This window comes from Fundulus heteroclitus, chromosome 9 (genome assembly GCF_011125445.2).
Source record: "Fundulus heteroclitus isolate FHET01 chromosome 9, MU-UCD_Fhet_4.1, whole genome shotgun sequence".
Taxonomy (NCBI): domain Eukaryota; kingdom Metazoa; phylum Chordata; class Actinopteri; order Cyprinodontiformes; family Fundulidae; genus Fundulus; species Fundulus heteroclitus.
In genome coordinates this window covers 22,200,857-22,330,977 of record NC_046369.1, presented here as the reverse complement: position 1 = coordinate 22,330,977, position 130,121 = coordinate 22,200,857, and the positions used below count along the sequence as shown (strand labels likewise).

The following is a 130,121-nucleotide window of genomic DNA, read 5'->3' as shown; positions in this document are numbered from 1 at the left end:
CATCCCCTGAAAAAAATTACCTTTATTTTCTTTATTGTAAAGTGTTAAGGGATTACTGGAGGACGTCCACTTTAGACAGAGGGGTTATTGAAGCTTAAGGTCTGTCTTAGGGGACGTAATTAGGTCTCACAGTCAAAGAATGCTTCATTCTTTGCACACAATTGTACAATCTTAATAAAACAAGTATTGTCATGTGGGATTTATCATTCCAGAGTTTCCATACGTGCTCAGACATTGGTTCGTGTTACTTTTTGGCAAACTCATATATATGTTTGCGAGCAGAGAAAAACACATCTCTGTAATTGATCCAGTCAGTTCTGGGAACAACTCCACGTATAGATTCTCTGCTCAGAAAACATGTTTTTCTTTTCTTCTCCTCCTCTCCTTCAGCGGGAGGTAAAATTCTCATGAGGTTTTCACGTCTAACTGCTGACATTTATTCTGGGTTTTTGACTGGTTTTGAGGCTAATTCAAGCCAGCATCACTCATGTCATCCAATCTGACCCTACAAATGTCTGGTATTTGAAGCCACACAAAGTCATGGGATAATTGGTTCGACCTAAGCTGTTTTTTTTTTTATTTGGTTCCTCTCCAAGGGTTCACAGGTTGTGGGAATTATCAAATCAAATGGTTCTGCTGACACAGCCAAGTGTTAACCCCTTCACAGTCCTGACCCACTTCACGAAAGGTCATGCCTTTCTCTTTCGTTGTAAATGGGCACCGCACAATATCCACTCTGTGGCATACTCATAATGAGTGCATTGTATGCAAGGCCTTGACATAGATCTGCTTCCCGTCTCTGTCTGGGCATCATTTGATGTCTTTGCTTGGATTATGAGGGCCAGTAGCTCAACAGTGCCACTTTTCCCATCATTTTCAGGTAGATTAAATATATATAAGTCACCTTAAATCTCCTCTTTATTTATTATTTTCCCGATCCACTGTATATATGTGGACGCATTGTATATACCTAATGCACCTTTTCCTTCTTTTAGCACCTTCTTTTGATTATAACAGCTGATGTGACAAGTGAATTTCTCCACTGTGAGATCAGTAAAGTCTATCTTATCTTATCTTATCTTATCTTATCTTATCTTATCTTATCTTATCTTATCTTATCTTATCTTATCTTATCTTAAATTATTAATGATAACGTTCCAGGTGCTCAGAGCTGTCCATCCAAAAACTGGTAAATTCAAGAAAACAACTATGCCTCTGTAAAACAAACAAACAAAAAACTCTCTGGAGTAGCAAAATGTAAGAAAAGTTGCAAATATTCAACTATCATGATTCTACAACAAACCAAACACAAGTTGGACACAGCAGGATTGGAATCAGCTTGTGATGCAATGCTGCCCCCTACAGGGAGGTGTGGAAAAAAGCAACAAAGGTGTTTATCGATTGGTTTTCCTCAGATGTTTAAATTGTTTAGGTCAGTAGTTATCATGTTTTTAAAGCTATTAGAGAGAGTCCTTCTATGACAATTGGCCGAACTCAGTTTAGATGTAATTCGTCACCTAAAGAACAATAAGTTTGTTTTGCAACTTTCTGATCTAAGTTATAATTTAATCAAGATAAAACCCAACCCAAAACAAGATTTCAGCCATTCAAGCATGTTGTGGCGTCACAAAAGCCATAAGGCAAATTATATGTTTTGCTGATGTTTAATGTGTAGGTTTCCCATCTTTTTAGCATGTTCTTGTTCAACTACATCATTTGATGATTTATCTAAGTCCCAACAATGCTTGTTTTACAGAAATGCTGCAGCATCACCCACTACTTTGGGCCAAAATGATCACCAAGTAGAAAGCCTAATGATGAGCCAATCTCTACCAGTTACCCCTGCCATGTAGGTGCAATACAGCCTAAACAATCAGCACCCAATCGGTCGCAGACAGAAATATCTCGGTTGTTTGGGTAAGTTAAAGTAATATGAGTTCAGACGGTTTGCAGTGCTGCTGTAAAGGCAGATCCTAAGCCGATATAGGAACACAGGAATGAAAATAATTATATGGAAGAGTGCAAACAGGATTGTAAAACAGCTTCATACATGTTAAAGCTCTAAAGACAATCCTGGCCATTCCCATAATTTGTAGTAACATTACCAAGGCAGTATCTATCAATGCTGGGAAGATCGCTGGAGTTGAACTCGGATGCCTAAAATCTCTCTTGAAAACTTTCAAAAGTCGCTGCGGTTTCAACTGATCTGGTTCTCACTTCTTGTGCCTCTTGTGATATTATTGGCTCAAACAAAGAAAGTAGGATTAACAGCTATTTTTCTCTCAATTGCTTAAAAAGCCTTCTGCATTCTCAGGCCTCGAGGTCAGGACTTCGTCAGCTACCCAAAACAAGAGGGCAGACGAGGTCTCTCCACAGCAGATCAACAGAAACAGTCTCCGCTCATGAAATCAACATGATAAATCAACATTTGATATGACTTGGGCTGGAAAAAAAACAAAAACTACACGAAGTAAAACAAATCTGTTATCTGAGAAGTTTCAGAAATCCCCCCTGAACTCTTCCAGCTAAGATATTCTTAATCAGATGAAAACTGAGAACTTGAATTTGTTTCCATGAGTGCTCTGACTGTAGATGACAAGATATCAAGATGCTTTTCTGTGTGACTGATAACATAAAAACACCAATGTGTACATTGCCAACCCAGACATTTGATTTGTCAATGAAATAAAAGAAACATTATTTTTAGGATAAATAAATGCATGCAAGAGCAGGCTAAACAGGGGTGCAGTTGTTGGCACTGTTGCCTTGCAAGACGAAGGTCCTGGGTCCAAATCCCATCCAGGGCTTCTCTGCATGCAGTTTGCATGTTCTCACTATGCATGTATAGGTTCTGTCTGGGAACTGTCAGGTTTCCTCTCATACCAGCTTTAGCCCCCTCATATCAAACAATCACGTTTGAAAAATGTCCCTTTTGCTTTAAAATACTGTAATGTACCTTTAAAAAAACAAACAAACAAATAAAAAACAGTCAAGGCTGTAATGTATAGCCGGTCAGAACACACAGCCAAACTGAGATTCTGGCTACCAACATTAGCGCTTCATATCACATAACACACAATCACAAAATCCTGCCTTTGGAGAAGACTGATCACCAATACAATGCAGACAGTCAACCGTTTTCCTGCTTTCCAGCCATCCAGTCAGCTGGTTAGCAGGTCAGCAACCACAAATCTTGTCCAGCTCCACGTGGCAGAGCAGTAAATTTCTTCTTAAAGCTCCATAAGGGTAAATCTTTCCTTGCACCGCTGTGCTTTTTTTCAGCTATGCAAAAAACATGTACATGTACTCACCCTATCTCTAAGGGAGAGCCCAGACAGACTACGGAGAAAACTCATTTCAGCCGCTTGTATCCGGGATCTCGTTCTTTCGGTCACGACCCAAAGCTCGTGACCATAGATGAGGGTAGGAACGTAGATCGACCGGTAAATCGAGAGCTTTGCCTTTTGGCTCAGCTCTCTCTTCACCACAACGGATCGGTACAGCACCCGCTTCACAACAGACGCTGCACCAATCCGCCTGTCGATCTCCCGCTCCATCTTCCCCTCATTCGTGAACAAGACCCCAAGATACTTGAACTCCTCCACTAGGGGCAGGACATCCTCCCCAACCCGGAGAAGGCACTCTACCCTTTTCCGGTTCAAGACCATGGTCTCGGATTTGGAGGCACTGATTTTCATCCCGGCCGCTTCGCACTCGGCTGCGAACCGCTCCAGTGAGAGCTGTAGATCACGCCCTGATGAAGCCAATAGGACCACGTCATCCGCGAATAGCAGAGACGCAATCCTAAGGCCACCAAAACGGATCCCCTCAACACCTTGGCTGCGCCTAGAAATTCTGTCCATAAAAGTTATGAACAGAATCAGTGACAAAGGGCAACCTTGGCGGAGTCCAACTCTCACCGGAAACGAGTCCGACTTACTGCCGGCAATGCGGACCAGACTCTGACACCGGTCGTACAGAGACCTGACAGCCCTTATTAAAGGGTCCGGTACTCCATACTCCCGGAGTACCCCCCACAGGAACCCTCGGGGGACACGGTCGAATGCCTTCTCCAGATCCACAAAGCACATGTAGACTGGTTGGGCAAACTCCCATGCCCCCTCCAGAATCCTGCTGAGGGTATAGAGCTGGTCCAGTGTTCCACGGCCAGGATGAAAACCACACTGCTCTTCCTGAATCCGAGATTCAACTATCCGACGGACCCTCCTTTCCAGAACCCCTGAATAGACCTTACCAGGGAGGCTTAAGAGTGTGATTCCCCTGTAGTTGGAACACACCCTCCGGTCCCCCTTTTTAAATAGGGGGACCACCACCCCAGTCTGCCAATCCAGGGGAACTGCCCCCGATGTCCACGCAATGTTGCAGAGCCGCGTTAACCAACACAGCCCCACAACATCCAGAGCCTTAAGGTACTCAGGGCGAATCTCATCCATCCCTGGAGCCTTGCCACCGAGGAGCTTTTTAACAACCTCAGCAACCTCAGCACCAGAGATGGGAGAACCCGACCCAGAGTCCTCAGGCTCTGCTTCCTCAATGGAAGACGTGTTGGTGGGATTAAGGAGGTCTTCGAAATATTCCGCCCACCGACGCACAACGTCCCGAGTCGAGGTCAGCAGCACACCACCCCCACTGTAAACAGTGTTGGTACTGCACTGCTTCCCCCTCCTGAGACGCCGGATAGTGGACCAGAATCACTTCGAAGCCGTACGGAAGTCTTTCTCCATGGCCTCTCCGAACTCTTCCCACGCCCGAGTTTTTGCCTCGGCGACCAGCCGAGCCGCCTGCCGCTTCGACTGCCGGTACACATCAGCTGCTTCCGGAGTCCCACAGGCCAAAAAAGCCCGATAGGACTACTTCTTCAGCTTGACGGCTTCCTTCACCGCTGGTGTCCTCCAGCGGGTTCGAGGGTTGCCGCCGCGACATGCACCGACAACCTTGCGGCCACAGCTCCAACTAGCCGCCTCAACAATAGAGGCGTGGAACATGGTCCATTCAGACTCAATGTCCCCCGATTTTATGCATAATGTAAAAGATCCTGCATTGGAGCAAAGTAAAAGTTTTTGTAAGCGTCTGTCTTTGAGGTGAAACTACTTGGACTTTTTCCCACATCTTTGATAACACAGTAGTTGATGCCAACTACGCTAGTGTCTAAAAGCTTTTAATAGTTCTTAAATTTTGCAAGACATGTTTGCATAGTTACATCAAGAGCAATGACCACTGGAGGCAGGCGTCACCGCCCAATCCTTGACCCTGCAAGGATGGAGCTGTTATACGGAGAGCTAAAAATGGATGGATTGTTTATGGTTGACAGAAGATTGTTGAAAAAAATGTCATGTTTCAAAGCTCTTACTTGTGAATGTGTTAAATTTATACTAATAATAAAGTTTACTGAGTTAGCTCGTCATGTTTTCTTCAGATTTGTTTGCATAGTGGATGTTGTTTTTTGGGCCAAAATCCTTGATGATAATCGATACAGACACAGATCCTCACCAGACTCTACTAGGAGAAGAATGTAGCTGGTTTTCAACCCGCTCTTTATTAATGGATGTGTTTTCAGGCCGTAAACCCAGGCCTTTTCATTAGAAGCCACCCCACACGGAGCCATTTTGGTACCTTAAGCAACATCATAGTTGTTCAGCTGTTCTCCTCTGGATAAATGAAGATGTCATGCAGCCTGCCTCTTGTCTATAGTTTTTTTTTGGGGCTGGCTGGCTGTTTTCCACCTCCTGTTCTGCTCCACTCAGCTAATTGGGTGAGCAGCTTTGCCTGCCGCTGTTCTGATTAAGTTATTTCCACCTGGGACTCTGCCTATAAATACCCGCCTCTCACATTCAGTTTCTGCCACATCGTCTCATTGCAAAGGAGCTACATTCCAGTGCTTTTGTGCACCGCCTGCCTATCCTGTATGCACCCTGTGCTCGCAGTGCCTTCACTGGATTCCTCATCAGCTTCTGTTTCTGGTCATGACTCAGACTATGAGGTTTGCATTGGACTCCTGTCTCGCCCATTGGACTGTTCTGCTGGTCCTCGTTCTGCCTGCCACCAGCCTGTTCAGCTCGTCAGTCTCGTTGTGAGCAGCTTGTCATCAGTTCGGTATATTACCTGCTCACCCTGGACTTTAGCTCGCCATCTCTGCTCTTTTATTTTTTTGTTTTGTTTACAATAAACCTTTTACGTGCAGCCGTGTCCGGCTTGGATATCGGGTTCTCTGGGTTCTGACGTAAGAGAATCGAGGTCTTCACTGGCTGCAATATGGTTCTGCTGCTGCCTCCTCTGCTGGAGAAAGTCCTAGTGCTGCTTGGATATTTTTGGACATGTCAAAAAACCCTACAAGTCTTCCCTTTGTGGAAAACTGGCACGAAGAGAGCTGTTGTTAAAAGAAAACCGAAATAAGTTTGGTTTTAAGCTGGCCAAAAGTCTTGTAGGAGACCGCTGTGATAAAGATACCACTGATGGCGGCAAACAGAGGAAGGTGGTCCGCTCAGATGAGACTAAAATCTATTTATATTTGGCTTACTTGCAAATTGTATATGTGTATGAATGTGGCGAAAAATAATTACTGCACATCAACCTGAAGACATCATCCCTACATCTAAACACGATGGTGGCAGCATCCCGCCACATGGAGGCTTTCTTCAGCAGCGGCAGGCAATCTGATTGGAGCTGATGCTTAATACAGAGCAATCCTGGAGATGAAACCCGTTAAAGGTGGCAAAACACTTGAAACTGGGCGGGAGGTTCACTGTTCAGCAGGAAAAGGATCCCGAACATAAAGGCAGAGATCCAGTGAAATGGTCTAAATGAAATCATCGTCATGTAGCCAAGTCAAAACCTGAATCCTATTGAGAATCTGAAAGGATATAAAACCCAATGTTCACAATACTTTCAAAGAACAATGAGCAAACATTTCCTTCTCCAGATGTACAAAGCTCATTGAACCGAATGTCAAACAACTTGCAGCTGTAATCACAAAACATGGTTCCATCCTTTGTTGTCTCCGGCGGGCTGAATACATATGCACACCACACTTTTTAGATTGCTATTGGTAAAAAAAAAGAAAATTGCCACAGTAAATCACATTACAATGCCCTGAAGTTTTCAGTTTTAACATGATTACATATATAGCTATTTTAAAGGGTAATTATATTTCTGAACGGTACAGTGTGTGTTTACATTATACCAGGAAAATAACTGCTGTAAAATCGGTGTGATATCCTGCTGGCCCAGAAGAGGGAGTTGCTCACACACCGTAACAACACTTGCAGTCCAAGAGGCCTGAAGGAGGGGGACACCCCCACAAATCGAAACCAGCATTATTTCCAACCAGGGACACATGGAGAATGGGTGTGACATGCCAAAGTGAAAGCTTACAATGTAAGTAAAAAAAAAAAAGTGGAGAAGTTGGGTTTGGATTAAAGACTTAAAACACCAACAGATTTGAAATGTGATACACGAATAAAGGTCTTTACACCGTTATCAGCAGTCTGAGTGCATGAGTTTGCTTGTATGGAAAATTACTCTTTTTAAATGAAAGCATATGTTCAAAAGTGTGTGAGACTGGGGTCAGACCTCGATACACACAACTGCACCCTCTGGTCAAGAGTGTAGGAAAGTACGCTGCAGGTAGACAACTACTCTGACTATGAATTGTACAGCAGTCAGTGACAATACAAATGGTTGGAAGAATAAGTAGTCGGGGGACCAAATTTACTTGTCAAGAGCATATCAATCATTAAGCTAATAAATAATTCAGTCCTCTGTCCAGATGTCCATGGGAAGTTCACGCCCTCGCTGGGTAGCCGGCAGGGAGGACTTTCTGAGGCAAGGCTGGGTGGATTAGAGCCAGATCCCACAGCCAGGAGACACAGACTCAGCCCTGGCCGCGGCTGCAGGGGAAGGATGGTCATCTTCTGCATGTTTTAGGGGAGTACCTTCAGGATGATGACTAGCAGCCTGGGGAGGATGCACAGGAGGGGGATGGGAGGAGAGAATTTGGAGAACTGATCCAGTGAGCTGCTGAATGTTGCAGTAAAGACTTCTGTGTGAATAAGAAAGCTCGCCTAAAGAAGAGAGTCTGTGACAGCTGAACCGTTGTTTCCATTTACTGGCTGCAGGGATCACCTCCTTTTCTCCTATTTGCTTTTCATTTCAAATCCAGGAAGGGAGTTGATCAGCCATAGTAAGACCTTTGACCCTCATACGACTTGATGGCTGTGGCAACACTTCATGATTCACTTAGCAGGGCAGTGCTGGCAGCTATCAGCAGCGTATCAGCAGAATAACTGGGGGCTAACGTCATGCATTCTTCCTGCTCAGGATTTTGAAGGCTGGCCCGAGATAACCTCTTCCAATACAGCTTTGTTTGAATGAGAACAGCTTTGGCCTCGGGTACTTCCAGGAGGTCAAGCCTAATATGTTTTACAAACATAATAAAGGAGGCAACTAAATGTGTTGGATCTTTTAAAGAGCATTATGTTATGCTAAAGGGTGACGTAGAGGAGCTGTCAAAGCAGCAGAGATTAATTACGTAGCAACTCTGTGGCTTCCCCCAGGTTTACAGAGCTCATTATAGCTAATTATTTTGGTTTTACAGCCCATATTGTTGCAGTTTTTCTATACTTTTTCTCCATTCTCACCAGCCTCACCACCTTCTTTGCCATCAGACTCAGTAATTCAGCACTGAGTTAGCAGCCGACTGAAAACCTGAAGTATTCAGATGTTAAATAGCTAAATATTTCCCCCCAGGAGAAGCCCTACAGAGTCAAACAAGTCTAGCTTTTAGTGCAGGAGTTGCATTGTGTGCAATAAATTGCTACGAGAAGGTGCAGGAATTCGTGATAAGAAAAGAAAAAAAGAAAAACTGCATGATACAGCGCATTGCAGATGTACTCACACTAATTGAACTACTCCGTATTTTCCCATTTCTATGAAATCAATGGGAACAACATTTTGTGCAACAAAACTCTTCTAAAATCATCCTCAAACTTATGGCACTTCAAACCGACCAAGGCACTGCCATTTAACCTAGACTAACAGGTCGAGCAACATACTACCAATCATGTTACACCAAATGTTATCATTTTCGATACAAGTTTGTCTAAAAAACACCTTAATACATTAACCCCATTAGTTTCCTGAAAAACATCATGCATCAAATGTATTCTGATAAATAATGTTTAAATAAAGCACACAAAATATAATTTGTTATGTGCTAATTATAAAAGACACGACCAGAAATGTCTATTTTATCAAGTAGAAGAAGAAAAAAGCCATTGTTCAAAGACAGCAGGTTAGCTGCCCAGGAACAAACATGTGGAATAAGGCGCTCTGGTGAGATGACACCAAAACCTAAGGGAGCAAAAAGACAAATTTAGATAGAAAAAAACATAAAAAAATTGTTTTGTGAAGAACTAAAGGTATCTTTTTAGATGGACTATGGTATGATGTCACACACCATCACTCTGTGTTGTTCTCCAGTATCTTGTTTACAAAACAAGAGACTGTATGTGCACGTGAACAGCTGCTCATCAAATGGCGCCGCCAGGCACAAAATGGCGGAGAGCACAGCCAGCGGATCAAAACGTTCTCTTGCTAACGTCACTATAAAATTATGAATTACTTACTTCTTCGGTAGACATGTTCGCCTGAAAGGTGATGCTGCTTTGCTGTGGATTTATCTTCTGCAAACTGGCTCATCTGAGGCAACAGGAGAGAAGCGGAGGGGAAATGGGTGCCGAGTCGCAGCTGGAGCGAAGGTAGAGAGAGGTGGCTTGATACACATCTTGTTTTGGTCTACAGATATTGCTCAAGCCCCACCTCATGCTGAAAATTTGCTTATTGCTCCTTTAACCTCTTGTTGTGCTGGAAAGCTAACAGTGAACACCATCCTGATGTCCATGTTCACCTTCCAGCAAAACAACACCAAAAACTCACGCAAAATGGTGAACCAGGGCAGTTTCCATCTTATGTTAACATTTCGTTTCAAGTTAATAAATGAAAAAGGTGTTTGTTGGATCAAATAGCATTTTTCTAGTTCACATTTCATAATTGTATGTTTTCAGCCCAACAAACATGTGTTAACTATAATTGAAATGGTAAAATAAAGTTGTTGTTTTTTTTTTACAAACAGCAACAATGGAATGGATTATGTAGGTGAATATATGTTGCAATGACCTGGTGTTTAGAAGATCTAGAAATCTCTGTACAAAGATTCTCTCCATGCAATCCAATTGAGATTGAGCTATTTTCTGAAGAAAAATAAAACCAGATTTTCCAGCTGTATTTGCAGCAAAAAAATTATATTTTATTTTAAAAACTGCTTTACTTACATTTCACAATTTCATTCTACTTTGTGTTGATTTATCACATTAAATCCCCATAAACAAAATACACGTTTGTGGTTTTATTTTAGTGATATTAATAATCATGCAAGGCACAGAATATCTAACTATTCAATACTTAGAGGAGTTATAAGAACCATGCTGGGTTAATCTGATGAGGTAAAATCCTGGCAGCCTTTCTCACTGCTGACACAAAACCAGAGGTTCCCTTCCCTCCCTCCTCCCTCGCAGTCAGCCCAGCTTCCTGAGAATGAGCCTGATGAGGTGATAAAGTCTGACTAACTGGGAAGAGGCAGCTATTCCGCCGCAGATCATTGTTTACAAAGCCCTCCGTAAACAATGCCCCTCAGGGGAATGTTGGGCCAAGATAACGGAGGGCATGACGAGACAGCTCCTGAGCAGGGGACACACTGACATCCCCAGCGTTTGTGGATGGCAAAGACCGCAATTTAAAACAACAGACGGGTCGTCGCCTCAGCTACAACATTCAGTCGTTCAGTTTTCCTGTTCAGATGTTCACCTGGCGATCTTTAAGTGTCATTTGACATCTAAGCATCATAATGACCCACTCAGACGGCTGCTTCCTCAACCTGCGGGACAATGTGGACCGCCAGGCTGGCTGCGAAAAAACTTCACAGGGTTCCTCGAGGAAACAGACATAGATCCCCAGATGCTGACGCGGCTACAAGCGTCGGCAGGAACCAGCAGAACATCGGCGGAGGCCTGACCCCCTGCGACCCGCACCTTCATTGTTCCGGGCATTGATGGTACAGACCTGTACTGACAGCGCAGAAAGGAACACGGTGTTAGTCTGGATGCGTTAATGCTTTCTGGTTTATCTCCCGTTTCATTTGACGTAACACACAGCTGCAGACAATTTGTACAAATACACAAAGATGTTTAACTAGAAATGGGTGCAAGCCAAAGAACACGGGTCAAAACCAGTTGCCAGTTTCCCTACAGAGATATGGCTGTTTTAAATATTAAACAAACACATCATGACTTAGACTTTATTTAGACTTAGACTCTATTGTCAATCAGCTGCACATTCACGATGCACATTTGAGTGAAATTCTGTTGCGAGGCTCCAAGTAAAAACAGAAGACAAAGAGAAACCTTATGAATATTATTTATTTGTCGTGAATGTAGCAGCAAACCAAAACAAATATATTTCATACGTACAGAGAAATTATGTGTACGCCAATATGACAAGTGCGAGGATATGTAGCAGCAGAATGCATTGTAACAAGGAACATGGTTCATAAGGTCATCTAAACATTTTCAGAGACAAGGATATGTGTAAATCAAAACATTAAATCTGTAAAATGTTTTTGCTCTGAAGGGCCTTTCACAGAACATTTCCAGTCCAGTTGGGAGAATCTTAACTTCTTTTTTCAGTGCTTTCCGCACGTTTATTTGTCTTGTCATATGTTGGCATATCTAAAAGCACATTTGAAGTGAGTCCGGATACAAAGAAATCAACCGCATTGAGTTCTGGATTTAAATATGTGTGTTGTTTGCTCCGTATTTTGTATGTTGAGTGTGTATTGGTACAAAATTCACATTTTGCTTTTTAACAAGGACAAACTACGCTACATTTTGCTGGGATATCCATGTCTTGTGTTTTTCTTTTTACTTAATTTATGATCACCTGACCATCTTGAGAGGAAGGTTTCACCATTTATGCAAAGCTTATGGGTGTCCCCAAATGGTCAAATAACTATTAGCTTAATTATTCAGAGAGTAGTTCAAACTCAGATCTCTCCAGACAGTAAGGAGATGTCTTCAGGTTATTTCTGTGATGTTTGCATAGTTTTTACATATGTTTAGCAGCAGTGTACCATATACATTGCGTTGCAGAGGCCAAATATTTGGTGTGCAAAACAGCTCTGCAGCAGCAACGTTTAACTAGAGATCAATTTAGATAAAAGTGTGGTAAGGCAATACTGGTGCAATTATTTTCTTGTGCAGTTAAAACACAAGGTAGGTCAGCAACAGTACAAAGAGAGTATTAAGGCTCAGTCACAGTTTTGGGTGAAAATGCAGCTTCTCAAGACCCAAAAGTTTCATTGCAAGCATGTGGTCTAAGAAAAGTTACCACAAATCAATGATATTTAACATATTTAACATGCTAACATAAAATGGCAACATTTTATTCTGCTGTAAGATGATGCTCTACATCATCCAGTTTCCATGATTGGTACTTTGTCAAACGGTGTGAGTTTAAACCCAAGAGTAAACATAGGCAGCGTGTTTTCCCTGCCTTTATGCATAAATGCGATATCAGAAATGTCAGAGACCTTTAACCTCAAATCTACATCTTTCCTGCACGTTCAAAAATATTCGCCAACCTTCAGTTGCATTTGCTACGTGCAATTTTCCTAATGGCACACAATTTCCTTGACTAAATGGTGCGGTTCGTGGATGCACTCCTTTGTTTATGGTGCATTCCAGCAGCAGATAATTTCCCCATGTGGTAAAGACGTATGGGGCCTGTTTCCCACACCCCTCTTAATGTGACTCAGACAGTACATGAGAATGTTTCTCATCAGTGTTAGCAGCAGTCCAACGACTCGGTCATAAAGATACAGCAGGACCGGTAGTGCTGTTTCATTTAAGCCATAAAATGCTCTGATAGTGAAATGTTATGAAAATTAGGCTTAAATAGCCACTCAAAAAAAGCCAAACAGCTCGGTCGACTAAAAAAATAGGACACGTTCCTTTGTCCAACTTTAGTCTATGATTATAAACGTGTGACATTACTTTAAATAACTTCTCGTAAAATCTTTCAAAACTGCATGGTTTCCTCTCCTGTTCTCACTGTAGCTTTAAATGTGAGTATATATATTCCCCAGCGAGAAAAGTTTTGGGGAGTTTTTTACCTTAAAAGGCCATGTGGAGCGGAGCGCTAGTTTCCTGTGGGAGGGTTTCCTCTTTCTTACTGTGGAGCTGGAAGTCCAGCCCATGCTCATCACCCCCCCCCCCCCCCCCCCTCCACACACACACACGCACACACTTTTTAATACTGTGACCAAAGTGGTGAAATCCCGCTACAGCCAGATGTATGTGTGCATGACTCTGTGTATGAGTACGCGGGAGGTGAGAACACGGTCAAACAGGAAGACTCTGTGATATGCAACCTGAAGTGAAGGCAGCAGGCGAGAGGAGGAAGCAAGAATGAAAGGAAAAACACCGTTGGGCACTGAAGCATGGGAGGAGACAGGAACTAAATTACAGCTGTTGTGAATAGGGAAGAAGTGCAGAGCGGTGATAATAACAGCAGCTTTGCTGAGCAGGGGATGATTTGTGTCGACTGAACGTCTCATCTCCCCGACATCCTCTCTGTGAACAGTCAGCATGTCAGTCAGCCTGTCTGATAGTAAATGGCTCCGAGGAATAATCTCCTTATAAGGTCTGCAGAGGGTAGAGTTCCCTGCAGACATGCTGGTGTGTCATCAGCATGTCATGAATTCACTTTTTATCACACACGTTAACCATGTGACGGTGTCTCCTTAGAAATGCACTTACATCTGTAGCAAACTCACAGGTGTTAATGAGATTTCATGGTGTTACACTTTCTGGCTACTTGGCACTTTTCTCCCCATGTCACTTTGTTGCTGAAACCTTCTTTTCACTTTAGTTGTATGAAACAGCAAAACTGGTACACTCCACTTATCTCGTGACTTCTTCAGGCTAAAGTCAGAATATTAAATAAGACAGAGAATCATAATATATATAGGTCCAAGCCTGCCACCCAGCTCATGCGATTTGACGTTTATCCCCCAAGGTTGACTCGCATGGATAACGCTTCCTTATGGCTCTTTTGGGCTGAGCCAGTCCAAGTCTCAGGAAATGAGAGTCAACCCCTATGTGCCCGATGCAAAGTCCCCACTGCATGTCTGGCTCCGGACGTAGCCTCTCTACTTTCTTCAAGGCCGCCCCCTGTGGTCTACCATGTCTGAGATCATCTGAAGGGAAAACTTGTGGCCAGAATAGCCTTCAGGATTCTAGGGCTAACTCAACCACATTAAAGAGGCCGTTCTACAGATGGACAGGAAGTTAGTCAGTTGAGGCGGTCATATGATCAGGACTCTCTTGCACATCCACTTGGAGGTGTTCTGTACATGAGAAGACCCTTGGTCAGACCCAGAACCCACAGGAGGGATTATAAGTTTGGTCTGAGAATGACAGAACTGGTAGAAGAGTGCCACTGTGGAGGGAGGTAGTTGGGTGTGCCTCCTCGTCCTATAACACCTGTGATGAGATAAATGGATTGAATGGTACTGAACAGAAACTGCACTCTGGACACAAGTATCTGGAGGTGCACTTTTCTGTCATTGTGAAAGCAGGGGAAACAATTAAATGAATTAAATATCTTCTGTATTTGGAGTTTGCATGTTCTTTCCTGGTACCCAAACCTCCTTTTGCTGTGCAAAAACATGTGATTTAGACTAACTTTCAATTGTGCTTTGGTATGAGATATATGCATGGTGTCTCATCTGTCTGTTTTTCTGTGATAGACTGAGGATGTGTTTGACATGTGTGCCACCTCTCGTCTATGGCGTACAGGACAAACGAACCTGCCCATCCTCTGTGACTCTGAAAAGATCAAGTAGAAAAAAATGGATGGTCGTTTAGATTACTCTTGTGTTATATACCTTTTAACCCATCTGGAACCCAAATGTAAGGTGCTCTCTCTATTGTAGGACCCTAATCTTCAATATACACATGAACGTGGTCCTTTTGCATGGGTCTGAGACATGTGGAGCTGACTATTTCATCACTAACAGGCTCCGGGCATTCACAAACAAATCTCCTAAAAAACACATTCAACATCAATCTGGGGGTGTGAACAAACCTTGATCAGCCTGGACATGAAGGAAAAAAGCGGGTACGGATGGGAGATACACCATGCAGCTGCTAATATTACAAGACAAAGGGTGGTGGTGCAGCATGCAATGGAAGAGAGAAGCTTATAGGCCAAAACAAACCAAGAGAAGATCAAATTAGGCCGGTGCTAAAGAAGCCGGGCTGGCAGGAAAACTCAAACTATGGCAACAAAATATTTCCTCGGTGCAGCTCAGACAAGAAGAAGTCAAGAAAGTTTAAATGTGTCTTTAAGTCCCCATTCACGCTAAGACGAACGTGGTGAATTTTCATAAATGGTTAAGAAAAAATGTACGTCCACACGAGGGGTTGCAGCACCAATGAAAATGCTGTAGTATGTATGCCAGCCCTGTTGGTGGCGCTGTGAAATTACCACAGAAACAGCTACGCACCTTCAATGCGATCTTTAAGTGGGCTGGCAGGGGACATGCCTTGTAGAAAGGGCTCATTGGAAAGGAAAAGTCCGAAGACGCTACTAGCAGCCGTAACGGCCATATTTGCCTTAGTATGAACGCAACACCAGACAACGCCATCTTTGTTGTTATTTGTGAGAGTGAGGTGCATGTGGGTTACGGAGAGAAGCGAACCATCGATGTCATAGTTTCAGAAAAGATGCGGCTTGCATGCATACATTTGAAATTCATCTACTCTGGGACAAGTTTTTAGAAATTATAGTTACGGTTTTCCAAAACGGCGCATCTGTGTGAGAGCAAAGCCTAAAAGTCAAAATACCGTTTTGGATAAACCTAATCTCATCACATGTTGAGCTTAAAAGTCAGTTAGGTTAGTTGAAATCATTAGGATCAATTTAACAAAAACAACAAAAAACAACCTTGTTGAACATGCTGTGCTTTCTGTACCACAATCATTTGACTCAAGCTGTGTTACAACATATTAATTAAGTACATCTGGGATGACAGCTGCAGTTGTGAAACAGTAACCATGGAGCAGATTGTGACACAGCGGTGAGTTTTCCAGCGATGTTCTGACATGTAGATCTAAGTCTCAAAGCCCAGCGTCATTCTAAGCTGTAAAGCCTGAAGAAAAGGTGCGACTATTGAGCTGGAGCTGCGTGTTGGGGGTCATGACATCATCACAGGTCGTTCAGAAGCTTGATGTCATACACAAAATATGTGCTTCTGTCTACAAAGGAGGCAAGAAGGTACAGAAGAGGAAGGCTTCACAGCCTTCATGAGTCAAGCTTTGTGTTTCCAACTCAAAGGTGGGGTTCAGTGACAAAGAGGATTTGATCAGCTTGGCTGAACTTTTCCTCTGTGGCTGTATCGTCCTCCCCTACATAATCTGTTAGTCATCATACACAATCATTTAAAAAAAAGAGAACAATTCGCCATCTTCAGTCTGGGTCCATCCAGCGCATTCCTGTGGCTGGAAAGTAGCTGAAGAAAGCATGCTTGGAACAACAATAGAAAATACTCAGTAAGAAATCCTTCAGTGAGGCACTTCCCAAACACTGCAACATTCATGCAGTATGTGCAAGAGACAAACAACCGCTGCTGGAAAGCATGATGAGGCTGGTATTCACATTTAGGATAAATTTAGTTATTTCAGGTAATTCTTTATTATGAATCATTAGCTAAATTAACCCCAGACTGTTTTATGCAAAATATATTTCCTTCACCTTTTTTCAAATATGATAGGAAACACAACTTTAACTGTGTTTTTTGGTTCTAGGGGCATAATAGCACGATCACTTTTAAAAAAATGAAGCAATTAGTGTTTTTGACCTACAGACATGCACTTGAAATTACTAAATAAAAAGTAACCTGACTACACATTTGTTTTTCAGCCTTTCAGGTCCAGTGTTCCTGCGACCGCGGATGTACAGTTAAAACCAAATGTTTACATACACCGCATAAGAAGACCCAATATTGTTCTCACTGTCTGACAATAAATCAGAGTAAACATTTCCTGTTAGGATTGACAAAATTGCTCCTATCAAAAATACTATTTTTTTTTTTCCGTTTTTGTTTTGTTTTACTTTTATCAAATTCAGAACTTCACATATGATTTTTTGACTTATGGATTAATGTGGCACCTTCATGCATCTACAAATTGCACCCAAGGATGAGCCACACTTGTGGAGGTCCCGCAGTTCTCTTCTTGATAACTTTTGTGTGAGTTTGCCATGATGTCACAAAAACAGGCAATGGGTTTGTCTGTCCATCCATCCATCCATCCATTTTCTAACACGTCTATCCCTTATGGGGTCGACAGCTGGTGTCCTATCTCCAGCTGCCAATGGGCGAGAGGTGGGGTACACCCTGGACAGGTTGTCAGTCTATTGCAGGGCAACACAGAGACAAACAGGACAAACAACCATTCAAACACACACTCACACCTAAGGAGACTGTAGCGAGGCCAATTAACCTAACAGTCATGTTTTTGGACTGTGGGAGGAAGCCAGAGTACCCAGAGAGAACCCACGCATGCACAGGGAGAACATGCTAACTCTGTGCAGAAAGACCCAGGGCCTGAACCCAGGACCTTCTTGCTGTAAGGCAGCAGTGCTACCCACTGCACTGCTGTGCAGCCCGGGTTTGTGGTCTTTCCCTTTAAACACAAAGTTGTGCCTCGGTTGAACCCAAATCTTTTATTCTGGCCAGTACAGCACAGAAGTAGGGAGTGAGAAAAGGTTTAATCCTTGGAAAAACTGCAAACGTATCACAGTGATGACAGAACAATACAAATAGCTGGGGGGAATTACGCAGGTAAAAGATAATATAACAGTAAACGTAAATAAATTAAATATATATAGTTGAAAATGGGCTGCAGGAACCAGCACTCCTCGCGACCCCACAAGGAGGTGTTAGAAAATGGATGGATGGATATTTGAAAATATATAGATCTTAGGTGGAGTCAGCTTAGAGGAACCAAACTTCACGTTCCTTCAGTCATGTAAATAAAAGCAATTCCTGCAAGTTTTCCACCGTTTTTTTTAACAAAGCAAAAATAGGACTATCCATGTTTTATTGATATAAATGTAAACAAAGAGAGTTTTCAGGAAGTGTGCTTGTTTGCTATGTGTGAAGGTTTAGGAACAGAAGAAGGGTCAATCAACTGGATGGAGAATTTACAATTCACAACTGGGAAAAAGTGAGAAAGCAATTTTCAGACTTGTCAGTGTTGACCAAATATTTTTAGACCTAAGCTACAAGGATTTTAAAAATTATATTCCAATCGGAGCAAATCCAAGGAGCAAATCAGAGCAGTCAGTTCAGGTCACCCTGCCCTGGTCACCAGGACCTTCACAGACGCACAAGCAACGTATAATTTAAAACTCACTAAAAAATCTGAAGTGCATGCTTTAGACTTAAATATTAGTTGGGATAGATTTTCCATAGTACACTTTATTCCATTCATGTCATCTGAAATAGAGAAAAGACAAAAACACACATACAGCTTGCCATCATTTTGCATTTTACTTTGGTTTATTTTTGCTTGAACATAACTTTTACTTAGTACTTTTAAATCATATGTGTTACTGTGTTGGAGCTTCTGTGGTACAAGTTTTAAGGAGTGATGAATGAGTCAAATGTCTAGAATTTTCTCTGGTTTCATATTTTCTGTTTTCCACAAAGTATTTTTTTTTCCTGTTATATGTTTGACCTTAATTTCTTCCATATCCACTGAAAATTAGGTTTATTGGGAAAATAAACAACGTAGAAGCTGTTTGCTATAAACAGCTTATTAGCTCAACACAAACAAATAATTAACATTAAACATGGTTTCTCCAAATTAAACACAATGTAAGCTACAGTCTCAGTTATTCAAACTCTTCATGACAAACATCTGTGATACTTCAGTTAAATACCCTTTAAAATTATGACTTACTGCAAATATGATTCAGAGCCAGATACCAGCTTCTGACAGTGTTCCTGATTAAACTTAGCCCACTCCTCATGTCCAAAGGCCTCCAGTTCAATTATATTTTTCAGTTTGTGTGCAGCAACAAACGTTTTCCAATCCTCCTAAAGCTTTAAAATATGGTTTAAATTCTCTGATAGATTTAGCAGACTACGACGGCAACTTTAGCATCTAACAGAACTTGGTCTAAAACCAATCCTTGGTGACCTTGACATGATCGGCATCACTGTCTCCTTTGAAGATGGCATGAATTTTCTCCCAGGATTTCCTGATATTTGGTTGAATCCATCTCGCTTTCCAGGCGCTGAAATTTGCTTTGGCCAAGAAATCAAAGCCGCTGCGGAGCCTGACTGAGCCATCACCATGCTCCTCTGTAGCCAAGGGGTTCGTTTCAGCATAATTTTCTGTCTTTCTCTTACAAGCATAACTATAATCCATAAGCCTGAAAAGTTACAGTTTTGATCCCTGGCTTCACAGAACCAAATCCCAGAAATGCTCTTTGGTTTGTTTATATCGATTTGAGTAAATTGGAGATGGTCATCCTTGTGCTTTTGGGCCAGTAATAGTGTACATTTTGGAGTTTACGCATGAAGCTTGTAGCGTTTATTACATTGTAACTAAAACCTCAGTGGAGGATAGAAAGGCAGATGAATTATTATAGTGGTGTGGAGAGCTCCAGGCAGCGGAGCTGAGGAGTAGTGAGGAGCTCAGAGGTGAGTTCACCAGCAAACTCTGGCACACAAGGAGGGAACGTTTAGGACTATGGTACGGGTTACATCCTGAAAGGAGGTCTAATTGGTTAAGTTAAGGAACATAAAGAAGTAGCACATCAGAATACCAAGAGCCCTGATAACCGCTCTCATAAAGAGAACTGTTTGGCGTCTGCCTCAGGGGATCCACTCCTCATTATGCTCCTCCTGATTGAGCTCCAGCTGCGAGGACGCCTTGTTGCTTGTTGCAATCAGAGAAGGTAAGGCAAACACAAACCCGCACACATCCCCGTCGATTCTGACAATTTATCGTGACCATTCAAACATTTTTGAAAAATTGCCAAACATGATTTACATTTGGGGTAAAATCCTTTGACATAGTACCACAAATGTTTGTTCAATGTCTGAAATGTTTGGTTCACGATTTTCACAGATATGCCATGTAGTTTAAACAATATGTCACATTAAGATATTATGGAGACAGTAAAGGCAGAATCAAATGTTTTTCTGTCCTATGTTTTCTCTGACAGACGACACCGTTCAGCTGTGTTGGCATTTACAAAATATATCTATCAGCACAAAACTTCTTTGACATTTTATGAATAATTACTGGCTTTTTAATTAAAGGATTGGGTCCGTAATGAAGTCCATAGAGTCAGATAACAGGATAATTAGGTTTAAATCAAGCAACAGACTTTTGTAAAACACACATTGGACAGTATTGTTGCGCGGTCCTGCAGGACTCATCCATGCTAATGCGTTTTAGCCAACAGACCGACTCCTTGGTGTTTCTGCATGTTGTTGAGCTCTTTATAAGTTAACTCTGTCAACTGCATTGCTCACATTTTTCCTTTCTGGCTTCATTGGCTTCATCTGGCTTCTTCTGCCACTTATAATTTGCAGGAGCTACAGATACAGTAGTTGAATAACAACGTGCAGTTATAAAACCAAAGCAGCTTCGCTAAACACTGATAAGGGACACATTTGCAGAATATGACGGCGGCCATATTAGCACCTTCTTGCTGGAGGTTTAACCTCTGCCCCAGCTCAGCTTAGCCCCTTCCATCTTCCTATCGACTCTGGCCAGCTTCCCTGTCAATGCATGAAAATAATCCCCACACTATGATGCTGCTACCACCATGTTTCATTGCATGGATGCTGTTTTCAGGGGGTGATGTTTAGTGTTAGTTTTGCACCACAGTGAATGTGAGTGCCAGCGCTCGCCACACCAGGTGGATTTATTTACTTAATACACCTTCAAGGCCGGACCCATATTGGAAAGCATGAACAGGAACATCTAAAGTGAAGAATATGATGGCAGCTCATCTCTTTGCTTATATTTACATCCACATATATTATTCAATAAATTATGTGTTTTTACCTGCAAATAAAGGCCAGTAGTGCCACATATATTTAAAGTGTAAGCCATATCGTATCATGAAACCTCCAGGAGGTCATATGTGGAAGCAGGACCTGTCGGTATGTGAAAACCCAGCTGCCCAAATAAGGAGATCTGGCCGGGCTGAAGAGTACGTGGAGTGGCCGTTCCTCACAGAGAGGGTTTAGTTTGATAGGGTGGAGAGAGTTTCTGAGAGGCTGATAGTCAGGGAATCAGGATGGAGTGAAAGCAGGGTGGTGATTGGAGGGGTGAGAGGAGGAATGAACAGAGGGAGAAAAGGGATGGAGAGGAAGGTTGGAGAGAGGGAGGGAGTCCTGAAATATGGGAGGAGATGAAGGAGGAGGAGGACAGGGTGATGGGAGACAGGAGGCAGGTTCTGCTGCAGCCGAAATAACTACCCATATAGGGCTGGGCTCTCCATCTCTTTCCACATCTCTCTCTGTCTCCTTCCTTCTGTCCTCTCCTTTTCTCTTTCTTTCCGCCTTTGTTGTTTTTCAGCAGGTTTCCACTTGAAGGCTGCCATATCCCCTGCGTCAAAAACACCACAGGAGGCAATAAAACTCCCTTCAAAGGTGCTTTTCTCCCACATCTCAGAGAAAAGGGACTGATTTGCCACGATGGAGGCCATCAAGAAGAAGATGCAGATGCTGAAACTGGACAAGGAGAATGCCATCGACCGGGCAGAGCAGGCAGAAACGGATAAGAAGGCGGCGGAGGACAAATGCAAACAGGTGGGTGAAAGAGGTGCAGCAATAATGGTACATGGGCAAGTCGTTTTACATGAAGTCTTGTTTAAAAGTAAAATATCCACACGGTGTGAACTTTAGTGCAAAATATCAAATTCTTCAGACAAAATCAGCTTTTCTCATTGATCTTATCTTGACTCCATTAAACATATTTATAGGCATCATTATGTTTATCCCATATATGAAATATTTGAAATGATCTTCTATTCTTCTGAGTCAATGTCTTCTCAAAGTTCAGGTAACGCTCTGCTTTGAATAACCTCGTGCTTGCCCGAGAAAAAAAAAAAAAAAGAACTGAAAGCTTTCCGAAATAGAAAACTAAACCTGGGTTCAACAAATCCTGCACATAAACACACTGAGTCTCATGTCTTTTTATAGTCATAAACCACTCTCTAAGTCACCAACAAGAAACTAAAAAAAACAACACAAACTGCATTTTACATTTTTAACAGTTTGTACTAAGGCGAGTGTCTGAGAGAGGACGGGTTCTCATATTACCAGCAAGATCAGGTATTGAGACCGATTTAAATATCCCACCTATCCAGGCCCCAAAAGGAGTTTTTAATTAACTAGAATTCACGAATCGTTTGCAAAGGTGTTTTTTACACAAAAAAACACACACACACACAATCTAACAAAGACAGGGTAGCTCTGTGGTTCCAGATGTCTCTTCTCACTGATAACAGCTGTATTTTCGGCATCGGGAGAGAACAGCGGAGTGGAATATGGCCGGATTATCAGGCGTACTTCACAGGCTCTCAGGGTGACACTGATTAGGGCGAACACTTAACTCCCTGTCTCTGTGTGTGAGAAAGAGAGAACTGGAGGTATCAGCTGTACACTGGCGCTCCTGTCAGGAGAGACTGATAGCTACCAAGACCATTTAAATGTTGCCTTACGTCATAAACACAATTAGACTCTCAAATCAGCCACCACTTTGCTATCAGTAATGTTTAAAACCTCGACTTCTCTGACGTCCTAAAACACTTGACTTCTTAAAATTAACCGTGAGATGGGAGCTTTTTTGTTTAAGCTTTTGAACTGTAATTTTATTGTATTTTAAAGGTATGTTTATTCATTTGTGAGAGGTATTGAACAGTAAATCCCATGCATTCCCACCTGGTAAAAAAAATGATTTGGAAGTGTTAAATAAAGCCATCATTCATTGGAGCAGCATAACCTCTCACTCAAAATATTTTCTTAAAAAAAATAAAAAAATTCTGGATTTAATTTGAGTAATTTTTTGTGTTAATTCAGTCAAGATAAAAGTGTAAAGAAAAAAAGAGCTGCACAATATATTGAAGGGCAGTTTCCATCATAATATCTTTAGAGCAGTAACATAATCCCAAAGGAAGGCTTTGACACATCATTTGGTGGGATACTATATTTCAAGTGTTATACAGTCACACTATGCACATTGATAACATATGTACCCAGTTGGATGCACTGGAAATGCCTTTAATGGACACACTGTACGTAAAAGTTTAGCGGCTGTGATACTAAAGCTCACAGAGAATAGTTGGGACATTGTAAAGTGGTGAACAAAAAGAGTGGAATTAGGTTTGTTGCCCAGGAGCTCAGTGCCAATCTTATCAGTTTCAATTAAAGCCTCACTTAATAAAATTTTTTATGTTTGCGATGGCAGGGCCCATGAGGCTTTTGCTGCGATGCCTTTTAAACAACTGCTTTGCATTTAGAAAGCAGGGGTGTCCAAAGTGTGGCCCGAGGGCCAATTGCGGCCCCTGGACCACTTTTGCGTGGCCCCCAACTACAATTCAAAATTATTTTTGATGCGAATGGACCCTCTAGATATTTAATTAACAAATAAAACTTAAAATCTTCTTATGATGGAAAATGTTGGGTACAACACAAAGTATTAATCTTTTAATAACCACACTTTACATTCTCTTTAATTTCATAGTAAATAGCATCAATCAACTTAATGACTTAATGATTCAAATATAGACTTTGGTGCAAAAATCTAGTTTTAATTATTTTATTAAACTTGACTAAATACAGCAAGCGTCTTCAAAGAAAGACTGACCCAAATCCTATTGTTATTGCTGCGAACAGACTAAATTTCTGTCAGTTGTTTTCCATCAAGCACAAAATAGTTTGCAAACTTCATGAACATCTTTTAATAAACTAAATACGCAAAACCCCTTTAAAGTTTGGATCTACAACGATTTACACACACCTTTCCTACAGAAGTTCTGACTAATTTGTTACATTAAAATATTACATGCTTATATTTTCTGGATCAGTTAAAAAAAATCTAAAGATATATATATATATTTTGGGAATTACAATAGTTAGTAGTTAAAAATGTATATTTATTGGCTCCAAGTACTTTTCACTTGACAAGTTTGACCCACATGACAAAAACTTTGGACACCTCTGATCTAGAGCTTGTTATGGAGACTCGGTGAACCCAAGTCCCAAGTCTGTCTTGCCTTTCTTACTTTGTGTTACATCATGTCGACCCTCAATGAAACAGGAAGTCATTGATTACTAACTGGAATCCAAGATGATCCAATGAACTTAGAAATAAGGTTAAAACAAACAAACAAACAAACAAACAAATAGCTTGAGCTATATTGATGTTTAATGGATTTATTTGGGGACACAAACAAATGTGCAATATTTTATTGTTATAGGAAAGGTTTGAGGCACTGTGGGAGAGGACAAATGTCATACTCTCGTATGTATAGGACGGGACACATGTTTGGATGTCAGGTAAAAGGGGAATATGTATAACTCCTTCTGTGGAACATGCATGACCTTGAGTAAAGTATGCATAACATGGCAAACTGTTCACAAAGTTGCATGCTGACAGTGTCACCCAGTACAAAAAAAAACATTCAGGAATGTGACTTAAAGTACCTCCCCAATGAATAAATGTACTAAATTAAAGGTTGTTATTATCTGCACTCTTCAGTGGGAAATTATGCTGTTTTTTTAAGGTCTTTTCCAGGGGCGGGCAGTAAATGTGTATGAATATTTCAAGGTGATGTGGAAAAAAAGGTGTAAATAGGTGAGACATACATAACAGAAGTAACCTTTGATCCTGTTGCAGCTGGAGGATGAGCTGCTGGATCTCCAGAAGAAGCTGAAGCAGACGGAGGATGAATTGGACAAATTCTCAGAGGGCCTCAAAGACGCTCAGGAAAAGTTGGAACTGTCTGAGAAGAAAGCTGCAGATGTGAGTGAAACAGCCTCTGACTTACTTTCCTTTCACCCAAAACTCAATTCTCCAGCTAAAGTCTGAAAACAGACATGAGGCTTCTGCTCTTGTCATCAACCACTTGCTCTGTTTACACACCGCCCACACACTTACAACATATTACCATGACATGATTGCAAAGCAAAGGCCCATTAGTCCACAGCTGGCCTGTTAGAGTCAGAACCAGCTGTAGGCTTACTTTGATCCAGCAGAACATGTTTTTTTTTAGCTTTCTGGAGATGGGAGCATTCCTCTGCAGCCACTTTAAAAAGATAAGCAAATGGTTAACCTGTAATCCATCAGCCAAACACTCACATGCACCCGGGTCTTTAAAAGCAGCAGATACCGTATATCAGAGAAAATCACTGTTAAACAGTAAAACTTATTTTATACTTCTGGCATTTAGTGAGTCCCAACTAAAGTGTTTTTCTCATATTTTTACGTTTTAAGCCAGGATGTTGAGACTTCTTTTCACATTTATGTTTTACTTAAATAAACAGAAAACATCTCAGAGCAGCACTAGGATTTCTAAATGTAAAGCATTTCACTAATTGGTAAATTGGTAAATTAGTGTTAAATGAAAAAAACATAAAACAAAATGCTGCATTTTGAGAAATTCTTTGTTTTTGTTTTAAATCTGAAGCAACTGTACATCAGCTTTTAGATCATAAATATGTGACTTTAACCTGTAGAATTTCATACATATTACAGAAGGATCAGCTTTAAAGGGAACATTTGCTTTTCAGTTATTCTTTTTAAAATTGAAATCATTCAGTTGTGGTCTACATGAAGTTAATTTACCCACATTCACCTGTTTTACCCCCATTATGAGGTGCGTCTGAGAGCAACTCGTTTTGGTGTTGTCTCTTTAAATCTAAAGGAGGCACGTCACCCTGCTCAGCTTTTTTGTAGTATACTGGGGGACGGTGTGATGAACAACCGCTGACTTATCCCCTTGTAGCTTCAGCCTCCTTCAGCTTGGACTACAAAATTGTGCTGAGAAGCAAAGATGTGGGATTTGTGAGACTTGTAAGCTGGAAGTTCATGACCTTGTTTAGCAGCTCTGCAGCAAATATTGTGATGTAATAGTTCAAAAAGCGTAACAGAAAACAGAGAGAAGTGAATGGCTTCAAAAACATGACCCAAAAAGATAATTTTAGGAGCTTTATATAGCTGATTAAACCCGTGTTAGAACCTTATATTGTAGAAACCTGCAAAAACGTATTAAACTTAAAAAAAAGTATTTTTGTCAACAGAAAAAAAGCAGGTAAATGACAACAGAGTACCCAAAATGGACTGCATGTTGCTTAATGCCTAATCTAACTGTAAATTACTCAAATTGGAATCAGGGACAAGAAAATCGTGTTGAGGACATCTGTAGTCCAAGTGCTTCCTTATTGCTGCTACTCTGATTCCATGATATACTGAAAGTGACCACAGACTGCAGAGTTATTAAGATTATTTTTACTTCTTCCTTTTTGTGGTATAATCTGAAACATCCACAAGCAAAATGTTGTTTAATTTTTGACGTACAGGAGAATGGGAGGATAAGCAGATTTGATGTTCTTCCTTTTTTTAAATTTCTTTTATTTGTAGTTCTCACTCCAAATCAGTGCTGACCTAAAACGACATAGTATTTAAGGCAAATCCTTAGAGCTCTTGCAGCTCTGAGGTTAATCAGTGCAATCTGGGAGACAAGGTCATATTTTAGATTGTTAGCATCACAACAAACCACAAGACCGTATTTCTGTCAGTGTTGGCTCCTCTAGCAGTGGAGAGCATGTTTGTGCACAAGAGCGTGTTTTGTTGCCTGAGTCAGTAATGATGTGTGTGTGGAAAGCGAAGAAAGGAAGGCTGAGTCAAGGGCAACGATAGCCCCAAAGAAACCTTTACAGACACACTTAAGACGAGATAACATTAACATGCGCTTGTTGGTGAAGTGGCATTTTAACAAAAACAATTTAGAATTTCTATATATACAAACAAGCAAACAAAAAAACACTAAGTAAGCTGAGCAAAGAGAGTCGAGGAAAAAACTCTTAGCCTCCATTGTGCCATTGTTAGAGCCTCATGGAGGATATCCCAAGGAAATGCAGCTTTGTTCTGTGTCCACACAAAGACAAGGGAGGGCCTTGCCATACGGACACACAGCTGGAGTCTGGGATATGCAGGATTATCCTCGTGCAGTGACTAAACACACTCTGAGGACAGCTCTGGAAGGACAAAATGGACACATTAGGTTCATGAAATACAGTTTACAAGGCTGGTTACTGAACATAAATGCAGTCGTCATAGACATGGATATCAGATCAGTTTTGGATTCTTAGTCATTCTTTTTCTAAGTTGGAAAATACATAACAAAAAAGAAAATTCAATCTTATTTATCTGATGGGATTTTATTTCGTGGTGTATTTTCTTTCATCCAAACAGGGTGGAAATTTAAACATTCAGGCTCAAATCTACACAAACACGCTCACTATGATTAGATTTAAAAGTACATCAGGCTGTTGCAGCTCATCCATGCTTGTGTCGGCATCATCAAGCTCCTGGGCTGATTTGGCTGGATATTTGACCGCTCTCGGTGGAATATGTGGAGCTCATTTAAATTAGTGTCTAGATGCATACATAAAGCAAAGTCCACAAATCGTTTCCTTTGGTTGAGGGATTTCCAAACGTCTGATTTTAACCATACTGTTGATTTAGGACTCTATTTACCTTCTTTCACCCAAAAGTGCCACTTGCAGTGAAACAACCCCTCAGCATGACTCCACCACCCCCGTGACTGACCCTAACCCTAACCCAGGCTGCTTTGGTTTGAAATATTCTGAGAGCTTCAGTCCTGGTGTCATTATGTGCAGCTGGCTTGATCTTTGTCTCACCTGGCTTTGAAGTTTTTTTTTCTCCAAAAGGCATTTGGGTTGTCGATGTGGGTAACAGCACAATACATCCCAGCTTTCAGGTAGCTTTTTTAGAGCAGGGTCTCCTTTTTCTGGTCAGTGTGGCTCAGACGTGGACACAGTTGGGTGTTTCAAGCTGGTTTTGAAATGGATAAAGTCTGGTTCTGTAACATCCTTCTCAAACCCTGGACCTCGCCCATCTTTTAATACCAAGTCCATGTCAGGAGAGTGATGAAGTTAAAGTAAATTAGAACTGCCAATTCTGCATGGGAGTGTGGTCAGTTATGTAGCTAGCATTTTGCCAGATGCTTGTCGATGGCTAAAAGCAGTACATATTCAGAGTGTAACTCGCCTAAAGACATTTAATCAAATACAAGTAGGGGTGTATGTTCACATTTAGGATATATATATATATATATATATATATATATATATATATATATATATATATATATATATATATATATATATATATATATATTTGCCGGGATTAGAGAGAATGAACAACAAATTCAAAGTTGGGAATCCAAGTTTTATTTTAAAAGCTCATCGTTTTTGCCTGCCATATAATCATTCCACCTCCGGAAAAGAAAAAGTCAAATAAATTACAGAAACCAGTGAATGTAAACCTCTGTCCTGACCTGTTATTAGGTTGAGCCCTGAAGTGGAAAGACGGGTGTTTCCTTTGAATGTATGACATTTCCAGCGAAGCCAGTGAAGCCGGTGGCAAGAAAACGACAAGGAGTGAAGATGTTCTGTTCCACTAGCGCAAATTCTCCTCGGCATGTCGCTCATTAGCGGCAGCAGTCAAGTCATTACGCATGGGAATTCACAGAGGACTGTCCAGAAAACCTGGAAGCTGCTGGAAAGCAGTGTGTTGAATCAATCAGTCAATGAGCTGTGTTTTCTGAAGGGGGAACGAGACCAGTGGTGCTGCTATTTAGGTCATCGCTGTTTATTGTGTGCTCAGGCAACAGAGACAGAGACCTGAGATCCCAACCTTTGCACAGCCTGTAGAGATAAAGATGGCACCATTCAGTCAATGTGTGTGGATGGATGTATAACCCACAGCAGCAACAGTTCCAGTCTGAGGGAGAAAGTCAGTCTGCGGTGGCCGGCCGGGCGGAGAAAGCAGAGCGAGAGAAGGCAGGGGGGGGGGGGGGCTGTGGTATGTGAAGAATGCAGCTAAGGCAAACAGAAAGTCCCACACTCCTGTGTCTAATAAAAATCGGTGCTTCCAGCTTTTCCGGTGCAAGGGGCAAATCAGAGGGGGGGGGGGGGGGGGCGCCCCAATCGACACATGAGACTGATTGTGGGAGATTTTCATCTTTCTGCAAACATCACGTTTGAATCTGAGCTAAAAGCAAAGCTGAGCGGGGCTCGGCTGCTTCCCTTGGCCCGTTCACGCAGCAATGTTTGTTCCCAGGCTGGTTATGTGAACAGGAGACGATGAGGGTAAACACAGGCAGGGACACATCTGATGTTCACCCACACATGGCACAGCGTTTTCTACTGGCAGGTGGGGGACTCCCTCCCTCATCACAAACACTCACAATGTTTCTCACAGGCACAACAATTTATGGTGAATATTTAAAATTGTACGCACAGGTCAAGATCAGCTAGTTGGTGAGCTATTTCAGAAAATATGATCGGAGCTACTTCAAGCAAGCAATATCCCAAACGTTCAATGTCTTACATGTTTAGTTGACATGGATCCAGCCTTGATGGCTTTAGGAAATTATTTAATCCATTTTATAGTTAAATCTAATTTAATTATTTAATCTTTTGATCTATTTAATTAACAGAAGGTATGGGGGCGTTTCTTAGCTCTTTAAGTTTTTCATTAACTGTGATGTTGACACCACAGATTTTAAATGTCTTTTATTGGGATTTCATGTGATAGATCAACACAAAGCGGTGCACTGATGTGAAGAGGAAGGAAAATAATGCCTCATGCTGAAACAATTTTTACAATCAAAAACCTGAAAAGTATGGTGTACATTTGTATTCAGCCATCTTATTTTGATATCTCTAAATGGAGTCCCTTTCATTCAGATTCTACCTGTGAGTAACTTAGGCCACATCCACATGGAGACAAGTGTATCCACAAAGGTATTTAGTCATTTAGGCTGTGCGTCCACAAGGATCCGGCATTTTGGGAGACAATCATTTTTGAAAACGGCTCCGAGAGGGGGATACATTTCAAAATGGCGGTTTTGTGTTTCTGTGTGTGAGCCGGGTCTTTGACATCTTAGCTTCACCTCCCTTTGTGACCCGCATGCGCCTCACTTTCACAAATAACAACAAAGATGGCGCCGTCCGGTGTCGTGTTCATGCTAAGGCAAATATTAGCTTTGTCATGGCCGTTAGTAGCGTCCTCGGACTCTTGCTTTCTAACAAGCCTGCTCTACACGTTTGTGTCTGATGCCCGGCTGTGACATCAGACACAAAGTTAATCATGGTGGTGGCAGCAACCCGCTGGTGGTATAAATTTTTTTCTTCAGCAGTGATTTTTACTTTTGGGACAATGACCCTGAACATACAGCCAGAGACGCAGTGAAGCTGTTTGGATCAAATCATGTTCCTGCATCAGAATGACCCAGTCTAAGTGCAGAAATAGAGCCTATAGGAAATCTGCATTAAACCTGAAAAAGGATGTTCACAGATGTCCTCTGTCCAATATAAAAGAGCTTTGTTTATAGTGCAACAGAAATGATGTGGGTAGTTGGTAGATATGTACGCTAAAAGATCTGCAGCTGTCAAGGCAGGAAAAATGGTTCTACAAAGTATGAACTCAGATTGTAAATGCTTACCACACTTTCCAGTTTTAATTTGGTGATTTGACTCACCGGCTTTTGCAGGGAAGCCCTCCTCCAGATATTTGAGAAACTGCAGTTTTGATTATAGAAAAAAAAACGGTTGATGATGATTTGCATGTTTTGTCATGGGTGAACAATAAGGCCCAGTACCCAGCTACCCTAGATTTAAACAGGCTTGATGAATGCAAGCTCAAACTATTTGCTTGATTGAAATCTAATTAAAAACTGATCGTAGTCTGAGGTTTTAATTAAACACACCTTGCATAGATTTTTTTATTGACTATATTAGTGACATACTTTCCTGATTTGCTGATGTTCAGTGGCCCCAGATGGCAGAAGGCCACAACCACAGTTTTGTTCAAGGGCCCACCTCCATTTTGAAAAATGAAACTCATATATTATACAGATTCAATATCCAGGGAGTGATACAAACATTCTGGGTTCTGGGACAACCCAGAATTACGTTTGTTGGATAAATAAAACATCACATGAAAGCAATAAAAAATATTTTCGAATACCGTAATGTCATGTAATGTACATGTTATGGCCTGAACTAACATGGAGAATGTAATTATCAACATCTTCCAAAAGGAGGGCAAACCACAAGCTAGCTTTTTAAACAGAAATGTATATTCAAGCCTATTAATGGAAAGTTCAGTGGAAGAAAAAAGGTTTTTTAACAAACAAAAAAAAGTGGACAAGCAACAGTGATACAGGCAGCTTTGAGAGAATAATGAAGGAAATAGATTGGGGAGATTAACAGGGTGTGCACTATGAGTGGAGAAAGTGTATCATGATGTGGCTCAGAAATGGCCTATAACTGTTACATATTTCATGTTAGGCACTTTGTCTTTTACCTGAGCTAAGGGATGCAACAATTCATGCAGAAAGCGTGCAATTAAATATAACTATTACAAATATTGGTTCACTGGTTGAAATGCTGGAGATAGGCACCAGCAACCCAAAACGGGGTTTTACTAGTTTGCTAGTCTGACAGAAAAAAACCACAGTGATTTGTAAAACTTGCAAGGAACCGGTAAAAACAAAGTCTGGTAACGTACCAACTTGTTTCATTACGTAAGCCGCTCACACCCGCAGCAGCGCTACGCGTCATCTTCGCAGAAATCTTACGGAGCTTCTTCCAAAACAAAGCAGGTATAGCAGCTAAACTGGGCTCCCTTCTTTGTGATAAAATGGTATTGGTATATTTATTTTGGTCATTTTACTGGTCACTTTAGTTTATTCTTTGTCAGTATTTAAAAACATAACTCAGGTCTCTTAAGTCATTTTTCTTTAAAAAAAATCTGTTATGGTTAAAAAAGGTTGGTTAAATAAAGATTTAATTGGAATTCTGTGTTTGTGTTTTTTATTAAAATTAAATCATTTAGCAATATCATAAAATGTCCAGGCAGAGCTGCACATAAAATATGGTTTTTAAATATTTTCAATAATTATCGATATCAATCAATATGCATTTTTTTTATTATCGATAAGCTTTTTTTCTATATTGTCCAGCCCTAACTGGTCTTATCTAATAATTGCATTTTCACATAAATTCAATTGTGGGTTTTCCTTAGATTTATGCCACAATCGTCAAAATGAACAAAAGTAAACATCTGAAATATACCAGTGATAAATTAATTAATTTATAATATCCAAAGTTGACTTTTTGAAGCGAACTGATAAAGTATCTGTTTAGATAACGTTCCCGTTTCAGTTCCACTCTCACTTTGAAGGTTATCTCCACCATCGATTGAAGAGAAAATCAGATTGTGTGTGACAGTAAAGGAAGAAATCACACAAATTAACTAATCATTGGTTTATTTTCCTCTTCTTCCGGCTGCATCGCCTTTGCATCAGTCACACCGTCGTAAAGCACACACGCGCGCGCGCACACATAAAGAAAAGGCCCCGCCCCTTTCTGACCTCACCAATCATCTCTCTCTCCCCCTTCCCCGGCTCACTCCGGCGCTCTCTGCTCTCCTCTCTGCACACCGTCTCTGATCCTCCTCAAACCCGGGACCAAAAAACCGGCTGCCTACATTCCTGAGGACGACTGTCTGGTCTGCCCATGAGCCTTTCATTCCTACACGGCAGGAGCCATCTTTGGAGATCACCTGGACCATCGCACCTTTCACTTATTTAACTTTTACTCTCTCTTTTTTTACTGGACTTAAACGACTCATTTTTTTTACATTCCGGGACGGACTTCTAGTGTTTTACCCCCCATCTCTGTAAACAAGCGATCAAAGGGTGTTATTATTATTATTATTATTTCCAAATTATACAGCTAGGTTGACCCAAGTAAGTAGGACGCTGTAGCGCACGCCTTTTTATATATATATATATTTTGCACAACCCAGTGCTTACTCGTCTACGTGTAAGTCTTAAAGTAACCACACAGAGAAGAATGGCAGGGATGAACTCTCTGGAAGCTGTGAAGAGGAAGATTCAGAGTTTGCAGCAGCAGGCCGACGACGCAGAGGACCGGGCTCAGGTCCTACAGAGGGAACTGGACGGTGAACGGGAGCTCCGAGAAAAAGTGAGGCTCTCCGCTCCTCCTGCTCTAACTTCTTTTTTTTTTTTCTCCCCCTCTCACTTTTAACCCCGACTGCTCCTCTAAAACTTTTAGGTTTTTTTTTTTTATCACAATGCGTCAAGTTGGCGAACAGGTTCTGTAATGTTCGCGTTCACCTCCCCGGCTGTAAAACGTCTCATTAGATCATGTCATTGATTCATTCGCGGGCGTGATTGTACCACAATGCAAGGCGTTGGTCTGCTGTGAAAAAAAAAAAGAAAAAGAAGTTTGGACTCCTTCTTGCGCATGCTCAGTGGCGTCCGAGTCGCAGGCAGGCCGCTTCAGAAGTGACGTGAAAGGACCACGTAGACATCATCATGCTGAGCTCTGATTGGTGGAGGGGAGCACTGTTAAAGAGTTTAGAAACATTTTTAGGTTTTAAGGAGTATTTTATTATATATTTATTTTTATTTCATTGTTTTGGCACATCAGCTGTTTAGATGTTTCCCAGTTAAGAATATAACAAAAAGAGTTTTCTTCACCCACTTGTAAAAATATAATTGGATTGAAAGAGTGCAGTTTTGAATGCTAAACAAGAGGATTTCCAGTTTTCTCCAATAATTGTGACTTTTCAATATGGCACCTGTGTGGATGGGCTGTTTTATGCCACCATTATAGGAGGGATTATCAAAATGTTTTAAGAGTTTAATGTTAAAAACAAGATATGGGCCAGATTTATTCATTACTAAAAACACGGTTTCTCAGTGTTTGAACAGACATTTAAGAATATACAGGAAGATGTAATTGCTTTTGACAGAATTGGATAATTAAAAATCTTCCCTACTGTTGCTAAAATAATATAGCAACTTTATCACTACAGTCGTAATTATGTCACCTTTGATGTCCATTCATTGTTATTTCAACTTTTGGACATGCATAAACAAAAATATGAGGAAGAGCACACTAACTTTAGGCCATTCCTTTTGTTTTGTCATTCTGTCATTCTTTGCATAGTCACACATGCTTTAGCTGGTTTATTAGCCGGGCTTTCTGCACAGTTAGCTAGCCTGCAGTCTGTCCCTTTGCAGACATGCTGGTTGTTGCTTGCACGCCGTAGTTCAAACAGCATTGATTTGTGTGACTTGTAAGCACGGGACACGTGCAGGGGCCGAATTTCAGCTGACTGGCGCTGCGTAGTGATGAATGGCACTCTTCTTTTTTTTTTTTTCCCATATTATGACTCTTGTGTGGTTTGTGGGCAGAAATATTTTCTGAGCGCTAAATTTGGCTTTGTTGCAAGCATGGGGAAAAGATAGGCAACCGTATTTATGCCAGCTGACCAGCAATGTGCAGGAAGAAGTAAGGGGCTGGTTTATTCTACTTGAAGAAAACTCTGGACACCCAATTACTTTGTCTGGCTTCTTATTAAAAGTCATTTCAACCATCTGAAAGGTAATTCCAATGAGAACAGTTAAGAGTGAATGGTTTCAGCAATTTAAGATAAGATCACAGACCATAATTTTCGCGTTTTAATAAGTGCTTGTAAACACGAACTAACAGACTTTATGAATAGGAAAAAAAGAAAATAGACCTTTTGGGGGATCAAAACGTCTTTTTTGGCCTATCAAAATTTCAAAAGTCTATCTATCAACCCCACCTTCATCCAGCCCAGCTGCGAGCGGTCAAGGGAGAAGAAGCAATAGTACTTTATCTCGCATGTGTTTACATTTCAACACTCTGCCGTTGCGTAACCCACTCTGAAATTGTCAAACGTCGTGGCTGAAGCGCCGCACACCTGCGTGTTTGGACACGCAGGAAATATTCACGACCCGCTCTGCCTCTCTGACTCCGGCCTCGTCTTGAGTTTTATGACTCGGAAGCCGCGAAAGTAAAAGTAGCACGAGGCAACAACAACAACAAAAAAAAAAACGCTTAGCAGCACAGTTGGGTACGGCTTTATGATGCTATACCCTGGGTTTGCCGTAGGAGCTGCTTTAATTACAGGACCGGTGGGAAGATTCAAGCTGAGTGGGAGGAGGGGAAGGCGTGGCCCTGAAGATGGAGCTTCTGAACAGATGAAAAGAGCCGGGCCGGTCGAAGGACTTGCCCCCTTTTTGAATGAGGCTGCCTATTAGGTAACAGGGTTACGCTTTTTACATCTGACAATTGGGCGTTTGCCTGGCTTGTGGTACAGACTCAAATATTGACATCACAAAGGATTTGCAATCGCGCCCGACTTTATACTTCTCAGAATGTTGCCACATCGGTTGAATGTTGTCATTGCGCGATGGATATCTTGTTTGTTCCTGCTTGCGGCGTTTAGGTGTTGATACCTAAGCAGCAAGGGCAAAAAAAACGCATTTTCTTTTAGGGCAGATTAACGTCTGCAGATGCGTCGTCCAACTTTGTTTGCTGCTTTGTTTTTGTTGTTTTTTTTTTGCAGGGGCAGCTTCAAGCGTCACACGTTTCCCTCCGTTTGCGTTCAGGCTCAGCCGCTCCGGTGCACCGCTCGTGTGGCGAAGTCGGTGTGGTCCCATATGCGAGTAATTAGGACAACCTGGAGTCATTCCTTCTCGCACAAAAACACCCTTTCATCCCGGCACACGGGGAGATCAAAAAACCAGGAACCCTCGTTGAGTGCGGCGAACACGCAGAGTCATCAGGCCACATCTGCCCGCGTCAGAATAAAACGGTAATCGCTCGGCGTTGGAAGCCGCTCGGCGATGCTTTGAAGACGTGATCTGGTCTTCATCCGTCCATTAGACTTGTTTTTTTTTTTTTTCTTTTTTTTTTTTTCGCAACCATCATTCTCAATGAGCCGTTTGAGTTTTCGCTGCGGTAACTCCGGCGCAGGCCACAGATCATCCCAGCTGCGTTTTACTGGCTTGATGCGTTTTGAGCAGCTGAATAATCGGAGGGAGACCAGTACCAAACAGGCAATTCCTCTTTTGAAATTTAAAAAAAAGCTCTTCTGCCTGTTCAGCGCGGTTATGTTGGGAAGAGGGAACCTGCTGGTCTCCATGGTGATGGTTTTTGTTTAGACACTTAAATCTATTTTAAACGTTTAAAAAAAAAAAAAAAAGGGGGAAGTGGGACTCAAATGCGCACTGATGTATTCCCCGCCCGTCGTGGCCCTTCCCAGGATGCCGTCTGGCGACTCTGGTCCAGCACTTCCTGTACTTCTACTCCTAACCCTTCCTGTCCCTGAGCTCCGGCCCAGATCAACAGGAAGATTAGTGTTGTGAGGTGGATCCCAGTCAGTTGTTTACTACTTTGGCGAGGCTTCAATGCTTTTGCATTCTCTCTTCTCTCTTTCAAGTGTTTTAGCGCAGCAGGGAAGCCATGAATTGGTTTCTAGATAAAATAGGTCTGTCATCTTTTTTTTTTTTTTACATCTTTAGCTCCACATGAGATTGAATTCAGTAGACGCAGCAAATGGGGGGTTTTGCAGGCAGTCTTTTTATTGGCAGCTGGGGAAAGGATCCTGACCAAATATGTGTTTGTGTGCAACACAAGTCCTTTTTATCTGGCATTGATTATGTGCCACAGCATTAATCAGTGAGGAGAAGTCACCCATGCTCTCTGAATGCGGGCACGGGCCACTGTGGGATGACCGTGAGTAAAAACACTGCGGTTTGGTCACAACATATTTTTAAAACGATTTACTGATCCAGTCGCTTTCATCTTAAACAGATCGGCAACAATTATTCTGCAAAAATTATATAACGGGTGACGATGGCGGTTCTACCATCTAATATCTGTAACAGTTTATTGTCATTTTCTTTTTGACCTGGCAGTAGTTTTCAAGTGTTTATGAATATTGCGCCATGTTTCATTTCGATCTGTAGGTGGTATTGGTTAGTAAGTTAGTCAGGCTATCTGCTCAGCTAAAAGCTGCAGTCAGCTGCTTAAAGACCAGCTTTTAATGCAGCGTGACATTAATGATCCCCTCTATTGTTTCCCACGCCACGTCTGTGTGTTGTTTTGGTCGTAAATGTTTCCAGTTGTGTTTTTGTCGAATTAACTTCCTGATTCACCGGCCAAGTTGGTCGGTAGATGGAAGAATCAAATGTCTCCACATAATCCTGCTAAGTAATTAGCCTGAGCTAAATGGTAGTTGTTAGCAAACAGACATGCCGTAGTTGCTGTAGTTCTCGCCTCAAGTGTTTGTGTGCGCATTTGTTGTCATAGTGAAAGCAGAGGAACATAAAAAATTATCCACCCAAATGATGATTTACTTGGTACAAACATTTACTCTCCATGAGGCAGCTAGCCTTCTGAAATTTACTCACCAAACCGAAAATGTACTCGCATTTGGCGTCTGGCGAGTGTTAATTACGGACCCTGCATGGGCAAAGTGTAGCGTTCCTCTTTAAGCCAGCTGACCGGCAGTGTGCAGCTGGCTGGTTTTAAAATGACTTGAAACCGCAGGAACAAAATTACCCTTAATTTTTATAGCTCTTGAAACTATAACTTTGTAAAACTAGGACGTACCTTGATGTCGGTAACTGCCGACTAAAGGCTAGTCACAGGAAGCTGCACAATATCTCATGAGCATGTTGTCCTCGCAATATTTATATCGCAAAGGACTGTTAGGAGCGCAGTAATTGTTGGCTGATATATTCAAAGTGTTTTGGATTTACATGCTCATGTAATGTTTAGCCAGCTGGACAGAGTCTCATGGCAGCAGATACTCACACAGGACACAAATGACATTAAAATGCTCACGGTCTGTTGGGAGCACAGATGAGAAAGAGAGGAAAGATGCATATATCACAATAGTTAACAAAGCAATATTTTGTTATATTTTCCACCCCCTACACAGAGCGACCCAATATGTGCCACTAAGGGGCACAAGAAATTTCTTGCTGGGATTTTATGGTCTGCACCAGGGGTCCACAACCTGGGATTCAGGAGGTGGCTCTTTTGACCCTCAGCAATGACTCTTAATAACGTTTCACTAAAGCATTAATAATACAGACATTTTGAATTGAGAAAGCTTTCTGGATGGGAAGCGAAACGTCTTCAAACTACAGGAAAAAAGTCCAGTTGTTTGTTTATTTTTACCTTTTTGGAATGACCGTGACCTGGATGACTGAGAATCTTCCCCAGCGTCGACAGCAGAAAGAGGCGAAAACAACAGCGATTCTTGCTATATAAGAAATATAGTGTAGGGGTATCTGCTGTTCTCTGCATCTGGATAGTTTACCTCTCAGGGACCACAAGGATACAAAGACTGCACTGAAATCAAGTTATTACTGTTTTTTTTTATGCTAATACCTGCTTCTTCTGTGATAACAGCTGACTAACCAGCGTAGTATCTCACCTATGAAGCCGCACTGAATATAGTATAACTCACAGGAGAAATCTGCTTTATTTGACCCCAAAATTACTGGTGCTTTTGTGTCGGTAAGATGTTCAGTGACATGGAAAAGTTTGCAAAAACCTAGGGCTGGGTGATGGGGACCAAAAATTATATCTTGGTATATTTAGACTGAATGCCGATATACAATATTTATCTCGATATGTTTCTTTTCATAAAGTAGTTGTTAAAAAATGTGCCTGTGAGACATTTGGCATAAAGCTTTGATTCAGAGATGTTTTTTTTAATTATTTTTTTTTATAAACAGCTGTAGCTAAACATGAGAACCAGCTAAAAAATAACCTACTGCAATACATAAAAGTATAATTATAACAACATAAAGCATTTTGAGACAAACAATATAGTCTCATCTTATATATCTTTTTAAATATTTTTTGGATATTTTTAAATCTTATTGCACCTGTTGGGTGTTTAAATGAAGGCTTTTTGTGTCAATTTCCAACCAAATCCATAATTTACCCCTTTGATTCCTATTTTTTTTTCTATATGTAAAACGTTCAGTCTCACCTGAAGTAAGACATAAAGAAAGTAAAGGTAACCAAAGGGCTTACAAATACTTTCACTGGAAGGCAGACTGAGGTATTGGGCAGATGACTATCATAACTTTCCATCAGTTTGTCTGTAATCACAGTTTTGCAGCCAAGCTTTGGTTGGTTTTGATTAGCTAACTTTAGCTCTGAAAGGCTAACGAACACGCCTAATGCCTAAATGGCCCTGAACTGTTTGCACGCATTCCTCTGCTCCACTTTCTGCACTGTTGGGTTCCTCTAGCTGCTTTCCCACTAAACCAGTTTACCTTCATTGTAACCTTCGCTGTGAGAAAAGGGCTCGTCTGGGTCATTCATGCTTTTATAAAACCCCTTTTTGTTCTGCTCCAATTTTTGTCGATGAATTGAAATAAACGTGGGATTGACGTGCGAAGATTTGCTTCAGTCAGACAAAGCCGCCCCGTGCGTTTTGTGCTCGGCGGCAGTTTTTCTGCTGGCCTCCCCGACGCTCTTGCAGAGTCTCTGGAAAAGGCTACATCCTGATCTCAGTGTTTTCTTTGGACCTTCTCCCTGGGAATAGCTCAACTTTCCAAATATAACCGCCACATGTTGATACTTTCTGCCAGTCTGCTGGCATTTGGTGGAACACCCTCCATGTCGGTGGCTTTGCTGATTATGCAGGCCGAGGCTGCGGGCTCTCTCTCTCTCCCTGGAGTGAGGAGCAGAATATATTTGGCCATTTAGGGCAAAGCGGGGCTAAATCTGCTGCAGTGTCGATAAATAGCATTTAGAAAATGGGAGTCATTGTTTTTGTTTTTTTTGTTTTTTTTAACAGCACTGAAACCAAGGAGAAAACGGGGCGTCCAGCTGGGCTTGTGCCTCGTTTCAAAGCACAGAAACGGCTTCTTTCTTTATACCTGGAAAGAACTGCAGACGGTTAGGCTGTCCGTGTAACTTGTAAGCATTTAAAGTCACCTGATTTTTATTAGCTCAGAGGGGGGAAAAAAAACTATTTCTGTAAAAGTTGAATTCCCTGTGTGCTTTGTCGCTTCCTCATAAAGCCTCCTCCTAGGAATAGAAACCAAATAAAGATCCTCTTGAACGTCCGATAAAACGCGGACTGTGGCAGCAGATATCATTTAGCTCGGAGAGAGAGAGAGAGCTCGTTGGATGTTTAACGACATCCTTTTTTTTTTTTTTTTACATATCATCCTTCTTAACAGAGCGGCTTATGCTTCATGCAGCTGTGTTTGCATGCCGGCTCTTTTTTACAGGGGGAGGGAGATTGCGCGTCTTTTGCCTCTCGCTCCATCCCACTGTACATTCACACTGAGCATAGCGAGCGCCTGTGTCAGGAATAACTTACCCACAACCCCCAGCAGCACTTGTGCAGCTCATTAGCCCACTGCCCTAAAACCGCCCGCTAATTGGATTCCTCTTTCATTCGTCCTTGATCCCGACTGTGGAGCGTGAAATACACGCAGGCAGTGCCGTATATCCAGGATTTGAGGCTTTAACGCTGCTTAGCTCGGGGGAAGGAACGTGAATCTGAAGCGGTGGGATGAGGGCTAAACCTGCAGGTGTTTTGTGTCATAAAAACCACCTAATCACTCGCGGATGTGCAGGCATTAATCAGGCCTTGTCTGCTGTAGGAGCGAACGCGTGCTGAACATCTCCAGCTCTTTGAAGAGGCCGATTTTTCACCAGAATCAACACACTGACAGCAGAAATTGTCAAAACCTTTTACTCCAGCCGTCGTGCACCGAGATCCCCAACGACGTGCTGATCTTAAACACGCCCTCGTTATTCTCTTGGTAACCGCAAGTCGTGCAGTATTTGGTTGGATGTCTTCGTCTCGATGCTCGCCGTGTCCATTTTTAGAGGCCGAGGCGCTAAAGCTGACGGAAACTAGTGGGGAAAAGATGATCATGGGAAAGAAGGAAAATGTGGGTTAATCATAGTAAATGTCGTCATAAGAACATCCAGCTATAGTGCTGTGATCGCTTGTTTTTCCTGATATCCCGCAGCCCTATAGTGAATATATATCATTATTTGATGCAAGCTTGCCAGCGGCTGAAAAGAATGTGACAAAAGTTCTCGGATCCGTTTCAAACCCCAGTTTTTTTTGTTGTTTTTTTTTCTCGGTAGGGAACGTTATTTGTTCGTCTTCTGCGCCTGGATTTCATAAACTTGTTATGTAATCTGTCTTAACTAAAACAGTCTGAATTTAATTAGTTATGTTTAGGTGTAAACAAATCCTGCAGTAGTTACAATCGGCGCTTGTTTCTTAGTGAGCAAGACGAATAAAGACGATTTAACCGAGTCTTACAGGAACACCTGAGCAATCAGAACACAGAAATTGTCTTCCTGCATTATTGAAAACGGCCACAGTTCAGATTTTCGTCCTTGCCATCTTTTTGAACAACAATGCGTGATAATGAACAGTAGCCCCCCCTTACATCCTCTCTGCCTGTCGTACTAGAGACGCACCGATCAGCCTTCTTTGCCGTTTGATCGGTCCGGTTTATGTTGATATTATAATTTTTTTGACCAATTCTAATGGGGTTCTACAAAGAATATAATGCATAACTTTCTTATAACATGTATTTTGATATTTGCATGCTATTTAAAAAAGATAATCCTCTTTAACAACAACTTATCTGATTTCAAGGAACCCAGCAGACGGGTTTCCAACTTTCAATTCTCTTTAATATAGCTGGTTATGGTCAGTGATAATACAGTTTAGAAAAAAATTATTGATTGCGACCATGGTGGGGGCAGGAAAGTAGATTTTATATCCATCTGAACTCCTTTTTAAATGATTGTTGTTGTAATTTCTGGCTGAAAGAAGCAAGCCTGTCACTCCTTGCCCTGAATCTTAGCCCTTAACCAGATGTTTCTAAGGGGTCAAGGTGTCCCAGATGTTTTTGTAAAATGAACAGAGGGCAGAGGTCATTTGAAAAAAATAAAAAAATAAACCTCTTAGGAGTGCACTTCTAAAAATGTATAGTCTAAATATTCTCAGCTAGCATATTTTTAAGGACACAAAAAACCCCACTGTGATATATAATCAGAGGTATTAACCATTCTTAATGATAATGGCAAATATAAAATATTTCTCAATGGGAAATAGTTGATTATGACAAAAACTATTAAAATGTCTAGTCAGATATATGCCACTGTTTTTTTTTTTTTTTCTTAGCAACCAAAATAGAGCTGTAATTCTCTGTGTCTTGTTATTTGTGGAAGAAAATGGGGAAGGAGTTAAAGATAACCCCAAAGAAGTGACGATTCAGCAAGACTGTCTTTAGAGTATCCTTCTGTCTGTCTTTGCTTTCTGTCACATTCACGCTTGACCTCAGGCGTTCTCCAGCGTTCGTTTGCCTTATAAGGCAGAGTGACTCCATGGCAGAGGAGGGGGGGGGCAAGCAAAGTTGGGTGCGAAGGGAAGGGGCGCGGCCACAGAGATGCATCGCTGAAGGAGAGAACAATCAAAGGGAGGAAATGAAAGCATGGTGGGCCGCCAACTTCCTGCCGACTTTTCCAAGATCCTCACTCGTCATTCCACTTAGTTCTCCGTGCACCAGGCTGGAGGGAAAATCCTCCTGCAAAGACTCTGGAAAGCTTCTTACTGTACGGCTGCACCCTCGGGATCCCCCCCCCCCCCCCCCCCCCCCCATACCGTCATGCTTCACAGACTCTGAGGCATGAGAATATGTTCAGTACACACACCAGCTTTAGATTTTAACACAGCGCTGTCTGTGTGCATGAGGGATTCCCCCCCCCCCCTCCCTCCATGTTTGTTAAAGCCTGGTGACAGACAGGGCACCAGGTTACGCCTTTTCAATGGGGTGTAAAGGCGTGCTTTCACTGCTGCTGCCTTAGCTGATATATCTGTCGTTCTTTTTTTTTGTCCTTTTTTTGACTCCTGGTGACAAACAGGAATGTAATCGTCTGGTAATTATATCCTTGTTCCAGCGCCGTCTCCTCGCCTCGCTCTGGACAGCGCCTGTAGTGTCAGGCCACGGTTCAGTCCTGTGCAACCTTTTCCCCACCTGCCAGGCCGAGTCCCCCCCCACCCCCCCCGGCGTAAAGCTGACGAGGATTCAAGATGCTCTGAGAGATTTATTTCCCGGTTCACTCATTCTGCAGTGGGACGTCTCTCCTCTCCTGTGCTGTGAGACGCGCTAACGACGGTCTGACAGACATTTCCTGTCTGGTATCAGCGGTCCTCCCTTGGCACGAGAGGCAGAGAGGAGATGGTTTAAATATTGGTGGGGGGGTTGGTTGGTAGTTAAATGTTTGACTTGGAACGAGGCCAAGGTGGAGAAAAGAAGGCCTAAAACTGCGCTTTAATCTCCTGACGTGTGAAAGAGCAGAGGTGTAGGCCTGAAAGGCTTCGACGCAGACAGACGTGACGATGGCAGCCGTTCTTTGTGGTTTCTCCTTTCCTCCTTCGTCTCAGCAGGAGCCTTGCAGAATGACTGAGCCACCTGCAAACTGCACGGCAGTTCTCAGGCGGGGGGGGCGTTGAACCGACGTCTGGACTCGCCGTGGGCTAACTAACGAGTGACTGACCTACTGACTGCTGCGCCGCACCTTCAGCTGCTCTTTTTTCCTATGGAAGCATTCAGAGGTCCATCCTCCGCGCTTCTAATCAGATCCATGTTAGGATCTGGAGTTCAGTATGGAGGCAGCTTCCTGGGATATAATAGATTGTGTTTGCTTTCTCGTTTCCCTTTTTCCTCCTCTGTTTACTTTGAGCAGATGGGGGGGGTGGTAACTGGCTGATTTCTGCATCCACCTCCACCGGAAATTGAGTTTCAGAAAGCGTTTCATTCAGCGATTGCGAAGGATTTTGGTTTTAAAGCGTAGCGTCCTGCACGGACCTCCTGCTGGTATTTATCCCTCACTGATTGGTAGAACCAGGGCAGACCAGGCAGCTCACTAACATGTTTTTTTTTTTTTTTTTGTAGGGATTTAGGCAGTTAGTGTTGAATTATTAAAAAGCCTAAATGATAAGGCAGAATATTTCCCTGTTGTCATGGCATGGTCATGCTCATGTGGTTTGATTTGAATATCTTCTAACAGATGTTCTGTAAGAAATGACCACCATACAGGCATGTATATCTTTTTTATGCTGACTGCCTAACGGCTACTTTTATACCTCCCCTCCCCCAAATAAAACAATTCTTGAATTTGTGTTTGTATAAAGTATACAGACTCTTTGCTTTGTGTTTATTAAAAAAAACAGAAGTGGTTTGGTGGAAATTAGTCAGTCATGAGGAACTTGGTCAGTGCTGCTCTTCTGCAAGACGCTGACATTAATTCTCCCAAGGCTCATGGGTGTTTAAACGGATTTAGAGTTTCCAGAATGAGTATTGGGGGGGGGGGGGGGGGGGGGGAAAAAAATAAATGTGTCGCAAAATGTTTGTTTCCTGGTCTCGGTTTCTAAAGACATCCATCGTTCATCCGTCCCTCCACTTTTAAAGTTTCCATACTCAAAGCCTGGCTGCTTTAGAAATGCCTAAGTTCTTAGGAGAGGTTTTGCACTTCTACTTTTTAAATTTGAACCCAGGAAAGTATGGCGCTTCGACGTGTGTTGACGCCACGATTTATTCTTCCAACACAATGTCACGGAAACGTCTCTGGAAAACAAAAACAAAAATCTAAGCTATGAATCCCTCGTCATGATCTGCTTTTCTGCTCTCATCGGTTCATTCTGATGTGATCGAACCCGGGTTGGATGTTTTCTTGGTCACATAAAAAAAAAAATAAAAATGACTAAAGTTCTCCTCTTTCTTCCCATCTTACCTCGCAGGCAGAAGGCGATGTCGCAGGTCTCAACCGCAGGATCCAGCTGGTGGAGGAGGAGCTGGACCGAGCCCAGGAGAGGCTGGCCACAGCGCTGCAGAAGCTGGAGGAGGCGGAGAAGGCCGCAGATGAGAGCGAGAGGTCGGGCGGCTAACACACGGGGCGAGCGCGTGATGATCCAGTCGGGCGTCATCTTTGACAAATGCATCCGTTTCCTTTTTTTTTTATTTGTATCAGAGGGATGAAGGTGATAGAGAATAGAGCAATGAAGGATGAGGAGAAGATGGAGATCCAGGAGATGCAGCTGAAGGAGGCCAAACACATCGCAGAGGAAGCCGACCGTAAATACGAGGAGGTAAAGCTGCTTCCTGTCCCCTCAGTTCTGCCGCTCGCACCCAGGAAGAGCTGGTGGCTGGATCTAGGAGGCTAGAAGGATATAAGTTGTTAAAGCACTTTATCGTAGGCAGTTTGACAACCTGTAGGTTTATAGGTGTACTGCAGCCTGCCGCTGTGCATTTGACCACCTTAACATACTTTAATGTGGGGGAAAAGGTGACTGTCTGTCCCGAGCGTAGGCACCCTGATGATTAAAGGACACCTGAGAATTAAAAAAGTGATCCCCGTGTGTTCTGTGTCTCAGGTGGCCCGTAAGCTGGTGATCCTGGAGGGGGAGCTGGAGCGAGCCGAGGAGAGAGCCGAACTCGCTGAATGGTAAAGCGAAGCTGCAACACAGACGTCTACTTACAGCATGAACACGCAGATGTGGAGGTTTTAAGCTCTCGCGTTACAGCCAAGCGTGCCTGTGACTTTTTCTTTTTTTGTGCAGTAAAGCCAGTGACCTGGAGGAGGAGTTGAAAAATGTGACCAACAACCTGAAGTCTCTAGAAGCCCAGGCGGAGAAGGTGAGAGCCGGCATGCTTTGTTTTACACACAGCCAATATTAGCCAGTTACAGCAGCAGAGCCGGGGTAAAACGGAATTATTAAAATTAAAATCTTAAAAATCTCTTAATATTCTCCTAGTTTACATGGTCTGAATATTTGAGTGGATGTGTAAAATAAACAGAGGGTCTGGTTCTGAGACTGTACTCTTCTTCACTCCTCTGGATCCTGTCATTTGGACCTCACCAGGATCAGAACTGTTACTGAAGCATTGTTTTATACCAGATCCGTAGTAGCTAGGCGTGACTAAGTCCTCTTCTCTGCACAAATGTCTTTTTCGTGTAGGGCTGTGCAATATATGGAGATTTTAAAAATATTAATTTTTCTTTATCAGATGTGACTATATCCTTTTATATGGAGATGGTCTGTGTTGCGTTATAGTTATACCTTTATATATACCAGTAGGTTATTTTTTTTATTTTTTTGCCGTTTCTCATATTAATCTACAGCTGTTTGTTTAAAAAAATGCACCTGGGAGACATTTGGGATAAAGCTTTGATTCAGGAGATTCCTTTTTATAATTACTTTATAAAAAAAAAACATTACGAGATAAATATTGTATATAAGCATTCAGCCTAAAAACTCTAATACCCATAAATAAAATCCAGTCCATATAACTGCCTGAATAGACTCATACTCATGTATGTATTATTAATTACTAATGATTATAATTTCACTAGGATCATATGTTCTATGAATGCCTCAGAGATTTGTTGGAATGTTAGTCAACAAATAGGATCAGGAAACTCACTCTGGAGGAGCTCCAGGGATTGAAAGCTCGGGTGGGAGAATCTGTTGACATGACAAATAATTAATAGTTACACAATTTACAATTCTGGGCTTTATTTAAGAGCTACAGGAAGAAAGTCTTTGTTGGGGGGGGAAAATGCCAAAAGAAGCAGCAGCGTACCACAAGCCATGTCGGGCTCACAGAAGGCTGCTTTGGTCAGATGAAACAAAGATTAAAACTTTGTGGCATAAATGTAAAATAAAATGGTGGCAGCATTATGCTGCGAGGGTAATGAGCATTCTGGGTCTTTGCTCAGGGGCTCAGGGTGGCACTCTTGTGGGATTCAAACTGGGGAACTTACGGCTTATCCAGGATGCAAGAATCCTGCTCAAAACACTGTTTGTTTTCTTTTTTTTTGTATCCTGCAGATATCCAGAGCTGACAGAAAAACAATTTAAAAGGACACGCCTCTACTATAATCACTGTGAATGTTGACTCACCTCCTAACTTTATAGTGCAAAGTTATGCCGCACTTCGTGTCGGCCCTGTTGCATTAAAGTCCCGACGAAATACGTCGATGTCTGCGATTGCAAAGCGACACGGTCCCATCAATGCAGAGACGCGGTGCAAGACGGCGCAGGGTGTGTCTGCGAATGCCAGCGGTAGAAACCTGCTCTGTCCTTTTGTCTCAACTTTCCTCCCAAGGTCAGGCATGCAGTACGGCAGCATGCTAGGCTGGGTGCTTTTTTTTTTTTTTTTTTTTTTTTTTTTTTCGTTTCCGCGTCCGGGCCCGTCACGATTTGTTCCCAGAGCAAACGGACTTTCCCTTTTTTTCCTGTCTGATTCCTCGTTCTCGCTGTGGTTTAACAAACGTTCGCGCTCGGTGCATCCTCAGGTGAAAAGCAAGTAGGAACACGTTTTGTATCGCTGCCACTGATTTTTCTTTTTTCTCTTTCCTCCTTCTGTCTCGTCAACAGTACTCTGAACGAGAGGACAAGTATGAGGAGGAGATCAAAGTTCTGACTGACAAACTGAAGGAGGTGAGATCCAGATTGTTAAAAAAAGATGCTCCTCTCTGGTTATACTGTCTTTTTTTTTATCAAATTAGTTATTCCAGTGATTTTATTTTCTCTTTGGTTTAATAAGTTGGAACGTAAATGTGTCTCAGTCATGATACTGCAAAAAAAAAAAAAAAAACGCCCAGAAAAGAATGTGGAAAACTTTTCCAGTGTTGCACGCTGGATTACTCTGTCGAGGCTGGCTGACTCTGTGTGTGTCTGTACTCCCATCCAGGCTGAAACCCGAGCAGAGTTTGCGGAGAGATCTGTGGCCAAACTGGAAAAGTCCATCGACGACCTGGAAGGTATGCGAGCATTAGCGTTCTGGTTAGCGTGTTTGGGCGAGATGCGCTCTCTCTCTCTGCTCCTCAGGTCAACGCGGCCTCGGTGCGAGCCGCCGTGGAGAAATTCTCCGGAAGATTAAAAGACAATGCTTTTGTACCACGCCTACCAAAACTGCCCACAAAAAATCTGACGATACGCTCGTCTCCGAGGCTGCAAAGAGGACAGAGTGTGCTAGCGTGTTTTGTAGGTCAGCGTTATTTAGTTGATGAGCCACAGGGAGCTGACTTTATAGTTATTGGAGCAGCTTTAGGAGACGCTGAGAAGCCGGCCTGAGCATCATTCTTTAACGCAAGCGTCTCTGCATCATTTGTAAAATCCTGACCTAATGTTTTGCTTTTCCTCTCCCCGTCTCCTCCATCTTGTCTCTGCTCCTTTCTGCCTCCATCTGTCTGTCGTGCTGCTTTCGGCTTGTCCGTGTCGCTCCCGTCCTCGGCCGCCCCGGCTGTACTTGGCTGCGGACCTCTGTGATCTCCAGACGAGCTGTACGCTCAGAAGCTGAAGTACAAGGCCATTAGCGAGGAGCTGGACCATGCCCTCAATGACATGACGTCTCTTTAGGCGTCTTCTGCTTGCTCTGATTCTCTTCTGCCACAGTCTGTGTAGCTTTTTTTTTTTTTTTTTCCTCTGCAGATCACATGTGCCTTCTGCTCATCTTGCTTTGCAAAACTATTTCATTAAAGTCTCTTTATTTCCTACTTTGCAGCATTTGTCTCTGTTCTTAATTATAACAGAACCTTTTTCCCCCCTTTTTTTTTGTCGCAGTAAGGCCTCAGACTCCGTTTCATTTGGGTTTTATTAAACAGAATAAAGCGAAGTAGTGCATGATTGTGAAGTGGAAGGACGATCGTACGTATTTTTTTTTTTACAATTGCGTATCAGAAAAGTGTGCCGTGTATTTGTATTCGGACCCCTTTGCTGTGATGCCCCTAAATAAAGTCCACTGACTGCTTCAGAGGTCACCTGATTAGTAAATGGAGTCAGTCATTTAATCAGCACAGATCATGAAGACCAGGCGACACAGCTGACAGCCCAACTATTGAGTTAGGAAAATGCCTGATGCAGAATTAGGCTATAAAACAAGATTTCAGGCTTTGATCATGTTGGGGTGCACCTTTTAGTTCATCATCCGAAAATGTTAAAGGTACGGCACCGCTGCAAACCTATATTAAGACATGATCATCCAGAATCTGCTGACCAGATATCTGAGGAGCGGTAAGGAGATATAGGGAAAAAACACATCAATAAAATAGAAATTGTATTGATCGATATCGATAATTGTCAACAAATTCAAAACATATTTTAGGTGCAGCTCTGGCCATTTTATGCTTTTGCTTATTGACCAATTTTTAGATAAAGAACACACAATTCAAACTCAACCCTTTATTTAACCAACTTTTTACCAAAACTGCAAGTTTTTAAAAATGGAAAAAATAACATGCACGCTCTGAACTCTTTGAAGGGGGCGGAGTTTAGTTCCTGGGTCTGCGTTATGATTGGTTGGGAGGATGTATGACTGTAAAATTAACCTACATGGCCAGAATGCAAAAGGAAGGAAAACTTCTATTGAACTTTTTATTGACCTTTTTTTTTTCTATCATCGATATACGTCTATCGATCGATGTATATTGGTATTGAATTATCATCCAGCCCTAGCTGAGAGCACGGCTTACAGTAACGTTTCGGCCTACACGCAAAACACTACATTGCTTTGAACAAAATGCCGCTAGGGTGAGAAACGGAGGTGGCAGCGTCATGCCGCTGGGATGCTTTTTCTTCACACGACTAGAGAACCTGGCAGAGTTTATAGAAATATATGGGTTAAATATCCAGGACAACCCTCAAAGGAAACTCTGTTGGAGGCTCCAAAATATTTGAGTCTGGGGCCGATCCAGCAGAACAAGCAACGCTAAATATACAGAGGGAGCCACAGCACGCTTGTGGGTTAGAATGGTCCAGTTAAAGCTACTTTGCAAAGAAGAATCGTGTGTGTGTGTGTGTGAGGGGGGGGGGGGGGGTTCTTCTCCATACATGTGAAGCTGGTAGACATGCAGCTGTAATGGCGGTTTCACCAAGTCTTCGCTCAGTGGGGCTAAATACGACGGCATGGCACTCCTGGGTTTTTAGGTATGAAATTATTTAGAGATTCTGTTTCTTTTTCTGTTCTCTTCACGACTTTGCACTGCTTTTGTTCTGGTCTGCCACGTCAAATCCCAATAAGATGCACTGAAGGTTGTGGTTGTAGCCTGATTAAAATATGGAAAGGTTTATCAAGAGTCCTGATTAGATTTGCAACGCACTGTACACGGTTTAACCGGGTTTCTGTAACAAGGTGTTTAATTTCTGCTGTATAAAACACGCCTGACAGTCACGCATACAAGGTGAGGCTTTCTGTTGACATTTGGTCTGATTTTAGCTTGAATCGGTACAGCTTGCAGCCCCTTAACGACTTTGTGCTGCCCTTGGTTTAAGTAGAACACCTCTATAGTCTCCATATTGTATTCTAACATTCAAACAGTTGGTTTATGCATGACAGGCACAGTGTTGTGGTTACATTTTTGCATGCGGACACAGCTTAACCTGAGCGCTTTTATGCAAAACGTCAGCCCAGGAAAACGGTCCTCGGTGCAGAGACTGGCCTGTATCATTAGCTTTTTTTTCTTCTTTCATGAGGAGCTCAACATGTCACCTTTCTTCTCTCTCCAGAGAAATTATCACATGCCAAAGAGGAGAATCTGGGCATGCACCAAGTCCTGGACCAGACCCTGCAGGAGCTGAACAGCTTATAAATGCCCGGCGAGGAAGATGGAGAGGATGAGATCATCATTAACATTCCATTAAACGTTCGACTCCATTCCACATTTCGAGCTGTAAAACCTGCACTCCCCACAGGATTAACTTAATGCTTGTCCCTTGGTGTTATGTTTTTTTTTCCTTCCCCCCCCCCCCTCCTCATCTTTTTCTCCTTTGCTTAGTTTTTATTTCCAGTTGCAACTGCAGGACGTTCTTTAAAACAAAGATTTTTGACCACTTATTTAGAAACAGATGGTAAATGCACTCAAGGGAGCCTCAGATTTGGCCTCTGAATCACTTAAACTGGCTCAAATTGACATCATTACAAGCACATATGAATAATTACTTGGGTTTTTCTTCTTTTTTTGGGGGGGGGGGGGGGTCCTAAAGGATGAATTCCTCAGGCGGTAAAGATTTTATTTTTTATCTTTAGGAGGATGCAACTGAAGACATTTTACTAATCCGTGCCTGTCTGACCTGCGTCCTCCTGCATCTGTTTGGGTTTAATCTGCATGGTCGCCTGCCGGACGGAAACGGTTTCCAGTAATAAACACACTATTAAGCTGCTCCTTCACTTTAATCTTATTTACGACTAATCAAGAGTCCTGAACTTCGGAGCAACTCTGCCGAACCCGAGGACAACGTCTTGGATATTCGCAGCGCGTCAGGCCTTTTGCTAACTGGGGGCTTGGTGGGAGTCAGCAGAGTCCGAGCAGACTGCACTACCTTTCCTACGGCATCAGTAAAACTCGAGCGAGCTTAAGCCCAAAACCAGAAGCTCAGTCACGTCTCATCAACCATGGATAACTATTGTATATAGTAGGAGAATGTTAGGTATGTGAGAAGTTGTAATGCTCTTAATGTTTTATTTGCTTTTTACACCACTTCTTTATTTTCCAGGGGAAATGCCAAGACCAAAGAACACATGACACAGACAAATCTTTTAAATGTTTTAATTTTTTTTTTGTGATGGTCTCAGCTCATGTCTAGGGCTAGGAGGGGGGTGGGGCTAAAATTTGTTCAGGCCCTTTTATTATTTTTTTTCTTTCTTTCTTCGTTTACCACCCCCTCCATGTTCAACCTTCAATAAATGTTTTACAGAAGTTCGGATTCATTTGATTCCTTTTGCATTTAGAGCTTCTCTGTGCTAGGCATAGATAATTATCTTGAGCATAACGGAGTGTACAAGCATGTTCCTCTCTTAATGTCTTCTTTAAAAACCCACCAGAGGGTGTTAAAATGCCCCCGAAATTCAAAGATGCAGATGGTACAGAGGTGATGTCTCTTATAAGCCATAATCTTATGGCTCAGATCCATTTATTTCATGGTCCATTCTGCCTCCTAGTGGACGCCTTGGCAAATTGCAGCTCAGGGGCATTTCTTCCTGAAGGAACAGCCTAGACAGAGCACAAAATATTGTTGGCAACTCTCTGTCATTTAATGATAGATCTGACTTTATTGTAAGCAACCAGTGTGAGGTGCTGCCCTTACCTGCTGTCAGTCTACATTTCCCGCCTCGTGGCCTGCAGAGGATCACGGAGCAGCCGGGGCAGACCACCACCGTCCCGGCATGGCTGAAGATGGTGGAGATCCTGTAGCAACCTAATGAGGTTAACCATGAATATTAGCAATCTGTGGGATTTGCTGTGCCGCCATGAGCTTTGAAAGAAGCGCTTACCGATGCATTTGACGTCCATGAAGTAGGAATTGGGGCCCTGCACCAGCCTTTTCTTCTTGTGTTTCCTCCTCTCATCTACAAGACTGGGGTGCATCAGATCCTTGGCCAGCTGCAAAGGTCAACAGAGCATTCCCAGGTGCTGATCACTGAGCTATATTATACACTGGAGTGCTAATCGCCTGCTGTTAGAACGAGTCGCCTTGAAGCCACCATATTGGTACTCCCTATTTTCCCCCAGTAACCAGGGAATATGTGCGCTACAGCATCGAATAACGAGGATTTTCTCATGTTCAAGGGGGTCTTAAGACTTTTAAAATGTCAAATGCCATATACTTTTATGTTATGTTCTAAAACTATCAAGTACTGAGTCATGTGCTGAAATATTTTGCATTTTATTTATTGAAATATATATATATATATATATATATATATATATATATATATATATATATATATATATATTAACAACTGAGGTCAGACATCTCTGGGAACTGAAGTCTACTTATTCATGTTGTGGTCTACTGCCCCCTACTGTCTGATGGGTGAATTACTAGTTGAAGCAAAGAAACATGTCCAGGCAAGTTCCTAAAACCATTTATAGCAGACATGGATGGGAACCTACACAGATACAGTACAGTAAATTATATAATTGCATATCTTTGAAAAAATAGCCCACGACTGCAAACAAATCTTTCAGTCTATATTGTCACTTTATATCTGTTTTTTAAAAAAAACATTTATACAGTGGAGCCTGGACCTATTATCCTATCATCTTACAAACAAAACAGATCAAACTGGATATAGGTTTTTTACTTACAGACATGGTTGTTTTAATCAGCCAAGATTTTCTGTCCAAAATCGAAGAGTAGTTTTAGTGTGCGAGTCTTCTCCCAGATTCACCTGCTCTGTTCACAACGTCTGAGATGTGATGAGCTGCTGGAGGGTCTTTCTGTTCAGAGGAGGGGCCAAAAGTCTGATGAACTCTAAAGAGGGGCGGACACAATCAAAACAAGAGGAGAGAGAGGCCAAAACAACATGGGATAAAAAATATCTGTTATGACACATCTACCACGAAGTAGAACCAGTGTTAGTAAAATAAATCTTTGGAGACTTTTTCTACATCGCAGAGTTAAATGGGCCACAACATAAAACGGTTTAGTTTAATGATTGACCTTCATTTTTGGTTTGAAAAATATTGATAATGTACCTGTTCAAGCCTTTAAAGTGTGTAAACTTGCATCTATAGTATTGCTTCTGTCATTTTTCTTTTTATATATATATATATCATTAGTATTTTATGGGCATTTAACATTTAACCACATTTATTCAATCTAATAAAAATGTGGTCTTTAGATTCTTGCTCACCATAACAACAGCAAATAAATAAATAATAAAAAAGAATCAATCTAGTTAATTAGGAGCAGTGTGGTGGTCTAGAGACCATTGCAGAGGGGCTCATGGGAGTGTGGCTGCCTGGCCGACATGTTGTGGGGTCGCTGCAGGAGTCAGGGATGCCTTCAAGGTCAGTCCAGTCCTTAGAATAACTAAGAGCTCTGCTTCCCTGATGCTGTTTGTGATGTTCATGGGCAGGTTGTCAAGGTGAGGTGGGTGTCTGGTTTCTCAACCTAAGGTTCCCAGCTTTACCTTTTGCAGATGATGTGGTTCTGACAGTGTCTTCAAGTGATGGCCTTCAGTATGATCTGCACCCAAAGGGAGAAAAAGGTGGTCTTCTCCCTTTGGGTCAGGGGTCCGTCTTTGCCTCCAGGTGAAGAGGTTTAAGTGTCCATTCATTATATTGCTGATGCATTTGGCCTGTAGGTGGTTTCATGTACAAATGAAGCCTTGTGAACTGAACCCTTTCCTGGCTCAAGTGGTCCAATGCCTCATCTCATCATCACTACTGTTTACTTTAGCCTTAATAAGAAGTCACATTTTTAATTGCCTTTAGTTAAGTGGAGAAGCAATCAGCACAGTCACACTTGCTACAGATGAAGTATAAAAATAAATATAAATAACTTTTCTTAATTTTTTTAAAGACCTGAGATATTTTTGCTTTATTATTGCTTTATTTTGCAAAGCCTTGAGTGTTTTGTGCGCCAGTGAAGTCGTTGCTTCCTTTCTGCGCGAAAGAGAAACTAATCTTAGCCTGCTGCCTCTCAGTCGTTGTCACTGAGCGTGCTGGCTTGTCTCATTTCCGTCTCAACATCAGACAACGCCATTTTTTTCCCACATCAACCCCACGTCGTTCTCAGGAGAGAACGAGTTAGTGCGGTCCTTAGTTAAACGAATCGAATTTACTCAAGCTCTCATTCCGGGTGGCGACTGTGTCCAAAACGAGCACACCCGCCCGCGAGGCAGCGCTCTTCCGCAGCCACGACGACAGCGCGGAGTGACAGTTGATTTGACCAACGGGACGCCCCGGCGAGGCAGCAAGAACCTCTCCGTCAGTGCAACGGGCGGGATATCCGCAGCAGTAAGCTAGCTAATAACATGGCGAAGACTTACGATTACTTGTTTAAACTACTTTTAATCGGCGACTCGGGCGTCGGGAAGACCTGCGTGCTTTTCAGATTTTCAGAAGATGCCTTCAACTCCACGTTTATCTCAACCATAGGTGAGTGGATAGCTGGTGTTATGAGCGCCGCAAGAGGCAAGAAAAGCGGCACCGGAGCAGCCCATCCCGTCATGCTAAGTTGGTGCTAACTTTTTCTGGCTAGCATTCAGCGACTCAGGAAATGCCCCCGCCGGTTTGAGAGAGGGGTCTTTTAGGGGACCTTCTCTGACATTTTGCCTGACTTGAACGCTTAATAAGCGTGCGTGTTTGTGCTTTGTGTTCGTGTTTGGCCCGCTGTGGGTGTTTTATAGGCTACACGGAGGTTGACACGCAGGGGTAACATGCTACAAAGCTAAGGCAACTTAGTCGGCAGTGTCATTTCCCTTATGACCAGCTGGCTTGTACTTCGATCTGTTGCTGACAACGTGACAGGAAAGTCTTAATTAATCCGACCACCGCGCATATTTATCTAAAGATCCTCCACAAATGCCATGGGTGATAACGTTTTGATTGTTGTTTTCCACTTGTAATGCGCGATATTGATTATTACCCCTATGATGAACATGGGCGCACCTTGTAAAATGTACCATATCTTGCCATAAAGGCTGGTTTTCATCCGTAAATCCCTCATAGGCTGTTAGTTTGAGCAGGCAGACAAAGACACTCAAAGACACTCTTGTAAGGGGGGGAAATAAATATAAGGGTAAGGAAACAAGTGTTTCCATACAAACTGATCACTAGATGACTCTAGTAATCAATCTATTAATTTAAGCACAGTGTAAAATAAGCCTTAAAGGTAAATTATGCAGTAGTGCACTGATCTGGCTTTCCCTGGCCCATACTGTCTTTCCAGTTTTCTTTGCTATTTATTTTTTTTTTACTTCCTTTTTTCTCCCCATTCTCATAACTTTTTTTAAAGCATGAAGATAATTGTTACGCTGTGCACAGGTTCTTTGTGAGATGTTAAGTTTTAAATCTTATAGGTAATAAAGGGATTGCAATTTTATGTATAGATCAAAGCATTTTTCTATAACCTTTTGAATTAAATATATTTTTTTCATTAAACTACAAACAAAAGTGCATCGATGACGACGAATCTGATGACACAAGTTTTATTTGTGTCTGTGATTAATTGAAGCATATACTGCTGTTACTATGTAAAAAGGCGCTTCTGAACTGGCTTGTAAACTGTCCCACCTTTACGTGTCATCGTAGCTTTGTTCATAAGGTGTTTTTTTTATCTATATGGCGCCTCACAGTCATCTCTATTAGTGGCCCCGTTGGCACGCCAGCACAATTAAGAGCCATCTGTTTGATAAATGAGGCGGGGCAAGTCCACGTAAAACCTTCTTTACCTAAGGGACCTGTTTAAGGTTAAAACGGAACTTGACACGTGTATAATTTTTTGCTTTTTCAAACTGTTAAAACCTGATTACATAATTATACTTGTCAAAGAATTTAAAGGTTTCCTTAAAACGTGTTCCTCCTGTATCAGGATTGTGATGCAGTTGAGACTAAACAGGGTTGCTCACTAGAAATGTCTTAAAAGCTGATGTTTGGTGCAATAAGATCTGAATTTATTCGTTAATCTCTTTCTCTGGAATACTTTCTAACCCAATGTGATTTAGGGCTGTTTCTTAAACAACATACACAGCTGTACTGGCACTTGAGGAAACTTCTGATCTATTTTTCTTGTTCTTCTTTTTTTTTCCCCCTCAGGTATTGACTTCAAAATCAGAACAATAGAATTAGACGGAAAGAAGATCAAACTACAGATATGGTGAGGTGGACAAATGCAAAAAGTATTTCTGACTGGTTTTCGGCAATTGCTTTTACTCATGATCACGAGTCTTGGTTTTGTATTTGAAGAGGTGGCTGCCTGTAGCAGCGTCTCTGCTAAGCATGTAAACAAACCAGGGGAAGCGTTTCGCCTCGTCTGGAGTCTGATTATCTAGCAGCAGCAGTTAAAAAGGAAATGTATCTGAAATGTGTTTTTTTTTTTTTTTGTGCATAGGGATACAGCAGGACAAGAGAGGTTCAGGACCATCACGACGGCCTACTACAGAGGAGCCATGGTAAGTTGCTTCGTCGTGCTCACAGGTGATGATGCACTGAAGCTGAACAGGTGCAGTGGCATTCATTAATCCTCAACCTTTTCAGAGGCACGCCTCATCTTGCTGTCCTTGTTAAAGCTTCACACACCTTCAAAATAAGGAGTGTATCAGGTGTTAAGTTTGACTCGCTTAGGTCAGGTTTAGCTACATGCCAACGTTTTTTTTTTTTTTTTTATAAATATAGTCAGATGAACAGAAAATTCAGAAAACTATATTTGATTTAGCAATCAGCTCAATTTTCACATTTCTTTTTCCTTTTTTTTTTAGGGCATCATGTTAGTGTATGACATCACCAACGAGAAGTCCTTTGACAACATCAAGAACTGGATAAGAAATATAGAAGAGGTAAGCGTTTTAGTTTTTTGGTGCTACTGTTCTGCAGAGATCACGACTGTAAACGTTCCTTTAGCTCAGCAACTTTGTGCTCTGCAGCACGCCTCGGCAGATGTAGAGAGGATGGTCCTCGGCAATAAATGTGACGTCAATGACAAGCGGCAGGTGTCCAAAGACAGAGGAGAGAAAGTAAGAGCAGTTCGGATCTCATGGTGTCCTTCCTCTGCATAGTGTATTAATTCTTCTTCTTCTTCTTCTTCTTTTTTATCCCGCTCAGCTGGCGCTGGAGTACGGTATCAAGTTCATGGAAACGAGTGCGAAGGCGAACATCAACGTGGAGAATGTGAGTTCAGTCCTCTTTTCTTTCTATTCCTCTTCCTTATTTTACTCTAGAAAAGCAGCGTGAATAGCTTAAATGTTACAGCGTGGTCCAGTAATGTACCAATGCTTCAGACTTTAGGGGTTATTAAGATTTGGGAATACTAAATAAAAAAATGCAACTACTTTCCACGTCTTTGCATCCTCTGCTGAATAAGGGAGGATTGATGTTGGCAGATTTCTTTTTGGAGTTGGCCAGGAGATTAACTCGGATTCTGGTGAAGAGACCATTTGGAATACAGCAAGACTATAACATAGAACTTTTATGAAAAGATTAATTCATATTTTTAAAAAAAAAGATGGACTCAAATCCACTGGTTATCATTTTGGGGAGAACAACATGGTGTAGATAACATACTTTAAAGTTTGCCGATGCATCTCCAGCTTGGTGTTGGTTGGATAGTTTACCTACCATCAACATCGAATTGCAGAAATTTTTTTTCCCCCCAATCTTTTGATCTTCTACAGAAAATCCAGAGTATTTATATAATTAATAATAAATATTAAACATTAAATAGCGTGTTACAGGGTGGGTGGGGTCTGTGGCAATACGTCTGGACTCTTGCAGCATAAGCTACACTAGTGTGGCTCTGTCAGTGCAGAATGACTAGTTGTTTAAATACGGGCACGCCTGGTTTAATTTGGGGAGAGATAACAGACCGTTTGTTTTACCTCAGAGGTAAATACACAAACCTGCCGCCTCTCCTGACGCGTTCCTCTCAGACCGAACTCAACGCATGCACATATTCTTGTCTGCAGGCCTTCCTGACCCTGGCCAGAGATATCAAAGCAAAGATGGACAAGAAGCTGGTAAGAGAGCGTAAAACACCGTGCCGGCGGTCGGGCGGTCGGGGAGAGTACCGTTGGGGCTGTTTTCTCACCAGCGCAAACTGTCGTCTGTGTGTTGTTTTTTTTTTTTTTTTCAGGAGGGCAACAATCCTCAGAGCAGCAATCAGGGAGTCAAGATTTCAGAGCAGCCCAAGAAGAGCAACTTCTTCCGCTGCACGATTCTGTGAGGAGAAGAAAAGCGTCGGCATCCACCATCGCCTTAACCGCCCCCCCACTGGACAGAACTGGACAGAGCACTCACCGATGCCTGTTTTATCCCTCCTCCCTCGTCTTCCGTCTTCTGATCCTGTGAATTAATTAGGAAAAAAACAAAAGCAAACAAATACCAACCCGCCTCCCTCCGGTTTATCACCCAGTCTTCCTTTACGACACCTGTGGATTTAGCTGCTGCGGCCTCTGTTACACGCGGACAACTTCGACTTGAATCCAGAAATTTTATTCACTTTTAAAGACTGTCTCCTGGTGAGACGCTGAAGACGATCGGACCTTTTTTTTTTTTTTTTTCCACCCACACCACTAGGCGTCGGTGTCGTTAAAAGTCTTATTTATTTGCGCTCTCTCTCTCTCTCTCGCAGCCAACAGGACCCCCAGATTCAGCTACATGTTTGCACTGACAGCTTGGTCGATATTTCCTTGTTTTTTTTTTTTACATCCACGACATGTAAACTGCGGCATGTGAATATATATATATGTGTATCACTGATTATGAGAGTACCTTTTGCTCATCACGTCTACTGTGGGATTCACGTGTCCTTGCCCACCTTTTGTTTTTGTTTTTTTTTTGTTTTTTTGTTCCCGATTGCGTAGGTTGAAACATTCCTCGCTTTTTGAGCTGAGATGCGACGTGTGCCGGGGCCTCCGGTTTGCGCTCGCTAAGTTTTCGGGCGGTCGCCCCGCTCCGGCTAAACATCGGGAGGAAATCGCAGTCCCAAAAAAGGAACCGCAGCGATGATGAAAGCATTGTTCTACGCTTTAATTCTAATTATTATTATTATTTTTTTCTACTTGACCATCTTGTCCGTTCCAATGGGGGAACACGTACTCAACAGTTTCCTGGGCCTTGGATTGGGGCTGTGCTGTAGCAGTATTTATGGAGCGAAACAAGACATAGCACCAAAATGACGAAGTGCCCTTTTTATGTTCTTATTGAGTATGCACTTTTTTTTTTTTCTTCCCCTTGTCGTTCTTCCTGTTTATACATGAAAAAAAAAAAAAGAAGTTCTTAACATTTATTGTTGCGAGTCTTAACTGAACGAAGAAGAAGAGAGAAAAATAAAGATAATGCACAAGAGATTAACCTTGCTGTTTTGGTCCCTGAGCGGTGACCCCCCCCCCTCTCAGCACTGTAAGCCAACGAGTCCATCCAACTCTTCCAGAGGCATTCCCACTTCCTGGTTGACTGATTCCCCGGTTCGCTTTGAGCCTCCCTTCAGACGGCCGGCGTCCTTTAGGACCGGCTGTCGTGGCGTTCTGTGCCTGCGCGTTTAAAACCTGAAGGAAAAGAGAGATTTTTTTTATGAGCGCTTTGTTTGAAATTAGGAACGTGCTGATCTCCAGAAGTTTGTTCAGAGGCTGGGAAATAGGAATTTATTTGAAACCTTGACTTCATATCGGATGTGACGCTAATAAACTCGTGGTGCTGTGAATGTCAGTGAGTCCAGCCTGGCGTTACCGTGTTATTTCGTTTGGGGTTAAATTATAGTTTCAGCTTTTGGTGTGGTTTCACCAGTTCACTGAAGACCAAGGTGACATTTGGTTAGTAAATTGATTCTCTGTCCTCATGAATGAATGAATGAATTTGCATATCTTAAACATTCCTAAAGTAGGTGTGGGATTTCCTCAGAGATTATTGATGGACTCCATGTGGAATAAATAAATAAATAAATAAATACTTCAGCAGTTGTAAATAAGATCTTCAATGATTGTACTGTAGTTTCATAAATCCTATTGATCTACTCTTTTTGTAGATATATGTACCTTTTGATTTATTAAAAAGATTCTTTGAAATGTTTTGGGGTTTTCTCACCATTTATTTTGCACCTTATTACAGCATCGCTGTGTCCTTTGTGTTCAGTGCCTCAGATTTCAGTTTTTCAATCGAGTGCAAGGTTAGGAATCACATAAGATGTTACATTTTAGGTTTAGTATCAGGTTTTCTAACATATTGTTCATAACTCTGGTGCTTTTAAGGAAAAAAGGAGCATTTGCTATTGTTTGGGTATGCATATCTCAGTAATCAGGAACATAAATGGAGAGGTGTGTGGATACCAGGTTTGGGTCATACAGCTACTTGTATTCTTACCATTAACTTTTTCACACGTTTGTGACATTGCGAACAAACTTCATGTATGTTGCAGATATTTTAATTGATTACAGACAACATGCAGATATTTTAATTGATTACGGACAACATGCATACTGGGGGGAGGGGGTTAATATTACCAAAAACAAACCAGAAAAGTGAATTACATGTGTATAAACTTCCTATTGTGAATACTTTGCAAAACCACCCTTAGTTGCAATTTTTAAGTATTTCCAAATTTCAAAACTTGCCATAGATTTATCACATTGATTTGCTACTGAAATTGTTTAGGACTAATTAAAACGTGACTATGCCTTGTTGTAAATGGCTCCGTTGTGGCTGTGGCTGTAAGTTTGGAGCTGCCGTCCTGTTGGAAGGTGAATCTGCTTCAGTCTCAAGTCCATTGAAACCTTGTTTCCTTCCTGGATCGTCCCATCGACTGTGATCATCCTCCCTGTCCCTGCTAAAGAAAAGCACCCCACAGCGTGATGCTGCCACTGCCATTTTGTTGTAATGGTGGGAAGGGTGTGCTCAAGGTGATGTGCAGTGTTAGTTTTTCATCACACAGCAATTTGCATGTAGACAAAAGTAAAATGTTGGTCTTATCTGACCAGAACACCTTCTTTCATGTTTGTTGCACCTCTCAGATGACTTGTGGCTGCAGGAAACAAGACTTCCTGTTGCCTATTTTTCCAAAATGTTTTTCTTTCTGTTACTCTTCCATGGAGGCCAGTGTCCTACCTTGTAACGTTTTCCTTATATTTCACCGTTATATGTTACTTTGTGTTTGTTTAATACAGAGGTGACCAAACTTTTCAAGTGGGGCCAAAACTGTCAAGACATAATTAGTGGATGGCCAAAATATACACATTCAAAAATCAACTAACATAACCCAAAAAGTATATAGTTTTTATAACTCTGCAAAAAAAAAAAAAAAAAAAAAAAAAAGAGCATGCACGATTTTACTTAACTTTGACTGTTTTTTTTTTTTTGTTTTTACAGACATGCTGGCTCATTTGTTCCTTTTTCTGTAGAAAGGGGATATGTAAATTACTGTGTCCAAAAACTTAAAAATGATTTTGCACATTTGCATCGTTAAAAGATGGTCATACAGTTTTGATACCTTGAAAATATTGAAAAAGATTTGTCTGGTTGCAGCAACAAAAACAGGATTTGGGTAAGTCTTTCTTTGAGAAAAAAAAAAAAAAACATAGAAAAGGCTTTCATTAGCCAATTTTAATAATATCTTAATGCATATTTTGGTGCACCAAAGTCTGAATTTGATTAAAAGTAATTGGAAAGAATGTGGTCCTATTTCCTGATGGGGGTAGGAGCCTGGGCCACCTCCAGGTGTCAGCAGGTGAGAGGTGGTGTTCACCTGGGACAGGCCATCCACCACGCACACGCTCGCTCTTACCTACAGGCACGTTAGAGGTGTCGATCAATCTAACGTGGACATTGTTCAAATGTTAGAGGAAGGGTGAGAAGCTGCAGGAACCAACGCATTTTCAAGCCTGAAAAAGTATTTGCACCATGAACTTTTCCCTCTGTCATATTAAAACTACAAGCTTTCCATAAATATCTTTCATAACGGATATTTACTACATATAAAAAATATAAGTCACTTTAAAAAGGGGAAATTGGGTTACATTTTAATTGTGTGAGATGTACTTAATTGCATAGATTTTTAAGTATTTTTTTTTAAAATTTACAATAACTTAGTGCATGGGTCTTCAACGTTTTCCAGGCCAAGGACCCCCAAACTGATGGCGAGATGGAGCGGGGACCCCCTAATTATATATATTGTATAAAATTGTGTTACATCAAACTGGTCCTATAGTGCCATGTGTAAATGTACCTTGTTATTGTGCATTCAATACTAAGATACTCAAATAATACACAGGTTCATATATTCATGTTTTTATTTTAAACATGTGCGAGGCACAGTGAGTAGGGTGGCCATGCCACTGCCATTTATAAACATAACATAACACAATAAACTGATACCTGCCAAAATCAACAATGTCTGTCAATTGCATGCAATCATGCATAAAAGCTATTTAAATGGACATTTTTAAAACATAAATGTGAAAAGGAAAATAAGCGATGCTTGTTAGTGCCACTGGCGTGCATAAACATACCTGTTACATTGCATACAATACTGAACTATTAACATAACTGACAGATTTATGTTTTAATTTAATTTAATTTTTTTTTTTTTTTTTTTATTTAACCAAAACTTTCGCGACCCCCATGCAGTACCTCTGCGGACCCCCTAGGGGTCGCGGACCCCCTGTTGAAGACCCCTGACTTAGTGTATTTCACAAAGCAGCTGTCATGCAGGATATAAATTTACAGAAGAACAATTTCAAGGGATGAATTCATTTTACTAGAGGCCATCTTTTACATTAGAGCCCCTACGTGCAAATTTGGTATTCTATTTTTTTTTCCTATTGAGTAAATTTTTCTATATTATCCATCCATTGTGAATGAAAGAACTGATCTGATACGGAGATGATGCTTCAGAGATCACCTCTTGTCATCTTACTAAGGTGCCTTGCACTGTTTCTAACTATCCGGGGTTGAAACCCTGCAGTTTCACTGCTGTCCACTCTTGGGACAAATCCTAACTGCATTTGTGGATCACTGTCTTCTACAATGTGCGTTTGTTAAGAAGTGAGGTTTCACAACCCCTAAGTTTCAGTTTTTTGCGCTGCAAACTTTTCTGCGTTGCTGCTGAGTGGCACACTTTCATTTCTGTGCTACTCAGTGAAAAAAACTTATCAGCAGGAAATGCTGGCAAGAGGTGCCAAGATGTCTGATGGGACAGAGGGGAGCTCTTCAGACCCAAAATGGCCATTTTTTTTGTTACACCTCTAACCAACCTAACAACAGCAGCTAAACACTGTCCACTGATATACTTCCTCTTCAGCCTGAAAGTAGGTTAAATGCAAATGTGTGTGTGTGTAAGCTGCAGCTCACCGTTCCCTTGTGAAACATCATTAACCTGTGTACCTGCGGTCGCTCTCTTTAGGCCGGCACACCGCAAAGCAGCTAATACCAGCATGACCAAGCATATCTGGTTTTATTTCGTTGCTGCTTTTCCTGTCAAATCATGCCGAAGAGTAAGCTCTAGACAAAGTAGTTTTGCTGGAAACGTGCATTATTTCTTGTAAAGAGTGCATTTCAGCGTAAATGGAGAAGAGCCCTCGAACAATACTTCCTAATACTTCTGTTTTACAAACAGCCAATGCGGGAAATCAGCGTGCTCTGACCTTTACTCAGGCATTATTTGAGTCACTCGTCACATGGGAGGAAAAGCGCCTTTGAAGCGTCTTTGACTCAGATCATCAAGCTGTTAATTTGTCACTGAAGGCACACAGGAGAATAATTTATTCACTCTCTTATATTTGATCGTCTTCCACAAAGTCTTTCCTGTTGGTGCTTGTGGGGATTTTTGTTAAGTATTATACTAAACCCGAGAGGTTTGAAACTGAAAACAGAAGAAGAGGCAGTGTTGTGTGTGCAGAGTATCCTCAATCAGAGTGGGTTATACTTTAGAAAAGAAGCTTCTTTAAAAGATGGACTGGAGCCCTGCTCATGTGCTACTATCCTGAGCAATAAGAGCTATAAGTTATATTTACAATCATTTAGCATCCATGGTCCTTACTGCCTCATATGTTACAAAGAAAACTATTAATCTGAACTAGAAATCAAAGACAAATCTGCACAGGAACCAGCTTAAAGACTTTTTTTTAACAGATCAAATCAGCGTGGAAACGATGTCTGGCTGCTGAAAGCTTTAGTCGGTGGAAGCTTACGCTCTCTGGTCCCCTCAGATTAGTGACAGTGTCTCGCTGTTCAGGGGGGCTGTGAGGTTCATGCGACCCCACAGCCCCCTAGAGAGAGGTGGTCTGGTGCTCACTCAGGGTGTGGGGGTTGGGTTGGTGACTTTGGGGGAACCTTATGTCGGGTCTAGGGGTCTGCTTTGGTGACCCATGGGTGTGACTGTCACGCGTTGTGAGTGAGCTGACTGGGGGGCCTGCGGTGGTAGCTATAGACGTTATGTAGATAAGTAGACGCCCCATGGACTAGCACTGCCTATTGGAGCTGACGTTTCAGAGCGGCCGCCATATTGGATGGGTTTCTCATGCGCCCCAGTGCATTTATTTGTACTGAGAGAGCTGTTTGCACAACTAAAGTAAATCATAATTCCCCAAATTTTACCCAATTTTTCCACAGTTTTTTTTTTTTTTTTTTTTTTTACAAATGGCAGAGATGAGGTTATGATATAGGATGCGGTCACACAAAAAATAAAAAACAAAAAACATGCTGAAATATGTTGAGTGCTGTTTAACAGACAGACATGTGGTATTTTAATGTATAAATACGTGATTTCATACTGAAATAGTTTGTTTATGCTATTTAACACATACTGCATATTATTAAATATGCAAATAAATACGTGCTTTCATGCTGAAATTTATGCTCGTAAATATATATATATACTTACATACATATATATATATATATATATATATATATATATATATATATATATATATATATATATATATATATATACACACATATGTATGTATGTATGTATGTATGTATGTATGTTTGTTTGTTTGTTTTTTGGATTGCAAATTAAAATTATTTTTTTTTTTAAATTAGATAATGCGATTCAGCCTTAGTTTGTGAAGTGCAAAGATAAATAAAATATCAATAAGCATAAAATGATGGTCCATCGGTTGGGTTTCTGCAATGTTCTCATCAAGTAAAAACTCATCTTCAGAACCAATCTACGCCCAAAATGGTGATCTGCACCGTGTGATCTACTATCAGTAGTTATCGTTGGTCATTGCAACCGTAAGTTGCAGAAAATACGAGCAAAGTTGCTCCCTTTGCGTTTACTCCTGTAGGCTCCTATGCTATAGCCTTCGAGCCGGAGAGACCCATCCAATATGACAGCGACGCAGAAAGCGCTCCAGCCCGTAATGACGAGTCTACGTATACATTGTCTATGGTGGTAGCTGCCAACCCTGGCTGCTTTTCAAGCTTGGCCATGCAGGGCTCTGGATTCCACAGCTGACTCAGGTTTGGGCAACCGGGGCCTGCCGGAGTTAGTAAACTCTCACCCCTGGTTCTTAGGGGCTTCTGGGTGTCTGTCCGGATTCTCTTCTGCTGTCCTCTGGGTGGATCCGTGGTGGCCCTGAGGCGGGCTGGCAGGTTTCCTGGGTCTTGGGGTCATTTCTGCTTGCCTCTGATCCCTGGAAGCGGGATGGCAGTGGCTCACTGAGCACAACTCATGTAAGGCCTACACTACATACAGTATTTGCATGTTCACACACACTCTTATTATGCACTCATAATACAGTAGCTGCATCTCTTTGCATGTGTTCATCTTTGCCCGGTTTCCCAATGGTGGACGTGGGAGGACTATTTGGAGCAGCTGTTGGTTGTGTTTTGTCATTTATTTTTTGTCTATGTGTTGTCTTTGTGTCTCCGTCCATTTTCCCTTTCTTCTACTCTGTCCTTGTTATTCCTCACCCCGTCTTTCTCTGTCATGTTTGGCATCAGTTTACACATAATGCCTTAACAGCAATAAAATACATTGTCACGAGTCGGGCATCAGAGGAGGATTTATAGGTATATAACCTCCCCTGGTAAAACAAATATGTTTGGCATAAGGACTACACAGCCAGAACACAATTCTGCTTGCCATGAAGCTGGACATGTCAAGGAGGGGAATCAGTGATGTCTCACACAACGAAGGCGCCAGATGTGGATTTACTATGAAGGATTGTTGCTATAGCGCATCTTCAGGATCCACGTCCAAGTTTCTTTACAGGAACAAATTACTCTGAAGATTTACTGGAATATAAAATTAAAAACATTCACATAACCTCTTATCTGTTGCAGACCCTAACAGCTGCAGGTTATGTAACAACAGCAGGAGGATAAATCAAAAGATTAAATAGTTTTTTTCCCCCCTCATAATCATAAACACATGGACATGTGCTTCAAAGGAAATAAAAATCACATTTAGAGGTGATCTGTTTGACCAAGTACCAGACGTCATCTAAATATATGAATATAAATCACTGCAACCAGCTGCCTTTAGACATCAACTAACAGTTAAAGAGAGTCCATCTTAGTGTAACTTAATCTCCTTATAAATACAATTATTTTGAGAAGGCCTCAGAGGTTTGTTAGAGAACATTACCGAACAAACATCATGAAGACCAAGGAAGGCAGCAGACAGGTCTGGGATACCGTTATTTATTAGATGGTGTTAAGTTGTGCAGCAATATCCCAGGCGTTTAACATCTCATGAAATACAGCTAAATTCAAGATCCTAAAAATTTAAAGAGTGTGGCACAACTGCAAGCCTGCAGAGACGTGGCGTCCGCCCATACTGACAGGCCACGCAAGGAGAATATCAATCAGTGAAGCAGCTAAGAGGCCCACGTTACCTCAAGAGGGGCTGCGAAGATCCACAGCTCCAGAGGGACTATCTGATCCCAGACCAACAAATCAGGTGCTTAAAAAATCTGGACTTTAGGGATGAATGGCAAGAAGCTATCATGGAAGAAAGACTTCAGAAATCCCATTTGCATGATATACATAGGACAGCGTAAACCAAACTTGGACTTGAACAAAAAAAAAAAAAGCCCTGAACATCAGCCTGAAAAAAATGTGAAGCAAGGTGGCAGAGGCATCTTGTTGTTGGGATGCCTTTCCTCAAAGTCGATGGGGAGATGGATTTAGGCAGGTTCAGCGCAATCCTGGAAAAAAAAAAAACTACATGAGGGTGGGTCAGAGGCTTGCCTTCCTAGCAGAACAATAATCTGGTACGATTTGATAAATTGCTGCTCACAGACACCCTCCATCGAATATGACTGAGCTTAAACGTGTGTGCAAAACATCACACTGTAAATGTGCAAAGTGCAAATCTGGTGCAGACCACTCCTTAAATACATTTAGCTCTAATCATGGTTCTACGAAGTATTGACTCAGGGGCGTTAATTATTTATGCACTTCACACAATTTTTCTTTGCAAAAAAGTAAAATAAAGAAAACTATTTACAACTTTCCATATATATATATATATATATATATATATATATATATATATATATATATATATATATACGATATCCACTCTCAGTTGATCTGTCTGACATCTGTATTTATGTCACATAACCATGATATAAACTGAATTGTGTGGATGTGATGTAACAGAAAATTTGGAGAATCTTACATATTTACAAATGTAAAACAGAGCTATTTAAGGTACATACGCGTGGCTTTGACGTTGCTGGTGCCACTGCCTTAGTTGGCCTCCGCCCCTTCACAGGGGTTGTCAGGTGACTGAGTTCTGCAGCGTCATTTCACCGTGAAGCTGCCAGACAAGGTGAGTCACTGTTGCTCGGAGCTGGGCTTTTGTGTGTACATTATAATTAGGACAATTATTTAAAATAATAATAATAATTTTTACTTCTCAGACGACTGAATCAGATACAAAAGGGAGGCCAGTTGTTTGGTAGTTCAAAGCAGGAGAAACAACTGTATCAAATCGTCATTTTTTGCCATGTTTCTTTTAACTGTAAAAGTGTTTTGTTCTTCAAAGCGGCTTGTTTGATGTGGTGGGAATGAAAATCGATGTGAAAGCTTGCTTTTGTGGAAAGTCATACAGAGGAATGGCATTCACGGTACAGCACATCTCCGTAAAAGAGGAACAGTGAATTTTTTCAGCAGAGTGCTTTCATGAGTTTGTGGTTTAAACTATGCACACAGCATCAACTTCATGTACAAATATTTACCTTATACGGAGTCAGCGAGCTGTTTTAAAAGCCATTTGCCAGCCCATCAGAGCAGAGCTACATGGTGTGTTTGTTTTGTCAGGATGATGGAGTGGAGTCAGTCGACGCCTGGCCAACGGGATCCGTTCACCTGGTTCACAGAGTCCCAGCTTCAGTCTGTGTTGAGGAACGGCTCGGTCCCGGAGTGGTTTCACGGGATCATTACAAGGAAGTAAGTCTGCAGAAATCTATCACCACCTGCTTTCTGCCGCTGCAGAGTGTGCCAGAGCCATGTTTTTACAAATCACAAAGTATTTCTTTCGAACGCTTATCAGATACAACATATGTGCTTTTTTTTTTTTAAAGTGTAAAACAAATAAAGACAAAGTGTACAGAGAGCGATAAATTCAACATTTGCATTAATAAAGTTAGCACATTGAGCAAATGCTGAACAGCAAGGGAACAAACGCTGAACAGTGCCTCGCAAAGGCACTCATACTTTAGAGATTTCGCCTAAATAGTTTCACTTTGAAGCTACAGGCTTCAAACAGCTGCTTTTAAAACACAATTCTCGCTGCAACGCATTGTGATGGCAGCATTATGGTAGGGGGTGGCTCTCTTCAGCAGGAACAGGGAAGCTCGTCACAGTTGATGGCGAGGTGGACGGACCTAAAATACAGATCCAACCTGAGATATTACAACAACAACAAAAGAAAACATGTACATGTGACACTTGTTTGTCACAAATCCGTGTATCCTTTTTGCTTCTGCTTCACAGTTATTCACTGCGTTGGTGGACGTGACAAAATGTAAAAGACGTTTTTGCTTTTGCTAAGCACTATATATAAACTTAATGCTAAAGCACAGCAGACATTTCCTCCAGCTGCATAACAAGTGCTTTCCATCTGAGACATGAGTTGATTTTTATTAGAAATTCATGATGAGATGTGCATCCGGTTTCTTTGCATTTAACTGGGCTTCTCTCAAAATGCATCAGCAAAATAAGACAACCACTGCTGTAAGAGAAAATTAGTTTGAAATAAATAAGGCAGAAATCATCATAATCAGCCAGAGACAGATGCAGAACTTCACACCTCTGTTTTTGACGGTAGTTTTCTCTTCAAGTTAGTTCCTTTTATTGTTCTGTGCTTCTAGGAAGTCTATTGTGTGTATAGCATACAAATGGCTCAATCATGGGTCATTTGTATGGGTAAAGGACTGGTGTTTTCTGACCCATTCAGTAAAACAACGGCGTCATTTGCTATAACTTTGCTGCTATATTCACTCTGCCTAACTTTTCCTCCTGCTACAAATTGGTAATATGCCCTGCTCAACCAATCTTTCCATACCTAATTTATACAAAAGACAATAGGTTAAGATAAAGCAGCACTAAGTAAGTTTTTGTTCACCTTCTAGACAACAAATCCAGAATGATCATGATCCTAAAATAAATCTTTTTGGTTCTTGAGTCAAACCAAAATAAAGACGGTCTTTTATTCTGGACTCTTCACTTTGTATAGTTAATGGATGTGAGAATACGTGGGTGTGATTATACAAAACTCAATTTTCCTGTGACTATTAATAGGTTATCATTAAAGAGGTAATAGTGCAGGCGTTTAACACGCGTTTCCAGATTGAAGCGTTGGTGTGAAAGAGGCCTTTGTCTCTGCTGATTTGTGTAGGACAGCAGAGGAACTGCTCATGGTCAAGCCTCCCGGCTACTTCCTCGTCAGAGTCAGCGAGAGCAGAGTCGGATACACCCTCTCCTATCGGTGAGTGTCCGCAGCATTGGAGACGCTTTGTCGTGTCGTTTGCACTCGTGAGTCAAAGTCCTCCCTCCCTTGTGTTGGACCACCTCAGCGCGGAGGAACACTGCAGACATTTCATGATCGAGGTGCTGGAGGATGGCCAGTACATCATAGTAGGCGAGAACAAGACTTACAGGACTCTGCATGACCTGGTGGACTTTCATCGCATAAACCCCATCATGCCTTTCAATCAGGTGCTCACACTTGCTTGTGGGCAGGTAAGGACATGAGCCGCCTGTTTCTCCTTGACACATATGACACATTCCGTGCTGAATGCAGTTTAAATGTAGTCCAAAACTGAGTCAACACCTGCTGCGTCTCATTTGGTCTTAGTCCTCAGATCACTGTGCAGACTATGCAGAGCTGCTGATTGCCCCGAGACCACGAAGTTATACCACCAGTGTGCTGCCAAACAATCTCAGACCACCCACTCTGAATCAGCCAGAACCAGAGGGCGACGTCCCACCCGCTCTTCCCCATCGACCCAACAACCTGAGGAACTCTGCAATCATCTTCCCAAATAGCACACCAAACAAGCTGTACCCTTGTTTGGAGAAAGATGTCCAACGAGTCACTGCTGTTCCTCCAGCTTTGGTAAAGTGTTTTCTTGTTATTTAAAAAAAAAAAACGGTTGTAGAAGATACTTAAATGAGTCCTGATCAATTTTAAGGCCTTTTACCAGAAAGTCAACTCTGCTTCAGAAATTCTCTTGATTTGAATAGCTTTGTCACGTCAGAGTTGGATTCAGTCGGATGAGATTTTTGGGACAACAGACAAGTTGGATCATAGCTAACCCAGAATTTCTATCATTTTTTTCTCTCCAATTATTACTTTACATTTAGTTGCAATAACAAACACATATAGGTTGGATATTGAAAAACAGTTTTGGACTGCAGGATGGTGTGTTTGTTAGCCCTGCTGCCCTGCTTGTGCCAGTTTGTAACCCACTGTTACATTTTCCTGCTGGGGACAAACAAAGGTATCACAAATGTCCCCTACCCCAAACCTAGGCAGCCTCTTATTTAAAAAAATATATATATATATTCAACTCCAAAAATATGACATTTTGTTTCAAATCAAAGCAAACCCCGAGACAAACTATGGTAATCTGTATCGTAATCTCTATCTCCCCGCGGATTCCTGAAGAAGATTGCGCCAAATACCTGTAGAGGCAAACACGTGTCCATCAGAAGGAAGCAGTTTGTAGCTATTTTTACATCAGCAGCAAACACAACATAGATGCAATGAAGTGATTAAAGAGGCAGGGACTTTCCTTTCTCAGGTTATTCTCAGTATTATTCTAATTTAAACAAAACCCCAGATCCCGATTACAACAGGCACTCCTTAAAAACTTTAGGAACAAAATCTGCCTTGAGGGATCCATGCAAAATTTTCCAAGATCAATAAGTAATCCTACAGATTTTATAAGTCAGTGGAAATACATTCCTTAAACTGGTTCATTTGGAGATAAAATGTATTGAAGTTAATGTATCAGATTGTTATTTAACTGGTTCATTTGGAGATAAAATGCATTGAAGTTAATGTATCAGATTGTTAGAGTTATGCATTTGGTCAATGCAAAGATGCCGTACTGACTGGTGAATACATGTTGTTAACATTGCTTCATATATAAAAAAGGATCTTTTGGGATCTTCTGTGTTCATTTGCCATGTTGTTGTTTTTTTTGCCTCTTTTTCTTCCCTGTGCCATATCTACCACCAGCCTTCAGCAGACAGTATTTTTTTTTTCAGTCACGCACATTTAAAGTAACACAAAGTGCTTCGGTATGGAGAATGCAATGCTAATTTACACACATCAGTTGGCTGACCAATGATAACATCTGCTGTAGTGGAAGCATTGTTGGATATTAGATGTCAGATTTTATCGTATTAATCTTATACATTTACCCAATTTATCGCACTCCATGTTTTAGAGACATGTTTGAGATTTCCAAATATAAATGTCTGTGCCCTAATATTCATCTTTGTGATCTGCAGCCAGCGCCAAATACGAGGAAGGACTTCACAGCCAATAGCTCTCCGTGGACTCAGCCTCCTGAGGTCCCTCTGAGGAATCCCGTTGCCCAGAAGAAGAGTACGGCCTGCGCCAGAATGACCTCGGGGCCCGACTGCTCCCCTGCGCCCTCGGCCACCGAGAGAAAACTCTGCAACAGCTTACAGACGATAAAGTTCCAGGAGCTGAATTTATCGGTCGTCACAAACCTAAAGAGCCTCAAGAAGAAATTCCAGAAGAAGACGAGCAGCCCGCAGGAAAACGTGTACTCGGAGATTACAGTGCCGGCTCACAGCGGCGTAGTCCAGGAGAATGAATACCAGGAAATCACGGAGGAGCTCACATTTGGTGGATCCCCTCATTACCGCGCAGACGTGAGACTGAACGATCAAAGGTTACCTCAAGAGTACCTTTCGCCTCCGCCTTTTGCTCCAGGCTACTGATGCTGGCATTCATTTAAAAGCTTCCCTTAAAGTAAGAATTACACCGCAGCCCCAGCAAGAAATAGTTAACGAGTGACCACTAGATTAATACATCTAGACTGAACATTTGTGATGCACAGGAAGAGAAATCATTAAATGCAGGTCGCATCTTTCTTCCCCACCAAAAAGCATGATTTTGAACCTTAAACCACCAAAACCATTCAGCTGATAGGTCAGATAGGGCAGGTGCTGTTGTACATGTCTTGAGGCTTAAAACCCTCCATCACTTTTAACCTTAGAGGTCAAAGTAAGTATACTTTTAGAAACAAAAACATAAAAATGATTATAATAAAGATGTCATTGGTCACCCTAAAAGAAGCTAAATCAGCCTGTTAGCTACGCTTGATCTAGATCTTAAATGTTTCAATATTTTCAGCTTTAAAAAGCAGCAAATAAAAAAAAGCAACTTCCCTGATGCCAAATGGGAACATATTTCCTGGGAAAACGTTGATTTAAACAAAAGTCCAATCCGGACATAATCTGGCTATGAAGGATTAAACCCTTTGGACATAGTCAGATTAGCCGTTGCATTCGTTCAAATCTTTTTGCTAAGACAATCTACAAAGTAGTGAAGCAGCACATGTAAATAAAGCAAGCCTGCTGCCATTTTTAACTATTAGGCTTTAAAACCTTTACATATATGATTTAAACTTCAGTGAAGTCAAAAATCCCAGCAACCGCGACTTGTATGGATCTTATGTCGGCTACTATTGAGTGACACTACAGACACGTGAGTGACAAATTTGATAACGTCTGTTATCAAAACTACGCAGCAAGTCTGGAAGAGAGGAAATGAATACTTGTCATAATGGTTTCACAGCCATAGAAGTGAGTTAATACAGTTGCTGCAAACAGTTTTCAGTGAAAATATCTGTACATACCTCTGTAACTTACCAATATTGGCTTAATGCAGACTTATTTCACATGTATGCTTTTGACAGAAGAAATGTTGTTAAATGACACTAATAAAGCACTTTAAAATATGCACTTTTGTAGTATTTGTAAACGCTGTGATGTTGGCAGTAAATTTTCAAACACAACGAGCTTTCAATCCACCCTCTTTGGTGTTTTGTCCCTGTTTCAGATCGTGTAGATAACATTTGTCAAGACTGTCCAGCTCTGCATTCCAGTCTAATAGGAAACACATGTTCTACACTCATCATCTAGCTGGAAAGAATTGTATCAGCTAATATTGAAAACAGGCTTTGCCATAAAAAATAAAAAAAGAGTCTGGTCATAAAGGTTTTTTTAAGGTAAAGCAAAAATGTTCATCATGGCCTATTGTACTGGAGTTTCACAGAAAATAAAAACAAGGACACCATCATTTACTTGGATAGAACAGAAATCACAGAAGACATTGCCATATAAATACTGCAGGTTGACCAAAGTGTCTCACATTAGCGGTGCATTCCTAAAAGCTGAAAAAAATAATAAGTAAAAGGAGCTTTGACAGTATTGGCACCGTCAGATCTTTAAAGTTGTGAATCACACCTTGCAATAAAATAAATAAAGCTGCAGTTTTCGTCTGTGTCCCAGCCTTCAGGTGGCTGCTCCAGTTTAACTTCAGGCTCCGCTTCTGTGCTCTTAGGCACAAATATACATGCATGCACACCATGTAAACATGGAAGCAGCCACATTCCCACAATTACATAGGAAGACAAGGGGCATGCAGCATCCCAGGGATTGGTTATCGTGTTTGCTAATGGCATGGCTTTTTATTCGCTCAACGTCATTGTCTTCCTTGTTCCATTTGTCCAGTGCAGATATGGTTGGCCATGCCATTTGTTTATTTCAATAAAGTCAGCTGTGAACCAGGGGGAGTATCCCATTTCCCTCCCCAGTTTTAGCTTAAATCTGCTACTGAAACTGCAAGACAAACCAGCCTCACTGTTTGTTGTCAACCTCACTGTTGTCAGGTCAGTATATGGCTTCAGAGGTCGAAACCCTGAAATGCTAAATGTATTTCTTTGTTCTTTTATCGTCTATGTACAAGAAAATTTGCAGACTGAAAAAGACTAATCACGACTAATCACCATGTCTTGTGTGTACGTTTTAATTTTTTTAATTTTTATCAGTCATGAACTGTAAAAGCTCAATAGATATAAGTACTGAATGTTTAATATGTTAACGTCAATAATAATAATAAAAAGAAACCTTTCATACCTAGCAAAGACCAATATGGATGGAACATCATTTCAACCTGGCATTATTAGGCTGAAAAAAACCCCTGCTTTTCTGGGTTTTTTTCAGCCTTGCTCAAGAGCGGGGTCGATCAGAGTGGAGTAGGACTGAGGTGTGAACACAGATACAGGCGACTCTGTTTTTGAGCATTGGAAGCAATATTAAGACCACATCACACTGCTACTGTTGTCTAGAAGTTTGTGTGTTGATGTATTGTGTAGGTAAAGGTACAGTGATGTCAACAGTGGATGAATTTCTTGAACATTGGTATTGTCTATTGAAAGCCAACAGAGTGGACACCAACAGTCCACAAACAGTTTCTAAACTTAACATGAACGATAACGTGATGAACAAAAAGTTAGTTGCAGAATTATTATTTTCGGACTAGCGCCACTTTACCCACCTCTGCCCCCAGGAGGCGTTTACCAACCGTTTACCAGGAGCTCGGGCCTTACTGGGAATGTAAGGAAAACCAACACGAGTAGCGGACCGGAACCAGGCAGGCGAATTAGAGTAGGGCTGGTGTGAAAGGGGCTTTAGTCTGTGACTTGTTTTGGAGAACTCCTTGGTGATGCCTAATTATGTGGCTTTTTTTAAGGTAATTTGTGGCACCAGAACCTTTTCGGGACTTCATAGCAAAGTATGTGAATACACATATGCACATGCCAGTTTTCAGTTTTATTTTCATTCTTTGTTAAAAATGTTTTTCTCACTTCACCAACTTTTATGATTTTGTATGTGTTATATTTTAAAAGGTTGCAGCGTTTTGTGATGTGTGTTTTTACTTACCTTCATCTTGTGTCCTGGTGTCTGGCCAAAAGAATTCCCAGGGGGGACCAGACACATATTTGCAACTTTCGGGCTGGACCAAGAGTGACGAAGGGGTGAGGGAGTAGATTATGGTTTTAGATTGTTTGGGGAATTATTTATAGTTATGGTGTTTTGGTTTTAGGATTTTTATATTTAGTTGGTGGGTTATTTTTACATGGTTTATTTGTGGGTTTTAATGGAGGAGTTTTACATTGGTTTTAACAGAGCTAATGTGGTCGTACATTCCTGGTTTTAATCGTTTTACCTAGTTAGGTTTGAACCCTTTAATAGGTGCCAAGTTCATTCACTGAAGAGTTTTCCTGCGAGGAAACTGATGCTGTTATTCCTTCATACACTAAATGGTGCAATTTTTGCACTTACACGTTAGGATTATTTATTTATTCTTTGAGAAAATAGAAGAAGGGATTGAGGACCTCAAAGCTGCCTGGTTTTAGTAATTTCTCGGTAAACCACTGTTTATTCCTACCACACAGCCGATATCAGGAAGAATATTTTATTATGGTGCATCTGATTTTTAGGGTGTTCATACAGCAGTAATACAACTACAACAAAAATATAATAATAATAATAATAATAATAATAATAATAATAATAATAATAATAATAATAATAATAGCTGGTATTGAGTATGGTTTTAAACGAGGTAACAGTCTGACAGCTCCGTTTAAGGACATTAAACATTCCTCTGTCCTTATGACCGCGGCTAGGAATGTCTGACGGCTTCAAAACGTCCAACGACGCAGCGTCCAGCCGCTGGACACCGCCCTCCTCGGCTGTCTGGGTGCACGAATCATTCACACCTGCTTTGTTGGGAGACGAGACTACGTCATCTGGGAAGACGCTGACTTCCAGCTCAGGATCAGCCTGCTGGTAACTCAGGGAAGTTGTATATCCACTGAAAACACCCTTAAAAAAAAAAACTTTTACCGTAGCTTTTGTTAAAACTTCGTCGACTTATTCTTAAACTCGCAGCTAAACGATGTCGTTTGTCCCAGGCAAACCAGTGACTGCAGTCGTGGTAAGTTTGAGGGCTGCGCTGCGGCGGACTGCCTATTGTTCATCCGTTACTTTGCTTCGTTAAGCGTGAACTGAACTAGCTAAATATGTTGAACCATAAGCACTAAATAACTAACGTGCGATGGCTATTTGTTTATATATGTATCGGGATTTTTTTTGTTTGTTTGGTGTAAAGTAACAACGTTTCAGTTTTAATGTTTGCGTATTTAAATGCAGACAACTAGATAAATACCTGTATGAAGTAAGTCTGTGTTTCTTGTTTTTAACCCGATTTTTACCCGAGCGTTGCTTTTACACAGGGCGTCACCCGGTCGAGATTTTAGTGTGGTTTCTTCCTGGTACGTGAACGCAACATTAGGGAAACGCGTTGCTGTTCCCAAATGGGTTTAGAGTTCATTATCCACTCACAACAATTTGACATGTGTAATATTTTTCAACTTTTTTTTTTTTTTAGTTATATGGAAGGAGCTACCGTACAATTTTGTTTTTGTATTTTTTTGTTTGTTTAAGAGTTAATAGATATTGGTTTAATCTAATTTACTCTGACTGATGGTATTCTTTTCCCCTTATAACTTATTATTGTCTAACTCGCCATCTCTTTCTTTTCCTGCATACTCCCTCCAGTCTTTCTTCTTCTTGAGCTCACCTGATTGCTTTTCTATACGCTTTAGGTGTGAGGAGTACACTTTAGGTGTCAGTCGTTGTCCAGGACTGTGTTCTGTGTTCATTTTTCTGAGAAACGATGGGTGGCGATTGGTTAGAAAGCTTTGTGACCCAAATATGCGACACCCTGCTGCAGTTTTTGTACTTAGTGGGTTTTTGCAGATTTCCCTCCTCTGTTACCACCCTGCTTGCTGTGGTCCAGCCGGGTTTGTCACAGTTCTAGTTGCTTAGGCCTGTTGCCATTTTCTCATCACGCTTTCCAGCGCATGAATTGCAACGCGTATCTGCCATTCAGTGACAACGTCTTCTTCTCTTTCCCATTTTTAAGAGGAACAAGCCTCTGTGTCGCGTCGTATTTATTCTCCCTGGGCAAACAGGAACGCGTGGATGACCAGTTCAGATTTCTCACACTCTCTTATCAACTTAAAGTGCCCACAGATTTGCAAGCCGAACCTCTTTAGCTGGAAACCTTGACTCACTGGCTGATTGACGTCCTCCATGAAGTCATCGGCTTCACTTCATTGTATTAGAGACTCTTGTGGGTTATTCGTCATCGCGCACACAAGGCAGCCTTTGTGTTAGACTCGGACTCCCTTGGTCTGTGAGTCTGCAGCTGATTGTCACTGTACGACGGACAGATGTTCTCTGATGGGGTGAAATCCTCGGGCTTCTACTAAAATAGTTGATAACAGTTTAAGAACACAGTTAAGTCAGTATTGTACTAGATGGCGACACATTTGGGCTAGGATGACGGATGGCGCCCGGTAAACCAGTAGCCCATACTCAGTGTTTCAGCAGATTTCTGATGTTGGACTTTGTTTGGTTGTTTTCTAACAGCAAAAAATTGAGATCCAGAAATTGCGCCAAGGAGACAACCTGATTCTGGGCTTCAGCATTGGAGGTGGCATCGACCAGGACCCTGGGCAGAACCCCTTCTCGGAGGACAAGTCAGATAAGGTCAGGAAGCAACAGAAAATAAACATTTAACCAATCAATGTTTATCCCGTTTCTTCTGATGGCTCCGGATCCATCGGCTTGACTAAGCCGGCTGCTCTGCTTACGCTGCAGAGAAAAAAGGGAAGGTTTAAAGAACTCCATGTGTTTAACTCGGCACATTGTGGTGAGCTGCAAATGGAAAAACAGGCCTGAACGTATTATTCATGACCTCATGTGAGAACAAGCCGGGCACAAATATGTGAGGGATGGAAAGATATACTGCAGTCATGATCTACCTGATGATTACAGCAAAGTTTTATTACTCTGGTGGTTGTCCTCTTCCAGATTAATGATAACATCCGTTCACAATCTGCCTCCAGCCATCTGACATTTCTAATTGTCTTTTCCACACCCTTTAATGTAGTTTGAGTTACAAAATCAACTTAAGTTTAGTGTCTGCATTTTAAGCAAAGAAAACAACAGCTACAAACTTCCATGTACCGTGGTGTTCGGACTATAAGTCGCACTTTTTTCACAGTTTGGCCGATCTTGCGATTTATAGTCAGGTACGACTTACATTCACCAGACACTTTATTAGGTACACCTGTCCAACTGCTTGTTAACACAAATTTCTAATAAGCCTATCACATGTCAGCACCTCAATGCATTTAGGCATGTAGACATGGTCAAGACGATGTGCTGCAGCTCAAACCAAGCATCAGAATGAGGAAGAAAGGGGATTTAAGTGACTTTGACTGTGGCATGGTTGTTGGTACCAGACGGGCTGGTCTGAGTATTTCAGAACCTGCTGATCTGCTGGGATTTTCACGCACAACCATCTCTAGGGTTTACAGAGAATGGTCTGAAAAAGAGAGAATATCCAGTGAGCGTCAGTTCTGTGGGTGGAAATGCCTTGTTGATGCCATGGGTTGGAGGAGAATGGCCAGACTGGTTCGAGTTGATAGAAGGGCAACAGTGACTCAAATTAGCTCTCGTTACACCAAGGTGGGCAGAAGAGCATCTCTGAACGCACAGTACGTCGAACTTTGAGGCAGATGGGCTACAGCAGCAGAAGACCACATCGGGTGCCACTCCTTTCAGCTAAGAACAGGAAACTGAGGCTACAATTTTGCACAGACTCACCAAAATTGGACAATGGAAGATTGGAAAAACGTCTGAGTCTCAATTTTCTCTGCGATATTTGGATGGTAGGGTCAGAATTTGGCGTCTACAACATGAAAGCATGGATCCATCCTGCCTTGTACCAACGGTTCAGGCTGGTGGTGGTGGTGTAATGGTGTGCAGGATATTTTATTGGCACTCTTTGGCCCTCTTAGTACTAGTTGAGCATCGTGTCAACGCCACAGCCTACCTGAGTATAGTTGCTGACCATGTCCATCCCTTTATGACCGCAGCGTACCCAATTTCTGATGGCTACTTCCTGCAGGATAACGCGCCGTGTCATAAAGCACAAATCATCAGGTTTCTGGAACATGATGATGAGTTCACTGTACTCAAATGGCCTTTATAGTCACCAGCTCTCAATCCAATAGAGCATCTTTTGGGATGCGGTGGGTTAGGAGAAAAAACAAAATAATTTAAGAACTGGGCCACATTTCGTGTTTCATATACAGTTGCGGTCGATAAATATAAATGCTTTTATACATTAATAAAAATGAAGTACATAATTTGTAAATACATCTTTTTATTAAATTATGAAAGCCTTAGCTTGGCACAGAGACACGCATTCAGACAGTCGAAGGGGAAATGACGAGCAGAGAGACGGCGAGGATAAAAAAATAAATAAAGCTCTGGTCAGCTGTAAATGTGGCATAATGGCAGAAGTAAGACAAAGTGTCGTTAAGTCAAAATGCTAGCATAGCCTGTCCAGCACAATGAGCACAAAACATATGTTTAATGCTAGGATGGCCATAAATTCAGATTTTGTGTAACCTTCATAAACCACTAATGAACTATTATAAATGAATATTCATTACTGTATTTTTCGGACTGAATCGCTCTGGTATATAAGTCGCATCAGTCAAAAGATGAGTCATAAAGAGGAAAAAAACATAAGTTACATTTATTTAGAAATTTATTTCACACAATCCAAGACTTACAAACTGACATTAAATCTGGTAAGGCATTTTATTTCAATTACATAACTGCCTCCACAATTGGTTGAATAATATAAAGCACACTTGGGAGGTTGAATGGGGTAAATTAGCATAACAAGCCAGCAACTCCAACCAGGATACTTTTCATGGCATACTGAGCACGTCGCTTTTTTCCCCCCAGAATTTCTCACAAATTACATTTGATGTCAATTAGATTTCACTCACGTTCAAGTGAAAGTGTCAAAGCAAGTCATTCTACTTATAAAAGTTTATTGACACCGGTTTTGTGTATTTCTGATGCTACTTCTGCTTCAGCAGCATCCCTAACTCACTAGCAATTGTGCCTGTGGGTCATGCCGTAATCACTTGACGTCCTGTCCAGTATATATCAATGTTTCTACTTATGCTGCTAAAATAAAGTACTTATTATTACATTTGGAGGAATCTAAAACAGTGGTTTGGCTTCGGGACCGCACTTGTATCACACATAATAGTGGTAGAAGAATGTTAATACTGCAGAGATGATAGAAAAGCAGCACTTATAGTAGAGGTTTATTGTATTTTTGATGCCATTTGTGTTCTCATTGCATTCGTTTAACTGATTTGATAGAAACACTCAACCGGAAGTGATGAGTCTTTGTTTTTGGTGGAAGAAAACAATCTGAAACTCTGATTTAGGTGCTAAGAATTGCTAACGTGATTAGCAGATATCAAAAATTAGAAATTCACTCTAGATAAATCTAACAATTTCATTGGATTGGTCCACGTTTTTGTGCAACCGTAGATGTTTCTAAACATTTTAAATCGTATTGCTTGAATGCGAAGGGAAAGTATAGTAGTTGTCTTTCAGCCAGCTGACCTGAAGTGTGCAGTGAAGTAGGGGTGTAGACAGCGCTGCTCTATGCGCCATAAAGTCAGAGAAAACTCCAATTATCTCAATTAATCACCGATTTGCACAGTGTTTGCTGGAAGAACAAAAATGGGAAATGAAGTTTTTAGAGGAGCGATTGCTTATTCACCTAAACCAGGGGTGTCAAACTCATTTCTATCTAGGGCCACTTTGGCGTCATGAAATCATTAAAAGGGCCGGTTGCACGTGTATAGACGATACTTTTCATTTCATAATTTCATTCCAGTTCACATAGAAGTATAAAAAATGCACAGTAACATAAAAGTAGCAACCTTAGGCCCAGTTTATACAGTTTATCTGCAAAAAAAGTTGATATTGGTGTGAGTTACACTTACAGGAGGCACAGTTTCAACCACTTTATACACTTTAAAAGGGTATATGCCTCTACTTTATGACATGAAGTGCCTTTTTTTTTTGGCTCTTGAGGGCCGGATAATTTACCTTGACGGGCCGGATTCGGCCCGCGGGCCTTGAGTTTGACGTCTGTGCCCTAAATCATCAAACTCCCCAGGAAAACAAAAGCCATAGATTGATTTTGTACTCTTAATTTGGGAGTAAACACTGAAAAAGACTTTGTTTCTTGTTGTTGTATTTGTCTTTATTTAGCAAGACGTGTGTTTCTGTGTGGTCAACAGGGAATCTATGTGACCAGGATAACTCCAGGAGGACCAGCAGAGGTTGCAGACTTGAGGGTAGGAGACAAAATCATGCAGGTGGGTGGTTTTAAAAAGCGTTCTCATTCGATGTGAAAACCACAAGGTGTCGCTGTTTGCCGCTGTAAAGCGTCGGTGAGGCGCTGCGAACGTAGCCGTGGTTTGAAAAGCCTCTCCTGCTTGCTCGCAGGTGAACGGCTGGGACATGACCGTGGTGACTCACGACCAGGCTCGTAAAAAACTGACCAAGAAGAAGGAGGAGGTCGTGAGGCTGCTGATCACCAGGAAGTCCCTGGAAGAAGCTGTGAAACACTCTAAGGGCTGTCATCCCCGGCAGTGATGGAGGGGCGCTGCCTACGTGGGACTGAACATTTCCATGAACGTTAAAGACTTTTTCCTAACGCAGCTGCACTGTGGCCTTTAAACCCACACCGACGATGCTTCCCCAGCCTGTCCGATTAACGTTTAGGTGACCAGCTATCTAAGGCCTATAAATGTATCGGCTGTCCCTTTTTTTTTTTTTTTTTTAAAGCTGTTTGCATCTATTGTAACTCAGCGGGAGATGTAAGCGAGTTAGACCTTCACGTTTCAGCACAAGAATGTAATGCTAAGTTCTCCGCCGCTTTTTGGGACCTTTTGACTGCAGGGCTGAACAATTTAAGCTTAGGAGAACAGCCGTGTTGATTGTATTACTGAGGGTAGAACAAAATCATTCATTCTCATCTGGCCTATGTTTTTTAAAAGAATCCTGTAAACATTATTGGAGTTATTTGGAATCAGATCCTGGGCACCATCATGAAAAGCACATTAATCAGTTTGCAGGCAGTTTTCCTCTTATTTACAACAACAAAAAAACAATATTCTGCCATCCAGACTGCAGCAATTAAACCAAAGTTTAAGCCAAACATTTAGTACAGTATGTAATGCAGGGTCTGACATACTTTTTTCCTTCTAGCTAACGGTACAGTCTGTGTAAAATCTGTACACGATCAGGGTTTCTTCTTATTCACTGGTGTCTTGCTTTTGGTTGATTCAGTTTCTCTATTTGCTTAAAGTATCAAATTCTAAAAGCATTTATTTAACTTGTGACTCTTCCACCACCTCGTCCGAACAGTATTTTAGACATTTATCCTTTTGGTGACACTGGGTAAAGAGTTAAAAATCGTGTTGCTCTATTTTATTAGAAATCTGTCCCGCTACAACTGGCTTTGTACAGATCAAATCAAGACATTTTTTATTATTACAACTGGACAAAAGTCAAGTTGAAATGTATTAATTTATCACCTTAAACAATCAACTGTGGTCATTTGCTCCCATTTTCTCTTTTTATTTGCGTTTTCTGGGTTAAACATCCGTTATGTCGGCCCACAGATGACAGAACCTTTTTGAGATGACGTGTTTAATCAATATCCTAATTAATCTTTAGAGTTTGTATTACAACACAAAATATGGTATATGTTTACTAATCTGAGTGGCAATGGTTTTTTGATACATGTTTGATTGAAAATACAGTTCTATGTTTTTCATTGAGTTATTAGAGTTGCACAATAAAAACCTTTTGAATTAATTACGTTTGACTATAAGTTTTAACTGAATTTTCCACTTGAGGACAAACATGAAATTGAGGCTTTCAGCATAAAACATCTGATCCCGTTGTCTCACAACAGAGAACTTTTAAATATATGCTTATCCACAACATTGAGCTGTAACTTATATTCACACTGTCCAGTAAACTGACTGCTGCCCGTCTCTGGACTTCAACCTCAACTTGGACACTTCAGGCTTTGCTAATGACTGCAGACTTTTTTAACTTCTCTGGGAATGTTTGTCTGATACTTAAATACAATTGCACAGTAATTTACATCGGTTTGTAAAAAAAATAATCTTTTTTTTATTTTTTTATTTGAACATTTAAATCTTATCAGATGCTAAGGACCTTTTTACTAATTTCTGTCCTGAATAACTGAATGCAGAAAATCATTTTGAAGAACAGTAAGATAATCTGAGTGGAAATTTATTGAATTTGGACTCCCAACAAATTTTTTTCCCACCATCAGCTGACACTTTGACATTTCAAAGTAAAAAAAAATCTATGCTCTGACCTTTCTGTAAATACTGTGGCTTTTTTGATGTACAGAGCCTTTTGCACTTTCATCTCCTAAATATTGGAGCTCTCTAACAAATAAAGCCGTCTAAGATGTAGTGAAAGCTTTTCATGTCCAAAGTTTGACTCATTGCCCTTTTAATTTTCACTCAGGTCCACTTAATTATCTGAAGAGGTTTACTGAAAGTGTCTTTTCTGCAAACGGATCTGGTTTAAATCTGCTACGTAATGTTTTATCTTCACACCTGCCACCTTATGAGCAAGGGACGTCTTAGGGCAGCGCAGAGCTGAAATCCTTTGTTTGAGAAATAATTGATAAGCGAGCCATGTGTGTGTGCTTCAGGGAGAGGGAAGCATGCCTCAGTCCACTTCGGTGCACTTCATATTGTTTAGAGAAAATGATATGGTTGCACAAACATCTCAGCCAAAGCTCAGACTCACAGCTTCACCGATGCTGCGTCATTAACACGTTGCATGTTGCTGGGTAACTAATGGGCGCTTTATAAGTGGAAGCAATGAGCATCTAAATTCACTACAAGATGCACTGAGATAATTTAATCAACACGTTGTACACATTAATCATGTTTAACCGAGCTGATGACATGGTGACCCATTTAAACGTATACAGTCTTCATCTAATCAATTCATTAAACAAATCAAAACTAATTTCTAAATTGACATCATTTGAAAGTAACTCCTTCTGACTCGAAGACAGATAAAAGGCATTTGTGCACTAGTAAAACACTGAGAAATGTCTGTTTGGTGGGCGAGCGAGTAATTGCACCACCTAACCGTGGTTCATACATCATCCATGCCTCCTACATTATGGCATGATAATTGTGTTTCCATGGCAATGCAGTCTGTCTCCATCACTTTGGTCCCACACCAAACTGGAACCCGAAAGAAACTGGAACCGCTTCTAGCTTCGGTAGTGGGAAAATGGTGGAACAACTTTTGTGTTAATTGATATTAGAGCATTATGCAGGTATCTCGCGTGTATTACTGTTTATTAAGAGCAGATTAGAAAGACTTTTATTTAAATTGAAGATCAGTTTTTTTTAAAAACCTCTTGGTGCTGCAGATTCTGCTGGTTTTATTTTAAGACACACACTTGACTGGTGGCTTCCCCCCCCCCCCGAAGTCTGCCTAGTGTCACATGTGGCACATTTTTGTTGTCTAGATTTCTAAAAAAAATATCAAAAGCTTTAACTTTAAAAATAAGTATTGACTAAATTCCATTTTTAAACGATATTGCAAAATAATTCACTTTTACTTGCAATAATTAACTGCATTTATGACTGAAATAACTTTAGTATCCGATATTGACTAATATTGGATATCAGATGATTGATGGCGATCCAGCATCATATTCAGTCATTTCTTTTTTTTAATATCATAAAAAATGAAAACAGCGATGAGCAAACGCAGAGCAACATGGAGCAAGTGGCGGACCGAGCCAATTCTGCTATCTGGAAACATTTCAAACTTCATACACCAACAAGTCCGACTGCAATATGCAGCATCTGCAATGCATAAGTTGCGAGGGGGATGATAAGGTTAGTAAATTTAACAACTCAGACTTAATTAAGCATCTCCAAACGCACCATGCTAAACAACATGCAAAACTTTTTTAAGAAGTTTATTTCAAGCATGATAACTTCACTCACATGGCAAGGTACGCGGTTTATTCATTCAACAGTAGTATCGGATCGGTATGGGATATCGATACAATTAGCCCAGGTATTGGTATTGGATCATAAATAACTGCATCTGTTGTTTATATATAAAACAACATATAACAACAAATTAAAGGAATACTTTGAAATCAATTTCATATCAGATCTTGTTTAGAAAATTAATCTTGCTGAATATCCATACTGATATGGAATGGTTAATTGGTTAGGTACAAAAAGATGCTACATTTCTTTGATGAAAAAGAAAATTATCCACCCACAGGGGGCTTAATCAAAAGTCACAGAGAAAGTGAAACTAGAAAAACAGATGTAGCATGTTAATCCAATTTACTGAAGTGGAAAATAAGGAAAGTTCTGAAAGTCTGCAAGGAAAATGTATTGTAGTGTTGAAACCCATGGTGCTCCAAGGTTCAACAATTGGTTGAAGCCTCCTTTGGTGTAATCTTTCCAAGAGGGATGAGAACCTCAATAGTTGAAACATACTCTTGTATTATCTTTTTAAAGCTTGGAACCATCACCTTGGTTTACTGTCAACCACAACAGCATCTCAGGCTAAGTCTCCTCCACTGCTGGTACCCTGCTTTTAGGGAGCTTTTTAAATACCTCCTCAACCTCTGCCATGGTAATTAAACAGGACTGTGCCCTCCCTGCAGGGATGATGGTGTCCAGATTCAGTCCTTAGTCTGGGGCTGTAGTCTCCCTCCCTGCCCCAGGGATTTTCCCCGTTTGTTTTTCCTCTCAATAAACTATTTTTCAGAACTTCGTTGAAGCCTGCTGAAGCCTCTTCGAAATCGTCCCACACCCAAGTTTTTGCTTACGAGGAGCTTTGTTTACTCGCTTGTTGCAAATGAACGCAGCTCATTCGAGGGATCATTTATTGCATTTATTGCAAATATGCCTCGAACATGGTCTGAAAAAAAAAAAAAATAGAAACCTTTGTACGTATATGCTCATATATGTACAAAACACTGACATTTTTAAGAACATATTAAACAAAAAACAGAACATAACAAAAAACATAAATTTAAAATACATAATTAAATATATGCATCTATCAACTTTCCCCCCTGAGAAGCCACTAAATGAACTTTGTGGTGCAAAGCGAATGCCATCTACTGTTCAAATTCAAACTGCAGTTGATAATTTCGGAGATCGTTATAAGGATTTATCTATTTATTAAGTTTGGTTCTGCAGCACTCTCTGTGGATTGTATAGCCTACATGCAGTCTGACAGACGTGAAACTTGAATTTCTACTAAACATTTTACGCCACATAAAGTAATAATTATAAATTTTTTGTATTCTGTGAAAACTTGAATTTGTTCCTCTGTTTAGCTTAGTGCAGTTCCCTCTGAATGATACACGGTATAGCACGGCTGCGTGCCGAGCAGCTGCTTTTCTCTCCAACTTAATGTTCATGCATGTTAATGCAGCCTTTGCGAACACCAGTGTGATGTGTGGGTGTGAGAGCAGAGAGCTGGGCAGCTGGATGCCAGCAGGGTAACAGATACAACCAGTTCCCTGGAGTTAAGCAGCGAGCACATGCATGTTGTCATAGCAATCACTGTGTACGTGCACCGCGTACAACCTTCAGGAGCCAAAAACATTAACGAACAGTAGCTTTTATTTTGCATAAATGTTCTAAAGAAATCATTTAGCCAGGCTTAATAAAATCCCCTAACAAAGCAGTGCATTCCCATGGTGCTTTTTTTTTGTTTTATACCCGTAAATGATCATTTTCACCCCTGAAGAATCCTCCACCTCTTCTCCACCTACACACCAGTGCGCCTCCTTGCAAAGCATGAAGCGCTGCATCGGTTTACATTGTAAAGCCGGTGGTTTACAGAGCAGTTGATGAGGGGAGAGCCTGTGAGTGGGCATCGCTGCTTCATTAGCAGCAGAAAGCTGTGTAGTGAGGACAGAGAGATCCACATGATGGAGTGAGCATCGTCTTGGACAAACAGGTGGGTGAGACTTTGGGTGTAAACAGCTTTTTCTATTTAACTGATAGAGTATATATCGAAATTACTTTTAAAATGCATTTTGTGTACAGTGTAAATGTTCTCTATCCATCTATATTGTAATTTATTATATTATTATTGTTATTTTTGTAGCATAAATCGATCGGAATGCTGGCTCACATTTCTTCTGCTTTGCTGACTTATAAATTAGGAGTTTTATAGTAGGCTAATTATTTTTATCAAATGTATATACTGACTTAAAATAGATGCTGATACATATCCCTGGGGGGACTCTGAATGAAAGACATGCACTAAAGTAAAAGTTAATGCTGCTTAAATTAGTTTTTAAATTACCTTTTAGTTTGCTTTTGCTTTGTTTGCCTCTAAAGACATTGTTTTATTCTCATATTGTTAATCAGTCAAACCTTGTCTCATAAATAGTCTGAAATTCTCGTTAAACATCATTATTCTTTGTCAATGACATACTCTGTGCCCAAGCAAATACTTGAGTGTAGTTTTTCCAGCACAATTCAGTGGTAGTACCAGTTTTATCGTGGATTTGGTAAAAAAAAAAAAAAAAAAAAAAGTAAAATCTGTTATGCTGTGAAAATGTAATTGCACCCTGAAAGATTTCTTTTATTCTAGATTGACACTCTTACATGTTTCATATCATCTAGCAAATTCTAATATCAGACAAACCAACTAAAAGCAACTATTTCAACACATCAAAAAATAAATAACTGGCTGAAAAGAAACAAAGGGATTGACTTTTATCAGTCTGGAAGGGATTTGGGATTCCAGCAAAGCTCAGTGAGCGCTATTATCCACTAATGGAGATAAAACGGAGAACATTGGTAAACTTTCCCAGGAGTGGCCTACCAACATTACTCCATGAGTGACTCATCCAGGTTACGAAAAAAAAAAAAAAAAAACACGATTTGGGGGAAACATCCTTGGAAAAGCTCTACCAGCTTTTTATCATCAGACTTTAAACCCCAATTCTGCATAGAAAGTAATGTATGTTCAGGTCATTCACATTTTCATGTAAATTGAGGGCAGTGCTTTTCATTTGGACGCATCAGTGAGTGAATAGTGATGCTTTGGTGCAAATTTGGTGGTCATGATATCTGATTAAAAAGTTTGATCAGTAAACTGTGTGTGTAACCCGTCTGGAGATGCAGTAAAAGTTGGTTTGTCCTTAGGGTGTGTGTGTGTGTTGCAGGTGTGTGTGTGTGTGTGTGTGTGTGTGTGTGTGTGTTGCAGGTGTGTGTGGATGTATGAGAAGGTCAGGCCATAGGAGAGGCCTTTTCATGTCTGCCTGTTTATGAGCACAGAGCAGAGATGTGTAACCATTGTGCGGCTCGGCTTCCGGACCTCACACACTAACACAGCTCTGAGACGTTGCAGTGTTTTTCTGGCCGAGCTCTGACCGTCACTTGACTTTGTTTGGGTTGCTTGACAGAGACTGTAACCATGAGTGGTGAGTAGTCAATGAAAACCTTAAATTATACCTGACTGTCAGAGAGAAATACTTATTCAGAGCCTTTTGCTCGGGTGTTATGAATGAATCATAGGAGATGCTCTGTATTTGTAAAGGCAACATGTACTTGTTTTATTGTTGAGGAGCTATTAGTATTTCATTGTTGAATCTTACATTAACATTATAATTATATAAAACAAGACTGAGGCCAAATGTTGGGATCCGTTTACGTTTCAACATGGTAGCCTGAACTTGGGGTGTGTAATTGGCACCACTTTCCACCATCCTTTCTTCCACTTAATGTTCACATTAATGTTCTCATATTCAGTGTTTGGTCATATCTGAGAGTTCAGCGGTTTTGTGACTTTTGTAGCGATCCTCTTGAAGTGGCTAATTTTAAGTATTTTGCCGCTCATTGGAAATAATCACCATCTGTGCTATAAAGCAATAACAGCATGACCAATATCCATTTATATGTAACAAACATGCATGTTACATGTTTGTTTGCATTTTACATGCAAAATGTGCATTTTAAATTGACTTTTTTTTTTTTTTTTACTGTTATGTGACTTTTTGATCCACAAAGATGGACAAAACAACCTTTTCAGTAAAACTAGTGGGATTTAAAACCATTGCGCAGCTCTGTTAGTAAAACAAATGAATTGTCTTTAACATCACGCTACAAGGCTGGACATGAAGGTGGTCTGAGCTCTATGGTTGTACATTTATTGTGGCTTTCAGCTTTAAAATCTAGAGCTCACTGCATGCATAGTGCTGCTCTCCATACCTAGATAATAGCAGTGTGTGGTTTTTGCAGCTGACTGTGCTCAGTTGTAATCGTAGCTGGTCCATCTGCTCAGTCGTGGAATCAGAGAGAACCAAATGCTTTTAGCTTTTTTTCATCTGGAGCAACATATCCTTGGCACGTTGTTCCTGTTAAATTAACACGTGGAGAAAGAACATGTTTATAATTGACAGAGAAAGGATGTCTGCCCGCTGAGAAGACTGACCTGAGTTGGTAGACGACTAATTTATGTATCTTTTGCAACAAAAAGAATGCTTTTAAGATTAAAGACGCCAGCGTATGAATTAATTCTGGGTCACCACTGACAATTTTTACCCTCATTTGGAGTCATGCATTGCTATTTCATTCCAACCAGCTACTATTTTGTTCACACACACACACACACAAAAGTACAATTTGTACTCATTTACTCATCAATTGCAAATCATTTTGTTGCCATTGGTAAGTGACTTAATTAAATTCTTTCTATTTTTGACCATTATGGTTATTATTCTGATGCCAGTTTGGGCTTGATGATTAACATGAAATATGACTCTTTAGGACGACAAATCAAACCAAAATAACATGGAAGGACCGGAGGAAGATAGTGACATAACTGCATTTTTCCTAACAGTAAACTATTGGTAGAGTATGGAAGATTACGTTAAATCATCTGTGGTTGGCTCATTGACTGCTAAAGAATGCCTCAGGGTCTGTGGTTCTTTCTAACCTTACCTGCAAAATGAATTCTCACAAAAAACCCTAATATCTCACCCACACCGTGTTTAAAAATAATACCAAACACAAGAGAGATTTTTTAGAAACGTTTTCATCCACACCAACCGCAGAAATACGGCACCGAGCGTTTTGTTAAATACACCAGACACATAGAGGGAAGTGTAGCGCAAAACTGAAACTTATGTCAGCCAATCAGAATCCTTCAAAATAACCACGACTCCCTGTTAGGAATGAATCATGGCGCCGGGAAGTTGGATCTTGTGGACAGATAAAGAATTTGAGTTTCTTTTAAACAACGTATCAGAATATAAAGTCAATAATGACGATGTCGATTGGGAGTAATTTTTAACTCCACCGTACGGCCAAGTGTATAAACAATGGTGGCACATGTGTGACGCAGCGCAGCAATATTCGTCACAGACCGCAGACATTAATATCCGTCTTTTCACACACAGGTTCTAAACTGGAGCGTTTATAAATCTACACTTTGGCCGGAGTTTTTAGGATCATTAATTTTAAGGGATGTACAACGCCGTTCATCTGTGGCTGAAAGGCGTAACCGCATAAAAATCTGTCCCCCTGGATGGTGTCACAGCTAATAGAACGCTAGACCAGTTGTACCTTCTATGAAGAGAAAACAGACATGGAGAACATAAAGTTAAAAGTTTAAATAACAACAAACAATGCAAATTGGAGAACAGTAGGAGAACTCAGCAGAGTGAGAGAAATAGGGAACGGTTCGCTCCTATGCCACACTGCTCTGACGATGGCATTTTATGAGCAGGGAGGGGCTAAGCCCTGAGTGGCAGCTATTCACATGGACCTGCATGCAAGTTAATCAAAAAAGATACTTTCAGTTCTTCACATCACTATTTTTTTAGTTCTTTCTATCTAAAATAATTGCATTTTGCATATTGATCCTTTGAACAAAACTACAAAGAAAGAAAAAAAAAATGAAAATAATAATCAACATAAATAAACTGAAGTGCACAAAAAAGTGAAAAAAAAATGTTAAACGGAACAAAACAAGGATAAAACTGAAGCCAAAACCTATAAACAGATGCCATGATTTCACAGTTCAGTGTAAATATCTTTAAGAACTGAGATTTGTTTTGAGGAATTTGGGATAGCTTTACAAACACCATTTGCTATCGGTAAAAAAAACAAAAAAAAAACAGCTCACAATACAAAGCACAAGTGAAAATTATAACACAATTTTAATAATGTTTCAATTATAAATTGCTGAATTAAAAATCAATAAAGTTTTGGACAATTGGTTGTTAATGTTGTGTTAACTAGCTATCACTGACAGATTAAATGGACTGAATTTATATAGTGCCTTTCCAGTAATACTGACCACTCAAAGCGCTTTACACTAGAGCCATTCACCCAATCACAGTCACCTTCATACACAACGACGTGAAACTGGAATCAAATCCAAAACCATCACTAACGTAACGTCACTGGGAGTCCAGCTGTGAAACTCCTCGTTCCTAGGAGCTGTCGTGAAAATGCGCTAATGCTGTGCATTCTGGGTTTCAGAGTTTGTTTTGTGTGTCCAGTTCAGTCATTGTTCTCCACCCATGACTGGATGCAACAGATCTGATCATGAGAACTGCATATTTTAATCCACCTTTTCATTTGCCATTAGCAAAACCAAATTATTTATTTGGAACAGTGGTGGATTCCTCTTTGAATTTGTGGTTTGTAAAACATTACATTTTATTTTATAGAGGGTTTGTGGCACTGTGCTGTCCAAGATCTCACAAAAAGATATTATATAGCAATAAAATATGTTTTTTATGCAGCATATATATATATATATATATATATATATATATATATATATATATATATATATATATATATATAATGTTAGATTTATTGATCAATGGGAAAAAATATTTATATCAGTGAAAAATAATGTTGCACAAATGAGAAATAACTGCAGTCAAGTGTTTAAGTGTCCAAATCACAAAGATGATCTTAAAATAATTATATAAAGAGATGACAACGTCAATGAGTGAAAGCGCGGGAAGTCCAGTCTGTTTGCAAAGGGTGTTGTTTAAGAGGAAGCAGGTTGGCAGCCCAGATAGGAAGAAGTAAGACCAACAGCCACGTGTTACTACTTGCACAAAGACGAAAGACAAACACGGTAAGACTCGACTAATCTTTGTACTCTGCTGTCACATCTGTTTTCAGTTGTGACATATAACAAAACATTTAAATTAGTTTATTTCAAAACAGGAGGTTCATGCTGCTGTAGTGACAATTAGTGAGTCAGATGAGAGTTTTTTTTTCAGCTGTAGTTACTGGTAACAAACCCACAGACAGAATCAGCAAAAAAAGAAAGCTGAATCAGCACCTGCAGTTTGGGTTTTTTACTAAAGCTAAAACAATATAATTGTTTGTATTATTTGTTGTGAAATTTGTAACATGTTCTGGTGTGCATAAAAATCCAGTCATGTTGTTTCAAAGTAAAATAACAGCTCAATGGAGAAACTGTGAATGGCTATCTACAACAGGACACAACATTTGGCTTTAAGTGAGGTGAGAATGTTGAACTGCCTGTTACTGCTTATCTCTTTACGTTCTTATGTTTATCTTTGTTGCTCCATCAATTTACTCAACAAGAAGTCAGAAAATAGTGGAAAAAGCAACCTTTTTAGTTTTATTTTAGTTGAAATTATTCTAAATACTATTTCCATAAAAAAAACTTGTTTCAAAATAATAATACATTTATTTTGTCATTCCACCATACCTGCCAAAGAAATGTGTCCTCTGCATTTAACCCATCCCATTCAGGAAGCAGTTGGGTGCCAAAGTGCAACGCCCGGAGAGCATTCTGGTGCTGGTTCATGGACCCTGAGGGGAAGTCTGTAGGATTCAAACCAGGGATTTGTGCCTTTTACAGGACACAAGCCCTGTGCTCTAAGCACTAAGCCACCTCTCCCCCAAATGACACAAATTATGTATTGTTGAGACTTTTTTCTAAACATAAAGCTAAGTTAACTAACAAGGATGCCTGTTAATTGACAATGACAATAATCAACTGCCCTAACATGAAGTGTCCTTCAGAGATACACCATCACTATCCACACCATGTTTAATCTTTGGTCACCGCTTAGTTTTGACTTGCAGTACTGCACAGATGCTAAGATCTAGTCCTTGTCGGGGTCTCTCCCTGTGATCTTCCATCCAAGACACATCCTACAGAATAGGGACAAATATTCATTTTTTTAACTTTATTGGCTTAAAGTATAACAACTAAGGCAATTTACAGACAACAAAAACATAAAAGGTCTTGAGATTGGACTCGATGAACACTTATGAAAACAAACAATGAATACATGTATGCATAATTTATGCAGACACTTTTGGAGCTAGTCTGCCATTACCCTCTCTAACATAGAAAGTATTCCTGGATCAGTGCTTCTTCGTTCTTGTTGTGTTTCTGCTCTGTCTTCTCAAACTCCGAGTCGGTCGATGGAGATGACCGTTCACACCGAGCCTGGTTCTGCTGGAGGTTTCTTCCTGTTAAAGGGGAGTTTTCCTCTCCACTGTCGCTTCACGCATGCCATCGACAATGCAGACGGCTGTCCTCTGTGGCTCTACGCTGTTTCAGGAGGAACAAATGCTGCAAGTCAATGACTCGATGCAATCTGCTGGGTTTCTTTAGATAGGAAACTTTTTGACCAATGTGTCTGTGAGATTTGATGGAATTGACTTTGTAAAGAGCCTTGAGAGGAGATGTGTTGTGAATTGACATTATTAAAAATAAAATTTAATTGAATTGAACAGAATCAGGCTACACATCGAAAACTAACCAAACAGAAAGGACCAGTCGGTCCATGGGGAGATTTCTCCTTAGAATGTCCTCAATCTGTTTATGAACTAAATATTCTTTTCAATCATCTTTCAGTCTCCCATGAGACCTGCCTCCTGGACCAGGTGCTGGAGCTTATTATGAGCGAGAAACCAGCCAACAGTGCAAGTCTTTTCCTGAACGAGGACGCAGAAAAACCAGCGTTGCCGGACAAAGTTGACCTCGGGAGGCGCCTTCGCAGAGCCATGGAGAGGAGAGCCAGCGGCATGAAGCAGAGGATCGGCTCCATCGGCAGAAAAAGCCTCAAGGGTTTCTTCAGGAGGAACCTGTTTGTTTTGTTCACCGTCGCCGCCGTGGCTCTGGGTCAGTGGAGACGAAAACACGTTGCACCGGTATCTCAGTGGACGTATCAGTTGGATCTATGTAACTTTATTCATTTGTTTGCATGTGTGGGATTTTTTTTTCTGTTCAGGTGTAATGCTGGGCTTTGCTCTACGCCCCTACAACCTGTCCCTCAGGGAAATAAAATACTTTTCCTTTCCTGGGGAGCTCCTGATGAGGATGCTGAAGATGCTGGTGCTGCCTCTCATCGTTTCCAGTTTGGTCACAGGTTGGGTTCTGACGAGTACCGATAAATACTTAAATACCAGGCATTGAAATGGTTTTCATAGCTGAAATATATTTCCACATCTTTTCTTATCTTTTCGTTGTCTCCTTGTTAATTTTACTTAGAATTTAGAAATGGTACATTTTCACAATAGTTAACTTTAAATTTACAGCATCCAAACACTTTTTTCCACGTCACAGGCATCTCCTCATTGGACAGCAAAGCATCTGGCAAGATGGGTGTACGCGCGGTGGTCTACTACATGGTGACCACCCTGATCGCAGTGTTTATCGGCATCGTGATCGTCATGATCATCCGGCCGGGGAGAGGCAGCAGGGACAGTCCTGTGGTGAAAAATGGAAATATTGAACCAATTCAAGCTACTGATGCTTTTTTGGACCTCGTCAGGTAAGGCCTCAGAGGTTTTGGTGGGATCAACATATTTGCCCGAAATATTGCAAGACGCAGTGCACAACGGGGATTTGAAAAGTCTACACACCCTTTTCAAAGTACCTGTTTTTACTGATGTAAAATAAAGAGAACTTGATAAATATGTTGGAAATGCTTTCTACTTTTAGTGAGACCTGTATCCTGGGCATTTAAACTGAAAAATGTAAGCCAAGCTGTTAGGTGGAACACAGAAAACAAAAAAGCTGCAACAAGCTAATTAGGTGTGTTTTGTTGTTGTAATTTATTGTTAGCATTCAGACTGGTGGAAATCTGTCAGAAGGCCACATCTCGACTTGACAATAATTTCCCACTCCAATGTGCAAAACTTCTCGGCCATTGCAAAACTTTGATGTTCATCTGGTGGAGCCATTCTTATGTTGATTTGACTCCCAGTGATGCTAAAATACAGCGGCCGTGTTCAGCTTTCCAGTAGGCGTCTGAAAGGTTTGGGTCAAAACTGGTACGTGGAAATGATCCATGAAAACTTCAGCAACACTTGAAGGTTCGGGAGCAAACTTTATTGACAGGCCGACGCGTTTCGGCTTGTGGCCTTCTTCATGGTCATTACCCTGAAGAAGATATTTGGAAGTGCTCATAACTTAATCCAATCTGACAAAAAAGTTCACTTCCATCTGAAGAAAATAAGCCCCAAGCATAATCCTGCCACCACTGTAATTCCCAGTATGGCAGTGTTTTTTTTTTCTTCTGTTTTTTTGTGTGTGATAATATAATGTTTCCAAGCTCCCATGGAACTTAAGTGAGAAAAGAAAAGAATGATTACCTGCCCAGGTAGATGTGATCGGTCCTTGTGTGCATTCATGTGGTTCCTGCTCCTCATCTGTTCATTGCAAAACATTTAAACAAATGAACTCTTTGTTATTCTAATAGAGTACAGTCGATAAATTCTTGCTGCACTTTCTGCTCTGCTGTCAGTCTCTCGGCGTTGTCCGTCGCCAGTTTAAGTCTTGTCCTCTTGTCAGTGTCCAGGTTTTTCAATGTATCTCTTATTCCACATTTTCTTCTGTTACTCCTGACTGATGCTGTTGTCTCATAAGATAATTTTTGATCCTTTATAAGCTATGGATTTAGCTGAAGAATGTAAATGCAAAAAAAAATCCTACTAACACAACTGAACATCATTCATTGTTAATTAGAGTAACTAAAATTGTTGCCGGGGGAACCCACACAGACTGAATACAGGAAATGAATCAAAAGATATAAGTATTAGTTTATGGCTGAGCACATTTATGCAACCAGGGAGTGGCAGTTTTTTTTTTATTTTTGGACTTTTACCCCCCAGCAGATTTGACGTTTCTTTTCAGTTGAATTGTATGGAATATATTTCACACTAAAGGTTGATTTTAATCATTTATTATATCACAAAAACAGATATTTTACCAGCGGTCTGTACACTATTTGTATCCACTGTACTGCTTAATGATTAATTTGGACACTGGTACAGTAGTATTTGTGATATTTCAAACTGTTTTAACTAATCTGAAGGTTTTGTCTTTCCATCTAGGAACATGTTCCCCCCCAATCTGGTAGAAGCATGTTTCAGTCAGGTAAATCTGTTTTTGTTTCTCCCAGTTCTGGTCTGTATTACAATTAAATAAAAGACTTCTGCCAATTAACACAACGTGTAAAAGTATTCATGTCCTTTTGATAACTTGACCCATGGGTTTATCTGCAGCATAAAACGGTGTACAAGACGATTGTTCGCACAAGGAACGTCACCGTGTCTATGAACCTCACTGACTCGCTCAACTTAACAGACTCTGACCTGAGTGAAAACCTCACAAGGGTGTTACACACCATACAGGTAAATTCAAATCAAGACATAATCTTCTATTTTTAAGTTTCAAGCCCTACATCTGTATTATAAACAGCTGTTTCTGTTGCCTTCTGCAGGAGACGGTGGAGGAAATTGTCCCTGTAACTAGTTCCTCAGCTGGGGTGAACGCTCTGGGTCTGGTGGTCTTCTCCATGTGTTTCGGCCTGGTCATTGGCAACATGAAGGAGCAGGGACAGGCTCTTAAGCAGTTCTTTGACTGCTTAAACGAAGCTATAATGAGGCTGGTAGCCATCATCATTTGGTAAATAAAAGCCCAATTCCAACTCTTTATGCAAAATGGATTTTTCTAACTTGTTTTAAAAAATGAAATGTTGGTTATTAATTAGACATACTCGACAATTCAAAGTCCCTCAGAGGCATTTTGTCATGTTTGTTTATTGCAGTACACAATGTTCCTGTCTGAATCACCTCCTTCTGCAGGTACGCTCCTGTTGGAATCATGTTTCTGATTGCTGGGAAAATAGTGGAGATGAAGAATCTGGCAGAAGTGGGCGGTCAGCTGGGGATGTACACAATATCCGTCATTGTGGGTCTTCTAATCCACGGACTCTTTGTCCTCCCGCTGCTCTACTTTCTGGTTACCAAAAGAAACCCCTACAGTTTCATCGGCGGCCTGCTGCAGGCCCTCATCACTGCTTTAGGGACATCCTCAAGGTGAGTTACATCAAGTAAAGGGTTCTTAGTTGGCTTATTTCTCTCAGAATCAGGTTTATTTGCTAAGTTCTGGACACAAACAAGGAACTTTGGTTCCACTTTGCCCTCAATAAAGACGTCTGTCTGTCTGTGTTCTTATTAGTGTTGCGCCGATGCCATTTTTTGGCCCCGATACCTGGCTGTGCAGTATTGGCCGATACCGATGCCATCTGTTTGAAATTCATGTGTGTGTGTGTATATATGAAGAACTGCATACTACTGAGGGTAGTAGAACTTTTTATTGCCTACCTGGAATGGGTGACAATAGTTGAATAAACCTTTGGCTCTCAAAGGCCAAAATAGTGCAACATTTGTGAAATAATAACATGTATAATAGTAGTGCAACAGTAAGACAGCAAAATTACATTAATAATTGAATAATCTCTTTTAAACCCTGAGTTTTGGCTCTCAAACGCCAAAATAGTGGAACTTTCATGAACTTATATAACATGTATAATAGTAGTCGGGAGAGAGAAGGCTGCGTTCAAGTGACATGCAAACATAAAAATGGTATCGGTGCCCTATTTGTTGGTACTCGCCAATACCGATACCACCATTTTATTGCTGAATCGGAGCCCCGACCAATACTGGTATCGGTATCAGTGCAACAATAGTTCTTATGTAAATATGTATATACATATGATTGTATAAAGAGGAAGACATGGTTGGATTGGTGCAAATAAGCAAGGTATTTATCTGGGTATTCTGTTCAGTGTTCGTCGGATTGACAGCCTGGGGGAAGAAACTGTCTCTGTGGCAGCTGGTTTTTGTAAATAGAGCTCTGTTGTGTAGACGCGAAGGTAGAAGTCTACATAGTTTGCATGCAGGATGCTAGGTGCCCTTTTCTTGACCCCAGACCTGTATAAATCCTGAAATGAAGGTATATCAGCCTTGATGATTCTCTCTGCTGTCCCTATTGTTCCTTTAAGGTGAACCTGCCATGTTTTCTGGGCCTTGTCCAGGACAGTGTGTATGTGTGAGGACCACTCAAGACTCTTTATTGTCAATATGTGCTACCATAGAAAACTTTTCGATGAGACAGACACCGGCTAAGAATGCACACAGATTACATGTAACACGCAGACACAAGAAGACATAATATTTCCACACTTTTTAATGAAAACAGTTGATTGCACTGACCAATAGGCTTCCTGAAAAGCTTAAAACATAGTATTTAGGGTCTCATAAGACCCGTTTCTTAGTCCAAAAAGTCCAGAAGCAGTTTCTTTGCTACAAATATAGATTACTGTGTTGTGGCATGAATGAATCCGCTGAACTCTCTATCGTTGATACACTCATGCTCACAGTAAATACTGGGCAATCATTTTAAACCTTCCTTTTACAGAACTGTGCAATCTGCATGGATGGGTGTCTAGCCAGACAATTCCCTGAGAAACCAGAGTGTGCAAAAAGGCAGTAGAGTGTTTGTAACATATAACAAGCATCATTGATTCTCAGCAGGGGGCGATAACCCTTACAGCTTTTGGTAAAAACTGTTTTTGACTTTTGGTTTTTGATTTAGTGTTTCTGAAGCATTTACCTGGTGGAAGAAGGTCAAACAGTGCACTGTATTGGATCTCATCCTTGTTGGATATTACACCAACCACAGTGGTGTCACCTGTAAACTTCACATGCATCTTTGTGGGCTGGAGAGCAGAGTAGTCGTGTCTGAGTTGCCCTGCTTGGCCTATTACCTTCACAATCCAATCTCTGATAAGGGAAAGACAGTGGACAGCGGATGGACTGTTACCACAGACGCCATAATATCTACATAATATTTCTTTTTTTTTTTCTTTCCACTCTCCGTTGCAGCTCTGCTACACTGCCCATCACCTTCCGATGTCTTGAGGAAAACAATCATGTTGATAAGAGAGTGACACGCTTCGTCCTTCCTGTGGGAGCCACCATCAATATGGACGGGACCGCTCTCTATGAGGCTGTGGCGGCCATCTTTATTGCTCAAGTCAATGACATGGACCTGAACTTTGGGCAGATTCTCACCATCAGGTTGACAAATTTTCATCAATATCTAATAACAAAATACACAGCGTGATGAAAGAGTGGAATTCATGTTTTACCTAAATGATTAAACTTTTTGTTTGTAGAATTTGTTGATTATTACAAGAGATATTTGAAGCCAGCTCACCAAACCTTCCAGTATGTTGTCTAAAAGGTCTTCAATAAGAAATGTGAACACATCTGTTAATCTTATCTTAGTGTATTATGCTGCAATACAATTTCAGAAGTTTGGATATCAGACCTAAAAACCTTAATTTTATGAAGCCACTGTAATTTAATCATCAAATAACAGAAAATAAATATATATCTTTGTTAATTAAATTTTTTATTTCTTGAAATGTACATTATATATATATATATATATATATATATATATATATATATATATATATATATATATATATATATATATATATATATATATATATATATATATATATATATATATATAGTTTTCTGTCAGTTGTCCAGGTATTTTATTTGTAAAATCTAATGCCGATCAAAGTTTTTGTCACCTCTGCATTTTCTGTTTTGTAATCAGAACAAGGGAATTTGGCACAAAACAACAACATTCATTGATGCACAACTGATAAAAGTGTTTAAAGAAATGTAGGTGTTTGGCAAGGCTCCATTAATTTATTACAGGTTTACAAACTTTGGTGGAAATATTTAATGTGAACTAAAAGATTAGGTGAGGTGAAAAGAAAATATCCAGATTTACAGCTGATTTCTCTTCTTAAGCCCCTCATTGTCCTTCAACTTTTTGCAAAGAACTTACTTGTGGCTCTAGCTTAGGATTTTCTGCAAGCATGTGTTCCATTGGACGTGTTTTCTGATTAAGTTATCTTAAATATGATGTGAATGTGTAACACAGTTTGTAGTAGGTAGTGTAATATCTCCTTGTTTGGTTTCATCACTCTACTACACTACTAAGAGTGCACATGTGCTGTTTGTTTCCCTTTATTAAATGTCTCCACTCTCCTTTCCATCTCTCCCACCTCCCACTCAGTATCACAGCAACGGCTGCCAGCATCGGAGCTGCAGGCATCCCTCAGGCTGGCCTGGTGACCATGGTGATCGTATTGACATCGGTGGGACTACCCACAGAGGATATAACACTGATCATCGCCGTGGATTGGTTCTTGTGAGTTCCCACTAAATGTCAGCTTGATGGGGATTGGTCTGGGACTGCCAGCCTAAATGTCATTGTAGAGCTTCAGAGAGCCCAGAAACTGCACATCTACAAAGGTTATTGATACATAATGCAAGGCAACAGATTAGAAAGCCTGGGAGGATATTTGTAGTTGATAAATGCCAATGTTTTTGGTTGGTATAGGCAGTGATGGTTCTTGCATCTTGCCCAAGGCATAACCCATTTTCTGTTGTCCAAAAAGCCAGACCCACTGTCCCACATACAACCAAATACACACGTCTGAAGGTCATTCTATAGACATGTGCAGTTGGTATAACTTTACTGAAACATTAAGAGCTAAATAAACATTTATCTATTTAGTAGTGTGCCTTTAAAAATGAATTATCAAAGGGCAGACGGACAAGTAGACTTTTGGAAGGATCCTTAAAATGTTTTGACCCAAATGTTAAGGAGATGTACAGTATATTGTGTTTTTGTAGATCTAGGAAAATCATATGACAAGGTGCTGCGAGAGGATATGTGGTATTGCATGAGTAAGTCTTGACCAGCAAAAAAGTACGTTAGAGTAGTGCAGGACCTGGAGGAGAGCTGTAAGACAGCGGTGAGGTGAGCTGTAGGTGTGACAGAGGAGTTCAAAGTGGAAGTGGGACTGCATCAAGTATCGACTCTCAGACCCTCAGACAGATTGACAGATGAGGTTAGACAGGAATCTCCATGGACTACGATGTTGGTGGATGACATTGTGATCTGTGATGAGAGCAGAAAAAGGGTGGAGGGAAACCTAAAGATATCAAGGTTTGTCCAGGAAAGAAGACGAATGAAGGTTAGCTGTAGCAAGACAAAATGCATGTGTGTGAATGACAGAGACCCAAGTAGAGCTGTGGGGTTACATCAAGCAGAGATGAAAAAGATGGAGGATTTTAAGCACTTGGGATCAAATGTCCACAGCGATAGCGAGTGTGAACAGGGGATGAAGAAATGTCCAAGCAGGTTGGAACGGGTGGCGAAAAGTTGAAGTTGATTGAGTTGATCAAATGCTGTCCAGCCCGCTTGAAAAATATTGAAATAACCCTTAAATTTGGTTAAATAGACCCTACAAATCTGTTGTCAACCACAGTATCATTGGGCAGCCCCTGTGCACAATCATATTTCCTACAGTACTTGTGCAGGGCACAGGTCCTTGTTTTCTGTATATGTAAATAAACAAGAGAAGACAATTTAGTGGCCCAGCTGACATAACATTCTTTTTTGAGTGCTCATGGTGCTTTGCCAGTCTGGGTAGTGGGCCATCAAGCCCACATCAATAGCCTCAACCTTTTAGCCTTCTTTTACTTATTCCATCAAATTAATATCTTCTCTTTCTTTCAATACTACAGAGATCGTTTGCGCACCACTACCAATGTGCTGGGTGACTCGCTCGGTGCTGGCATCGTGGAATACCTTTCCCGTGAAGAACTGCAGAATCAAGATGCTGATTTGCGTAACTCTGTGATTGAGGAGAACGAGAAGCCGTACCAGCTCATCTGCCAGGACAACGACACCGTCAACCACCTTAACAATGAGACCACAATGTGAGGACAGTTGTTTTCACCCGAAATGACTTCACATACCGATGGCATTTCAGCAAGAGAGTGAGGACCTTTGAGATACAGAACTTTCTTAAGGACCTAATAGTAAGTGAAGAAATGGGTCAACTGAGCACCATCTTGTTTTTACAAATACAACAAGGCTTTCTTAAATTCCCACTAAGTAAAGTTTTTACTATATATAATATAGTAAAATATATTATAATATATCCTCTTCTAAGTCCCTGTGATGGTAATCTAAGTGTTTATGAGACGATTGAGGTGTCTGTCATCTACCCCTAGTGCCTCTGGCCGAAAAAACAGACTTGCAACTTTCTGCGCATCAACCCAGAGGCGGTGTTGCGTCTCTGTTCTCGTTCTTGTCGTAAGACAAACAACTTTACGGCAGCCCAATGTAAGGCCATTGGCATCAGGAACACAAATGACAACACCAATGACTTGGTAACACTGTTCCCAAGTCTGCTTATTATAAGCAGCATATAGATTGTTTTTTTCTTGTTGGTCTCTCGTAAATTTCATGAGTGGCAGTTTGCGGATTATTATGCTTTTTTTTACTGTGAAGTCTCTTATTTGCGCAACAAATAAACAACTAGTTCAAGAGCTATAAATAGCCCCCCCCCTCTCTCTCTCTCTCTCTCTTTCCTAAATAAGATAAAATAGACTCACCCAAGCTGCATTGCGCTGGGCTCACTCTGAGCCGCGTTTATCCATGAATTTATGACAGTGCTACTTTTAAAAGGTCCTGTTGGGGGACAGACACTCAAAAAATATTTTATATGGCTTTAAACAATAACCAGACTCTTGCCAGATTGATGTATTTACGCTGAGCTCTACACATCGATCTGGGATTGCTCCTTTGGACATGTATTTCAGGAGGAGGGGCCTTATCACAAATCCTTGCATATGAATGGATAAACCACTTGTCTGCCATCTTTACTGACGTGCTACAGGCTCTTGCCAAACCCAGTCGGGAGAAAGGCGAAAATATCGTTTCCACCAACAAAAGCCTTCAAAGCCGTTCTCTGGTGTTCTTTTAAAGAATTAATATTCAGTAGACTGGACATCACTGATGAAATAACAGCATCAATGTTACCACTTGCTTCCTCGCTGCGAGCCGCAATTGACCCTTTGCTAAGGCGCGCCCCCCTTGTTTACTGTTGCTATGCCTGGCAAACATTGTTGGCCGCCCGCATATTGTCATGGATTCCACAGTGATTTTTGAGAAAGATATTCCGAAGGAAGTCTTTTAAATTTTTTGGTGTGGTGTATCAAAAATATCACACCAAAGAGGACCAGACAGAAAGGACTGCAATGTGCATATGAAAAATATATTCACAGCATCATTTGTCAGCGGAGTAATGTTGATGAAGAGGACATAAAAATCGAAGCAAGGACATTCACCATTCATATTGCAAGATACAGGCACCCCCCGTGTCTTGACAATTCAAATACAAAACAAATGTATAAAGGATGTTCTTGCATCGTAGAGTAAGGAAATATATTATTTTATTATAATCCAACTTTCTTCTTTCAATCAGAAAGCTATAAACTAGATTTCGGTATCTGTTATGCTAGCCGGCTGCTTAATGTGTTCTTTTTCTTTATAGCGCCTCGGGATATTGTTTGCACATGGTGGGTTTGTTCAATATGCAGTTCATATCTACCTTAAAAACAAAACAAAAAACTTTGAACGGATTGTCTACTACTGTCGTGTAGCCAATAACTGTGTGCTAGTTAGCGTTAGCATCTTGCCTTGGAACAAAATTAGTAATCTTTCGTGATCTTTGATGGATCCAGCTGCTCATAGAGTCTTCCACATTGTTTAATCCATATTTGATATCGCTCCAGGTCTGTCTTGGGTTTTGGGAAAGCGAAAAATTCAACAGTACCCGAACGTTCATGATATCTTTCATCAGACTTGCAAGTCCCGTACAGAGACCGCCTCTGCAGTTTTCGAAGGAAGTGAACGTTTGCCAGGCCCTCCCCTCTCAGTTACGCTTGCTAATGTATGATTGGTCATGGGCGGGACTCAGCGAAGGGTCAATTGTTGTCTGAATCAAAACAGTCGCTTCTCTTAAGCCGGGCGTACACTGTACGAGTTTTTCCCCTTTTCGGGCCGATTCTTCAGTCGTGCGAGCATTTTTTGAATCGGCCGAATTTCAGCTTGATCGTAGAGGGGGGGAGGAGGGGGGGACTGGCTTCTCACGACTACCTCCAGATCAGGAATCGGACGATCGGTGAAAATCAAACATGTTTGAAATTCAGTCGGCTGTCGTGAGGTTTTCGTGAGCGCATCCTGCTGTTCAAGCAGAGCTACGAGGGGGCGCCCTCCCCTCCTCTCCGTCCCCGCCAGCGGAGGGAGGGAAGCGGGCGTCCCTGAAGCAACCTCCGGCCGGTGTTGGGGAGGGCGAGCCGTCAGGTCCGCGCAAGGCGCTGGCCGCCTGTTTCGGCACTCCTCCGCTCGCGGGGGGGGGGGGATGCGGGCCGGGCGACCTGCCGTGCCGCGCGGCCGCCAATGCGTCTCGTCCCTCCTCTCTCCCCTCCGTTCCCCCGACGCCCGGTGCCTCCTGCGTGCCTCGCCAGAGCTGGGCTCGAACCCCTGCTCTGGGTCCCTGTCACCCACCGTCGCTCGCCTGCCTCTGCCACCACAGCGAGCGGTCCCAGAGGGGACACGACGTACAGTGTGAGCAGTCCGGTCTCGTCCGAGCGTCGCGCCGCACAGATCGTGAGCGGTGAACTTTTTAAACCCCGCGGTTCCGTCGCACAGTTTGAGATGTATATAAGTACCACGACTGAAAAACTCGTACAGTGTACGCCCGGCTTTATACGTCACATCTACAAAAAATCCCGCCCGGCAATCCTGATTGGCACATCCATTTTATGTGGTATTGAAATCCCTCCCAATGGCAGCGATTCCAGATGGATGTGTGGAGCCGTGTGGAGCCCTGCAGAATGACATCCATCTGGTGAGAGTCAGGTTATTAAAAAAAAGCTATCCTAGAAAGTTAATATCACAAGAAGCTAGGTGCACGTGATGTGTAGTACCATTTACATTTCCAAAGGTTTATTTATTCACTATGAAAATGTCTTGGTATGTTAAATGCTGTTCTGACTGAGGTCCAGTTTTCAGCCGCTATTTGGGTGAGTTGTGATTCATGCACTTCACATTGTATAAATTAATTGTTCTTTTCTTCTTCTTCTACTAGCATTACCTCTGAGCATTGACACCCTTTCTCTAACAGGACCAGCATTTGCTACAAATATTACTTCTTTTGTAAACTCCCACTTTTGTCATTATCATCTTGACTACCTCTCTGGTGGGAGTTTTATGAGTTTTCACAAAACACCTGAAAAGCATTCAAGCTCAGCAGGTTGTAAATGTAAATTACCGAGTTGTTTTCTTCCTAGGTTGAAAATGATTTTTGTTTTATTACTACACAATTTAATTCAAAGACTTTGGATGTGTTTGAATGCTTAACACTTGGATAAGTAAAAAAAAAAAAAGGACATAAGTGTGGTAACTTAAAATAATGTTTTTTTCACACTGTGCTTGTGGGTGTTTATTTGATATCCAGTATTTATTTGGTGCTATTTTGACCCAGTAATTTCAAAGAATTAGTGAATGTAACAATGCTTAAACAGTTTGTTTTCTTCCTCCATTCGCAACATAGTGTCACTAAGGTTGTGGAGGTTTTGAGTTTTCCTGTATTTTTGTGTAATTGTATCAAATAAACCAATGACTTAACATTGTTACACGAAAAAAAAAAAAAAAAAAGGTTGGTAATAATCTACATTGACTGTTCTTAATGGTTTAGTTACTACTGTGAATAAATTGTCATGATTTTGTTTTTTGTTACTTTATTTTGGACTCTTCTGGACTTTTCATGGATCAGCCTTCACCTCTCAGCCACTGTCCAATCAGCTCAGTCTCCTTCCACCCAACGCCTTGCTCTTAATCAGATCCACCTGCTGCTCTAATTAGTCAACTCTGTTGACCTGTCTATACATACCTGCCTCAGCCAACTTATCCCTGCCAGAACGTCTCGTCTCTTCTCATCTGATCCTTTGTGATGTGCTCTGACTCTAGCAGTTCCTGTGTGCTCAGCCAGCTGGACGCCTCTGTTGAAAGTTGCCTGTGTCTGCATGCTGCACAAAGTCTGCCTGTTTTCCTGTGAGTTCCAGCCACTCGCTCTGCTCGTTCTGGTGGTTCCACATTCCACATTGCCTGTTCTGATCAGCTCCTGCCTTCTTCACTGGTATGGCCTGTCACTACCTGCATCTGGTCAAGTCTGGTCCTGCTTGCCTGCCTCATCACCCGCTACTCCATCATTCAATAAACTTTTTAAAGACGTAACTCTGTGTTGGTTGAATATCGGGTTCGTACTTGTAAACATTATATAAATATTGTGAAGGGTTTGAGAAATTTATTATGAATTTGCTTATAAGTCTCGTGCCTGATAATGACAAGTGCATTTATTTACTGGATAGTTCAAGGCTTTTCTGAATTTGTGCAATGTTTGTTCAGAAATCAGGCTTAGTTTTCATGCTCTATGTTACTTGATGAAACATTATTTTCTATGGAAGAGCAGCTCTATATTTCAATGGAGATTGTATGACAAATGTGATAAATAAATGTCTCAGGAACAGAACTGTAATTCTCATTATTGTGATTGTGGCTACCCCTTGTGGAGGATATTAACCAGAAGCTCCTATTTGCTCTCCTTCAGACCAGTGTGGCAAACTGAGCTTTGTGCCATTAAGCCCCACAACTCCACGTTTAACAGTGTGTCATTAGGGTCATTTAATATCAGCATTCCTTCTAACCAGTAAAAAAGATTCAACATGATTCCTAAAAAAATAAAGCTGCCTGAGACAGAATAAGCTGGTACTCTAGTCTTTGTTAATGAAAGGGCTGTTATTTTTTGCCTTCTTTACTTCTTCTGAGTAATTCTTTAACCAATCCATTCTGGAGTAAAACGTTTCCTCTTTGCCTGTAGATAAGAATGGCGTTCATTGCGGAGTTGCCATGTCCTCCTTGTGTAAGTGTGGGTTTGGTCCAGGCCGGCTGGGTTCCTATCACTGTGCAAAAACATGTATGTTTAGCCAATTCCCAAATCTGTTTTTGCCATCTATTCTTCATTTTGGTATACATCACCATTTCAGCTTATGAGCACTGACGAAGCTGCAGTCACAGGCATACTGAGAGCTGGCGAAATATTTGGTTATACTTCATAGATTTCCTTTTATAGTCACGAACATCAAAAGCTCAGATGTCATAATTTTTGCCTTGGGAGTTATCCAGTTATTCATCCAGTGGAATAGCATAAATATCAACTGCTTCTCCCTACGGGAGATTCTCTCCAAGAGATACACCCCGGTGTCTTTGTGCATGTGGAATTTTAAAAACAGGCAACATATCAATGCAGCGGCCCGCTTGGACTATAGCCCCCAGACATAAAACAGATTGATGAAGGGGTTTTGCATCAAATGTTACGGGTGTCATAAAATGATAGCTCGCTTTATTCACATTTCACTAAAAACATTTTGTTCAATAGCTGTTAAAGATAGTTGCATCATAACCAATAACAGCTGCAGAAAATTGTTCATAGAAACTACACTACATTGCAGAAAAGCACTGGGTTACTTGCATTTACATACACATGACCTATGATGGTGTCCCTCTCCTAATATAAATGCTTTAATATTGTGTTGACCTGCATTTCACAGCAACAACTTCTTGTTAATTTTCTATACCCTCTTAATCATTAAAAGGATCCTGATTCCTTTCTCAAGTGCTCAATGGGCTACAGGCAGAATACTATCTGCTTTTTTTTATATTAGGACCCCGGTGGTCATTTCGAGGCCTGTCAGTCTAAACCAGCCACGCCCAGTTGCCTGTGGCCTCCTGCCTCCCAGCTATTCCCACATAGTTAATCACTCTCACCAATTCCGTGTTTCGGTAATCACCCAACGCATATATCTCTGGTGTCTCTAGTTAAGGGGGAGATCCTCATGCTGTGTCTGTTATCATGTAAAGCACTTTGCATTGTCTCTGTACTGAATTGTGCTATATAAATAAATTTGCCTTGCCTTGCCTTGCCTTGCTTGTCCTGCTCGCTCTTTCTTCTTTTTCTACAAACCTGCATTTTTCTGTTTCACCCAATGTTGGTTAACTCAATGGTTTTGGATTTTGTCTACTGCTTGGACCTCAGTTCCTGTAAGTATCCTTGTGGTCTAGATACACACCTGCTCCGCTTTTCTGCCTGCCAGCTTGCCTGCATTTGTGTTGTTGTGAAAAACCTGAACACAGTATACTCTATAAAAATGCACCAAAGCTCAAGATCCCACCCCACACACCCAAGAAACAACCAAAAAACACAAAGTCAGCCGTGGGTAATGTTTCAAATTAATTTATAAAATAATTTGTTGTACTCTTGATGATGACAATTAATGATATTCAAATTCTAATTCACTTGAGATACAGACACAACAGTTCTGTACGTTAACAATGCTGCTGTGCTTTACACACGTTAGAGCCCTCTAAGTTTTAACAGCTTTGTCATGTAATGGGTTGACTCTTCAGTGCTTTGGCATAGGTCAATGACAAAATATTAATCAAAAAGACAAAAGTAAACTGCTAATTTATTATTGAATCTGAAGATCTGTTGAAGCTGATGGGAACATTTCAAAAGATCTACTTATGGTCTACAAACAGTCAATATACAAAGTAGACAATATGTGTTTAAAAGTAGGTTAAAGCCAGTGAAAATAATATTTTTTTTGACTCTATACCAAGCTAGCTTATTAAAGACCTAAAGCTTTACAAGTACAAATACCTTAAAATAAAGCCAAAGGAGAAAAGAGCAAGGTGCAAGGTAATATTAAAAACAGGTTTGACTTTTTTTTTTTTGCACACGCAGCTGAATTTGACAAAATCCCTTTTACATCATTACATTATGCAGGCAGTACAAGTCACAAATAAGCACAGAGTATATTGCAGATATAATATATGAATATCAATGCTGTTTCACTGATCTCACGTCAGCCACAAGGGTTTACATTGTTTCAAAGAGGCGATACTTTCAGGCAGACTCCGGCAAATAACAGTACAAGCCATTAAATAAAAATCACGGCAACTTATCTTACAAATATACTCCCCTTCTGAGACTTCCAGCCACATGCTGGGAATATTTCAAGCGCAGTTCATGTTAGCCATTTAAATAAGTATTGCTGCCCAGGTCTGGGCCCAAGGAGACGGATAAAGAGACACAAGATGACTGGAATGTCAGCAAGCGTCGCAGAGTAAAGCCAACGACCTGCTGAATGATTACTTGGCCTGCAGAAAAGGAAGAGCATTTAAAATAAATGTTGGATTAGAGATCAATGTAATTACAATTAAAAAAAGATTATAATTCAGTGAAAAGTTTATGAACTTTTAAAAAAAAAAAAACTCAGGGAAGCCTTACGTATGACTACGACTAATCCACTGTTAATGGCGCTTCATCACTGCACATTCAGCACGGCCCAGTTGTCTTTTTTGTCCTGATCCCAACAGTAGAAAACAATGTCTCAGGTGAAATGGTACATGACAATCAAATCAGTTTTATGAAATTCTCATTGGAAATCAGACACATCCTAAAAGAAATTCAGTTCGATATAATTCAGTGTATTCATACGGTGCCAATTCACAACACGTCACCTTAAAGCCTGTTACAATCAAAAAAGTTTAGGTCAATCAAGTTACACAGACAGTTTCCAAGTCAATTCATCCTATTTATCAAACAAAACAGCCAAAATCAGTTTCTCATTTAAATTGGTTAACAAGTTTTTTTATCTAAGGAATCCCAGCAGATTGCATCAAGTCTATGATCTGCAGCATTCACTCCTGGATGAGCGTGCAGTCACAGTGGACAGTCATCTGCATTGTGTCGCTGACATTGCAGCAATCTCTCATACTGAGCATGCATGTAGCGACAGTGGAGAGGAAAACTCCCCTTTAACAGGAAGAAACCTCCAGCTGAACCAGGAGAATAGCCATCTGCCACGACTGACTGGGGGTTTGAGAAGACAGAGTAGAGACACAAAAAGAACAAAGAAGCACACATTGATCCAGGAATAATTTCTATGTGAGAGAAAAGTATAAAGCTCCATCAGTGGCTTCAAAAAGCAGAGAAACACAATAAAAAAAAAACGTGACAAAAACAAAAAATAAAATGGAGTAATCTGTAAGCGCCTGGATCCAAGTACTTGTAGGTGTTTGCGAGAGTGCACTTGTATATGTAAGGTTCATCCATAAGAAAATTGCTCAATTGTGCTTGAGAGGAGCCCAAGCACCAAGGCAGACTCTGGGGAAACCAGAACCCCAGACGCCCGAAAGGGCCTTCAAAGCAAAGGAACTCAGGGAGGACCAACACAAGGAGAGCTGCCTCCCCCATCCCAGGGAAGAGCAGAGGAGAGCCCCAGGAAACCTCCCAGCAGCCACAGTGCTACTTAAGCCCCACACCGTATTCCCAGGGAGAGCAGAAGTGCCAGCCACAGCGACCCTCAGGACCCACTGCCCATCCTCAGCTCACACCCGGCTAGGTGACCAGCTCCTGCTCCAGGCCTCAAACTCCAGATTTCAAATGGAGGACAAAGGGTGTGAAAAACACCCCAAGCCTGCAGCTACGTGTTTACATGTCGTTTTGCTGCTTGTTGTTCTCAAGTGTATTGAAACCCCCCCCCTGGAAGGTAGCCAGTTTCATTCTTGCACTTTCTGTTAGTGCAAGAAAGAACAATACAGATGACTCGGCTCAATGATGACTGGAGTTTAGTCAAGTTCACTTTTACTCTTATTGTCAGTACCTGGACTGACACCTTTACAGATGATTCAAGTAACCATGAATTCTTCAAAGTCTGTCTGCATTAAAGTTGCCATCAGTTAGTGTGGACATTGCAAACTGGCATTTTGTGTTCAGTCTGGCTTTATGTTTGGGCCAATTACAGGTATACTATTGTTTTGAACTTTGTAAAACTTTGTTTTGTCATATGGTGTCCGACAGTCTAAAGTCCTTTTTAATGAAATGCCAAAAATGACAGATGGTTTGTTTTTGTTTTCTAACTGTAATTTCCTTTGAGTAACATAGTTCTGCCTCTTCCGGACCTATTGCTGCCCACTACCTGTCATCTTGCTAAAACAAGCTGCTAACTTCTTTGATGGCATATATGAAAAACTAATTTGGCAGTTTGGATCAATCTCCAGTCAAAATAAAAAGAAACGGTCATGGTGTGGAAAATTGAGAGTCCCATCTACTCTTTTAAAGAAAGGACTGCTTTAACAGGAATGTTTTTCCTCCCTGGTAAAGGGGAGTTTTCCTCTCCACTGTCGCTTCATGCATGCTCAGTATGAGGGATTGCTGCAAAGCTATCAACAATGCAGACGGCTGTCCACTGTGGCTCTACGCTCTTTCTGGAGGAGTGAATGCTGCTTGTCAAGACTTGATGAAATCTGCTGGGTTTCCTTAGATGGGAAACTTTTTGATCAATCTGTATGATTTCATTGAATTTGACTTTGTAAAGCGGCTTGAGATTACATGTGTTGTGACTTAGACTACATAAATAAAATGTAATTTAACTGAATTAAATTAAAATTATGAGTGGCATATCTCTAATGCAGAAAACTAATTTACCAGCTACTATCAGGTAGTTATACTTGTGTTATAGTTTGTGTCACATATTGAATGATTATGTTGTATTTTCTGTGCAAAAAGCACTTGAAAACAATTTAGCAGGTGTTTATTTCATTTTGTCGAGATCACTCCTCGAATAAATGACCAACAAATACAATTATTATTACTCTAAAAAGGAGCGTATGATTTTACAGCAGCACAACTAAATGTTGGTTTTCTGTTTCTACTCAACCATGTTGTACATTTTCTTTTAAATTTGCATGTAAAACTGCGACACAGTGAAACTGTGGTATTTTTTTTCCACCCAGTGAGATTCTCATACTGGCCGGTGCCAAATTGGCACGCACACAATGTGATTGTAAGGACTTTTCCAGATCCCCGCTGTTTCATGCGCTCATACACTGAACAGATTTTTCCTTGAAATAGTAACTCAGGTATGTCAATGAGGCCCATATTTACTGCTACACCTGTGTATGCTTCACAAAAGCAGAGCTTCATCTGAGTTTAATGCAGACCTCCTTATTAAACCGGTCCTGTCATACTATTCCAAGTCCCTGCGTCAGCTGTGAGCTCCTACACAGGGAAGACAGTCAGGCTCTGGTGAAAGATGAGGTTAGTTGGTTAAAGCAGCTTCCATGAGACTCAGGCCTGACCTGAGACATGACGGGCAGGTTGTCATGAGGCAGCATCCATATGGTTCGGTGGTTCTTGTATAGCTGCCTCTGCAGAAGCTTCCGCAACAACCTTCTCACCTTCCGATCTCTGGGGTCTGCACATTTCACTGCCTTCTTTGTGTAAAGACTAGAAAGAGAACGTGCACAAACTCACACTAAGGTTAACCAAACACTCAACACACATTTAAAAGGTGCAAGACCTGTTTGGCATCATGAAAGCCGAAAAAAACACAATTTAGCATAAGAACAAAATGCTGCAAAGACATCAGTTGGTAAATTCCAAAAATACTCAAGTGACTCGAGTGTTTTTGTATTTTATTGCTTTAAAGCCACAAAGTTCAGTGTGATTTATTGGAATTGTTGTGACAGGCCAACACAAAGAACTGCGTAATTGCAAAGTGGAAAGAAAGCAACACACGGTTTTTTTAATATAAATATTAATCTAAAATTTGGCATTTATTTATTCTCTTTCCTTATTACTTAATACTTTGCGGAACCATCCTTTGCATCAGCTTTAGCTCGATTTAGCTTCATCAGTCTTCCTGTCAGCTCTGAGCAGCTTCCCTGCTGCAGAAAGCATGATACAGGCATCACTATAATATATTACACAGTCAGGATGGTTTACTTAAGCTGAGTGTTACTTTTTTACCACACAGAAAATCAAATTCTGGTTTCTTCTGACCAGGACATGCCCTTCCGCATGCTTCAAGTGTTCCCTATATGGCTTGTGGCAAACTGCAAATGAGACTTCTTATGCAGTTCTGTCAACACTGACCTTCATCTTTCCTCTCTACCATAAAGGCCAGATTTAAAGAGTGCACACTAATAACTGTCCCGTCGACGGATTTTCCCACCTGAGCCGTGGATCTCTACAGCTCCCCCTATAAATACCACGGACGTCTCAGAAAGACTGCAAACTTTCGTTCCACCTCCCAACTGTGCACAGCTTTTGTGATGGTCTGTCACTTAAAAATCTCCACGAAGTACAATGAAATTTGTGGTTGCAAAAACAAAATCAAACAGAAAAAAAAAAAAAACGTTTTGCAAGGCACCGTAAAAAAAAAAAATGTTTCGTATGTGTGGGAAGACGTCTATGTTTGTGTTAACTGGATCATGTGCAAAAGCAAACACTCTTGCTACATTAGGTTTCTGTGAGCCGCTGGCAACAATACGTATCAGAGTGTCGTTTGCTTAACTAAACCCTGCTGTTCCGACTGTCTGACTAAATGCTGCAGGGTTCAGCTGACCTGAAAGGTATGTTCAGCCAGCTTGTTGTTCCCACATATTTCCTCTCTTACCTCCCTGGCAATTACACCAAGGAGCTCTGCCATAACAATTTGACCTGGAGACATGACAATGCCTCTCGGCCCGGGCAGCCCTGACTTGCGCTAACGAGAGGCTTTCTTTTTTTTTTTTTTTTTTTTCTTTTCACGTGCCTCCAAATTGCTCTGTGCTCTTGAGCTCCTGGAATGGATAGCTGAAATACTTGCATGATGGCTCGTATGCTGCAGTCGGGCCCCTTTGTCTGCACCTCAAACCGCAGCACATCTTTGGCACGCACCTTGCCCTGGGAGTACAGCATGCAACACTGGACATCCCTCTGCATCTGCACGCCATTACCTGGGAAACAGAAGAGCCACCTCGGATTATACTACACGCTACATCATAAGATCAAAATGGAACTAAAAAGTTTGTTTGTAGCCAAGGATGATCTTAATGTCAGCTGCAGAAAGATTATGCATTCTTTACATATAGGAAACATTGTCTGTGCTGAAGAAATCCACGTCTTCTTCCACATAGGAATGTCATAGGAAATAGTCCTGTTTACCATACATAGTGTGAGAAATGAGTGCAAGTGAGATAAGGAGAGGGGGAGTGTGTGCTTGGCACCATTTTCCCTCATTCAATGTGTAAACAAAATAAAGTGAGATTTGAAACAGTGGGAGCAAAAAGAGCTGTAAAAAAAAAAAAAAAGGGAAAGAGCTGCTTTGTTATGCCATGGAGGATGCAGAATCAGTGCACTTCCAACGCTGTTTTGTTTGATAAAAGAAGCTGGCATGCCTCTCTGCATGCGTATGATTTTTCAGATGCTCCTCCTGCGTTCTCCTCCTCTGTTTACATCCGTGCCTCCGTCCTCGCTGCTGTCATGCCTCTTTCCCTCTTCTTTCCTTTTTTTTTTTTTTTTGCGTTCGCCATCGCTCAGTTTACCACCCTGTACACCTGCAGGCTGCATGCAGTCCACGCAAGACACGAAACACGCACAGATATTGAAAGAATAGCTGCGCCTTACCTTCTACAGATGCCAGGAAGATGACAGTGAGCGAGAGAACAGTCAGCATCTGCAGCACGAACATGGTGAGACTGGCAGTGAAGAGAGGATAATCTACTCTGTCACCCCTTCCTCTATGGCTGCCTCTTGTAGATTATTCCCTCCCTCTTTTTATACCTCCCTGCCCATCTCTCACTCACTCACTTTCACCACCTCTCCTTTCTCTTTTAGCGTCCTTCCCTCCCACCCTCTGTTTATCCGTCCTCACTCATCCTCCCGCTCAACTCTCTTCCTCCCTCATATTCTCTTTTTTTTTTTCTTCTTCCACTTACACGTTCATCCCACCTCTCCCTGGTTTCTCCTTTCTCGTGTCCTCGCTCAGGATAACAAGCCCATTTTGTTTGATTTGAGGCTTTAAATTCCCTTTCCCTCCCCGTCCCCTGGTGCATGTGTTGCCTTCAGGACTGAATGGATGTCAAAGGAGTGATCAGGACAAGCAATGACCCTGATGCTGCCACATTGAATCCCATCGCATGTCCAGTTATTTAGCAAGCAAAGGGCACAAAATTATCTTTTGTTTCCACGTTTAGGAATTACACAAGGTAACACGCTCTCCTCATGGGCAGTGGTGGATTTTATTAATTTTTTCTCTCCCAGACAAACAACTTCAGCGATCTTATTTTTAAACCTGCACTGGGTGCAGAAGTTTGAATTTCTTAAGGATTTTCTCTAACCTCCTACAGGGGCAGAATTTTACAAGACATACACGCACCCCCACTAACATTTGGTTAATAAGTTGCACCTGGACCACAAGCTTCCTGTAGCCATGAACAAACTTATGGACCTGTCTGCATTTGTCACTTAAATTGGTTAATATCCCCCTAGGGAGGAACTGCGGTGCATTTATTGACCCTGTACTCTTGCAGCAGTCATGGTTTTTGAATCCCAACCAGGCCTTTGCATATGGAGATTACATGTCCTCATTGTGCAAGCAGTGTTGCATCAGCATGGACTGGGTTGCAACTCCCAAAGTGACACCTTTCAGCTTTTTTATGTTGAACTCTGTGCCTCTTCTCCACAAAGCTAAATGAGTTTTTGCAGCCACTGCTGGACCTTCAGACGGTCGTTGCAGATGGTTGTTCAAATCAAAAATGCTTCTACTGGAGGTTTATTCTCTACCTCTGAGTTAAAATGTAATTGTTTGTCTTGTAACTTGGCTTGAGATGTTGTAAATGTGATGTTACTAAACTGAACTGGAATTAAGTGAATTGAATCACCGGTGGTACCTCTCTAAAAAGAGAACGCAGCTACAGCTTAAAATAATCGCTTCGATCAATAACAAGCAATTGAATTAAGTTAAACCAACTCAATTTATTCAGTTTATAAGCTGTGAAAGTAAACCAGTGTAAATAAATTAAGTTGGCTAAATTAGCTAGTGGAAATTCGGACACCACTGCGTGCTCCAGTCGAAAGATTAACATCAAAACCGTTCTTGGACTGGATTAAGCAGACTAGCCCTGGGGTTCTGGAATGCCCCGTTCTCAGCTATATTAAAAATGTATGTTTAAAAATCAAGTCTGTGACAGTAAACCATTCAATGAACCCTGCACTTTCTGATAAGAAGAGTGGATTCTGTGGCAGGACTTTGTTGATGGCTTCCAAAAGTATGTAGACTTTCTACAATGTTCTAAAGGACATTTATCTAAATATTAGTGGGCTTGTATGTATATATTTTTACCTGTATGCTTTTGATGTATAATTTTTGACATACACCCACCCTTTATGCCACTGTAACTAACAGAGCTCATCCATCTCATGCAGAACAAACTTTGAAGTCTGACAGAAGTTTGAAACGAATCTGAGCCCTTTGGCTGATTTCAAACCCTGGCTCATTCTGCACTAACTTCCCCAAATAAATGGAAAATATTTTGACAATAAATGATACAGATGTTTGAATAATCGCTCAAGTCCAGAGCTCTACAGCGTCTCCCTTTTTGTGCATAAATCATAATGAAGCTGGAACGCTGCATTCATAATCAAACAGCACAAGAGTTTTGGAGCCACAACATGCCAGCGAAGTGTTTTCATCTGCAGAATGGAAGCCGAAATGGAAAACAGCACCAGGGCCTGATTATACGACAAAAAACAGAGAAAATGTAGCCCCGCATCTGTTTCAGATAGGAGTTATTATCCTCAGACTCTGCAGGGGAAAATGATGGAAGCAGGTTACAAAAACATTACACATCCAACAACAGCAGAGGGGAAATTTATCGGTCAAAAAATCTGACGATGTATCATAAATGAAAAAAAATGCTGCCGCGGAGAGCTAAACTAATGAATGCGTGTAATAACTCCCAACTTGAGGTGTGTTTCATTGTATTAACAGATTACTTTTAAATTAAAAATGACTCCTGTGGGCTTGATGCTGTACATGATCAACACCAGGGGTTTCTCACAGCGGCAGCCAGTTAAAATAAAATGTTTTGCTTCTAATACCACACATTCCTGTGTTTCTGAGGAGTATTTGTTTGTATTAAAGATGATTTTTTTACTTTATTAAACATTTCTTCCCTTCATCCATCTATCCATTTTTCATACCAACTATAATCCTTGCACTGTCCCAGGGGAAGTTTCCATCTCCAGCAGCCAGCAGGCAACACTGGAGAGGTTGCTGGTTCATCAAAGGGCAACACAGAAACAAACATGCCTGCACAGACTCACACCGAGGGCCAGTTTAAAATGGTCAAAAAGGAGGAAGAAGGACAACGCAGGGAGAACCGAGCTATGCATAGGAAGTACGTGCTAACTCCATGCAGACAGGCCACAACCTGGGTTAAACATTGATCTTGCTACACATTTGGGAGAAACTTTGTATGTCCTTTCTATGTTTTATGTCGTGAACTTGTTAAAAAACACAAAGATGTGTCATCAGGCCGTGATCTGCCAATCCCTCCAACAAACTTTTTTAATAAACTGAAGCCAGAAGTTATTTTTAAGTTCCCAGCTCTCCTTTCATGCAACCTGGTATTCTTAGTAAAGTGTAATGGGGATTGGTGTATTTTTGTACATAAGAGGCCACGGCATCGTTTCCTCAGGCTTTCTAAAATTCTTTTTAAAGTTTGCCCTGTTTCTCAATCGTATTTGACGTAGAAATTGTTATTTTCCAGATGAATGTTCTTCTGTGTCAAGAAGTAACTTAACTTGGACCTGCTGTGATCCAATTAGGCTTAAAGTTTGTTTCTAAACCGAAGGGGTGAAACAGTGTTCTGTCAGCACATAGCAAGCATCTCAGCAAAAATTAATTTGACTTCTTTAGGTGAATTTAGGGAAAATTTCAGTCTGACAGTGTTAAAATTGTACTTTTGTTGTATTAAGAAGATTCATAAAGTAGTTTTTGTTGGAGCTACAAAAATCAGTAAATTGCTTATTAAACTTCTGAGTTCAAAAAAGGCAAAAACGAACGATTGATACAAAAAGGCTGTGTGTGTGTAAATGCTTGGTTTATGTTGACATTTAGTAGTGCATAACATAACAATAATTGTGAGTTAAAGTTTTTGACAGACATTATGTTGTGCATAAAATATGCAGATACTGGAGACTTTTTTGCTCGATAACCACTGAATTCAATTTACTGAGCTGTATTTTACAGTATACACTGCAAAAAGGGAACGAAAAGTAAGTAAAAAAAATTATTTAATTTGTGTATTTTTCCTTGATTTGAGCAGGTAAGTTTAAATTATCTGCCAATGGAAAATTATTTTTGTACTTAAAATAGGAACAACTCATCCTATCATTTTATCTCAAGTGCAGTATATGTAAAAATTAAGAGTATGTCTAACAATTAGTCACAATAAGTATGATGGTATTGGCCCGTGGGATATCAATATTCCCAGTGTAAGAGTTATTCTGTTTACCTGCAATGAAGCGTTTTTCTTCTTCTCTCATGTCGATGACACGTACCGTGGCTGCTTTTAATTTTGATCTGGTAAGCCTCCTTCTTTTTATCTTCCTCCAGGTTTTTCCATCTTGGACCGACAGCTAAAGCTCCTGATGTAGATAAGTTAAAAGCATTTCCCTGTTATTTATGGTTGGTAATTTATCAGGATTATACAGCATATGTCACCAAACAATTTCCTTTGCTTTAACTTGGTAAAAACACTAATAAAATAAGACTTGTTCTGTAAAACAGCCGGCCTGGATCCACAGAATCATCCTGTAAAAATGCACATTTCTTGCTTGCAAGGAATAGTCAAAGTACATATTTCATCACTTTTACAAGTTTTTTCCATTTCATATGCGTTCAGGATTGCAGCTTGACTTATATGTCCGAACACAATAAATTAGTTACAAAAAAACGTGTGAAACATAAAAACTAAGCACAGGACAAAAAAAGAGTGCAGCCAGAACTCGTCCAACGATCCTGCATCAACGCATCAATGTCTCCTGCTCAAATGTAAGTTCACATGGCAAAGATTTGTATTGGAATTTGTCCAATGATAATGAGAATATCAGGCTAAATGTTATCTGGGAGGCAGTAGCTTAGATACCTAACAAACCAGCACCCTACACAGAAATGTAAGGGAAGCCTTTTCTGTCTGCATTTCACCACAACGATCAAACAGCCATTTAATAAAAACTGTAGTTTAAAAACCTAAAATGTTTGGGCCGTTTGGTGGATTTTACAGTGTGGTTGCGTTAACCCTTTCTTTTCCATAACAACAGTGGCACCAGAATAGCATCCTTAACAATGGGCCTTAGAGTGAACGGAAGAGGCCGAGAGTCTCATTTTTTAAAAATCAGTTTCACTCAAGCGGACTTGACTAGAGCTGCCAAAATATTATTCTGAGGACAGCCTCTGCCAAGTCCCGTCAGACTAACGCTACACAGTTTGTGGTTGTAAAGAAAGTCAAGTTTGGACACAGTAATTTCTAATTTTATTTAATAAAGCGATGCATGGATTTTTAGAAGATTTTTTTTTTAAACCAGCAGACGACAAATAAAAACTAAAAACGTTTCAGATGAAACATTTTCTAATCAGAACAGCTTCATGTTTCCCCACAACCAACACCTGCAGCCACGTCGAGGAAAACAACGCTTCTCTAAGGAAGTTGCTGAAGCCATTCCTTTGCGGCATTATGTTAACACACTTTTGAATGAAAACGTCAAATGCCTTGGTGGGGCTGGAGGGGAGAAGAAGAAAAAAAAAAACTGTCCAGACATGAAGGCAACAATATGTCTTTAAGGAATTTAAGGTATGAAGACATGCAGTCTGTGCTGAGGGGTGAGGCCAGTGTAAAAACGTGAACTGTATATACATGTAGCTATATGTGAGTGTGTGCATGATGGGTGTGGGCTAAAGAATTTGACCTCAGAAATCAGGCTGGAATCTGAACCAATTCTCTCATGGCTACTGGTATGCCTGAGAGCCAGCTACCTCTTTGTGTTTGTCTCTGTCCTGATTAAAATATCTGGCGTGCTCACCCACAAATATGGGTAATCACACATGAAAAAAACAACCCCAGGACCACTGCGAAGGATATTTAATGCTTCCCTCACTCGGGGAAACATTATCCTGGGGATGTAAGGAGGGATGTAGTGCCCTCCTGGAGTTGATGGAAAGCTTGGCCCACTGAGCTGGACGTGCAGCGCAACAGACTCTTAATGTACCTGAAACAGATTACCGAGGGATAAAACACAGGGGGAGGGGGGATACTTGACATAATCTTTTAAATGAAGGCAAACAGGGGCTCGGGGTTGTTTAACAGACACAAAAGCTTTGCGGAATGCAGTTGGGACAACAGAAACTTTGAAAAAAAAAATTCTTCTCTTTTTTGCTCTACAGGAATATATTCACTTTTTCTTTTTCTTTTTAAATAATGAGATCACCTCCATAGTCTTATTTCTGGTTCAAATAATCCATCTGTTGGAGAGGTATTGAGATTTAGCTATGCTAACTTGTTACTTGTTGTTTGGATACTGCAAAGTAGAAACAAGTGCCATGCAAATAAAGCATATTTTACTTTTTTAGTTTATCACAGTGTCTAGGAACTTTGGTTTATCAACAAAAGGAAATAACGCGTCATGGTGTAAGAGTGCACCTTACCAACGCTAAGCTGGCTGACGTATACCCTGACGTGGACCCCTCTTGCGCTTAAGCATGTCCCATCCAGTTTCTGGTCAGATGTCATCAGAAAAAAAATCAACCATAACCCCATGAGTGCAATATGTGTATGTATTTTTTTGAAACTGGAAAGAATAACGGTTACTTTAAAAAGTACTACACAGCCATTCTTAGAGGCCTGGTCACTTTTTTGAACTATTTTGAGGAGTAGCCCTTGCTGAGAGGACTGGCTAATTTTATACTCCTGCCACTTTTACGTGCGTGTACTGTATTTACTCCCCCGTTTCCCTATTTTTCTGTGCTTTATTGCTATTTTGTTAACGTACAACTGTAACATTACTGTACATCATCAGTAATTTGCAAATCCTTTATAATGATGCCTGGGTGGTCGGGTTTGGGTTTGGCTAAGCATCCTGTGTATTTGACAAGTCTCTAGAACTGGGTAAAGTCCCCACCTGCTTAAAATGCTCTACCGTCATCCCTGCCCCGAAGAAACGGACCATATCACCCTATTGCCCTGACATCTGTAGTCATGAAATCCTCTGAGGCCCTGTTGCTGAAGCATATGAAATACATCACAGGTCCCCTGCTGGACCCCTTGCAGTTTGTGTACGGCAAACAGATCTGCAGAGAGGACGCTGTCAACCTGGGTCCACATTTCATCCTGCGCTACCTCGAACATTCAGGGACATAACGGCAGGATCCTCATTGTAGACTTCAGCTCAGCCTTTAACACGATCAACCCTAACATCCTCCACCAGAAGCTCACCAGTTCACAGTACCACCCTCCACCTGTCAATAGGTAGCCAGCTTCCTGACCGACCAGCAGCAGCAGGTGAGGCTGAGGCAGCATCTTCTTCATCACTAGAACAATCAACACCGGCACCCCCCAGGGGTGTGTCCTCTCCCCTCTCTTCTTCTCACTGCGTAGTAATGATTGCACATCTGCAGACCCGTCTGGGAAACTCCTGAAGTTTGCAGCTGACACCGCTGTTGTTGGCTGATCCAGGAAGGTGACGAGTCTGCAGACAGACAAGAGGAGGATCGGCTGGTCCACTGGTCGCCCAGAACCACCTGGAGCTAAACCCGCTAAAGACTGCAGAGATGACGGTGGACTGCAGGACCTGAGATGGTTCTCACACAGTGACTCCATCTGTGAGAAGGCCCAGCAGAGACTCTACTTCCTGCGGCAACTTAAGACGTAAAACCTTCCTCAGACGCTGCTGGTCATCTTCTACCCTTCCATCATTCAGTCTGGTTTGTGCTCATCCATCTCTCTGGGGTTCAGTTCATCCACAAACTTAATAGCTTCAAACTGCAACAAACACTTAGAGCTGCAGAGAGGATCATCAGGACTGATTGTTCTCTCTGATTCAGGTTCAGGGCCAGCAAAAAAATGCTGTTAAAATAGGCGTTGATCCAACTCATCCTGGTTACAGGTTATTCAAACGTTTACCTTCAGGTAAAGTGCTGATGGCTAATACAAGCCGACACAGAGCCAGTTTCTAACCCAGGCTGTTTGTCTGAGGAACACCTGACAGTCAGGGTAGCCAGCAACTCTGGCTAGTCCTACCTTGGTCCCTTGAAAATGTCTTTTCAGTCATAGATTGTAGTTGCTGTTCTAGATGCTGTTACTTGTCTGTCTGTTTCGAGCGTTGGAATCTGGAGTCCAATTCCGTGCTTGTACCCACAAACCTGGCGAAATAAAGTTGATTCTGATCCTGAATCATAATCAACTTGTAATATGACGTGACACAGAGGCTCAACTCTCTTATGTGCTCTTCAAAATGGGAATGATAAAAGGACAAACCATTCAAGTCTCGCTGATGCATATTAATGTACATAATTTGGTAAAAGTGTACAAGAAAATCTGCTATCCAACCACTGGTTATGGCGACCTTCACTCTGGTAAAGAACAACACATAAGCCTTAAAATAAACTTTTGTGACCCGAGGATGTAAGGTTTTGGTACAGTCCCCTCAGTAATGTAACTTTCTAAATTGTGTACCATCTTCCTTACAATACAGGATAAACCTGAGGTGTTTCAGGATAGGGAGGTCACAGTTCCAGTCGTTTTGAATGTTTTAATTTTTGCTCTGATTATCTGGACAAGTTGAGTTGAGTAGGTATCTCCTTGTAACCATTTCATGAAAGATAAAGATAAGCATGCATTAGCCATGCTTGAATTTGGCTAATTGTCTGTGGTGTTGTGCATCAAGTTAGCTTTATCAAAAACCATACAGTCAGAGCTGCTGATGCTTTGCCTACTGTAAGAGTTGTGAACTCTCAAACCAATGTCCATTTTCTATTTTACTGATGCAAATGTACCAATTTATCACATTTGTTTTACCTGGGGGAAAAAATGGAAAAATTCCCTCTGTCTTATAAGATTGTACCTAATAAAGACATATATGAGCACTGTCTATACAGGGTTAACCTACAACTTTTCAGGGAAAAAATGAAAACTGTGTGTTTTATTCAATAGAAAACTGTTAGGTGATAGTTTGAGACAGTAAAATTCACCAACCTAATACTCATATTTTAACTTGCAGGGCAACATGATTGGCACTATAACCCCATGATGTGGAGGCTGAAGTATGGTTCAGGATCTGTATTGGAAAGGGAAAGTTCAGAATCACATTTTTCATATACAATTTCTCTGAAATATTTTTTATTTTTGACCGTGAAAACAAGATATTGCCAGACATTTCATCATGTGATTATATTAGAACAAGACTACTGCACATTCCCCTGTGCCAGTCAAGCATTCTTCTGCAGGGAGTAGGCTGTTGCTCTCCTGAAACCAAACAACTGAGCTTCCCATCGGCCCGTTTCGCTACCCCTTGAAACCCTAAACCCAGAGAAATCAGCTTAAATCCACTCAGGAATTTATTTAAGAAATCCCCACCACAAACACATTCAGGTTCTTGACTGAGCCTGGAGTCTGAAACCGGAGACTGTGGATGTGTTTTACAAGTGCTTCTTGGAAGAACAACACACACATCTCAAGTCTGGAGGGGCTCATGTACATTCCTGGTGCGAGGTGATTTTTCTCAGTGTCACCGTGTTGAGGGAGAAATTTGAACCCCACTATTTCACCACAGGCTTACTACACCCTGTGTGCATGTCCAAGACGTTCTGCTGCAGCCAAGAAATAGAAAAACCAGTTCTCACGACACGGCAGTCGTGTAAAATGTTTGTGTTTTAATATGTGATTTGAGAGTATTTCACAGCTCTAGCTGTTTTGACATCAGCAGATGTATTAATTCACCTGTTTTTACAACTTTCCCCAAGCATTCTTCTCATGTTTTAATAGTTTTTAATATTTTTTGTGTTCAAATGATTTCCTTTTATTAATGTGAAAATAAGGTTCAAACTAGACTGGCCCTTTGTGGTAAAGTGATTGCACCACTGGTTAAATTATGAATTAACTGCATGTGCAATCAAGAAACACTAAAACAGACAACATGAAGTAGGATAAATGATATAAACAAATAAAAACACATCTTGTGCCGATCCCATGAGAACCCAGAACATCTGAAGCAGTCCTCCAATATGGGCAATGTTTGTAATTCAATGAGGAGACTGTGCAAAGATGACATCTGTGGGAGAAATCAAAAGGCCAAAACCACCACTGACCACAAAGGCACTTTCATCCATTACCCAAAAAACACACATTTTTGGGAAAGTATTCAGTGGACAGATACGTTTTTGTAGCTGCATGTTGTTTTGCGTCTGGAGCAAAGCTAACATTAAACAAGTTAATTAAAAAAAATCAACCTGACAAAGAAAACTGGTGATAGCATGATAGCAGTATGATGATCTGGGGGTAATTTGCTGTAACTAATTGAAACATGAATTCTTCTCTGGGAGAAAATCCTGAAGGAGAACGTCCGGTCATCAGCCCTTAACATTAAGCTTAAATGCACACCATCTGTGAATGTCCCAGAAAGAAACAAAAACAAACGTTTCAGAACGGTCTAGTCAAAGGTTGGTTGTAAATCTGATTGGGATGCTGTTGCATGAGCTTAAACAGGCTGCTGAGACATAGAAGCCCTCCAAAAAAGCTGAATTAAAGCAAATCTGCAAAGTGAAGCTCCAAATTTCTACAAGGTGAGGTTTAGGAATCATTGCAAGTTATCACAAACACTTTATAGGAGCCGTTTCAGGTTTAAAGGGGAACTTAAAAAGAGTTGAATTTGTTTGGATAACTTTTTTTTCCCCCTCAGTTGAAATATTAATATTTATTTAATGAATGGAAACATTTTTGCATGGAAAAGCAAATCTAGCAGAAGGCAAATACTTTTTTTTACAGCACTAACCTTGCCAACTCAGCTCTGAGACCCTGTCCCATGAAAAAGTAACAACAGTGGGTCAACTTTATTTTTTATCTGCATAAAGAAGGAAGCCGATGATTCAGCCAAAAGAGTTTTGTGAAAGAAACTGAGGCGGTGGAAGAATTTGATGCCAACAGAAATCTAAAACACAGAATTTATTTCATTGCATTGTAGCATTTGCCAAATATTTACAGAACAATATACACATTACAGGCAAGAGAAATCCAAAGGGGTCAGCTGCATAAAAGCTGTCACTAAACACTAAATGTGTGAGTTTGACCCAGAAAATTTCCCCGACAGCGGCTTCTGCAAAGAAGGGATCTTCTTGGATGTTGGCAGGTATGACATTCGCTTACTGGTCTAGTGTGCCTGCAGACAAAAAGGAGGACCAAAGGAAGAAATCTTGTATTTATGGAATTGGGATCTTATTGAAAAACAGTAATGAAAAGGAGAAGAATAACTAAAATTTGAGTTCAGAACTGATTTGTTTATTTTATTGAACAAGTCTTACCTTCTAGGAAAGCAAACTCGTCTATAGCCTCAATAGCATTGTCTGTGGGAACAAACAACAAATTACAGCCGTGTTTAACATTTTGACATATTGATAATATATGCAAATCCTCTACCGACTATATTTTAAATGTAAAAAGTCAAGAAACCAAATTTTCTATGATGAGAGATAAATTCTTAAGCTCTTAAACTGTTGATATTTCAGTACTCAAACGGTCATTTACCCCAACCCGGTGTGTGGAATAGTCTACCTGTTGATTTGTGTTTCCTACGTTTAAATTTATGAACTTCTTCTTAATCGTTTGGTTGCACTGAATTCAAAACAGGCCATGCATTTAAAAATATATAGAAACCAAAGCATTTGGTATGTTGTCTTAGCAGTATATTTGTTAAAATTAAATCTTAAATTAGGGGTATCTTGTATATTGTATTTTGCACAGAAAAGAGGTGTCAAACTCCATAAATATAAATACATCTAATAAATGAAAATATAACACATGCATACATTATCAGGTTCTATGATGTTATACAAGTAGTAATATTAAGAGCTACTTTTTTTCTGCCATGCCACTGAGCATGGTATCTAGGTAACAACACTGTTATGCCACTGGATTTCCATGACACGCCTCCTCGGTCTCTCTTTATTGCTGTTTGTTGACATTTGACCTAATTCAGTGAGACTGGAATAGCAGCTATACTATCAATTATTGTAAATAAATGTTAGAGCTCTTTGATAACACAGAGATTTTTTTTCAAGTGTAGATGATTTATTTAGTAAACTAAATAAAGACCTGATTTAGAAGGCTGCCTCTGGAACAGCAGACTTCATGAGTGTTCAAGGTATTTTAATTAGGGAAACATTTTAAGAGTAAATTATCATTTATATGTAAAGACCACATACTTTGGGTCACAACTTTAATCTGCACTCATACTCATAACATCTCATACCGTTGTTGTAGGTTATGGAAAACATTACATTACCATACGCTATGATATTTTGAATGTATTTAGAAACTTACTTTAACTTAATATTGACAGCTACGGAGGCTTTAAATACTCTGTTCTGTTTATGCCGTTATAATCTATTAAAAGCCAGTGGTAAACTTGCTTTTAAAATGATGGAAGAGGAAAAAAAAAGTCTCAAAATAGTCAGGATTTCTTCTCAGTCGCTCAGCTTAAGCAAAAACCTATTGAAACCTTTTCTGATGCACACACCTTTGATCTGCCTCGTCAAATGGCATTAAAATCATCCTCCCAGCACTTACCCAAGTCTTTTCTTTGTAATGTTTTCCTCTTTCCTTGCTGGGCATACACAAGAGCATCTTTGGCAATCATCTCGACAAACAACTCCTAGATGACATGAACAATAATACAAAAATGAATAATAATAATAATCTTTAACCTGCAAGAAGCATTTTCTTTGCTTAGCCATCTACTTATTTCAGAAATGCTGTCTTAAAGTATTCACCTTGTTTATCATCAGTTTAGATCAAATTCTTACGGTTCTCCAGACAGAGAACAACTTAAAAGTAAAAACTAGATCACAAGATAAGATTATATACTGTAGGTGAATATAAGTTGTGTTTGTAGGTGGGATTTAAAGGTGCATGCAGCTTTGCTTTTGCACCTTCTCCAGTTTGCCACAACTATGCATGGGTACAGCGCCCTAAACGACCAGCTTCTTTAGCAAAGACCTACAGAGGACCATGCTCCTTGCAGAGGGTGTCTGCTGGACATCTGTCCAGGCAGAAGTGCAGGACATAACACAATCCGGCTGGATTCACATTATTTCTTTTTTAGTGTTTTAAACTGTGGGGTTTTCATTGGGTGCCAGGCATAATCATCTAATTTAGCATAAAGAAATCACCCTGTGTGTAAATTATTTAGATAGCTAATACCTTGGTTTCCCATGTTGAAATTACCCAATTAATACACTCACTTTACCATTTTATATTATGATATATTGTGATGCATGTGTAAATACTGAATAGATGTGGCTTCAACACCCAAAACACTGTTACTACATAGAGTGGAAGAAGGGAAATGACAGCGTTTAGTTCTGATAGGAGCACTAAACTCCACAGCGACACCGTGAGAAAGCCTGGGTAATGTCCCGGCAGCCTCGCCTCTCCCTGCCGGGGTAACTGTACCGTGGCTTTAGCGATGATGAACACCGACTCCTGGCTGGCGAGGGACACGTCTGGGTCCGTCTTCATCAGCGCTTTGATGCGGGTCAGCGGCAGCTTGGACAGGCGGCTGTGGGGGGCTGCGGGCCCGGAGGAGCCCGTCTGCTGCTGGCTCCTCTCCTCCACTTCGGCCCCGCGGTTCTCCTCCTCGCTCCCACACCGCGCAGAGTCCTGCTCCGCTGGGACGGGTGCGTCTACGGTGGCTGCCATTCTGTGTTAATTACCACGATATGTGCGTTTAAAAACAACTTAGCTCGGTAACTGCGTATACATGACACAACACAGACATGTCTAGCAGCGCGCCAGCATTGTGCTTCCGGCTTGTTGGTGATCTGCCGCTGTTTATTGGTCGGTCAGCTCAGGCGCCGCCAACAAAAGCTCGTCGCTGATTGGACAGTTGTGAGTTAGTGCAAGGCTATTGGCTAGAGTGGAGGGCCAGTCGAGGCTCGTTACCGCCACCCGGGATTCTGAAGCGCATGCTCTCGAGATTGAAGTGTTGTTATCTGAACATGACGCTATAATTTGATTTTCTATTTAATGGTGCGGTTAAGCTTTCTCTGTTTATGTTTAGCTGTGGAAATTCGTTGTCAAACGAAATATGGAGAAAATAAGGTAGTCAATTCACAATTTGTCCACTAGAGGTCAGTATAAATCAGCTAAAAGCAACACGCAGCAGTAAGAGCCTCTACATGAGAAATCCTGAACAGGATGTAATTTGGGATATTATTTACAAGCTATAGATATTATTTTTGTTTTAGATTTGTGACAGCCTGTGATGTTATTATAT

The 130,121-nt window shown here is 41.0% G+C and overlaps 8 protein-coding genes across 14 annotated transcripts; 5 read left to right on the top strand and 3 right to left on the bottom strand.

The window, feature by feature from the left end:
* Positions 1-21,611: 21,611 nt before the first annotated feature.
* Positions 21,612-52,096, top strand: tpm4a (tropomyosin 4a). 4 transcript variants are annotated; one of them, XM_012877811.3, is made up of 9 exons: positions 21,612-21,973; positions 25,065-25,190; positions 45,138-45,271; positions 45,368-45,485; positions 45,771-45,841; positions 45,957-46,032; positions 47,778-47,840; positions 48,094-48,163; positions 50,907-52,096. In XM_012877811.3, exons 1-9 carry the CDS (start codon positions 21,860-21,862, stop codon positions 50,987-50,989), a joined length of 855 nt encoding a protein of 284 aa, XP_012733265.1. In that variant the 5' UTR covers positions 21,612-21,859; the 3' UTR covers positions 50,990-52,096. The 4 variants fall into 4 exon arrangements, with proteins under 4 accessions (XP_012733265.1, XP_012733266.1, XP_012733267.2 ...); XM_012877812.3 differs by lacking the exon at positions 50,907-52,096 and adding an exon at positions 48,679-48,899 and having other exon boundaries at positions 21,697-21,973; XM_012877813.3 differs by lacking the exons at positions 21,612-21,973; positions 25,065-25,190 and adding an exon at positions 32,878-33,469.
* LOC105936825 (40S ribosomal protein S27-like) lies at positions 52,030-53,608 on the bottom strand. The gene is made up of 4 exons (XM_012877817.3): positions 53,489-53,608; positions 52,672-52,780; positions 52,485-52,595; positions 52,030-52,390 (listed from the first exon to the last, which is right to left on the bottom strand). The coding sequence occupies exons 1-4, from the start codon at positions 53,492-53,494 to the stop codon at positions 52,362-52,364; spliced, it is 255 nt and encodes an 84-aa protein (XP_012733271.1). The 5' UTR covers positions 53,495-53,608; the 3' UTR covers positions 52,030-52,361.
* A 1,261-nt stretch (positions 53,609-54,869) lies between these two features.
* LOC105936822 (ras-related protein Rab-8A) lies at positions 54,870-59,207 on the top strand. The gene is made up of 8 exons (XM_012877815.3): positions 54,870-55,285; positions 56,945-57,005; positions 57,240-57,300; positions 57,607-57,684; positions 57,772-57,861; positions 57,950-58,015; positions 58,810-58,860; positions 58,977-59,207. The coding sequence occupies exons 1-8, from the start codon at positions 55,162-55,164 to the stop codon at positions 59,064-59,066; spliced, it is 621 nt and encodes a 206-aa protein (XP_012733269.1). The 5' UTR covers positions 54,870-55,161; the 3' UTR covers positions 59,067-59,207.
* Positions 59,208-68,567: 9,360 nt separating this feature from the next.
* hsh2d (hematopoietic SH2 domain containing) lies at positions 68,568-74,295 on the top strand. 2 transcript variants are annotated; one of them, XM_036140745.1, is made up of 6 exons: positions 68,568-68,621; positions 69,113-69,241; positions 70,692-70,781; positions 70,870-71,035; positions 71,151-71,411; positions 72,815-74,295. In XM_036140745.1, exons 2-6 carry the CDS (start codon positions 69,114-69,116, stop codon positions 73,271-73,273), a joined length of 1,104 nt encoding a protein of 367 aa, XP_035996638.1. In that variant the 5' UTR covers positions 68,568-68,621; position 69,113; the 3' UTR covers positions 73,274-74,295. The 2 variants fall into 2 exon arrangements, with proteins under 2 accessions (XP_035996638.1, XP_012733264.3); XM_012877810.3 differs by lacking the exon at positions 68,568-68,621 and having other exon boundaries at positions 68,726-69,241.
* Positions 74,296-77,129: 2,834 nt separating this feature from the next.
* Positions 77,130-84,190, top strand: tax1bp3 (Tax1 (human T-cell leukemia virus type I) binding protein 3). The gene is made up of 4 exons (XM_012877816.3): positions 77,130-77,342; positions 78,842-78,961; positions 82,603-82,680; positions 82,811-84,190. The coding sequence occupies exons 1-4, from the start codon at positions 77,304-77,306 to the stop codon at positions 82,958-82,960; spliced, it is 387 nt and encodes a 128-aa protein (XP_012733270.1). The 5' UTR covers positions 77,130-77,303; the 3' UTR covers positions 82,961-84,190.
* A 3,994-nt stretch (positions 84,191-88,184) lies between these two features.
* Positions 88,185-105,640, top strand: slc1a6 (solute carrier family 1 member 6). 3 transcript variants are annotated; one of them, XM_036141244.1, is made up of 11 exons: positions 88,185-88,381; positions 95,303-95,569; positions 95,679-95,816; positions 96,014-96,221; positions 97,786-97,828; positions 97,957-98,085; positions 98,175-98,359; positions 98,539-98,772; positions 100,624-100,818; positions 101,840-101,974; positions 103,360-105,640. In XM_036141244.1, exons 2-11 carry the CDS (start codon positions 95,347-95,349, stop codon positions 103,556-103,558), a joined length of 1,689 nt encoding a protein of 562 aa, XP_035997137.1. In that variant the 5' UTR covers positions 88,185-88,381; positions 95,303-95,346; the 3' UTR covers positions 103,559-105,640. The 3 variants fall into 3 exon arrangements, with proteins under 3 accessions (XP_035997137.1, XP_035997136.1, XP_035997138.1); XM_036141243.1 differs by lacking the exon at positions 88,185-88,381 and adding an exon at positions 89,743-89,858; XM_036141245.1 differs by lacking the exon at positions 88,185-88,381 and adding an exon at positions 93,435-93,535.
* A 4,323-nt stretch (positions 105,641-109,963) lies between these two features.
* On the bottom strand, positions 109,964-116,424 carry ccl44 (chemokine (C-C motif) ligand 44). Its single transcript, XM_012877946.3, has 5 exons — positions 116,202-116,424; positions 115,402-115,531; positions 113,891-114,038; positions 111,036-111,111; positions 109,964-110,905 (listed from the first exon to the last, which is right to left on the bottom strand). The coding sequence occupies exons 1-4, from the start codon at positions 116,263-116,265 to the stop codon at positions 111,073-111,075; spliced, it is 381 nt and encodes a 126-aa protein (XP_012733400.1). The 5' UTR covers positions 116,266-116,424; the 3' UTR covers positions 109,964-110,905; positions 111,036-111,072.
* A 10,349-nt stretch (positions 116,425-126,773) lies between these two features.
* Positions 126,774-129,680, bottom strand: pole4 (polymerase (DNA-directed), epsilon 4, accessory subunit). Its single transcript, XM_012877782.3, has 4 exons — positions 129,299-129,680; positions 128,414-128,498; positions 127,150-127,191; positions 126,774-127,007 (listed from the first exon to the last, which is right to left on the bottom strand). The coding sequence occupies exons 1-4, from the start codon at positions 129,542-129,544 to the stop codon at positions 126,991-126,993; spliced, it is 390 nt and encodes a 129-aa protein (XP_012733236.1). The 5' UTR covers positions 129,545-129,680; the 3' UTR covers positions 126,774-126,990.
* Between the last annotated feature and the right edge of the window lie 441 nt (positions 129,681-130,121).

Bases quoted from the DNA above. Each gene is read 5' to 3' on its own strand.
- tax1bp3 (XM_012877816.3), top strand. From the start codon at position 77,304: ATGTCGTTTGTCCCAGGCAAACCAGTGACTGCAGTCGTG. The intron at 77,343-78,841 runs GTAAGTTTGAGG...GTTTTCTAACAG, and splicing joins AACCAGTGACTGCAGTCGTG to CAAAAAATTGAGATCCAGAA. The intron at 78,962-82,602 runs GTCAGGAAGCAA...TGTGGTCAACAG, and splicing joins CGGAGGACAAGTCAGATAAG to GGAATCTATGTGACCAGGAT.
- LOC105936825 (XM_012877817.3), bottom strand. The intron at 52,596-52,671 runs GTAAGCGCTTCT...TAACCTCATTAG, and splicing joins CATGGACGTCAAATGCATCG to GTTGCTACAGGATCTCCACC. The intron at 52,391-52,484 runs GTAAGGGCAGCA...TGCTCTGTCTAG, and splicing joins GAAATGTAGACTGACAGCAG to GCTGTTCCTTCAGGAAGAAA.
- slc1a6 (XM_036141243.1), top strand. The intron at 96,222-97,785 runs GTAAGGCCTCAG...CTTTCCATCTAG, and splicing joins GCTTTTTTGGACCTCGTCAG to GAACATGTTCCCCCCCAATC. The intron at 98,360-98,538 runs GTAAATAAAAGC...CTCCTTCTGCAG, and splicing joins CTGGTAGCCATCATCATTTG to GTACGCTCCTGTTGGAATCA.
- hsh2d (XM_012877810.3), top strand. From the start codon at position 69,015: ATGTACAAATATTTACCTTATACGGAGTCAGCGAGCTGTTTTAAAAGC. The intron at 70,782-70,869 runs GTGAGTGTCCGC...GGACCACCTCAG, and splicing joins GGATACACCCTCTCCTATCG to CGCGGAGGAACACTGCAGAC. The intron at 71,412-72,814 runs GTAAAGTGTTTT...TGTGATCTGCAG, and splicing joins CTGCTGTTCCTCCAGCTTTG to CCAGCGCCAAATACGAGGAA.
- pole4 (XM_012877782.3), bottom strand. From the start codon at position 129,544: ATGGCAGCCACCGTAGACGCACCCGTCCCAGCGGAGCAGGACTCTGCG. The intron at 128,499-129,298 runs GTACAGTTACCC...CATGTCATCTAG, and splicing joins TCATCATCGCTAAAGCCACG to GAGTTGTTTGTCGAGATGAT. The intron at 127,192-128,413 runs GTAAGTGCTGGG...TTGTTCCCACAG, and splicing joins ATTACAAAGAAAAGACTTGG to ACAATGCTATTGAGGCTATA.
- ccl44 (XM_012877946.3), bottom strand. From the start codon at position 116,265: ATGTTCGTGCTGCAGATGCTGACTGTTCTCTCGCTCACTGTCATCTTC. The intron at 115,532-116,201 runs GTAAGGCGCAGC...TCTGTTTCCCAG, and splicing joins CTTCCTGGCATCTGTAGAAG to GTAATGGCGTGCAGATGCAG. The intron at 114,039-115,401 runs GCAAGTATTTCA...TTCTCTTTCTAG, and splicing joins TGCAGCATACGAGCCATCAT to TCTTTACACAAAGAAGGCAG.
- tpm4a (XM_012877811.3), top strand. From the start codon at position 21,860: ATGGAGGCCATCAAGAAGAAGATGCAGATGCTGAAACTGGACAAGGAG. The intron at 25,191-45,137 runs GTGAGTGAAACA...CTTACCTCGCAG, and splicing joins CTGAGAAGAAAGCTGCAGAT to GCAGAAGGCGATGTCGCAGG. The intron at 45,842-45,956 runs GTAAAGCGAAGC...TTTTTTGTGCAG, and splicing joins AGAGCCGAACTCGCTGAATG to TAAAGCCAGTGACCTGGAGG.
- LOC105936822 (XM_012877815.3), top strand. From the start codon at position 55,162: ATGGCGAAGACTTACGATTACTTGTTTAAACTACTTTTAATCGGCGAC. The intron at 57,862-57,949 runs GTAAGAGCAGTT...TATCCCGCTCAG, and splicing joins CCAAAGACAGAGGAGAGAAA to CTGGCGCTGGAGTACGGTAT. The intron at 58,861-58,976 runs GTAAGAGAGCGT...TTTTTTTTTCAG, and splicing joins CAAAGATGGACAAGAAGCTG to GAGGGCAACAATCCTCAGAG.